The 144,179-nt window shown below is 36.6% G+C and overlaps 2 protein-coding genes and 4 non-coding genes across 10 annotated transcripts; all 6 read left to right on the top strand.

The window, feature by feature from the left end:
• Positions 1 to 31,347: 31,347 nt before the first annotated feature.
• LOC117329678 (protocadherin alpha-6-like) lies at positions 31,348 to 100,553 on the top strand. Of its 5 annotated transcripts, none has more exons than XM_033887749.1 (7): positions 31,348 to 32,233; positions 73,632 to 76,429; positions 77,338 to 77,406; positions 85,066 to 85,239; positions 89,958 to 90,090; positions 90,374 to 90,810; positions 96,973 to 100,553. In XM_033887749.1, exons 2-6 carry the CDS (start codon positions 73,748 to 73,750, stop codon positions 90,784 to 90,786), a joined length of 3,471 nt encoding a protein of 1,156 aa, XP_033743640.1. In that variant the 5' UTR covers positions 31,348 to 32,233; positions 73,632 to 73,747; the 3' UTR covers positions 90,787 to 90,810; positions 96,973 to 100,553. The 5 variants fall into 5 exon arrangements, with proteins under 5 accessions (XP_033743640.1, XP_033743641.1, XP_033743642.1 ...); XM_033887750.1 differs by lacking the exon at positions 31,348 to 32,233 and adding an exon at positions 54,995 to 55,164; XM_033887751.1 differs by lacking the exon at positions 31,348 to 32,233 and adding an exon at positions 67,929 to 68,071.
• Positions 40,558 to 43,538, top strand: LOC117329683 (ATP-dependent DNA helicase RecQ-like). The gene is made up of 3 exons (XM_033887760.1): positions 40,558 to 40,665; positions 41,349 to 41,560; positions 41,975 to 43,538. Exons 2-3 carry the CDS (start codon positions 41,547 to 41,549, stop codon positions 42,780 to 42,782), a joined length of 822 nt encoding a protein of 273 aa, XP_033743651.1. The 5' UTR covers positions 40,558 to 40,665; positions 41,349 to 41,546; the 3' UTR covers positions 42,783 to 43,538.
• A 33,320-nt stretch (positions 100,554 to 133,873) lies between the features above and the next one.
• Positions 133,874 to 133,946, top strand: Trnar-acg. The gene has a single exon. It is a non-coding gene; the product is annotated as a tRNA-Arg (tRNA).
• Positions 133,947 to 135,453: 1,507 nt separating this feature from the next.
• Trnar-acg lies at positions 135,454 to 135,526 on the top strand. The gene has a single exon. It is a non-coding gene; the product is annotated as a tRNA-Arg (tRNA).
• Positions 135,527 to 138,116: 2,590 nt separating this feature from the next.
• Trnar-acg lies at positions 138,117 to 138,189 on the top strand. Its single transcript has one exon. It is a non-coding gene; the product is annotated as a tRNA-Arg (tRNA).
• Positions 138,190 to 138,402: 213 nt separating this feature from the next.
• On the top strand, positions 138,403 to 138,475 carry Trnar-acg. The gene has a single exon. It is a non-coding gene; the product is annotated as a tRNA-Arg (tRNA).
• Positions 138,476 to 144,179: the final 5,704 nt, after the last annotated feature.

Below are 144,179 nucleotides of genomic sequence, written 5' to 3' on the forward strand. Positions count from 1 at the left end.
TCATTTGGTTAATGGCGTGGTATTCATTACAACGACGGGCGTTATATTGAGGTTAAACTAAATATTAATGAAGACATGATGTTGAGATTCTAATCGCACTTTTTACAAACAAACGAGATTTTTATATCGATGGTTTGCTGTATAAACGAGATACATATATCGAAGTTTTACTTTTGTGTTATCGAGAGCGTTATACCGAGGTTTTGCCGTATATAATCAATTCAAAGGGGCGTTATATCGAGGTTTTGCTTTTATAAAATCAATTTAAAGGGGCGTTATATCGAGGTCTTGCTGTATATTATCAATTTAAAGGGGCGCTATATCGAGGTTTTGCTGTATATAATCAATTTAAAGGGGCGTTATATCGAGGTTTTGTTAAATGTTATACATGCAAAGTGTTTTAGTGGGGTTCTCTGTATATAAACTTTTTACAAACAAACGAGATTTTTATATCGATGGTTTGCTGTATAAACGAGATACATATATCGAAGTTTTACTTTTGTGTTATCGAGGGCGTTATACCGAGGTTTTGCTGTAAATAATCAATTTAAAGGGGCGTTATATCGAGGTTTTGTTATACATATGCAAAGTGTTTTAGTGGGGTTCTCTGTATATTAACCAATGACGATACAACCCGATGGTCATTGCATGTATTGTACCTATTTCAGTTAATTGGCGTCCATTTGACTGTCCGCTGCCATGCTGCCCTTTCACAACCAGGGCTGTCGGCATATTAAACAATTTAAAAATCAAACCGGCGTCATGGCACGCATGCCAGGAAACCGCTAAAATATCGCGAGACCACTGAATCGTTGAGAACTGCACCCTGTTGACAGTATAATTGCTTCCGGGTCATTCGCCAGGTCACACACTCGTGTACGTTTCGACAGCGAAATTGATTTTAATGGAAGAGAGGGAATGATTTAGTAGGACATAAGATAGCATTAACCACAGGGTCACATTTGCCCGCCATTCCCCACCCACAGACAACGCTATACATATACTTTCTTCTCCTACCGCATATCCTACAAAAACACATCATCCCCTTTCCTACGTACTCAGAAATGAATGTCACATGAATCTCCTTTTTACTTGTAAATCGTTATCAAATAATTCCCACAAATGTATTTTAAGTTACATAAAATGTTGACGGTGAGATTTTTAACCCCGTCGTATGATTGTAAACCAATCGAACATAAGGAAATTATTTCTTTTTAATTGTGCACGGGGATTTATAAAAAGTAATTTATAGGCAATCGTTTCAAAACATACCTGTAGATAGTGACATGACGTTCTGATCAATTTCACAGGCAAGTACCGATAGTACAGGAAGAGTTATCTCCCTTACATAGGTAAAACTGTAAGTATTGCGTATACATTTATATACATAGTGATAAGCCCTTACTGTCCGTCAGTAATTTTAAACGTATGGTCTAATTTTTATCGGGTATAAACCAATATAGGCGATAAAGATAATTTACGTGGTTTAAGAAACGCAATATTAAGATTGCCAAATGTTCTCGTGAATATTTGAAGTATTTCTGATTAGAAATGGATAGCCCCTGTCAGATCGATCCTATCTGATCATTTTGAGGGCCTGATTTTTCTCTTGTTCTTCGCCCACCTACCAGACCGCACTCTGGTGACAAAACCACCTAGATTGTTATTCTGACTCACCTGTATTAGCTAAAATACAGGTGAACAAAATGTCGTGATAAAAATCAGTGCAGGTATCATTTGACGTCCTTTGATAACCTTTGCCAGTATTTCTTTCAGTCACATATACTTGACTTAATTTTCATTTCTACCTGTAGATTTTAATCTGATTCAGAATCTACAGAAATGTTGTGTAATTCTCCCCAACGTTTTGTGTGTAGATATTGAACCGTTATGTACACGTACACAACAAACTCAATATCTATAATTTGTTTGCGGAAAAAAAAATGTAATAGCATTCGAATTCCAATCTTTATTAAAGTACCGGTATACTTTTTAAAGTTTCGTGTAGTTATCCAATTTTCGATATCTACACTTCGTAGCGTGACAAAAATGTTCAACAAAATGCAAACGACCTTGGTTTGATTCAGATTAAGAAAGCAATTAAGTTCTAAGCTGAAAAACAAAATGCGGATCTGACGCCATCAGTTAAAACCTGATATCTCTATAGTTCTGCTTGTCACCACAGGAGTTTATAAGGCGATGATAGGGAATAGGGGGGAGGGGACACTGGGAGGGGGTGACGGGTACATCGATACCCTACAATCAACCATTATCTTATTGCAGCGATCCGAATCATTCTTTAGGAGTTTTGTGGACTTTAGAAGGAATCAATTTAAATCTTAACTTCCTAAATGTATTTTATAATCTCCTTTCAATATCAATTGAAGTACTTTGAAACGTTTCAATACTATAATGATGATTGTTGAGTTTAAAAGAAAAGTTCTGTTGAAGAAAATTGTGACTTTTTTTTCTCAATCGAAATGCCTTTTAAGTTTTATACAGATTTGCACTAGCAAGTTTGTATTTGTCTTGTTCATGGTTTGTTTGTTTGTTTGGATTTTAGTTATACGCTTCACAAACACAGGGGCCTGACAAAATATTAAAGTTGTCTTATCTAGACCTGCCGTAGTGTATATATATTATTTTCAGATATCTGAGTATATATATATAGGATATAGTATCATTCGGTGAAAATGACACCCTTCTATACAATGTCGATAGATCATGGGTTCGACAGGTGCTCGCATCAGACATTGTCCACAGATGCTTGAGACTATAAGATACCATTTTATAGTACTATCACACTGAAATACCATAGCCTGGGCATCATAACAACACACCACATTCGTTCACATTATACCAAAAATGGGTTATATCTACCCCCAACAAGTCATTTACTGCCGAGCGTTAAGCAGCTAATACCAATTTATTGACTTTGGTTCGAATCTTGATCAGGGAAAATAACTATAAATTCTTCACCTAAGTGAACGTGTGAAACAACACAATGGCCAAAAGTGCTAATTGTAAATATGTATACACTTTTTACAGCCAATTAACACACATCCCGAAACTTTCCATAACAACAATTAAAGTTACAGTAGTAACACACTTGCGTATACTATATATAAGTAACATGCCTCGCTAAGGTTCGAACCCAGGACCCAGTTCCTATTAGTACGACACTCTACCGGGAGCTAAAGCACCCAGTCGGAAGGTAGCAGCTAGTATCTACCGGGGGTAACACACGTTTCCGGAACCCCTCTAGGAAATATAGCGTCCCGGTGTTTCCAAGGGGATCCCCGGGTCCCTTAGCGTCCCGGTGTTTCCAAGGGGATTCCCGAGTATAGGGACCCGGGGATCCCCTTGGAAACACCGGGACGCTATATATAGGCGCCATTGTAAAAGTTCAATGCCCCTGCTTTGAATCGAACTCGGGTCCGGGTCCTCTCACTCACAAATCTAACGGAGCAAAAGACTACCCCCACCAACACCTCCACCATCATTTAGTCGGATCAGTTGTTAGCAGATAGTATTTACCAGAGTTGCTATACCTAGCTAATTGTGAAAGCCATATTACTTCAGTTATATATTTAAGAAATCTTAATTATACAGGTGAAAGAAAGCCATATTACTTCAAGTTATATATCTAAGACTTAATTATACAGGTGGGAAATTTGAAGGCCGAGTTACTTATATTTCGTACAATGGTGTATAATTTAGCAAAATTATCGCATTAGCTTATTTACAAAGTGCGTGCTCGTCCTAGCAAGGTGTAGACAGCAAACTCATCGAGCCGAAAAGGCGACAAAGATATCCCTGTACACATTCTTTTCTGGCACGCGCTTTGTGCAATTACGTCAGACACATTTTGCCAGATTGGAAGTCCTCTCTTTTAAGGTGGCGTGATAATTGTCCAAAGGTATGCGACTTAAGTCTTTCATCCTATTTTTCCTCTCTCATTTCCGGCCTAGAAGCAGTATTGAACTCCATTATAGATCACGATAATTTGGTCAATACACGACAGGAAATTCTGGAACGAGAAAAATCTATGAGGGGTATTGAGTGTCGGCTATCCGCCACTGTCTGTATGTTTTAAAGAAACCGTTAAACTGTAATTCTGGATGTAAGTTCAATAGGTTCTTTGAGGTACGAAATCTGCTGTGAGTCGTGATAGATATTGTTCAATCAACGGCGATGCTATTTATACGAAAACGTTTTATTTTCAGTTAGACTTATACAAGCACGGTTTTACAAGGAAGGGGTATTTTCTACAAGTTATGCGGGGCTACGTCAGAATGTCCGTTTTTTTATCGTCGTCTGTGTTTGCTAATAGGAAACTAAAAAACCCCGGATACAGATAGATAATCGCTTTAAAGGTCTCATAATGTACGATTAGTTGTTTTCCCGCCTATTCTACTACTTTGGATTTTACGGTATTGCCACTATGTAGCCCTAAACAGATGGCATTTATATCCCCTATGAATGCAATTGCTATTTTTTTGCTAATCTTCAGTGTATACCAATGACCACACTCCTTTTGACAAACAGACACATCTTAATCAAATGAGTTGATCTTTTTAAGTGTTAAATCAAAGTATCAAACTGCTTCGGTTGGCGTTTACATTCTATATGAATGCCAACCAAAAAAAAAAGCTTTTTAATGATATAGCACAGTATTACTTATAAATAGTCTCCAATATATGTCATAACTATCACTACAAAAATAACAAAGACGTAATCAACGAACGAATGAACGAATGAAAAATCTAACACAAAATAAAGAGAGAAAAAATAGATTATTGCATGCATAAAAGTCCAAAGTTATTTACCTTAGTGGGTCATTCGTGCGAGACAAATCGGCAAAAATGAATGACTGATATATTCCTTTATTGTGTGAGATAAAAACAATCAGATCTGGAGGCGTAGACACTCTTGCTATTACAGAAAAATGGAAATGGAGACTGGTCTCGTCGACATTTTGTTTCCAGACAACTTACACTGCCAGATTATCAGACATCAATAATATTCCTCTAATATTTTGGCAAAATTTGATTCCGGATTCCGGATCTCGGATTCTATTCTGTTGAATACAATGCAGTGGGTGTGAGTTCATAGTATACAAGTTCGTGTGGATTTTGATTGAAAAAAATAGTAGATAAGATGATTTAGATTATCGACTGTCTTGTACAAGTAAGCAGAAATGAAGTATAAATCATATTTCGCCATTTTGAATTTTTTTTCTCTCTGCCAACAATGATGAATTTCGTAGACATACAGTATATAATTGAAATCTTTTCGCACTCGACGAAAACCTTCCTGAAGGTGCTGAGATCGATCCTCAGAGCTCAGTAGAGTTTCCATTCCAAACGAAGTGCGAATACTTTAAATATTTGACGTTCATTTCTTTGCTTTTGTTGTGTGCTTTAAGATTCGTTTACTATCAAGCCCCTTTATTCCGGATACTTTTGGTCCGAAATTTAGAGACTTGGAAGGATGCTGGCCTAATGCAACCTCCGCGGAGGATTCGAGGTCTTTGGTTCGATCCCTATCCATACCCAGGGTGGTTTGTGTTTCTCAAACAATTGAGGTCAATAACCTCTATGCCCTGTCAAGGTAATGTCCTTGGGCAAGACACTGTACCCGAATTACTCTGGATACCATTTCGCGAATCTCCCTTATGTTAATCAATGAGGTAGTCACCCGCTACTACAAAAATAGTTTGCGCTCAAAATCACCCTGACTACTCACGTTAGGATAAAACTTTCAAACAAATCTACAATTTAAATTCAGAAATCCGGATTATAGATTTTTCCGGATATGCGGATCTTGACTTTTTAATTCGGAGACGAGTGTTCTCCTTTGGCCGTAAATTGTATCACGACATGTTATGTTAACATTCTATTTTTATCTTCTTTGAAAGATGAAAAATCAATATAAAATCGCCATTGTTATTATCATATATCGTATATTATTCGGGATTAGTTCCAACTTGGACTCGTGCTACATAGATAAAGTGTCGTATTCTGGTGAAATGTCGTTAAAAATCGATTCTTCGTTTACTTATCGATCAGTTTGCCAGGAAATGGGACGTCTCAAGGCACCTATAAATACATCAAATGCTGACAATGAAACCCTCCAGGTCTTGTGGAAATTGCAGCAGAAAAAAAACTCGCATATATTGTACTACCGATAGATACGATGTAGGATAAATACTTAAAAACATATAAACCCATTACGAGAAGGCCATTCCGAGGTAAAGATTATTCTCGATAGTCTAATAATTACAAAGAGAAAATTACATAAATTGTTACAGATGTAATTTTGATAATTATGTTTATTTGTAAAGCTGTGGTGTGAACTGTTGATTGGTTCGGTGGGTTTCACAAGAGCGAGAGGAGTCCCGAGAGAGACAAGTCTCCATGGCCTCTTAAAACAGCTAGGAAAGGAAAGTACGCGAGGAAACTGAATTATAGCTTGTGACGTCATGTAGTTATCTAAACATGAAAGGGTAACATGATTACAAACCCTGTATATTGAGAATATCCAGTTATAAGTGTTTTTAATTTAACTAAATGTAGCAAAAAACTGTTATCAGAATGCAGTCGTACTGGCGGTATATTCACCTATTAGGAGATACTGATTTTGAACACACCCTTACTTCAGCGATCTATAAATTGCGCCAGGGTAAAATTGAGTTATCTTGAAAACGAGTTTACACTCCAAGCTGAAAACATTGGTCTCTTATCTTTTCGTTGAATTTGTATTCGTTTATTTAAATTATTACTTATTTTACTTTCAAAATCATGCCATAACCTTTATTTTAACAACGTCAATAGTTCCTAACACAAGTTAGTTCGAGGATTTATAGATCGTTAGAAGAAGTTGTTAAGAGTATCAAACACACTCAACTCTTCTGATTATTTTAACTAACAAGCCAGAGGGACACATCCTTACACGAGGAGCCGCGGTGGCTGAGTGGTTAAGGTGTCCCGACACTTTATCACTAGCCCTCCACCTCTGGGTTGCGAGTTCGAAACCTACGTGGGGCAGTTGCTAGGTACTGACAGTAGGTCGGTGGTTTTTCTCCGGGTACTCCGGCTTTCCTCCACCTCCAAAACCTGCCATATCCTAAAATGACCCTGGCTGTTAATAGGACGTTAAGCGAAAATAAACCAAACACGAGGGTTGACCTTCGGTTTAAATCACTTCATCACTTCACACTGATTTCACTCCAAATGACCTTGGAGCCCGCCACACAAGAATAGTACAGAAAATCTATACTGACTCTTGTTAAAAAAAACCAAAAACTTAAATGGTTTTATACTGTGACGTTGACTTTCCCCTGACAGAACGAATTTGCTAAAAAACAAAAAAAAAAAACATCATGCTACAGGACAACCGTTCAAGTAAAAACAAGGATTGTCTAACCAGCTTCATCTCTTTTGCCTCACGTTAAAACCTTCAGTTATTCGGAATATAAGAGGTCTCTAGTTCCAACAAGGTGTGGATGGGATATTTTTTACATAACTCTTCCAATTAAACTCCAAGCATAACAGTTCATAGTTCTTTATTTAGCCTTGAGCTTGTCAGCTCATTAGCAAACAAAAAAAAACAAAAAAGTTATAAACTTATCATGGCATTTATTGTTTTTAAGAGTTTACACACGGTGCTAGAAACTGTAACATCTTCGGTATAAATACAGTAAACAATACATTAGATGATCTAATTTTAAATGCTTCCACAATAAATTCTCACAAATTATTGATTACCTTATGACTCTGTATAATAAGACGTTTATTTAGTTTGAAAACAGATGACCTAATCCAATACTAACTAGAGTTGTATCCCAAGGGATAACTAATATCCCCCCGTGGGCGTCTATAGTTGAGTAGGCTATTGGTGAGTGTAATCATATCTACTGTAATCCAGTCAGTTATTACATTTTATGAATGAAAATTTTAAGACACTAATCGATCCAAAACCAGCTCCAATTTATAAATATACATGATATACACCATCCAATACTGCAATTGTACATCGGTTCGGTAACAAATATTTAACACTCCTGATAACATTGTAAATTGACTTGTATTTATTTTAGTTAGGCATAACGTCATGCCAAGTTTGGTTAAAATCTGTTTTGTACTTTAGTAGGATATGTCCGGACAAGCCTCAACCAATCAGAAGTCGGCGGCCATTTTGAAAAATGCATTATCGTAAATAAAGTCGCGATACACAACTACATGTTGTACTGATTATACATGCCAAGTTTTGTTAAAATCGGAACAGTACCTTAGTAGGAGTTGTCAGGGCAAGATTATGGGACGACAAACGGACGGACGGACGGGCCGATTCCAGTATAACGCCCCTAACTTCGTTACGGGGGGGGGGGGGGGGGGGGTATAACTATTGATATATTTACTGCTTAAAGTTTGATACAGAGGATAATGGTAAAAAACAAAAATCGTCTTGAATTGCGGTCAAAGAACAAAAAGCACACAATCTAATAAGCTATAGGTTACTGAAGATCCGAGAGTCGTCATTAGAACAATTGTAGGTACAAGGGATCGGGGAACTTTCTTTACAATTAGGGGCAGGGGAAGGTGAGGGGGGTATAGAGAACCAACGAGTGACCTATTGCAAAACACAACAAAACGCAACTAACAAGACCATGTCGATGGCCAAATATAACTTACGCGTGAAAGAACCTTACCCAATCGGCAATGACAATGTGTCCACAAACCAAATAATTCCGAAACAAAATTGATACTGTTCTATATCTATATATATCTATATGAAATACAAAACATTTCCCAACAATTGATATTTAATATTTTCTGTACGGAATCACGTGGAATTAGAATGATAAAACTGTACACCAGTCAATGGGCCACAATTAACGAAAAAAAATATTAACACATTTCAGTGAGCCCATGTTACTTTCACAAGATATGCAATACTGTCATTGGTGAATGTGTATTGCTGTCTTTCTAAATGTAGATGAATGTATACATATCAAAGTCTGTCTAAAATAAGAGGAAAAAGAGTATGAATGTGACACGTCCTATTTATCGTTGATATTGTAGAACGGAGTCTACAGGCAGTCGATAGAAGCGATCGGAAGCTTTGCTCCAAATACTTAAGTCTCTTTTTCATCTTTGTATATTTCCCCGCAACTAGCCTGCCTTTCTAAATACCCTTAAGACGACCCTCGAGAAACATCATTACATGGAATTCTAGCCGCTTCCCAAGCAGTAAAAAGTGTTTTTAAATCTGTTTATCATGATCAAATCAACCCGAGATCATCTGCCTTTCGCATAGTACTGATTTGACTTCCCTTGCCAGTCGTCAATCTCCGCCTTCGTGCTTGTTGTAAAGAGTCCACTGATGTATCCCATCGGCTCAAATCGATAAGTAGGCGGGGCTTACAGGTGCGCCAGGTACACGTCGGACATATAATCAATAATGATGATTCTAATTGATGACGTTGTGTCGATTTATCGATTTATTGATTTCTGTATACATGTATGTGGTACAACAAATAAAGGAAATTGTCTGTCGGTGTTTCTTTAAAAAAAATACAAAAAACAATGGCAATTGTATTAATATCAATATGATATATGTTATTCCTATGTCATTGTTTACATTGAGAATATACAAATAAATAGGAATACAGATAGACCGAAAAATCAATTATTTTCGTATGATTACAGAAAAACACCATTATTTGTATATGTAAGTAAATTCTGAATTCAATTTTACAATGCAACGTTTTGAAATTTTCGGGATTCGAAATCGTTATAAATGTGTTTTCTATTATTTGGTTTTTAAATTGAAAATGGAAAACTATTTCGTTTTTGCTAACACACAATTCCCTCTTCCTTGATTTATTGCCTGAATTATGAGATATTACAAGGTCTTATTTGATAACACTGTTTTTTTTTCCAGGGCAAGGCATTTTCCGCGTGAGCAATGACAAATCACTTGGTCTGAATCACAGGTCCCGGCGCTATATACCGGCGGTTTGTAACTGTCTCCGAGACTATAGATACATCATATTAATCATATTTAACCTTCATTAAAGTGTTGTAGGTGAGTTCACTATGGAGGAGGCCGTAACAATGCCCGACCCTCCCCTGGCGTACCTCATCACCCCTAAATACATTTAAACCACAACCGCAGTCCTCAACATAGGGGCCTCTACACTGGCTTGCCAATTTTCCCAACGCCTTGTAGACTTAATGTCAAATTGTAAACTTTATTTTTTCTATTAAAAGCTTCAAAATGTAACATTGAATTCAAAATTAGTACACTTATCATTTTATCTTAGAAAACACACAAAAAATATAATCATGAGACCTTTTATTACTATTATCTTCTATTTTATTTTATGAGACGTTAAAAAATTGTCAAGCTTACATATTTTCTCCACTAAAAACCGGCCTATCAACAAAACCTACAAAAAACTCGATTATACTGTATCATTACTTGCAAGTAATAATTTACCTGAGTTGATACAAAGGACGTTCGTGTTGCCTCAATGAGTATTTGACATTTACAAATGAATATTTACATTATGTACAAATATATATTTATTTACTTTCACACAAAGATCACGAGAAACGCCGTACAATAGAGGGAATTGATAGCAGTTATCATGACACTTGAGAGGACCTTTTTCTCTCTGAATGTTGAAAAGATTTTTTTTTTTTTTTCAGAAAATGTTGAATTGAAATGAGCGTATCAATAGTTATGAAGTTCATTCCCAGGGTGAAACCGTTTAAGTTCGTTTTTTTTCCATCTGTTTTTAAGCCTGACAAACGAGATCAAACAAGAAAGTCCGATTACGGCGTTATAGGATGAAATTAGTTTTTTTCAGTCGATCGAATCTCGAAACCTTCAATAACAACGTTGAACTAATCTAAAAAGTCGAAAACGTGTCAATACCGTCATAACACATTGGCATACTTTTTTTTTCGAGATGAGGCATCTTGCTTAACTTCAGAGTGCGCCACGGCTATGTTTAGTTCGTAGGGATAAAAACAGCTTTAATACATATCTACTTATGTTTCACCAAAGTATGAGTGAACTGTTTCCGAATCCCTAGCAACAGTTTTTGAGAAACGCATCGGGTATAAAAAAAAGAAACAAAACAAAACAACAACAACAACATAGGCCTGCGAAGAAAATCAATAACCTATTCAAGATTTAAGCTACAGTATTTGTGAGGGGAAGGATGTTATAATGGATGAATGACGATAGTTGTTCTTTTTGTGGAATCCTTGGCTTCCTACACTAGCAATTGATAACAGTTGTCCCTCTCTGTTATTGCTCCTCTAAGAACCCTTAGAATCTCGGCGGAATTCTGGCGATACTAATAATGGCATAACTGCGCATGCGCTCACATATCTTCAATAATTATCAACTACTTCCGGTGATTATAAATGAGCGTTGTTATGTGTCACTTAAAAAAATGTGTCAATTAAGAAGCCAGCTATGTATCTCTGCAAATCCTTTGGAACACTTACGAGTTCTCTATATCATTTATTGATTGTCTTGACAATTCCCGGCTGATATATCTCAGTACGCATGCTTAATAATTTTGTCACCCACAACAAGTTTTCAATGATTACACAAGTCCGAAAGACAAATATATCATGTATTGTATTGTAAACAACTACAAAGTGTTAAACACATTTTGCTCCAATATTCATCGCTTTGCACCAAACAGAGATATGTTACATTAGCGAAGCGATGTCCGATGGCGATGATTATTACAATGAAATAGATAGCTCTGATCACAAAGCATCAACATTGACGTTATTTTCTGAAATTGCCATCAGCTATCAAAGCGAATTTTTATACATTTGTTATTTTAAGGACAAAAAAAAACATTGTTTTTTAATTCGACATGACTTTCTTCTAGTACTTACAATATATTTGTCATATTAAAGACGATGTCGGAATGCGAAGGGTTTTATTTTGGAAAATACCATTTAAGAACATTGTTTCGCTCGATTAGACAGAATAATGGAATAAACTTAATTGGGTACATCTTGTTTGTTTGTTTTTGTTTAACGTCCTATTAAAATCCAGGGTCATTTAAGGACGCGTCAGGTTTTGGAGGTGGAGGAAAGCCGGAGTACCCGGAGAAAAACCGCTGGTCTACGGTCAGTACCACGCAACTGCCCCAAGCAGGTTTCGAACTCGCAACCTAGATGTGGAGGGCTAGTGATAAAATGTGGCCCCATCTATTATAAGTCATGATTATAGGATAATGAGGGATTAGACAAGATGTCGGAATATTCAGGTGTCGGGTTCGACAGAGATCACTGTATTACTATCCAAAAGACACAAGGTAACACATACATACATATGTGTTCATGATATACGTCATCACCATCATCAACAGGTACGCTGTCTCTACCTGTGTCGGAAACCATTGCATCTGACCCCTGTCTGGCAGGTAGCGTCGAGTCAGAACAGGTAACACGCCCTTTGGGTATTTTCACAGGTAGTAAATAGCGCGAAGGTCTTATGTCAGGTAGTTTTCAACCACTCATTTCGCCACCGGGGACCCAATGCCCGGGGGTCGTGTCCTCCCGATGACGTACCCGCGGGTTAAACCAAAATTAACGATGGCGTTAGAGTACGACGGCAGTTTGTTGGCTGTGATGAACGCCATCTGGAGGGAGGTTTGTTAAAGAGTTCATGAGCCGTTTTGTTCAACTAATTCACAAGTTGTCACTACCTGACCTCATATGTGTCATTTGTAATAATGTTAATTTGATGTAGAAACATTATGTACATATATGTTCACACGAAAATAACCTCCCATCCAACAAATTATTTAAGTCGTTGTTCTTTTCCGCCTTTTCAGATTTTCGCATTTTCTTCGAAGTGAAAAGAGGTTTCAGAAAAGTTAACATGTAAATAAACTACGAGGTTCCTGGACCTTACCCAAAGAATACATCTAAGAGAAAGATGTGCATACGAAAATATAATTATTGTGTGTTTTTGCAAGATCCATTGATTATTCAATTAAACATTCGATCGAGGTCTACGTCAAGGTCGAGAGCCTAATCCAGACAGTAACACTAATTTACAGCCCCAATCGGCCCTACGTATCCATATGCGGATTCTTCAACTGTAGCTAAGAGCTAAAATCGAATCTTTAAGAAAATTAGAATCTTAACCATGTTGTTTCCATGACTGTGGAAAGAATGTTTTGTTAGAAATTTACGTGACAAAGCCTTAAGGAATTCTTAAATACGATACCCTTGTTATACATGCATCGAGTGTGTGGGGGGCTGCCGATAATTGCATAATATATCGTCTAAACTGGAATCCATGGATTCCGATCATAATTATATCAATTCAAAATCATTGTTCAATACGTAACAGTAACATTTTTCTCTCGAGAAAACGTGAAATGATGAGAATTGTATCTTCCAACTTACTGTTTACGCCGTAGGGATGCTCAAAGGCGAAATCTTAATCCATTCTATTTTTGAAACACGCATGATTACTTGTTAAATTGCCAAATTATAACAGAGCGTCATGTTAGCTGATTGAAGTATAATGATCACCAGGAAAACGAAAAACATTTTTTTAGACATATGTTTTTTTAATTGTAAACCCCCATCTATTTGATTTGGAAATATTTTTTATGAGATATCTGCGTAACTATGGTGATAACGGTTGTTTTGTAAGCAAGCTGGCTCCAGTTTTGGGAAATTTCTACGCCTTTCTACACCATTGGGAGCTATGTTATTCAATATAGTTACAATTATTTTGTCTTAACTATTAGAAATAAATTTTAATCGTCGCAGTTTTATCTAATTGATATCAGAAAACGCATTCAAATTCTGCTACATCTCTGATCTAGTACATTTCAATCGAGACAAATATGGCTGTCCGTTACAATCGCTTCCGAATGTAACAAATCAAGTTTGGAAGATAAGGGGAGATCACCGCGTACAACGATGAGCAAATTGTAACAATGTTAATGTGTAAACACATTGCCGTTTTACATTAAAATCGTTGATATGTTTGGCAGCTCACTTTTCTGATAGCTAATGATCGCGATCGTTGCTTTCATTGTCCAATTCAATTTGGCGCTTGCATAGATAGGTGAGACTGCGAGACTCTATCATTGTCCAATCAGCAACATCCGTTCTTATCACGTTCGGTTTCATTAAGGACTCATAAAAACAATAGTGTGTGCTTCTATGGCCCCCATCAAGAGAGACGGCATTCCGATAAGACAACAAAACTCAAAGTTTCAGCTATACGGGGCAGTATTATGCGACTTCGAACTTAGTGTTTTATGACATTTTTGTCAATTACGCTCACTTAGGGTAAGTGAGCGAACAAAATATATATCGCCAGGATGTGTATATCATGGGTAAAGCCAACAGCTTGTGTGAGTTTATGTCTTTGTTTCCCTCTAAACTAGAACCTCGTTTATCCAGACACATTTCACTTCACATCAAGTTACGTAATTGATATAAATTGACAAGTTATATGGCCATGAAGAATTTCCCCGAGAAAAAACAATACGTACGAGTTTTAATACCATTAGGTACATATCGACGGAGTCTCGCTGGTTTTCTGTTCCCATGGTAACACTTGGAAGCTCAATCTGTTTTATTTTCTGTCTGTGATTACTTATTGATGTTTCTCGGTGCACTTCTGGTCAATGACCAAAAGTCGTGAGAGGACAAGCAAATGTGACGTTTCAGTATGTTGACACTTAAGACCTGGATTTTGAGATGGACTATCTGTTGAGGAAAAGACTTACACGGGTTTCAAGCGGATTAATCTGCTATAAAGATAAATTAACATAAATAATTGTTTTTTTTTTTGTTTTTTTTTTTTGTTTTTTGTTTTTGTTTTTTTTTAATCTTTGCATGACTTCTTGAATCACCTTTTACCCAAAATTTGCCTGCTTCTAGAACATCGACCACGTTAACATATCTAATAGTTTCATGATACACTTTACCTGTACATTCATACTGGGCTTTCTATTGAAAATATTACAAAAGTCACAGAAAATATTAACACCTTTCAATACAGATAGAGTTAGATTCAATCGAGCCAAAATGAATTAAACGGTATCATACAGCTATTTCGTCCTTCTAGGACTCTTCAGTTATGTTAGGGTCACCAAACAGCTGTTTCGTTATTCTAGAGCTCGTCTGTGATGTAAGGGACACCATACAGCTGTTTCGTCCTTCTAAGAATGCCATTGATGTTATGGACACCATAAATCTGTTTCGTCCTTCTAAGTCTCGTCAGTGATTTTAGTGACATCATACAACTGTTTTGTCCTTCTAGGACACGTCAGTTATGTTAGGGTCACCATACAGCTGTTTCGTCCTTCTAAGATCGCCAGTGATGTTATGGACACCATAAATCTGTTTCGTCCTTCTAGGACACGTCAGTGATGTAAGGGACACCATACAGGTGTTTCGTTATTCTAGAGCTCGTCTGTGATGTTAGGGACACCATACAGCTGTTTCGTCCTTCTAGGACTAGTCAGTGATGTTAGGGTCACCATACAGCTGTTTCGTCCTTCTAAGATCGCCAGTAATGTTAGGGTCACCATACAGCTGTTTCGTCCTTCTAAGATCGCCAGTGATGTTATGGACACCATACATCTGTTTCGTCCTTCTAAGTCTCGTCAGTGATTTTAGTGACACCATACAGCTGTTTCGTACTTCTAAGTCTCGTCAGTGATGTTAGGATCACCATACAGCTGTTTCGTCCTTCTAAGATCACCAGTGATGTTATGGACACCATACATCTGTTTCGTCCTTCTAGGACTTGTCAGTGACTTTAGTGACACCATACAGCTGTTCCGTCCTTCTAGGACTCGTCTATAATGTTAGGGACACCATACAGCTGTTTCGTCCTTCTAGGACTTGTCAGTGATGTTAGGGTCACCATACATCAGGTTCGTCCTTCTAGGACACGTCAGTGATGTAAGGGACATCATACAGCTGTTTCGTCCTTCTAAGATCGCCAGTGATGTTATGGACACCATACATCTGTTTCGTCCTTCTAAGTCTCGTCAGTGATTTTAGTGACACCATACAGCTGTTTCGTCCTTCTAAGATCGCCAGTGATGTTAGGGTCACCATACAGCTGTTACGTCCTTCTAAGATCGCCAGTGATGTTATGGACACCATACATCTGTTTCGTCCTTCTAAGTCTCGTCAGTGATGTTAGGGTCACCATACAGCTGTTTCGTCCTTCTAAGATCGCCAGTGATGTTATGGACACCATACATCTGTTTCGTCCTTCTAGGACTTGTCAGTGATTTTAGTGACACCATACAGCTGTTTCGTCCTTCTAGGACTTGTCAGTGATGTTAGGGTCACCATACATCTGGTTCGTCCTTCTAGGACACGTCAGTGATGTAAGGGACATCATACAGCTGTTTCGTCATTCTAGAGCTCGTCTGTGATGTTAGGGTCACCATACAGCTGTTTCGTCCTTCAAAGATCGCCAGTGATGTTACGGACACCATACAGCTGTTTCGTCCTTCTAGGACTCGTCAGTAATGTTAGGGACACCATACATCTGTTTCGTCATTCTAATGCTCGTCTGTGATGTTATGGACACCATACAGCTGTTTCGTCCTTCTAGGACACGGCAGTGATTTAAGGGACATCATACAGCTGTTTCGTCCTTCTAAGTCTCGTCAGTGATTTTGGTGACACCATACATCTGTTTCGTCCTTCTAAGATCGCCAGTGATGTTAGGGTCACCATACAGCTGTTACGTCCTTCTAAGATCGCCAGTGATGTTATGGACACCATACATCTGTTTCGTCCTTCTAAGTCTCGCCAGTGATGTTAGGGTCACCATACAGCTGTTTCGTCCTTCTAAGATCGCCAGTGATGTTATGGACACCATACATCTGTTTCGTCCTTCTAGGACTTGTCAGTGATTTTAGTGACACCATACAGCTGTTTCGTCCTTCTAGGACTCGTCTATAATGTTAGGGACACAATACAGCTGTTTCGTCCTTCTAGGACTTGTCAGTGATGTTAGGGTCACCATACATCTGGTTCGTCCTTCTAGGACACGTCAGTGATGTAAGGGACATCATACAGCTGTTTCGTCATTCTAGAGCTCGTCTGTGATGTTAGGGTCACCATACATTTGTTTCGTCATTCTAATGCTCGTCTGTGATGTTATGGACACCATACAGCTGTTTCGTCCTTCAAAGATCGCCAGTGATGTTACGGACACCATACAGCTGTTTCGTCCTTCTAGGACTCGTCAGTAATGTTAGGGACACCATACATTTGTTTCGTCATTCTAATGCTCGTCTGTGATGTTATGGACACCATACAGCTGTTTCGTCCTTCTAGGACACGGCAGTGATTTAAGGGACATCATACAGCTGTTTCGTCCTTCTAAGATCGCCAGTGATGTTACGGACACCATACATCTGTTTCGTCCTTCTAGGACACGGCAGTGATGTAAGGGACATCATACAGCTGTTTCGTCCTTCTAGGACTCGTCTATAATGTTAGGGTCACCATACATCTGTTTCGTCATTCTAGAGCTCGTCTGTGATTTTAGGGACACCATACAGCTGTTAAGTCCATCTAGGACTCCTCAGTGATGCCCAGGGCCTAAAGAGGGTCTAAATATAAAGGTCGAAATAATTGTCCAAATCTGGATACCATAGACCATTATTTAACCACAGGTCTAAAGAAATGTCCAAATTTGGATGTCATTCCATCATTTTAACCGATTTTATTATTTTCATTATTGGACTCCAAAATAATGTCAATCACTTGAGCTGTACAATGACTTAGAAATGTCATCGAATTTTAAATAATCGTCTTTGTGATAAAAGCAGAAAACAAACACATTATGAGTTCACATCAAATCGGCTACACTCAATTTACAAGAACCCCTTTAGGATTGCTAACAGGATTTAAACGAGTTAAGTTCATGTCGGACGAGCATGAGTATTCCGATAAATTGCAAATGAGATTTGTGGATCAGCCTTACTTCATCTAAATGTTTACTTCCCATGGCGTGCTCCTGTTGATTCGGTAGTGAAGACAAGCGCCAAAATGACTCTAATCAATGTGGTGTCTTGCATAGTCACATGAAATTATGTGTACAGTATATCCTTCGCTTACTGTATGGTGATATTGTTTTTCATGCTTTAACAGTCTGTCGGAAATACTGTGAAGAAATATTTCATTTATCAGTTTATTAATTTTGTTGACTGAAATCGTACGAAAATATTATTATATCTGTAACACTTTACTTAATACTGTTCCTATTGAATATTAAGTTCTACTATGTATATCTGTATGTCGGTTATGTGCGCAAAGACAACAATGCCTATTGCAAAATAAAAGATATGCATGAATATAGTTTTTCTCTTTTTGTCTTTACATGTGTCTTTATAAAGATTGAAATGATATATGATTAATATACAAAATCTATATTGTTTATAAAAATATGATACGGCAGATGTTTCTATTCCTGGTATTCATACTGTATAAGGAGCAAATTATTTTCAAATCAAATATATTAAAACAAACTCTTAAAAGACATCCCCTTATCATAATGACGTCATATTACCCGCTTTGTTAATATCGGGGTCATAATGAGATCTCGTTTGGAAACTTCTTAAAAACATTATCACTCTCTTCCGATTCAACTGCAATAGTGGCTTCATAGACAATGATTTTACGGCAGAAAACCTCGCGGTCATGTATTAATGAATATTTAACAATCGAAAATACTCTCGTTTTATTGTGCTCTGCAATAAAATCGACTAATGACAAATTCTGAATTACGCAACATGAGAAGAATTTCATACCAGGGCAGCGTGATTTCTACTCGTACCTTACCATTCTCATTAAAAAATGTACGTCAACATCTGCCTGTTTCAGCCCCGACTGATTCTTTTCCCAGCCCCGACTGATTCTTTTCCCCTGCTGCCCCAGATGATTAATAACTTGGAATCCATGAGGGTTTTTTTTAAAGGAAAGACTTTTAGAATCTGCGGATCTCGGATGAACTCTTACTCTTCCGGAACACGCTGTCTTGAACTCCTTGTACCTTATCAGAGATCTTCATGAAAATCTATAATTTGTTCATAATGTGTCATTGTTTTATCGATTTTACAGTTAGAATTTACCTTTCCGTTTGCATGTCAGTATTCGTTGCCCTATTTTTTGTGAACTTTAACGACATATATCATTTTTTGTAATGGAAGCCGTATCAAGATGTCCGCCGAAATGAGTGCCATTATGAGACCCATCAACCTCGTTTTCAAATAGCTGATATTTCCTTATATAGCGGTTGCAGCTGTATAGGGGTACACACGTATATGTAAGGTGTCATTTAAATCTGATAAATGAAACGAGACTAAATTTTCTACTTTTTGTCAACATTAAGAAACGAATTTAGCGTAACAAGAGGCCACATATATATAATAACAAATATACATGGCGTACACTTATACAATTTTACAATATTTTATGCAATACATATTTACGATAATTAAAAAAAGAACATTAGTAGCACGGTTTGATATAAAGATTAATTCAGAATCAACAATAATAACGAAACCTAATTCCAACCTGAAATGGATAAAACAATAGAGAATACCGACATAATAACAAAAACGTAATTCTAACTATAAATCGATAAAAAATGGACAAAAAACAACAGAGAATATCGTCATAATAACACAATCATAATGTAATTCTAACTCGAAATCGATAAAACGAGTACAAAATATAAACAATAATGTAAATGACCACGGAGACCCTTGTGGAGAACAATAATAGGACCAGGCGTTCAGGAAGAGCACGCGTCTTCTACTTCATCGACGATACCCGCCATACAAGTTCAAGTTCTTTATAACATTGAGTCATACGACTCAACAGTTCAAAGCAAAACATACTTGTAGATGTACATAACATATATACAACACAAATACACAATAATACACAGAAGCACATGTATACTCTCCAGTGTGGACAATATATCTACATATTATCTGATTTTTTTTCTTCATACCGGGATATATATGTTTCCCCATGTTTATTATTTTCTTTTATCATCCATCGTTAGAAATTGCACTAGCTTGAAGATAAAGACATTTTATTCCTAATATAATATGATTTTATTAGAGGTCTGCGCAATGCGTTGACATATGAGCATCTAAGAATGAAATAAAAATAAATTCATCTTCTATATCTTCCATATCACACAAAGTAAGAATCTATTTCTGCGATCAATATTTTGATATCTGCCTGTTTCCACGTTAAGTCTATGACATGACAGTCTAATTCTGGCGATCTCCTTCAAATACTGATTATCGACCGCTTTCTTTAATTAGCTTTGTAAACAGAATTCAGTTCCAACGTATCTATAAACCTGAGATTTACTGCAGTTATTGAATTTTTCTATACAATCCTGTTTGAAATTCTTCTAATCTTTCCTTAAACACCGGTATAATATCTTCGTTTATCTCAATGAGATCCCATAAATACCCAAGTCATATTCTATTCAAATCTTGTTTTAGCCAATATTATTCTACTGATTTAAACATATTTTTATTTGTAACTGAACTTTACAAAGGGATTGGGCACAAGTTATACAACTTATATAAAGCCCTTTCCCGATATAATTATACATAATCATTACAACAAGATGGCATATTTACATATTTACATATTTAAATTGAGAGAGAGAGAGAGAGAGAGAGAGAGAGAGAGAGAGAGAGACATATCTATATATATCCACCCAAGTAATTTAGATAAGAGCTAATCCGATGCCGACAACAGAAGTATACACAAAGCGCTTTCCAAAGCTTGCTGCTGGTACTAATGTTCATCACTTCCCATGCCAATGTTTCGTTCTCCTTTCACTCCTTACTTCCTTGAATATCCGTTTCTCTTTTGTTGTCGGCAACGGAAAAGAATAAGTATAATCAATTGATAATATATATATACACACATACTTATGTATACATACACAAAAACATAACATACCATATGTAAATATATACATGAAATATAAATCTAAAATGGGTGTAGGAGAGAAATCAGAATCTATTTGAGTTAGCGATGTATATCTGAGTGACTTGACAAATTCTTAAATTTTCCTCTTGCAATAAATCATTTCTTCCGTGTAAAAGTAACTGCAGATCCAGTGGAATATAGTCATTCAGATCACGAAACAATGATATTCTCTGGTTCACATAATCATTACAAGCAAAGAAAAAGTGATATGCGTCTTCAATTGGATGTCCACATTGGCACTGACGGTAATTAATCAAATTTACTCTATACAGGTCATTGTTAAGTGTGCTGGATTTGTTTCTTAGTCTAGCATGCAATATATTTAATTTTCTATCACCGAAAGAATAATAATTTGGAACCACAGAACTGTTTGAGAGAGATTTTTTAAAGGATGGATAAGACACGCTATTTCTGATTTCAAGATCAAGTTGGTTCCACTGTCGAATGGAGGATGGAAAGAAAGAGGAGTTAGTTAATTGTAAACGGAAGTTTGGAAGAGAAAAGTTGTGTGAATCGCGCAGATTGTATTGAGAGTTTTCTGAAACAGGAGGAGGTAATAGTGACGATAAGTACTTTGGAACCAAGTGATTTTTAATTTTATAAAATAGTTGAATTTTTCTTCTGGAACGTCTGTTACACAATGGGTTTCCAATCCCAATTTCTGGGAATATTTTGTCATGGAAGCGTATCCAAGATGTCCGCCCCCGAATGAGTTGCCAGTATGAGGACCCTCAACCTCGTTTTCAAATAGCTTGATATTTTCCTTATTTATAGCGGTTTGGCAGCTGTATAGGGGTACACACGTATATGTAAGGTTGTCATTTAAATCTGATAATGAAACGAGACAAATTTTCTACTTTTTGTCAACATTAAGAAACGAATTTAGCGTAACAAGAGGCCACATATATATAATAACAAATATACATGGCGTACACTTATACAATTTTACAATATTTTATGCAATACATATTTACGATAATTAAAAATAAAGAACATTAAACAATGAAGTAGCACGGCTTGATACAAAGATTAATTTATAATCAACAATAATAACGAAACCTAATTCTAACTCGAAATCGATAAAACGAGGACAAAATATAAACAATAATGTAAATGACCACGGAGACCCTTGTGGAGAACAAGAATAGGACCAGGCGTTCAGGAAGAGCACGCGTCTTCTGCGTTATCGACGATACCCGCCATACAAGTTCAAGTTCTTTTAAACATTGCGTCATACGACTCAACAGTTCAAAGCAAAACATACTTGTAGATCTATATAACATATGTACAACACAAATACACAACAATACATAGCAGCACATGTATACTCTCCAGTATGGACAATACACTACAGATTATCTGAGTTTTTTTGTTTTTGTTTTGCATTTCTTCATACTGAAATATATATGTTTCGCCAGGTTTGCTATTTACCAAAGACACTGTTATTCCTAGTATAATATGATTTTATTAGAGGTCTGCCCAATGCGTCGAAATATGAGCACCTAAGAATAAAATAAAGATAAATTCATCTTCTATATCTTCCAGATCACACAAAGTAAGAATCTATTTCTGCGATCAATATTTTGATTTCTGCCTGTTTCCACATAAAGTCTATGAGATGACAGGCTAATTTTGGCGATCTCCTTCAAATGCTGATTATCGACCGCTTTCTTTAATTAGCTTTGTAAACAGAATTCAGTTCCAACGTATCTATAAACCTGAGATTTACTGCAGTTATTGAATTTTGCTATACAACCCTGTTTGAAATTCTTCTAATCTTTCCTTAAACACCGGTATAATATCTTCGTTTATCTCATTGAGATCCCATAAATACCCAAGTCATATTCTATTCAAATCTTGTTTTAGCCAATATTATTCTACTGATTTAAACATATTTTTATTTGTAACTGAACTTTACAAAGGGATTGGGCACAAGTTATACAACTTATATAAAGCCCTTTCCCGATATAATTATACATAATCATTACAACAAGATGGCATATTTACATATTTACATATTTAAATTGAGAGAGAGAGAGAGAGAGAGAGAGAGAGAGAGAGAGAGACATATCTATATATATCCACCCAAGTAATTTAGATAAGAGCTAATCCGATGCCGACAACAGAAGTATACACAAAGCGCTTTCCAAAGCTTGCTGCTGGTACTAATGTTCATCACTTCCCATGCCAATGTTTCGTTCTCCTTTCACTCCTTACTTCCTTGAATATCCGTTTCTCTTTTGTTGTCGGCAACGGAAAAGAATAAGTATAATCAATTGATAATATATATATACACACATACTTATGTATACATACACAAAAACATAACATACCATATGTAAATATATACATGAAATATAAATCTAAAATGGGTGTAGGAGAGAAATCAGAATCTATTTGAGTTAGCGATGTATATCTGAGTGACTTGACAAATTCTTAAATTTTCCTCTTGCAATAAATCATTTCTTCCGTGTAAAAGTAACTGCAGATCCAGTGGAATATAGTCATTCAGATCACGAAACAATGATATTCTCTGGTTCACATAATCATTACAAGCAAAGAAAAAGTGATATGCGTCTTCAATTGGATGTCCACATTGGCACTGACGGTAATTAATCAAATTTACTCTATACAGGTCATTGTTAAGTGTGCTGGATTTGTTTCTTAGTCTAGCATGCAATATATTTAATTTTCTATCACCGAAAGAATAATAATTTGGAACCACAGAACTGTTTGAGAGAGATTTTTTAAAGGATGGATAAGACACGCTATTTCTGATTTCAAGATCAAGTTGGTTCCACTGTCGAATGGAGGATGGAAAGAAAGAGGAGTTAGTTAATTGTAAACGGAAGTTTGGAAGAGAAAAGTTGTGTGAATCGCGCAGATTGTATTGAGAGTTTTCTGAAACAGGAGGAGGTAATAGTGACGATAAGTACTTTGGAACCAAGTGATTTTTAATTTTATAAAATAGTTGAATTTTTCTTCTGGAACGTCTGTTACACAATGGTTCCAATCCACTTTCTGAATAGAGGGATTCTCTGCTGGCATACGATGGTAACCCAGTTATAATTCTGGAAGCTTCAAACTGTAGCTTTTCGAGTTTGTCTGCATCACTGAGAGAACAACCATCCCAAACTTCACAACAATATTCAAATAGTGGTAGACAATAAGCTTTGTAAATCTTTAATAAAGTTTGCTTGTTTAATACATATTTTAATTTACGAAGTACACTTATCTGTTTTGCAACGCTTTTACCTATATTTTCGATATGTTTACTCCATTTACAATTTTCATCTAACGTTACTCCCCGTTAGTTTCCATTTCATAACAACAAGCTTACAATATACAATTATCTGTATTTTTCAATTTTATCCCATATTTAAGTGTTTTAGTTTAAACTGTATTTTATTTGTCAATTTCCAATTAACAATATATATACAACATATAAATGATACAAAAAGGAATCAGAAATAAGTGTCAAGAAACTTATATAAATCTGACACCTATATATAGGTCGACGTTACATAACAGCAAAGACTTGATAAAACACAACATCGTATCGTAATGACAATAGAGTCTGATGTGAAAACATCTGTTGGAATTTGATCAAATAATTGATCACCAAAGAGAATCTGCCTAATTCATAATAAACCATACCGTTATTAGTTTTTTTTCCGTAGACCTAGAAATTGTTTTAATAATGTTAAATGTATTTTGTTCAACCTGTGGAGCCCTAGCTGACCCCATATTTCATAACCATAATTTAGCATACTATTAACGTATGTATCAAATACTGATAATTTTATTTCGAAGTTAAAGAAGTGTTTCCGGCCTATTTTCGTACTTTTCGGCCTTATTCAGCTACTTTCTGCTGGTTTTTTTTTTTCTGAACTCCCCAGTATAGTACACGAGGATACATAGACAGTTGAACTGATCTATAATTTCTAATGTACAACCATTGTATATCCAAGATTCAGTTCTCTAATTAGACCACCGTTACGGGAAATTACTATTTTAGTTTTACCGTATTAACCGATAGGTCTCATTTAGAGGTGTATTTCAATACGAACTCAAACATACTTGTAGACCATCGGGCGTGTCCGTTATGCTCACCATGTCACCCGCGTACATTAGTAACACAAAATTTAATATATGTACCTCCACAGATGCGCAGTTATCTGTTAAGAAATGCATTTCGCAGTCATTTACATAAAACGAGAACAAAATTGGTGACAATACTTCCCTTTAAAACAATCCATTTTTGCACTCGAAGAAATTAGACAGTTTTCCGTTATATTTTTAACACAACACTTCAGTTTAATGATCTAATCATACAAATCTAGGTCAAATCCGGTTTAATCAAATTCTCAAAATGGGAACATGCTGGCTTGTGACAACGGAGCCACTAGGAATATCAACAAGCATTAAATATATGTGACTTCAGTAAATTCAGTATTACATGAGCACGAGTGTTATATTCTATTTATCACATATTTCGAGGAACATGTCTGCAGATATATTTCCAATGTTTCCCATCTGTATGGTATAAACAGCAATGATTGGTGGGTTTTCTAGAGACAATAGCGTGACGTCATGTATTATGACATCACGATAGTATCATTGTATGAACGCTATTTCAAACATATATGACTTCAATAAATTCAGTATTATATGAGCACGAGTTTTATATTCTATTTATCACATATTTCGAGGAACATGTCTACAGATATATATACAGCAATGATTGATTGGTTTTCTACAGAGACAATAGCGTGACGTCATGTATTATGACATCACGATAGTATCATTGTATGAACGCTATATCATTTCATAAACCGACAAAATGATACGGTAGACGACTTCAGATATTTACTTACTTACTAATTTTATAAGTAAACGTGTAATAACATAAAGTAGGGGTTCATTGTAACGATCATCAACATGTCGAAGAATGTCTGGAGGGTTTCTCCCAATCTCCCGATTTTACATTGGGGGGTGTGGGGGTCTGGTCCTTTAAAGGACAAATTTAAAGTTCATTCACACTGAAATGCCACGACCCGGACACGATTGCATGACAATATACTCGGCCATATCATCTCACAACAGGCTAACCAGTCCTTACAGCGAGCTTGTTTAGCTGAACGTCTAGGGGATGGTGGCAGATACCAATTTTGGTTAAGAAATTGGGTTGCTTCGGTCATGAGATGGAATGCCATGCTTCCTACTGGGGCACACGTTAAAAACTAATTCCAAAAGCAAAGTGCATATAGTTCCTTTTGGAGGAAACATTGGGAAATGAAAATGTAGTTACAGAAATAATTGGGTGGGCGGACATTGCTGGAGATTTATTTTGATAGCTTTTATATAAAAAATTAGCGGACAAAAATAAACAATAAAAAAAGAGGTTTTCTATCACGACCCACATGAATGCCCTTTCCAATGACATTAAAATGCCTAAAATATTGTTAAAATAAGTATTAAACTGATTTCAGTGGGTAGTGAAAAATGGAAATCCTTCTTTATTGCGACCTTCACCTTTAGAAGAGAAAAAGAACGAGAGAAAAGAAGAAAAGAGAAAAAGAAAAGAAAGAATGATCAAATAGAGAGAGAGCACGCGCGCGATAACTGAAATAGTCTCCTATCTTCACCATCAGTTTTAAGTTCTTTCAATTAAAACAACAAGTGGGTACAGTTCTATACTATTGGCATGTCCGACAAAAACAGTCAAAACAAAATCATAAACACCAAATAACATGAAAATGCCATGATAATACAAACAGGTAAAAACCCAGCAAGAGTTTTTTTTTTCACTTCCGGTTTGAGAAACATCTAAAAAAAAATAATGACTGATGTCTCAGTCAAGTGATTCACCGTAGACGACAAAAAATACGGCCCCATGGTTCCGTCAACAAAATCACACAATTAATTACTATTCGAAATGTCTATAAATAGTTTAAATTTACGATGATAGTGTCTGCCGTCTGATTCAGACAGGAGCTTGGAAAACCAAATCCTTACGCCAGTACCTTTGTTAACATGACTATGGATTAGTACACAGGAATTATCGCATACATTTACTAGCATACACCACAAGCGTAACTAATAGACCACAGGGTAGTGCTGGCATAACATACGAGCTTTTACTTATTGTCTGGGCGAACCACATACCGTTCGCTCAGCAATAAAAATGTCAGTAAATGTGTAAACATGGTTCCGGACGATTATGCAATGCGCTGTTCCGTAACCGGGGTTGGTTTTAGAGCTTAGATATGCAGCAAGTGTACCCGTTAAACTTCGGGCCAATATTCGTTAGGAAAATCTGGAGTACATTTGAGAAAACGTATAGGTATGGTCAAGCTTGTCCAACATATCAAACGTTTTACCCCGGAGACGGACGTACTTTAGGTCCATAATACACTTGAGGTACAATGGCTAGTAGTAAATTGAACCACTCAATAGTAGACAGAGCTCGCTACCCGCCGTAGATGTCAAACTGTTCCCAAATTGTGATTCACAGATTTTTATCTTCATTTTCGTCGAATTAAGATTCTCAATGAAGCCCGATGAATAGGCTTCGCTCAACAGATCGTTTTCAGGCCATTTCGTCGCGTTATTTCCACCAAGCTAATTACCCAAGGCATATGGTATGGGTGACCGAATCCCACTCAGACGTATACAGTCATTAAACGTGGAGTATTTCAACTACCCTGGTCCCATTCACTGATACATTTAATTCTGTCTGGTCAGGAGTCAACGGAAAGCATTTTATGAAGTGGTCGTCTGTTCGATTCTCAATACCTCGCGCTCAAGTGCATGTAAATCAGATGCTGTTTTCAATGGCGGTGTCAGGTGTCAAGATTGCTTTTGTTTTCTATGACTTTGTTCAGTCCCCGACAGTGACCTCTGATTGGACTTTACTCATTCAGGCCGACCATCTCTCTCCAAACTTCACCCAAGCCTTCTGCAACACACCCCTCCCCGTCCCAGTCCCATACACCAACACTACCACCAGTACCCAATAAACGTCCTTTCTCTACCCAGATAAACCCCTTTACAACCGTTCACACCCGGTACGTCATTCGCTTCCAAGTTCCCCGAGAGAAATCTTCTCGCCGTTCGGATTAATTGTGTTTCCGGGAAAGTGTTGTAATAAAGTCGAAACTTTTATTGTCAGCCACGAACCTTCGTGTCACGAAAGTCGGTTCTATTACCGCCCCAAGTTCTCGGAATTAGCAGGGTTTCATACATACTAAGTGCGCCAGTCGTAGTCATGAAAACGCTTTACTTGGTAACACACAACCTAAAAAGCGTTAAATGTTCCGACATATCTTACTATAAAGACGAATGAATTGAGTGGTTTTACGACACGAAGCAATCAAAGTTGGCTATTGAATCTGATGCATTTTCTGTCGGTGGTTAATGCAGGTCTCTCAGTCTCGTTGTATATATCCGATATACTGTACGTCCACCCAGCGCATGCGTGGTACTTATGGTGACGTGCATCAAATATATGTCATTAATCATTTTAATTTCAGCAGGTAAATCGAGCGTGACCCTTTCCATGTGATTTATTCATGTGTCACGTGACTAATTCATAGGCTTTATGTTCCTAGATCACTCGTCGAGAAACAATAGCTCCACATCAACACGAAATCGTTCACCATTTAAATGATTTACTATCCATCCATGTATGAAAAGCGATGCTAATTTGAACCGGATACATTAGAAGACAGGTTCGAATCTCATTTACTCCCTGTTTCAATTCATTTACCATTTTATTGAATATTGTTTTCATGAAAAGCGTCTTGATCTCGTAAGAATATCGGCTCCCGACGCGTTCTATTGCCCTGATTGTGTTTCGCAAGAGGTGAACAAGGCCACCTTGGGGACTGCAATTATTACATTACTGAAGTTATAATACAGTACGTACGGGAAATAGTTTTATGTCTATACTGTCTGTCCTGTTCCAATATAAAGTAAAACTTTTTTTCTGATCATGTACAGATTACAAGTACATATGAATGCACTTTTATCATTTTTTCCATCTGCAGTTTGAAAATTGATTTTTTGCATTTTCCATGTAAGATAATTATCCTGTTCTCAAAAAAATATATATCACCTCGCGTTTCTCATTATATTGAGCTGTTTGTCACTACGGGAGGATGTGAACATGGGCGTGTCGATGCTCTGTTTACATTAACCGATAACATCTGCGGTCACAAAACACATGTTGTTCGAATGACCTTTCCGGGGCGTACACCAAAAAGGCATATTTGTTGGTGTTGGCCTCTGACAGCCGTCTCGCCATTCGAAGAGTCAATAATTGGCAGGTTTGACCACAAACGGGACCTGCCTGTCCTTTCCACGAGCTAATAACTCGAACTGGACATTGTAGTGGACACAATACCCGGAACATCTTGTCCGTGATTTGTGGACAGTAGAACGGCGCGTGGGATACAACGGTCATTTTTTAATCCTGCATTTGATAAATGACTAGTCTAGTTTATTTGTTTGTTTTTCCTTCCAGACCGTATATGTATAAATCATACTAGCCATTACTCACCACTGGCCGGTGGTCAGTGAAGATTCTGCCTGTCAGGTCGCCTACTACACCATCTCGCTCGGTGATTGGCATCTTCAGTCAACATCTGCGTCTTCCCCTGTAACAGGAAACCAAGTTCTAAATAATTGCTCCAGACAAATTGAAAATATCGAATCATTTGATATTATTGCGAGATACGACCCAAAGCTCCCAAAGTAGTCTGGTTTCCCCTCTCCTTCCAAACCTGGTTCACGGCCAACGCATGATAAATGTGACACGCGCAATACTCCCAAGATGGATCTTATGCTGTAAACAGTTTTGCAACAGTGACCATAGTATATATTATCCTGACAAAGATTCAATTTGCGCAAACAATAAAATACTTCAAGTGAAGTCAGTATATTGAATACTGTTTTTATTTTCACGATTATTTCAGCTTCAACGATTGCTCCCATAAATCGCTTTCGTCATGTATCAGCATTTCCGACCGAATTACATCTATCTACGAGTGAGTATTTTGTAGTATTGACCTTCCGCGTAGTCAATCGGTGTCGTGACGTCATACCGTCGGTCGTTCGTGACGGCAAAAGGAAAGTTTTTTTTAAAAAAAAATTTCAAAGACGTCATGAAATAAACAAGACATCCATCCGTAATTTTGTTGATCATCATCATGCAATAAAATACTCATTGCCTTTGGCTTCGGCGAACAATCTCTTCGGGTTAATAAATAACCATGTGCACATCAAACAAAGATAATAATTGTATGTTTTTGACATCAACGTCGAACCGAAAACCAAGCTTGTCGCTGCTCTAATCATTAGGACAGTCGTTTCTGGGTAATTTTTTTTATCAAAACCTACGTCTATGTGGAATTTGATGGGATTTAATTTGGTTTGAAAATCAGTGTACAATGCAGTGTTTAAAAATACATCGTAAATGCCTCAATATGTAATTAAACATTCATATGAAAATAGAGTATTACATCCAGTCATAAAATCACTAACGCGCATGTCGCCGATGGTATTTTCAATAAAGTAGTTTAATAGTAGGAAGGGTTGAAGGAATATACGTCATTTTTGACGTGCATAAAATCACGAACAAACGAAGCGAGCATACAAAATTTCATGACACGCGTTAGTACTACAGCATTTGATCGAAATGTCACTAATACTTCAAAGGATGATCAATAATACAAGGTACCCTGTTATATTCTAATCCCTGAACAATTACACTGACGCTGATTGTACATTTTTGTCCTTGAAAATTATGACAAATGTTTATGACTTTGAAGAAATATGACACCGATCTAAAACAGACGGTGAAATACCTGGAATACTTCCAGCAGCTGGACACACAACAACAACATCAATCAATTAAACAATTACAATTACTCGAATTAGTGTTTTTTGTCCGAATGTTGGAGCAATCAATTACCGTTCTGAAGGAGACTGAAGCGATAGGCCTGGTAGATCAATGGGAAGCTCGCTAGCGACATCACACGGGGGGAAACGAAACCCGACAAATATAGGAAACAGTACCCGAATCGACAAAAACATATACTGTATGTCTGTAAAACATCGCCGAAAAATAACGGTGTCAGTTACCGCGGTAAGCATGTGACAGTATTCACATACTTACATACGGTGTAGCGGCGGGGTATCGCTACTGAGCTAGGCAGTTTATAATACACACGTTCAGTCACATGGATCGGAAATCGACTAGCGGAGAAATGGACCGGGTCTAGTAATGCTGGGGAGGGATTTTTGTTGATTGAGTTACTAATTGAACAAAGCACGTGTAATGAGCCGGCTGGGGTAAGAGAGCCGGTGTTACAAGGGAAGTGTTAGACAGAGAAAACAAACAGAGCGCGCGACATAGCAGTGTGTTATCACAGTACGGATGGAGAAGTGCCGCAATAGATTCTATTCGCGAGGTGTTCATTCAGCGTAACACTTGAACAATTCGCTCTCTCGATTAGATCTATTACTACCATATGTTTACGATTGGATGTTTCTGAACGTAGCAGCAATTCGGAGAGACAAGACAAGTGCTTGACCATAGTTTGAATTACTTGACCGTTCCATCATACGGAACAAGACCTTGGGCTGAAACTGTCTACTTCAGTTTGGGTTGTTAAAAGTGTTTTGACACCATCCCTTATCGCCAAACTTCATTATAACGACGTTTATGGGAGACTTATTATCTCACCGGGGATTGGCAGGCGACCGTAAAACTGTGCAATTATAAGTTCTAACGAAACCTGCTTAGCCAATTAGCGACACGGTTCTCTATCGGGGCAATATGGATGCTGTTAGGGATAAATTTGAAATTTAATGCGGCTTATCCTCGATAATTAACTGGTGTGTCGCCGCTGTTATGTGTTTTATGATTATCCGTGCTTCTTGGCAGGAGGCTTGACCACTGGTCACTCGATATTGGCGGTATAACAGATGGAACGTGTGAGGTGGTGAGCCCGAGCACCCGGCCACCTCTTTCTCCGGACACTAGATACTGACCAGGGGTCAGATTGCAAGTGATGCTTTCCCAAGGTGTCATTCTTTAAAAGTCCTCAACTGTGAAATCGGAGCATCAGGCAGAAACCAGAAGAGATCAGGTGAGTAATGATATCATACAGGTGAGAAGAAATCAAAGACAGAAATCTCACTAAGTGAAAAATTAGCCTCGACTTCAAAAGGTAGCTATATACAGACTCCGTGCTGGAGACAGCGTTAGCTAAAAGGCTTCCCAATCATACCGGAGGTGTCTATCATAAAACTACCACTTTCCTGACAAACACCGTTTTCACTTATTTGGAATTAAGGTTTGGCAAATATTGGGCCTGTAAGTTCATTTTCGAAATTGTGTTAATTGTATTCACGCTACAGTTTTCATGTTGATTCAAACAGGCCGAGCATATGCAATTACCAGCTTGTTAAAAATATCAATCGTTCACATTTTCAGGGTATGAGTATTTCTTACAGCTCGTTATATATATGTTTGAAATCTTGATTAATTCAAATTCAAACACTCGCTTGACAAGTTTTGTTGTAGAGAGTTGAGTCTTAATTCCACATAACCATCGCCTTTTCGGTCTGGTCTCCAGATGTAGGCGTGGCTGTCCCTCCCCATGGGATTGTGTCTAATTATAGATTCGTTTTGTCCTACTACTTCAGTTGTTTACTGATTCCTAACAAAACTCCGTCAAATCTTGCTATCGAACTTATTTTACCTTTGAACAGCTGTAAAGGTATTCACCCTCTACAAATAAAAATACAAAATGTTGCTCATATCAAAGACGATCTTTTGACAGTGCGACCGGGCCGGTAGTTACAGATTGATTATCAAGCCCGAATCAATTTATGGATATTTTGGTTGCTCAAACACAGGAACCAGCGCCATGGTCTCATAATGAGCGTGGCCGCAGTGACATGCTTCAGCGAAATCAATCGAAATTAATAATGCGATGTTTGTTTTCAAAAGTAGAAATAATTCACGCTGATATACTAATCAAATACTGTCCCCAACACACGCAAACACGGGTAAGAATCGAACGATAATTAAAGTTGTGTCCGCTGGAATAAACTTTCAATACATTGTATGGGATTTGTATGTAAAACTCGAGCCAACAAAAAAGGGATTTAAATCAACCTGCTTTCAGTTATTTACATTACGTTTGGGAGATGTGGATGTATTGACGGCTTCTCTCGGTCAGGACAAATTATGTATACAGCTCGGCTGTCCCGGGGGTCGAACCACATACATATGTATATACAACTTTGCGGTCCCGCGGGTCAAAGGTAAGTGGATGACGTAACGTGTTCGTGACATGCTATTATGCGTCTACTTTGCGACAAGTACACTAGAATTAGACTCGTACGATAACTACGGGTCTCGTTTAGATGGGGAAAAACTCGGCCCTCTCGTTTCAAATCTACTCAAACTGCCTTCTAGATATCTAGACTAGTAACGTTGTCAGTGGTAACATGATGTAATGGCCGGTTCCTTCGAAGCGCGGAAGAACCGACATAGCATGAGCCATTTGGGCAGTTTACCATCTTAGCGTGTAAATTATGTTGCGCCACATTTTCACAGCACGCAAAGCGCTTTTTGTTTTACGGCCGTTTCCGGAAGGCGTCGATGTCTTTATTAAATCGTTGTATGATGTTTTTGACAGTTAACAGTAAGTTTGTCTGGCACATTTGAAAGTATGTTTGAAGATAATTGTACAGTAAATACTAATTGCCCATAACATATTGTTATGGAACACCTACCGAGACGGCAACCAGGGCGGGTCTGTCAAGATGCATTGGAATTCCTCAAGTATATTTCTGCACGCTGTTGTCTCGGCTTGCCATATGGAAGCCACTACTGAGACATTCCTACACTAAATGAAATATATCCTTAGAGAATTTTGTCGTAAAAAAAGAAGAATTTAAAAAATAAACATCGCGCCGTTCATTTACAAAAACGTCAAAATTGACAGATGCATTATTTAGATTTGTGCACAAAAGTTCTCAGACTTGAATAAGGTTTCTTTAAACAAAAGGTTTTAGCGCTAATAATATCCGTTCAAAGAACACGATTTCTTGAATAGCAAAAAGTCTAAATTGTTGTATATCTGAACATGGGTACCTATTGACCATTTTCCTGTGGCATTGGTATCAGTTAAATATACAAGAGATCCCAGAGGAATCGTGGCACCAACCATTGAATGATCTCTATTGGTTCTATGTCAGACTGATCTTTTCTCCCATTTTCCTTCTTTCCCCATTTCCTCTTCAATCATCATTTGTATTGGGGAGAACCCACAAATAAAATCTAAGTAAACGTCAACTGTCAAAATCGAATAACCGGATCAGCCACAAAATTGAACAGGCACAATTACGGACCAAGAGAAAATATACATATAAGATTTGAGAAATATTCCTGGTCAGTGCTTCTCAAGAGATAGCATAACAAGGATTGTCAAAATTCAAGATGACTACCTGTCGGCCATTTTGATTTCCTGATCAGACTGAAAATTAAATGGGCACGACTAGTGACAAAGGGGAACCTACCTATGAAGTTTGAAATATATCTTTCCAGTTTTCCCAAGAAATAGCGATATCAAGGATATTTACGGACGGACGGACAACGCGAAGACGCCGAGCGATTTGAAAAGTCAACCACCATCAGATGTTGATGGTGGGCTAAAAAAAGAACGTTCCGTGAATCCTAATCTGAAAGATATCACAAATACACACTACGTTCTTGGGTCGTATACTGCAGTTCCATAAGTCTTAATAAAAAATAGAAAAGAAAACAATTTTTCATTTGCTGAAAACATGGCATGCACTAGTCTACCAAGGTCGGCTTCCGTTCGGACTGTTTTCTTGTGTATTAATGGGGATAGAACATGAGTTTGAAAAAAAAAAACAAGCGATGGTATGGTAAATTCGATTTGTCCCTTCTACAATTCCTTAACGTCCATCATACCATATGGTCTTGGGTTATCTATCTCATATACAGAGGAATAGCCAGGCGGTCTTACATAAAATACCAGTTTCTACTCACGTGTAAATCATTGCAAAAGAGTAGAATATTGTATTATGGTTGCTTTGTGTTGCTGTTTCGCACTTAGCTGTTTGTTTTCTATTATCTTCATCTTTGTTGTTTAACGCTGGGGTGTTGTGTTGATGTTGTTTTAGATGTTGTCGCTGTCCTGGCGTTGTTTGATTGTGAATTATTGACTTGATCTTTATATATTGTTGCTTGTTTGTGTTGTTGTTTATGATGTTGTTTATGTTGGAGTTATGGTTGTGTTGTTGTTTATGGTGTTGTGTATGTTGTTTTTGTTATATTTTTGTTGTTTATGTTGCTGCTTATGTTGTTTATGTTGTTATGTGTATGATGTTGTTTATGTTGGAGTTATGGTTGTGTTGTTGTTTATGGTGTTGTGTATGCTGTTTTTGTTATATTTTTGTTGTTTATGTTGCTGCTTATGTTGTTTATGTTGTTATGCGTATGATGTTGTTTATGTTGGTGTTACGTTGATGTTGTTGTTGTTGACGACGACAACAACAGTTGTTATACGAAATAGCACAGAACTATTGCGGATAAAAACCGGATTCCAACGAAAAGAGAGTCGGATGCTTAAATCTTTGATTGAATGTCATCAAGTCAATTGTCGATATAATTTCTTCTTCAAAAAGACAATTGAAATCCAATCTTACGATACTAGCTAGCTATACATTTAATCCATTTAGAATATTTTATCGGATGTAATCATTCTTCGTTAAATTGGCAATCAAAGCAATATCCTTCGGAAAGGATTAAGCACAAAACAACACGCTCTTTCTCGCATGTTGTAATTAAAATTTTCAAAGCAATTGTTTTCTTTTACTGTTTTACTAAAATTAACGAGTAGATTTGCATTCTTTTTTTATGAGCACCATCTAGAATCACAGCTAGAACAGTCATGTTTCCAAATCTATTGTCTTTTTTAATTGTCTCGTTTTATAACATTGGATTTGTGTCATTACCTCAGCTAGATTGTGTTTAATTGGTTTCCGCATCGAATATTAAAAAGACTGTCAACATGTACACCCTCCTACAACTCTGTGTAGTGGTTGTGTAACTAAACATCTCTGCTCTATTTGCTCCTTGAAGGACTGTCACGCGAAATGACATATTTCGGTGAGGCGAAGACTTCACTGCACAAAATTCCGTTTTACCGTTTAGAAACACCGGAAATTGTCATCTTCAGTTCTCGACGAAGAAAAAAAAGAATTAAAAAAAAGGGGGGGGGGGGGGGGGGGGGGGGGGGGGAGAGAGAAGAGAACAGGATGTGAAAGTGGTGGCCGTACAGTCCGTTTTTTGGGTTTTTTTCAAGATAAAGGAAGGAAACGCGACAAGAAAACAATTGATCATCATTCGATTACCAAATCGGGGGCCTCTTTCAACTGGGATCGTGTAAAATAGTTTGAAAGTGTATATAACGCTCTTATTTCCAGACAGTAGATAGAGAGTTCATATTTCATTGAATCTACGATTAATGTAGAAATGTCGCAATTAAATTACACGTACTTGTATATCTAAATACTGTACATCTTTCTTGTAGTCGTTTAACTTGTCACGAATGTTTATATCAGCTGGTCATAAACCGATATATTATGGGATGCATAGACCGAAATCTACATCCTGCTGTAGCATAATTGATTGAAACAAGTTTTTATCTTTCAGTTTTCATTTACGCGATTTTGATTAATGGACACAATATATTTGCTGCATCATATATAAGATATTTAAAACTACGGAAATGACAGAATTGGGCCATCATCGATGTAAGTTTTGCTGTATATACATGGTGATTTTCTTTTCTGAAAACAAAATAAGATGGATGTTTTAAGGTTGTTTAGTACGTTGGCGACGAATTGAGATACATGAGGTCGGGGAGGGGGGATATTCGTGAAAGTCGGCGTACCTAATACTCTAGAGCCTGCTAAAAACTTTACACACGCTAACTTTTTTTCAGTCTAGTCGCCTCAGCCGTAGTTATGTCTTTATTTTGTTATGTTGCCCATCCGTTTTCTTCTGTCTTCCATTTTCCTCCTATTTCTATTGGTATTCATCTACCAATTCACTCTTCACTCAATCATTTTCTTTCTTACTTGCAGCGTGTTCCTTAACATATCTCTCCGTCTCATCCATATCACCCCCTCTCCCCACTCAATATCATCCTCGCCCGGTCCATCCACTAAACAGCCACACAGACATACCCATATCCATATCCCCCTCCCCAATTCCATAGCACCCTCCCCAATTCCATATCAACCTTCCTTCCCAAGTATCACCATTAAACAGCCACACAGACATATCCCTATATATACCCTCCCCCTCTTCCATATCGCCCTCCCCCTCTTCCATAACACTCTTTCTCCACCAATGTATAAGTATACATTTCGCTACTTAACAACCATGCCCCCATCCATATCACCCCCTCCCCCGATTTCACCCCCCCCCCCCTCTCTCTCTCTCTCTCTCTCTCTCTCTCTCTCTCTCTCTCTACGTTTCACCAGTTAACAGCCATACAGCCATGCCCCAATATCACCCCTCCTATCAATAACATCCCCCACCCCATCAGCCCCTCCCGTTACATGCATTCCTGCAGGTGGGGAGAGCAGAATTCACGTATCACAGCATGTAATTATCGTAAAGCATATGGTTTTATAAGACTTTCCGATACGGCCAATATTTAGTGTCCACTTGAGTAAACCTGGCCGCGTGTGTTCTCGTCATTTTGTCTCCTTTACTTCTCCAGAAAAATGGATTAACCACCGATTACTCGCAACTTATTCAAGTTTCTATAAGATGGCAGCCTTAATTGCCTCTGGGTAATATCATCGCCATTGTATGACCTCGGTATGAAATAATTGGTTTGATGACGTTACCCATTCAACCATCCAACCAACCAACTTCGCAACCAATACAAGAAATATCTTCAAAAACATTGTCGACACAGTTAACATTGTTGTACAAATAATGATTATTTCTATGTTTGCTGGGTTTATCCCCTCGTGAGCAGTCAATGTCATTTTGAGACGGGTCCCCATTGTAGTAGTTGGTGAACACCTCACTGGACAATATACGGGAGGTCTGTCGCATGCCATCCTGAAAAATTAGGGCAAGGTGTCTTGACCAAGGACACAAATAATGATTAAGTCACATCGAAACCTATGCAGTTTCGGCAATTGTTTTGAATTCGCAAACGAATTTGGGCGGCTCTAAGTTTTGATATATTCTAAAATCTTAGTTTTATTTCTAAAATATGTTTATAGTTATCTTGAATGAGGTTTTTTTCTTCTAAAAACGGCTGCATTGTATCCTGTGTCTCGTGATTAATGTGGACAGACGTGTTGATATTCCATGTCCTATAAATACTTATATTACTAGTCGTAAAAATTGATGACTTTATTTTGATATATATATATATATATATTAAAGATGACGTATTTTCGACCAAATCACTGTTCTAATTGTATGACGTGGGTTTTGAAAATGGTTTCTAAACGGCGTTGTCGAAAATGCCTACCGATGTAAAAGGAAGGACAGGATATTGTACTTTCACTTATTGTCGAGTAAAAAGCTGTCAAAGTCCGACCACACAAAAATAGTTAGCTGTAATTACCAGCTTAACCTGCATGACTGTTCAGTAATGACCTAATAGGGGTTTCTACGGAAACGTCTTTTTCTACAACAGAGAGTCCGGTTACAGGACAATTCTGACGCAAAAAAAAAAGAATCAGTTATATGGTCTATGAAACAGCTCATTTAAAAATGTAGGGTAAGGGACATCAAAATTCAATTTTTAGTCTGTTTAAACCTTGCTCCAAAGCATTTTTCATCCGATTATTTCCGTTCATTTTTTAAATTTGTTTTTGTTTACTTTCATTATTACACCTTTTTATCAGTTTAACTTTGAGGTTTTCAGTGTTTATAATGTTGTTGGGCTGTTAAAACTTAAAAATACATAAATCGTCCGTCGAAATGACCTTTATAGGACTTTATCGAGTCGAAATGACCGGCCCGTGGTGGTCTCCTGTCGGCACCGTCCAGTAGCTAGTCTCGTCCCTAATGGCCAGTGGTCACTTATGACTGGACAACGATAATTTAGCCAGGTAAATTTACGAGGCACTTACTCGCCAATAAACTTCAGTTGGCTGGACGGGGCGAGACAATCGGCCATATTCCTTGTCCTCTGATGTTTCGTGTAATCCAGGGATCTAACCAAAATACCGGAGGATTTTTATTATTTCCGCGATGGCCAGTTCGATCTTTTCGGTGTTTTAATTAACACCTACAAATTTAAGCCTGTGAAATGTCTCCGACTCAAATTTCCGCCGGTGATAAGTCGAGACTTATCCTACTAAATAGGCGTGAATCAGTGATGATATCGAAGTTATCAGAATACTTAATCTTGTTGGATTCATGCGGAAAGCCCAGACCATTTAAACTGGCCGTATTTACAGTTGTACCAACAGCCTGTTGTAAACATAACGTACCAATGACAAATTTTAGTTTCGGAAGTATTCCATACTCCGGAAGTTTTTTCACCCAGCACATATTAGATTAATCCGAAGGTTTTTTTTTTATGTTTTATCGGCATTTTAGAATTAGTCGGCCTATATCAAAATTTTTGAATGGCCGATAGAACATCATAAACCTATAGATTGATATTAGACTGGGCACCAACCCGCAAGTTATTTGTAGAGAAGTGTCGATATGAACTCTAATACTAGCTTATCTCATCCTCGTTTGAATCTTAGAATCAGACAAATCTTTTAAGAGTTCAAAATAACATTTGAGGTTGATACTCTCGAGACAAAGACCGTTCTGTCATCGCTTCTATACCAAAACATTGATTTGCTTCAAGATTAGAAAAAATAAGATGATAGGATTTTTATCTTTCTTTATAAGTCCATAATTGGAACATCAATTTTTTTTAAAATATCAAACGCACACTTTAACAAACTGTTGATGTTCGCCTCTGTGTAGGTCATTGTTTGAGGACCGTGTTTTCTCAGTTGACTACATTCGGAACACCTCGGCCGATTCTCTACGGTCATCTAACCTCGGATGTATCACGGTATTTGATATGTATAAACGCCGTGCATTTGTGATGCGGTCGCCGTATCACTCATTATGGATGAGTCTCCGCTGTGCATATAGATCTCCAAAATGGCGTCATTCGAACAGTGTTTAAGTATTTTCTCGATAATTGTCCTTTATTTAAAGAAAACAATATCACTTTGAAGGAGAAAACAGATTGAAACGTTGCGAGCATTATACGAAGATCATGACTGTGTATCGGTATTACCCACAGGCTACGGCAAAAGTGTGATATTTCAGCTGTTACCGTGGTTTTGTCAGCTGAAAATGGAGAAAGAGAAGAGAAGAAACGGAAACCAATGAGCGTGATAGTCGTGTCCCCGCTGAATTCCCTAATCCAGGACCAAGTCATTACAATGAGGAAGAAGGGATTTACTGCTTGCAGTTTGAACTTCACTGGTATGTGTCAGTTATATTGTATGCTTTATGTATTGTATGTTTGGATCCCCTCATGTCTGTTATAGATCTGGTCAAAGTATGGAAAGAAATCGTTAACGTTGTAGGTTTAAATTTGTAACACCGGGGAATCGATCATACATCTTTAGATACATTTTACGATGCAAGTAAAAGCACATAATTAAGACAGCCAACCATAAAAAAAATTTATAATAGTCATTTAAAACACAAAAACAGGTGCACGTGTGACTGTCACAATTGCAACTACAAATGTTTGAAATACATATCAGCCCTTTCATACACATGATACAGTGATAAGTTATGTCCCTGTGTCCAGTTTAGCCCCTCCCACTGATGGTCTGGCTTTGTTGGTTTGGCTAGATATGTATCTCTGTAAAGTAGAATGCTTTAATTGTCAATTTCATTCGTATTTAAAACAACCAAATTTTAAAATGTCATGTACCAAAATGCAAGATGAATATTGAATAATACTCTTTCCCGTAACATGTATGGTACCTTTCATTTTTCATTGCTTTGACAATTGTTATCAGCTCACCAGTACTTTTTCCTTTTTCAAACTTACATAACCCAAACCAACTGAAACCACCAGTAGGCATGACATAACCTATTGTTCTGACTAGTGTGAAATCAGCCTGAATAACCCATCTCTGTTTCACATTTCACAGGTACTCATGGCTCAACTTATACAGATGCGGATTGCGAGAACGATGAGGAACAGGATCATGAATATGTTGAAATTGATGTTCCATTTGAGCAACTGGAGAGAGGAGACTTTTGCATAATTTATTGTCATCCAGAGTCGACTTCTTAGGTCTCAACTGTACCAAGAGATCATTTGTGCAGTAGTCATAGATGAAGTCCATATGGTTTCAGAATGGTATGTATAAATACACATTTGCAAAAAAAAATTAAATCAGCATTAGGGCAATGTTGCAAAATAAAATGAGGTAGAATTCATATTTTAGTGTATAATCAGTCCTTATTGAAAAAGAAATCAAGTTGCAATAACCAGTCTTTGCCTTCAACAATATATTTTTTAAGAAAATGGTAAATTTTGATAATTTGTATTATAATTAAAATTGTTATAATTTCATTGGTGTCGGATTGAATTAAAACTTTGCAGGGTTATTGATATCATCACATTAATGAATATCTAATCATAGCCCGTTTTTGGGAAATTTATCGACAAAGCATGCGCAGGAAAGAGGCGACAAACAATTACGAATTAATCTTGTTCTATATTTGTTAATGTCAACCGCAATTAATCTTTTTTTTCCTTTTTTTTTTTAAGGGGAGAAGAATTCCGTCCTGCATTCCAGAAGCTTGGGGAGTTAATGTGCATTCTAGAGAAAGCTTTGCATTTAATTCTCACAGCAACTGCTACACCGAAATCAATTGCAAGTCTATCTAAACAGCTGAATTTGAAAAATCCACTTGTTATCAGTGAGAATGTGGACCGTCCAAAGATATTTATAGACATTAGAACCAGATTGCCAAACTTTCATAAATTTGACAAATTTGATGACTTGATACAACCAGTGGCAACAGAATTGCTGGAAAAAGGAGTTCATTTTCCAGTAACCATAATGTATGTGGAAAGTTTGGAAGCATTGTCCTATTTTTATCAGTTTCTTTCGTATAAACTTAAGGGTGCCAGCTATGATGGTGAGGAAATTCCACAGAATAGAATATATGTCCAATACCACAAAGATTATGCAGAGTCCATGAAGAAAATCACTATTCAAGAACTGGCTAAAGAAACCCCTAAAGTCAGATTAGTTTTGGCAACTGTTGCACTGGGAATGGGGCTTAATGCTCCAAGTGTTTCACGTATCATTCATTGCAGGAGCCCAACAACACTGGAGAAATACCTACAAGAAATCGGTCGTGCTGGACGTGTTGGACAACCGTCAGTGGCAATTCTTTACTACAAGAAAAATTATATTGCAAAAAACAGAATCGGTATGACGGAAGAAATGAGAAAGTTTTGTGAAAGTGAAACATGTTATAGAATTATTCTTGTGAATTACTTTGGATTTGAAAGTGTTGTTTTTTCAGGACCAAAGGAACATTGTTGCTCCATTTGTGGCAGAAAATGACTCATCGTTACTGACTGTATATATGATTTCTCCCGTCAAGTGTAATTTTAAGCAACTCGCTGCATCTAGTGACATACACATCATTCTTGTGGATTCTGTTGCTGTATAAAGTAGATTCTTAAGACAATTGTTCACAGGGATTATATTTAATGCCAGGTATAGTGACACTCTCACTATGTCATGATCACTTTTGCAGAGATTATTTCCTGTGAGAAACCATTCAATAACACTGTCACAATAACACCAGTTTCATTTGTTTGATCTGATGGATATAAACTGCCCGATCACCAATTGTTAGGAGATCTGGAATCACTGAATTTTGTTTGTGGTCAAGATACTTCAGTTATTACACATTTCAATTTAAATTCACTTTAGATTCTTTTACTCTGTACAGTAGACATACCAAACAAATACCTGAATATCTTTTATGGGCAGGAAACATTGTTTATTCACCCCAATAGAGCTGAATTTACACATTGTTTGGAATGAACTTATTTTCATAAAATGATAATGTACGTTTCAGTTGTGGCTAAACTTTTTTACTCAAATTTGGCTAAAGTTTTAACTTGGGGCACCGATAGGGGACATGTATTGGTCTAGCAATACTCACAGAATGCTTGTTTTATTTAGCTTGGTATTTACCCATGTATGACTAATTATTATGTAAAATCATTCTGTCATATTTATGTTTTGACATCTTGCAATTGCATGTCCTTTGAAAAGGGCAAGAATACAGAATCACTGGCAATCTGAAAATGGTGTTTGTTTTTTTTTTGTTTTTAAATAATTGATTATTAAAATTTATAATCAATCATTAACCTTTGTAATTGATTTAAAACAATTTTGAAACAATTTATATTAACTTATATTAAACACGCTTGTTGGCCTGGATGGAAGCGCACGAAAGGTCTTACTGTGGGAGGAAACCATTATAGTACCTGAAGAAAACCCATGTGGTCGGACAGGTGACCTCATACCTTTCCACATCCGATAGGGGGAATCGAACCCCGGCCCGCCTAGGTGAAAGGCAAGTGCATGTGTTACCAATGTGCCACCTGAACACCCCCCATTGGTTCAGCAGGATTAACTTATTGATTATAATCAATAATCATACCAACACTAATGATTGGTGAAACTCACAGTGTGATATATATGGCTAACAACAATACAAAAGAATATGTGGACAGGAGACTCTTGTCTACTACCTGATACAGACGACTCAATTGCACCAATGCAACATCGTTACACAAAAGTTATTATAAATATAACTTAATAAGGAAAAATCAGACTATAGTTAAAATCTTTGTCACTTATTTATTGCTAATGAGTCCACATATGACAATTTATTTGATTACTGTGTATATAGTATCATTGGTGGCATTTGATAATGATTTCCTAGATCAACAGTATTCAGGCAGTTACATAATGCAAACAGTTGATATTTTGAACAATTAATTACTTTGAATTAATTGAATGATAATGAAATCCCTGTGAATATTTAGGATTCTTCATTGTCAAGCTATATGGAGCTATATATATGTGTGTGTATATATACAGTTGTCGTGTTGAATTTATATTTCTAAACTATATATAGTTATATATAGCAGACATTTAATAAGGATCTACTTAAAATACATTTACATCTATATGAATTAAAATATTGCAATTAAAACAATTTATTATCAGAAAAGTTAAGTACATGTATTGAAATAGATACATTGAACAAGCTAAAGCGATGACTCTCAGATTCTCACTTGCTGGTACCTGTATATACATCTTACTTGGCATCAGATTGCACAAGATATATCAAGGAACTTTAAACTAGCAGGGATTTGACTGCGTCTGATACAAAAAGTAATTTCTGTTGAAATTGGGGCATACGATGAAGTCAATTGTATTTATATTAATTGAACAAGTAATGAGGTGAGTATTTATATATATTGATCAACATTTTCAAAGACAGAAACTATATACAGCTCCAAATATACTTTTTGAATAAAAACAACAAGATGCACATGGGCCTTAATGGTCACCTGAGGTGTTAAATGTCTTTGATTTTAGCATATTTAACCCCTATGACCTACAAATGAAGGTCAAGGTCGTTCATTTAAACAAATTTTGTAACACTACATCCTAGCATGCATTAGGGCCATCTGGACAACTTTGTTATTGAGAAGTTGTTCACACTTTCACAATGTGCCACACCACATTCATTACATCAATAATTGAAACCGGAAGTCAGCAGTACTACTATAATATTAGTGTTACCAAAAATGAAACCTAGTGTGGCAGATCATATCATCCATCTTGCTATATATCAAGCTAGTCAATAGATATATATATACTGTAATTCACACACACACACACATATATATATATATATATATGTCCAGTATGTAAACAAGATATATGGTAGAATACATAGAAGTGTTTCTTAGGGTCACACATAAGTAATGTGGATTCAACCAAATGTATATTATACATGTCGTGTATTAATATTTATACCTTACAGGGTATTTGGTTCCCACCTACATCAATCAGGTGCTACAAGAGTATATTTTTATACCGGTAATATATTCTCTTCACAGGCCTATGCTATACATTGATACAAAATACAGTTTGGTCATCTGTATGTGAAATGATAATTAATATGACACTATGTACTATATGAATTTCAGCATATGCCGAGATTTATACAGAAACTTAATTACCTGGTTGGCGGGTAGATCCTCACCTACACCGAGTTCTTAGTAAATCAACAATATATATGCACACAGAAGCACAAATACATAAGACTAGTCATCTATATATACACATGTAAATGTGTTTTGATATATCAAGAATGTAACCTGTATGGGTGACGAGTGTGTCGCACGTACAACTGGTTTTTAACTTTTTTTTATAGTATTCTCGCATACTTTTGTACCCACCTATAGGTTATATGTGGATATGTGCATTATTTGCAGATTACTATCTGGGTGTTGGGTATTTCCCACCTACACCATAGATATCCACTATAAACTGGCATATAAAAACATGTAAAAGTAAATTTAAAATATATACATGTAATAGGTACTAATACAATTGATTACAATCATGTAGACATCTCATAATTGTTGTGAAGGTAAGTAATTAATGAAACAATAGTTGCACTAGTACTGTTACACTGATCATGATGTATATTGGAAGGTATGCGGTTATAGTAAGCAATACGGTTGTAAGGGTGGCGGGTAGACCCCCCCTACACCTACCATAATTTACTTATAAGTCACAGTCTTCCCTTGAACTCACACCTTCCATTCAAGAACTGACTAAAGAAACCCCTAAACATTCTCTTCACATATACTGTACAGATGTACAACTTATCAAACTTCATTGTCAGAGAGCATGCACGTCGTATTGGGCAAAACACTTTCCACGGGTGTTGTATCCATGGACGCAGCCATGTTTACCCCTCCCCCTCCCGCCCCGCATCCGGGAACTTGAAAGTAGTTCCAATATGGCGACGACCGTGATACATCCGAGGTTAGATGACCGTAGAGAATCGGCCGAGGTGTTCCGAATGAGTTGACTACAAACGTTTGGGTGATATTGAAGCCGGCAGTAAATCATGGTAGACAATATGTTTGTATATGTTTAAAGATTTATGGTCGCGATAAATGGAAGCATGCCTACTTCGTTGCGGCCATTTCAATAAAGCGACACCTTGATAAATTCTTTATGTGACGATATTCATCTCTATCTACTCTAGAACTGCTATCGCAAGCGGAACTCACTTTGATGAGAACAATAGCTCATAGTCCGTTTCAATATATTCCATGTATAAATATCACCTCCTAAGTCCGCGCCAGTCTAAATGTGTCCGGAGAGAATATACCGCGCTCGGTTTGTGTGGTAAAGATAACTCACGCTTCGAGACACACGTTTACGCGAAAGATTTCACGTAAATGTCAAATCATGAATCTCGTTTGAGTTTCTGAAACTTGAGCATTGACAGCGAACTTTATTCAAATTGCCACATATTGCGTAAAAGATGTTTTTTATCCTTCATATGATATCTGGGTATTTTTGTCAGTCAACTGAGCAAAATTATATGCACCGCGCTATCTTTCACGTCTCCGTTAAAAAAACAGGAAGAAGATACCGGCTTAATTGAATCTGGGAACTTCAATAGGACAGTCGAACGCGCTCCTTGTGTACTTTGAATATACAAAATTACGTATGCAGCATTTTATTACCTTAAACCAAGGTTGATTTAATCTTCCCTGTTTTTATTTGAAAATTATTAGATGATACAAGATTTCCAATCGGTTTTAAGGTCTAGAATTTTCCCCACCTCGATAATAATTTCAAAGAGTAAGAATCCATTTAAGACGCCATATTGCCACATCCCTACATCCGTACTAACAATGGTAAGTCCCAATAACACAACAACATGCATAACAGTTTAGTTTTATCGAAGTATTTGCAATAACATACTTGTCTGTTTACAATTTACATTTAAATGTATTTTAACGCATCGTAACTGTTTAAGTTTTTAACGAACCGAATGCGTGTTGGAAAGCAGTTAAAAGTAGACTGTAAATGGAAGGAAAAGTTATATATTGTGAACGCAAATTAACCCGGATGAGTTTGAAGTTAACTGGTTCGCATACAAATGACTTGTTGCGCACTACAATGACTAGGAACAAAAGCCGCGGCGTTTCCCCGAACAGTATTGTAACAGAACATCGTGTTCCCGGGAAGATCGATTGAAGCGAAGTGCATGTTCTGTTCTAAGACTTACATGATATATACACCAAAGTATCACAGCCCAAATGGAAATGACTTTTAATGGATAAAAAACCTTAGGTCGGAAATCTAAAAGGACTTTCAGTTGATCAACATCGAGAGTTATTGATGTGTCATGTGTGACGTCACTCAGCAATGGTAACAAGGTTTTATTGCAAAGTTTGAATTTTCGATTAATTTACAAAGTGGACTTCGTGTCCTAACGGGAATTTTTAAAATCTGTTGGTATATTTTCATCAGTCGCTTTCAAAGGCTAAAAGCCCGTTACTACAGAAATGTCGTCCCCATGAAAACGTGTTTTTTTTTTCTTTTTAAATTTTATCGACATTTGTCAACTACAGAACTTTGTTTGATCTTTTTGAAGTGAAATTACAGCAGCAGTCACTAAAACTAAAACTCGGCCATAAACAAAACCTTTTAAGTAGTATTGGTGTTGAAACACAACGTTTTGAATTCTTAAAGATAATTTAGAATTTTACTACTTTTGGTGCGCATGATTAATGCTGTGTCGCTTCTCATTTGTATACTTAACTTCACCAGGATGCGCCTGATCTATAACATACATCGGGTAATTTTGTTAACACTTACGGTTTACCAAGGACTGAAAAGGCTGAAATTCATTTATCTGTTCCCCCGGGGCTTTTTGAGGAAAAAAAGCTAGATCTATTTTTAAATTAAAATTCTCTTCAAATACATATAATGTAAGTAAGAAAAAACACGAAGGTTTGATTGAGCACAAGGTGTGACGTTGACAATATTACATTATTTTATTATATAAGAAGATCAATAATCATCAAAATTTAACTTTTTTTTACGCAACAGATAGGATGATACAGTATATATTCAATTTTAATTCGCACATTGGCAATCCGGAATATGATTTATGGGTATCCCCGCAGACGAGGACACATGTTGAACTGGGAGCATTTAGCATCATACATCTAACGAAAATCGACATTTTAAAAAAAGATATTTACAACGTATCGACCTCAGATCCCCGTTGGCACCTGTCTGACGAAAACTACTGGGAATAATGGTACTTCCGGTCATGTTGTCTCAAACCGGATGTGACGTCACAGATGTAGAGATTCATAAATTACTGAGGTGGTGGTAGGGTGTTACAAAGGATGGATCGGAATGCGAAAGAGTTTTGGGGATCTGTTAAGGGGACATGGATGGGGTTGGAGTAAAATTGTAAAGTGCTATTCGTGTTCGTAAGACATTAGCCGCATTGGTCACTATCAAAGCTGTGAATCCAGAGCGCTTAATGGCCCACTTTGATGACATAATGGCAGTATATATCCTCATTGTTTTCCCGTCGTTTCGGAAGCAATTTACATTGTTGGACAAATCACGGCATTCACTTATATGTACGTACAGCACGCACGCGAGGGGCTTCCGAATGGATTCTGACATGCAAACAGCTATGATTTACATGTAATCATTGCCAATTTATGCTGTCGTATGGATAACCATTTGTTTTCTGTCACTTGAGCATCTCAGTGGTAATCCTAGCTCCTAATATGTGGGTCTTCTGATATTGTTCAATGTTACACCGACTCACGGGAATTAAAGCAGTGATTACAACGTCTTACATACGGGAGCTATTAATTTGACTCGCATATATGTTTTTTGTTTATCCTGACCTTGATTATGTCTGTTGCTAAGAGGCGTCTACTTTTTACAGTTTTACCCACACAGGCGTCATAGCCATACGTTTTATTTTTGACCATGCCCTCTCTGATAGTATTTTAGCCGCAAACTCCCTTTCCGAGCCCTTGTATGGCTGTTAGGGGACAACACGAGTCCCTGCCTGGTATGGGCAATCGAATGGGATGTATAAAAGACATTTTGATCTCCTGACTCGCCGAACTTTAGTTTTATAGCTTTCCATCCCGCCTCCACCACTAGTAATACTTTGACATCAACACACACATAAATCCTAAAAAACACAATGATATCATGACAGCTCCGGTTTTCTTGATTAAATGAAAATTATTTTAATTCTAGCTTCGCTGCAAGAAGACTTGCTAAATTACAAACACACAGGAATGTATCGTGTTTCCCTTTGAGGTGTCCTTCTAAAATCTAAATATTGCGTCCCGGCAGCTGTGATATCGGGCGATGTATACGTTATGTCAAGAGGTTGCTGTTTGCCCCTTGTGTCGTCAGGGTAGATAATTACGGTTTTAACAAGGTACCTGGTGATACTTTAACACATTCCCACGTAGGCTCACTCCAGTGGAGTCAATTCGGATCACAAAGAGGGTTTCATCTTCACCCAATTTTAATGCTATGCTTCGAGATTCGTTTAATTTCGTTCAGTTTCCGTGACAGCTAATTTGTAACCCATTACGTTGTTTGGATTTACTTTTAGGGTTCGTCTAGGTGACTTCAACGACAAGCCAGATAATCAAGGTTGGGTCATTTTGAGGCGGGGTCTCCTTGTAGTAGTTGGTGACTACCTCACTGAACAAAACAAGGGAGGCCGTCGCATGCCATCCAGGGCAATTAGGGTAAAGTGTCTTGCTCAAAGACACAACCACGACAGCACAGACCGGGCCGTTTCTCAACTTCAGCTCCGAGAATCACAAACCACCACGGGAACCAAGTAACGTGAATATTCACATGAGGTTAAGTGGTCGGCGCTTTAACGAGTTATCACAGTCCCTTTGATTCCGTCTGTATAGTGCTATCTGACTGAAGCATACTATTGAAGAATCCCGGCAGGACACCCCACCCGGTCACATTACATGTATATCATTTAAACTTTAATAATGTTATTAAGGGGAGTTAACTCATTGTCCTGTTCCGACACGCGTGTATATGGCAAGATCTAATTTAGTTTTCATTTGGGAAATAATTTGAATGTGAAAGATTATCAACGAAGGAAATGCCTTTTCACGCAACAGTACAAGAACTCGACATATTTCAATATATTTCAAGCTATTCTACATGTATTGACGCCAAAATTTAAACAAAAAATCGAATGTTTACAGAAATTGACGTCAAGGCACGACATGTTTTTGTATGTTAGTACTCGTTGCAGAATATGTCTGTAGATGTCTGGTGTCCCGAGAACCAAACAGTATTGATGAGTCTGTCAATCTATTCTGTTTCCATCTATCCCTGTTTAGTGACGCAATTCCGCACTTCGTTCCGTTTTAATAGACCAAGTCTAAAATTGTCGGAACCGTGGACTGTTTCTATGTCTGGCGATGTTTATAATTCTTATTCGTGGACACCAAGTCTAACAAAATGTATCTGAATCGATTTGATTTATTTTTCTGCTGTTTCAGTTAGGAAAGAATGAAATTCATTTAAACACGTTTTATAGGATTTAGAAACTGTTTCATAGCTCGGTGGTGCTATAATAGTTTATTAAACCTACAATGAGCATGCCAGAAGAAACATATTGAATCTTATCTTTCATCTGTGTTTTGGCAATGAAACGAATGATGTATTTTATTTATTAAATTAGTACACAGCGAAATCGTAATGTTAAAATCAATACTTCTTTTTAAGCATTCGGTCAAGTCCGTCATACATTTTTATCGGAACAAACCGAACGCTGGCGGAAACAGCCGAACCCCTAGTTTGCCCGGTATCAACACAATAACGCTACACAAAACTTAAGGTATTCTATTCTTCTTTTGCATGAATTTGATCATTTGTAACCACGAGGAAGTAGATGTAAGCTAGTAGAAAAAAAGAGCTGAAAAATTCTTTGGGGAAAAAAAAGGCCTGATGTCAAGCAGCTGTGTCTATAGATACGGGTTGTAGAGAGGCTTTACAGCAGTCGGGAAAACGTGACGTCACAAAACAGTCCCACACACATCAGGGCAGTTTCCCATGCTGCCACCTGACACCTTATCACCAAGTCTTCCTGATCAAATTTCATGTTCTCCATCACAAAAATTATATACCCTAATTTACATATATAGCGGCACGAAAATTGCAACAAAAAATAAATGAATTTGGAAACTACCGTTGTACCTGTGTACACCATACAGATGGCGTGAACTTGATACTGGAATACCCAAGTAAAAAATTTGATAATAAGACGGTTTCGGGTACGGGTACATAAATATTCGCATTCATTCCGTAACGAAAGACAGTTCCTTGTACTTTTTTACAGACTGGTTGCGTGTCTATGTATAAAATTTATTTCTAAGTCTGAATGTAATATACATGTATGTAATATAATAGTTTATGGGTTTTTTCATTAGCCATATAATTATTTGTAAATTTTGTTCACTTCTTCCTGATTGTATAGAGTGAATCCATGTAGCGTTGAAAGACGGTACTAGCATCAATATAGCATCTACATCGTACAGTAACACTCACATTAAAACCGAGTCACTACAGACAAGGGAATTCTGTATTTTTAAGTCGAGAAGTATATGCTTTCGTTTACATGCTCGTGTGTTACTGTCTTAAGGTGTCCCGTGGCACTCGTCATAATGCAATTACGAGGTGATGCCGCTGTTTCGAAGAACTGTTCGATTCGTCATGTTTGCTTGCAAATTGTTCATTATTGCCAAGCCATGGAGACTTATTACCTCCGTAAGGCCTATACACGCGCCTCAGTTTCGCATCTGTTTCGTTTGGCCTTTTGATAATGGTGCTCCCATTCCGATAGATATAACAACATTACCAGCATGCGCCTATAACATGTTATTGAATATGAGATACATGTATAAATCCATTTTATCTTAAAAACAATAAATTTTGCCAGATGCCCAATTTCTCCCATTTTAACTCTACTTGTAATGAGTACCATACACATATGAGGGCGGGAAAGCGAAAAAAATTGCCTTTATACTTCGTAAAGGTTTTTTTGTAGGACGTGTTAGAAATAACATCTAGGAAACGTTGTCATTATATTTTGTAATTTCACGCGTATGTCTATATATAGCGGATAAAGCAAATTACACAATGACGAAGCGAAGGAATTAGCGTCAAAGCGGTGCCTTCCGTCGAATTGAAAACCTTTGAAAATGCTATCGATTTTCAAATAATAAAAAAAAACAGACTGCACCTTTTAACTTCAGTCGAGAGATGACATTTCCGGATAATTCGTGCCGTACGTGCTGATATTAGATAGAAAGCGCTATTTCCGGTACGACTCGGGAAGTATTTCACACGTATTTATAATCCGATAATATTCAAAGCCTCTTGTTGTGTAACTTTTAAAAGATGAATTGTATTATTTCATAAGTCAATATCCATGCTTTATGTTACTAATAGTGTTTTATATTAGATTGCGCGATAATCCGGTTAAAAATACTATTAGTTCTTTTAATTTGTTTTCACTTCCGACATTCTTTCGGGGATTATCCTTATATACACTTGATAACAATCGGATTATGATAATTAAATTATCGGGAATTCAAACATATGGAAACTCTGACCTAAAATCTGTTTTAGAACTCGGGGTACTCAATGATATGACTATTGTACATTGCTTAATTCTGTGTGAAACTCTAATGGATCTTTGGTGTATTTTTTTTTTCTAATGCCCGAGCAAATTACCCTCGATCAGTGCAATCAAATATTATTAATATGCCTTTTTAAATGAATCAATTATAATCAATTCATTATATTCTCCCAGGGAGTCATTTACTTCCGCATTATGCAGAATGCGTCGCTTTGACGTTTGAACAAAGGTTTTTATTCGCAACCATGCTTCTAATTTAAACCGGAAGTGGCGCTGCTCTGGTCAGTTCGGCCCGTTTAACACCTGTCGGACAGCTTGTACATTTGCCAGGCTTTTTATTCCACGTCATTGCACCATTGTGCACAAACACAACGCCTGTTAGTTCCCATTCCAAATGACCAAATTGACGGTTTGTCCAGAATTAGAAAATGTCCTTTGACAAGCTTGCCGCTTACCGGTCGATGAAACATATCCCGCTGTTTTAACATACGCCTGACCTGCACAAGCTGCTCTTCATTCACTCAGTATTTCATTTCTTCATTTAAAGATATTTAAAATAGCGTTTTATTTCCTATGAAATAGAAATTGTATTCATTGGAGTTGATATGTTTCGCCCCTTCTCCCTCCTTTTTATCCAGTTGTTATTGTTCGCTCTACGCCAGAGAGCATAGACGGCTCCTCCCTATTTCGACAAATTAACGATATCTCAATCTCCCGTTTCTAAATGTACAATCAACAAAGAAATTCTACGGAGCAGTTTTAATTAGAATATCCCGATTAATTCCGGAATCCACATCCAACTATCAATTAGTATAGGGGAATGAAATACTTCTTAAATCAAACTGAACGTTGAGTTGTAGATTTTCCCCGGGTTAATGAAACTGAAATTGTTGTACTTTTTAAGAAAATTTTAATATGAATGTATGTATCTTAGGTAACATTCGAGACCGATCATTACTAGGGAAACATATAATTATGTAAACCATTGAAGATAGAACTATACCGCAGCTACCCATCGAGTTCGTCTCATTATACACAATATATGGGGAAACTGATGTTTACACAAACCTTATAAATTCATATATTGGTGAACGTTCAGTTGCAAGTACATTTCTTTCTTTCTTTCTTTCTTTCTTTCTTTCTTTCTTTCTTTCTTTCTTAGAAGAAACGTTCAGTTGCGTTTACGTTTCTTTCTTTCTGGAAGAAACATTTAGTTGAGAGTTGATTTCTTTCTTTCTTTCTTTCTTTCTTTCTTTCTGGAAGAAACATTAAGTTGAGAGTTTCTTTCTTTCTTTCTAAAAGATTTGTTAATTAGATTTTAAAAATTTCCATCTCCTAACCTATTCGTGTTATGTCTAACTATAAAAATACAAGTATCTCATACTTACCCGTCAATACAAAAAAGATCCAGTTTTCACGTGACGGATTATGGTGTAATGTGATTACCCGGATTTTATTTTTTCTAATATTTACTCAAGTATAATGTGTCATGGCCTGATCATATAACTTCAGAGGCGTCTGTAATCGGCATATCTTCATTATTATCTATTCTTATATGTAATAGTCGCGACTACCTGCAAAATACCGTATACATACAATCCAAGGCTGGCCAATTTTGACCACTCTGAACCTGTTGACTTGGTCATCGCTATTGTCCGAATTGGTCAGCCTTACACCTGAGATGTATAGCATGTCAATTAGTGGTACTCGTACAGGTAATAATTATTTTGATTAGAAGGTGACCCAATCTAATGATTATCTCCGATTCGAACGGGCGATACTGACCGTCTATTGTAATGGTCAAATTAGACTGGACATGTCGGTGTCGTAACGCGGAGCTTCACGCTTCAACGACTGGTCAAGAATAACAGGTTTTTGGTTGGTTTTGTTCTCGACGGACCTTGCGGCCGGTTTTGACCAAACTTGACCAGTGACATAAGCAAAACTGACCGCCCCCTCGGTGACATCCGTGCCAGGTCGAATTTTACACACAATGCATTCCGTTTATTATAAACAACCCCACACAAACACTTGCTAAAGTGAAAGTAAGCATGTGGATACCTCTTATTGTGATAGAAAATACTGGACTTCTGACAAAAGCTTAGGTCATCTCTATCACGTAATCCACAGTCTCCTTCTGCCTGGACTCTGGTGAGTTGACATTTATCTTCACTCATTTCGTTACAATTTTAATTATTTATATTTCTTGATTTTTATGTAGCATATGTTATGATAAACAAATTTAGAATTTGGAACAATCAAATTTGCATCATCGCCCAATAATGACTGCTTGAAAGGTATATACAGTATATAAATAGCTGTATTACGTCATAGGTTTTTGTTGATATTTTTTGTTGTTGACAATTCATGTAAATGTGATTGGGATGTAAACAGAAGTCAGACCCCCCTCCATCCCTCCCACCATCCCTCTTACTAACCAACTCCCACCTACACCCCACTCTCGTCAAATTTTATACCTTAGCACTTTTATTCAAATACATTGTATATGTCAAATTATGTACAGCTATGACGTAACATCAGTCAAAGTTTCGTCCGTAATCCAATGAATCGTACCGGTTATGGTATCGTCAACAACCCCCTCAGACAGACCTTTGTAAATATAGACCATTTATCCAACAAGTACATCGGACGCAACCCGCATTTCGATGTCGATTTCAAGTTACGAAATGGCAATTCATCCTTCGTAAGATGCCAGTGGTGTCTGTAGTCACACTTCGGCATTGTTTTGATGTCTAAAACGATTTTATTTTCGCTAAAATTTAATTAGAGCCCGGCCATTTCGACGGCAGTTCTTCATCTAGTATATATACACACAGCACAATCTTAAGAGAAACCCTCATATTTTCGCTGCATGCGATTTCGGTATGAGGGAGAAATTGCTTATTTTACGAGGGTGTTGGAACATTACAAAATACGCTAGTTTTATTTTCTTTAAGTTGAGCAAAATAGATCTAACAGTTATCGTTGAAATGAGACCAAGATATGTTGCATGGCGAACCAAAATATGGAGAGACAACAAAATCAAATGACTATATGGAATACGATAGGTTTGGTCGCCATGTTAAAATTACATTACGTTCTCAATTAGCCCGTGTTTCCTCTGGCCCTGACACCAGACTTGGACATTCTGACAGCTAGATGTCTGGCGGAGGCTACATCAGGCATATGTAGAAGAAATACGAGTTAATTGAGAACGTAATGTGGTTTTAACATGCTGGCCAAACCTATCGTATTCTAAATGCTGAATGGTCATTTGATAGTTGGACATTCTGGTAGCTAGATGTCTTGTGTAGCCTCGACCAAAAATCTAGCTGTCAGAATGTCCAAATCTAGCTTCAGGGTCAGCAGAAACTCAGACTAGATCTGAGTGTGAAGTTCAGGAGAAATTTATTTGACCTGTAGCGGAAGGGTCGAGAGTGCTTCGTTAACAAGTGTCAGCTGTTTTCATACATGCAATACCTATACAACGCGACGTGATTAAATCGAAATAGTACCGATTGAAAAAAATCATAAGTGTCAAAATTTAGACCTGGTAGCGTCCGATAAGCCTTATTTCAATATTCATAACAGGAAATATTTATAGCAAAAATGGATAAACCATGAAGAAGGGTTCATTATTTAGTCATTTCCGTAATTGCCCATGAATTCCCGTGTTTGACTTTCTCGTATTCGTCTGAATAGACACATGACAGGCCCTTTATACCTCGATAACGTGTAAACACGCGCAGTGACCCCTAGCCTCATTAATGCGCAATTAGGACCCGGTAACCCTCCACGGCTGTAGTACCAACACGGACACTCATTAATCAAGCTATGTCAGTAACGTTTTGTGTTCTGACGTTCAGTGGAAAACCTTTCCATCACATACAGATTTGTAGAGGAGGCAAAAAAAGGGACGGATTTGGTTGAAGGGTTTAACTGTCATCTCGTCCTTCCTTCCTTTTGAAAGGGCACTTGTGGATATTGCGAAGCCACGCTCACTTTCTAGACAGCAATAGCACAACCGTATGGCAGGCCCGTTGTATGTGAATGTTGTTCACGTACCATTACAATACAAAACTACTTGAAACCACCTGCCATCTCGAACCCCAGTATAATTGGTACAGAATGTCACCTTAATTAAATTTTAAGTAAAAATGTTTTAATTTGTATGACTCTAAATTAACTTGTGTACGGCCCGCAGTAATGATAGTATATGGTTTCTGTGAGTTCTCGGTCTTTTCCTTGACGGAAGGAGTTATTTAGGATTTACTCAAGGTCGTTAAACTGCGGTCTGATAAAGAAGCCGTTGCGTATTGAAATTATATTGTCTTGCCAAGAAAGGGCAGGCTCATATCCGGATGTAATCAAAATCAAACCGGAAACGTTATTGAACCGTGTATGTTAATCATAATTGACTTTCTATCCTTAACCTTGACAACGCAGAACGCAATCGTAGGAAACGTTCGATATTCTCTAGAGTTTTCACACATTAATACTTGTCACAGGTTTCAGTCGTTGCGTATTACGGAGTCTCTCTGTACCACACACATCAATGTCGAGAACATTAATTACATTTTATTGATGGGCGTTCAAATCTGAATAATTCACACGTGGGATGTTCAGAGGGCATGGACCAGACCTGGTGTATGCTCGCCTTCAGACATTTGTCTACACGCTTCAAAGGAACTCTTACGTCGTACAAGCTCTGTACAGTAAGCGATGATGTATTTTAACAGCAGACAATTGCTATGTTAAAAATGAATGATTTGGAGCAAAGGTCGACATGTTGTGAAGTTGTTTTCCCCTTATGTTCAGACAAATTGTATATTTTCTATCAATTTTGTATGAATATATTCAAACAATATATATTTCGTATCGGCCTTTCTCCCGGTTTTTCCGGAACTAAGAAAGCCCGCGAACAAATAGTATGCGTACAGTGTATATGTACTGAAGTTCATGAAATCGCACGTGAAATCCCGTCATTTAAATTTACCTTCATGATCAGTTTCGAATGAGACTGCTTGTATTAAGAAAAGTTGGTTGAAAGGGTTTTATTCAATCAAATTATGATTTGATGTTCAGCTTAACTTTGTATGTCTTCGTGTGTTCAATTTAACTCTATATAACTCGGTGTGTTCAATTTAACTCTGCATAACTCCGTGTGTTCAATTTAAATCTGTATAACTCCGTGTGTTCAATTTAACTCTGTATAACCCCGTGTGTTCAATTTAAATCTGTATAACCCCGTGTGTTCAATTTAAATCTGTATAACTCCGTGTGTTCAATTTAACTCTGCATAACTCCGTGTGTTCAATTTAAATCTGTATAACCCCGTGTGTTCAATTTAAATCTGTATGTCTTCGTGTGTTCAATTTAACTCTGCATAACTCCGCGTGTTCAATTTAACTCTGTATAACTCCGTGTGTACAATTTAACTCTGTACAACTCCGTTTGTTCAATTTAACTCTGTATAACTCCGTGTGTACAATTTAACTCTGTACGTCTTCGTGTGTTCAATTTAACTCTGTATAACTCCGTTTGTTCAATTTAACTCTATATGAATCACTCCGCTACCAGTACCCATTCGCTGTCTCAGACTTTCATCTCGGGTTTTTAAAAGGTAGTAATCCTATCTATCGTGAAGAATCTGTTACTGAAATGATACCATGTTCGCGCGGATATAAGTGAAAAAATCACTAATAAGAGGCAATTATACACACTTTCAGGAGAGTCAACACTTTTCTCTGAAACAAATTGATACCAATTTTCCGAGTGGTCCAAGAAAATCAGTAAAATTGTTTCAGAAGACGTTTCCCTGGAGATTTCGATTTCCGGATGTTTTAGGATAGATGCCGTATTTTAACTATACAATTTTAGCATAGCCTTTCTACAATTATTGACTCCAGTATGTGAAAGCTATGTTAGCATGGCGACCATAACCGTCTTTCCAAAAACCTATCAAAATGTCGTTATAACAAACACGATATATTTGATTTAAAAGATTATATCGTTGGCTAAACAAAATCTAGATGAAAAACCGTACCATACGGCTTTGTAGAATCAATCGAAATGTAAATTGAAGTTTTCAATATCTTTATATAGTTTATCATGTACGAGTCCGCCGAGACACCCGCAACATCAAACACGTGCCTAATGCTAAGTACACAGAGCGCCCGAGTCCCGTGAAAAAAATAATTCTTAAAAACAAGCATATCTGGAAAGTGAAATTGAAAAGGAATTGAATTTCTTGTTTTTGTCTGAAGTCACAATAAATTTACACATGTCATCGATCCTCACGCGAACACGGAACTTGTATGTATTTTGTAGGTATGTATGGCGCGTGTCTGTACCTCGTATGTCAAGTTGTCACGCGCAAACATATAATATGTAATAGGTACAGTTGGTACGATCTAAAAGGGTTCACGGAAGGCCTCAAAAGTGAGGGCAAGATTTTAGAGATATAGAGATGGATGAATGTGTTTAGATTTCATAAAAGCAGACCATTTTTCACCTTTTAGCTGAGTGACTGCAATAAGCAAGAAATATAAAAACGCCGTGTACGAATGTTTATGGAAGTTCCTTCTATTGCATACCAATTATTTAAATGCGGTTTTAGACATAAACCAATATTGCCGAAAGGTTACCTGCGATTTTAACTTACTGGGGAACGAGGCTGATAGATTGCGTTACGTTCCGGTACAGGAGACTAGCGATTTACGATCCCTTCAAGGTAGCGTATACTGTTGTTCTAAATATAGATATTTCGCATTCGCAGCATTTTTGTCTTGTTAGGGATTTCTTCCTCGTCTCCGGTTGGATTAACTATCTATTAGCATTTGAATGGCGTCATTAGTTCAGTAGTTGCTTGCAAGTACGACTCGATCTGGGGCGGAAAAAAAAACACACTAAACTTGTACATTGTTGCTGAATAATCACTTGAAATCACAAGACGGTTTTTCGTCTAAAAGTCCTCACTTTTCTCCTTAATCCCCAAACGTCAGACACTAAAGATAATTCACGTCAGTTACGATGAATGTAAATAAACGATTTGCAGGTAAATAGGTAAATTACTGTCAATTAAATACTTTGTATAAATGACGCCACGCAGGGGGAGTAGTTAATTGTTTGGCATTTCGTCGGTGTTATATGAAGTTAGGACAATTTAAGTCTTTACTCAGGCGTTTTATGAGATCCGCTAAATAAGAAAACAAATAAAGACGTAATATTTCATTGAACGGTTGTATTCCGTGAAGGGTTCGGTAGCTCGTTACATAACATTCAAGAGAAGAACATGTATTAGAAAGAGAAGAAAGTGTAAAGAGAAGAAAAATGTCTTTGTGGATTTTGTGAATTATTTAAAGCGTCGATGGTTCGTAGCAATCCTCACTCAACGTTTGATATCTTTGTCCTCTGAATCGCAAAATAAACTGACCCGCAACACTTAGCTGATAATGCTGACTAAAATACACCGAAAGTGTTTTCAGAGGCTCAATTACAAAAGAAGTAAACAAGAAAATAAAAAGGTTAGCGTCTGGCCGTGTTTTTGGTAATGCGAGCCGCGTAAGATAAACTTGAGCATTATGTCCTTGCCGATACCAATAAACCATTACTGTATACAAAACCGAGACGGACACCGCGACATCCTTTCTGTGTAATTACCACGCGCCATTGTGTGAGATCTGACCACAGACGTACTGGTCAAGTTCCGTAATAGGGCCCGGGATCGTTTCGCTATACTTATGTGGTCATTTCCGACTACCACGCCCCTTCTCTCCCCGCCCATCCCGGATAAAGCTGACCCACTACCCTACATGCCAAGTCGTGATATATTCCTGTTTGGGGGTAACATGTATACCTGACCAAACGCGCGCAAACTCATTATACCGGAAATTACCTCAGTATAAAAACGGAAATGACTAATATTTTTGAGAGACAAATAATTCATCATATCAAAATACCAAATATCATTTCGGGATCAAGATTGAGCAGATGCGTTTTGTATGGTCGATACTTTGTGAAATGTGGTATCGCGGCAACTCCAGAACAAACAACAAATCATTTGTAGAAGAAAAAAAGAGATTACGTTTTCACCACGCTCTATAGGCAGTTTTTCAGTTTATTACTCTGTCATGAACAAAAAGTGGGCGCTATGTAATTTATCGAACTGTATACATGTTTACGCTGTCTTGAGCAGATTTCAAATCTCTTTAGAATCGGTATCGAACCAGGTCTAATGAATCGTGAGGAGTTGTCGGGCCGTCAACTTCTACTTTACACTTTCCTTTAGACTGCGTTCTAAAGAATGGATAATATCAACTCCACACTTTATCAATAAGTCGTATTCAACATTAAATTCCCTGTCCGACGATAGCCCATGGACCCGTTGTCGGTATATTGATTGTCGTGTTATGTACATACGTCTTACAAACATTAACACGCTCAAGATATGCATGGGCCGTCCCTTACACGCTTGACTTTGTGACGGGTTCTTTTAATAGACATACAAGTACGTCCAAGACATTTCTGACGGCTTGCACGGCGAGACATCGGCGATCGACATTTTCCACCCTGATACCCTTATAGGATTTGAATGTATCTCCGTGTCTCGCGTTAGGCGCGATCGCAGGGTCCATATAATTCACAATCACACGAACATTATTGGAACAGGACGCTGTAGATAGCTATGGCTCGAGAATGCGTGAGTTAAGTTCAAGTACAGAACGTTTTCCTTATCCCGGCACGGTCTGTAATAATAACTTAAGACCCACTTCCTCTTTGGGGATTCGAAGGCTCATGGCAATTTCGAGGTGCAAATAGTTTTAGCACAACAACAAAACAAACGCACGGCATAGTTTAACTGAATACAGCAAGCCTCTTATCAATATCTGCTAACTAACTATGACATTGACCATTCAAGAGTTCCATTTCTTAAAAACCTAAATCTTTCAAAATATTTTGATGTCAATTCATTCATTAAGTTTTGGTCAATAGGGTTAATCGTCGTTTTACTGCCATTGTGCAATTGTACAAGGATGGTTTGGTAATATATTGAATGGGTCTACATTGGCAGAGTATTTGTCTCAAATACAAGTAGTTTCTAAAGAGGATTTGGAAATACTACAGACAGGAATATCGGCATTTTAAAGGGGTGCATACTATTTTGATATGAATTCATTTAGTGTTTGGTAAATATGACTTATATTCATATACATGTAAATTGAAGTGTTACTACATACAAACGAAGTCATGTTGTATATAAACTTAACATGCATTACTCTATAAAACGAGAGACAAGCGAAGGTCATTCGACCGGGTTTCAATGACAAGTTTATATGCAATTCCTTGAAGTATTTGCCTTTACGATTTACTTCCTCAATAGTCAATGGTATTTAGTTACAAATATACGTAAATTACTTTAAAAGATGGAAATTCTTGCCCCTCGTGACATTAATTTAAAAAAAAATACGTGGATTTCCCCGGAAGTTGAGTATCGAGTCCTATTGTTTTCTTTGTCCGCTATACAGGAAATGGCATTCATTACCTTAACAATGCCCTGGTATGTGTATGTTTCTTTTCTCCGTTGGCATTGTATGCGAGAATCACAGCTTTGATCCTTAAACAATACAAAATTTAACTAAATAGCTATCTAATTATCTTTAATACTAAATGATTATTCGCCCTGATGTGTTACGTAGGACTACACAAAAAAATGAGCATGTGCTTATTAATTCATATACATAATGTAACAAGTCCAATCTAGGTCTGTGTATTCTAGATTGATAGATTGACAAGCAATCAAATGGACGAGTATTCCGCACAAAATGTGACACATCTATCATAGACGATACAAAATTGAATTTCGTTCGTAATTTGTGTTTCAAGGGCGTCTAAGCAAACTTAACGGGCCTAAGACAACGGTAAACTATTCATTTAGTTAGAATTTACTGCCGACTTATTCAAACTCAAATGATTGACACCACTTTCCTAGAATTCCAGAATACGGTTTACTTCCAATATCACATATATCCAGTATTCAACAACTGCGCTGCTCATACTAAAGAGTATTTTATATTTTACCCGGAAGCAACGCTTTCCACTAAAACCGTTCAATGCATTTACAATTTAAGGTCGAAATCAATTTTACCTACTATTTGACTTGGTTCTCTTAAAAAAACCAATAATGTACATTTTCTGAAGGCTTTAAATCGTCTGAACTGACAGATTTAAGGAAGAGTCAGATCATTACGTGTTTTCCGGGCACCTGCGTCAGACTTCAGCTTACGGCGATAGTTTGAGTGGAGAGGGCTTCATTCTAATCTCTCGGCTTTAATGAAACCCAATGAAAGAGAAATTGGCGAAGATTAAAAATGAAAGCGTTTTTGTTTGTTCAGCTAATACCTGATGTCGTTATCAGCGCGGAAATTCTTCTAATCGAAAACTGGATGCCTATATCCGAGACGTATCTTTGATTATCAGGCTTTCGACACCCAACAAGTTTGTGTGAAAGATAGTATTATAAATGAGACGTCGCATGTACGCACGCTGTCAGCTGATTAACTTTAAAAGAGGGTAGGTAAGTTAGTTACCCCCGGGAATCCGTTGTCACCTTATTCCCCGGCCACACGTGACCATGATCCTCTCGTAAATCCCTGTGGAAAGCTCGCGATAGGAAACGGAACACCCGTTGCCCGAACACGGGTAAAAGCACGGCTTTAAATCTCTAATTTCGGGATAACATTGTACTCCCAAGTTTCATCAAATCCCTCTGCATCAAAGGGTTTTAGAAACGTTATGCCAGAGCTATGTGGAAACACCCGCTTTCTGTTATGAGGTCAATATCACAAGGCCCGATGTGTCCTTGTCGCTTAATTAAATGGGGCTTCTATGTCAAAAGGCCAGTCAGGTCTACATTATATACGAAATTAACTAGCTATGATCTATTTAAGCGGTTCATCAACGATAGTAAGATGCTGCGCTTCATTCTTAACGGTTCATCAACACAATAACGTCATACAGGGCCACACGGTAGTCTTAACGGTCCATCAACACTATAACGTCATACAGGGCCACACGGTAGTCTTAACGGTACATCAACACAATAACGTCATACAGGGCCACACGGTAGTCTTAACGGTCCAACAACACAAAAACGTCATACAGGGTCACACAGTAGTCTTAACGGTCCGTCAACACAATAACGTCATCAACGCAAAAACGCCATACATGGCCACACGGTAGTCTTAACGGCCCATCAACACAATAACGTCGTACAGGGTAACACGGTAGTCTTAACGGTCCGTCAACACAATAACGTCATACAGGGCCACACGGTAGTCTTAACGGCCCATCAACACAATAACGTCATACAGGGTCACACAGCAGTCTTAACGGTCCGCCAACACAATAACGTCATACAGGGTCACACAGTAGTCTTAACGGCACATCAACACAATAACGTCATACAGGGCCACACCGTAGTCTTAACGGTTCATCAACACAATAACGTCATACAGGGCCACACGGTAGTCTTAACGGTCCAACAACACAATAACGTCATACAGGGTCACACGGTAGTCTTAACGGTCCATCAAAACAATGACGTCATACAGGGCCACACGGTAGTCTTAACGGTCCATCAACACAATAACGTCATACAGGGCCACACAGTAGTCTTAAAGGTCCAACAACACAATAACGTCATACAGGGCCACACGGTAGTCTTAATAACCCAACACCACATTGAGGTCATAATGTGTCACACGGTCGTGTCTTCATCATCACAATAAAGTCATATAGATATACAATGAGGTCATAAGGTGCCACACATCGGCATACATGGAACACTAAAGAACCACCGACATCGTACGGTAGAAAAAGGGAAGATGGAAAATTGCCAAGAAATATGGAAGCATAAAAGTAGTCATCTTCGCTAACCAAGCGTTACTCTACGCTAAGCATGGATCTTAGCGTAGAGTAACCCTTGGTTAGCGAAGATGAAAAGTAGTAGAAATGGTATTTAGTCTCGAAGACGACTACAAGGATTCTGGCTCAAATGTTGATAATGATAACTTCTGCTAAAAGTATACGTTTTAACGCGGTTACACGGTAGTAGGCCATCAAAACCAACAAAGTCAAGCTGCCTTTCGAGGTCAAGAATGAAATATATTCGCCAATGAAGCTAATAGATGAAAAAGTAGTCATCTTTCTCTCTTAATAAAAATCTCGTATTCAACAAGGACGTGTCCGGGTCAAAAGGTTATGATCTCAACGATGGAATTAACCTTCAACAGCGAAGCTTAAGTAAAACAAATGTTTGTCAAAAACACTTCTAGATTTCTGTAAGGAGTCATCCCATTAACACAAACAGCCAGAATGAATTATCCCCTCGTTTTGGAAAACAAACATCTTGAAGATGAAGTATCTGAGCCGTTTGTTTACCAGGTCATTAAGTACGTCTGGTGCTCGTTTGCTGGCCATTGGACGGCTCGACAGTGGTCAGCTACCGGACATATCGTAAATTGGCGAGGAGGAGATAATCAGTCTATTGATCGACTGTATTATGACGCCCTGCGCGAGATGATTGGTGTACTTTACGTAACCGATGGGGGAATCTTCCTAACTAATGACCCTCAATACGACGATTATACTAGACTCTTGCCGTCTTGGCATTTACGGTCGTGCGCTAACAGTACGACTCAGGTTTATCACGGCACAAAGACGTCGTGGATTTCACTTTGTCTTCTCTAATCGATAAGAACAATGTATACGTGAGTATACTGTGTAGTACCATATTAATACGTTCAATTAGAAAGTGACAGATCTGCGGACTGGCTGCCTAACACCACTTCTAAATCTAAAACGATCCATCTTCATCCTCAAAAAACTAACACCTAGATTCGTGTTAACATCTACACATCAAATTGCATGCAAATTTACCATTGCGGCGTGCAACATATAACATTTAGCTGCCTCGGCAAAGCTATGCTTCTTATTCTTCTCTTTTCTCTGTTACAATAGTATCCTATTATTCCGTTTTTGGATACAAAAACAGCTGCATAACACTTTATTTTATATTCCTGTTGCGTAACGCAAGGTTGTGTCGTTACGCTCTGCCTATTGTGTTTTAATTTTTACTTCAAACTTTCCTGACGGGCTATAAGTGTTCTTCAGTAAAGTATTCAAATGTCAGTTCCGGTTCATCCTTACCTTTCGGTATTTTATTTTTAACTTTCGTTTTCCTATTACTTTGCATGGGAACTGATGTTGTTTGTGTACTTTGTCACTCCTCGGTGACAATCACACTCTTTATGCACTTTTGTCGGCCGTTCACGACAAGTCAACGCAAAAACGACACGAATTGTGATGATTTTTCCTGGTTCTGATGAAAATCTGTTGTTTTTAACGAAAATCTATTATCACATAAAATTGAAATTACTAAAGAGCTTCGTTTTTACATGTTGTAATTGATTTGTCGGATCCAGAGTGCAACACACGAATTACGATTTTTTATACAGTCTTGTCCTTCTTAATTAAGAAGGGAGCACTCTCGTTAATAGGTTCACAGTCTGTCCGTGGGGGGCCTTATTTCATGTAATGAGAAAATATTACACTTCCTATTACTGCAGAAAACCTCGTAGAATACGAAACGTAGAACTGAATCCGTTTGAAATCTTGCTACGATGACAGAAAATTGACATTGGGGACCGGAATGTCACAACAGCGATATTCCCGAAACCGAATATCCGGATTAACGATTTTTTTGTTTTTTTTTCGTTTTTTTTTTGTTATTTGTTTTCTTTTGGAAATAGGGAGGTCACTGAAGACGGATCAGTCTGTCATAACTCCGAGTCTAGACCAGCCCAACTCCTCAACGAAAAGCTTCTTTCATTTTTTTTTTTTCTATTGCATGTTACATGGTATCAATTTAAACATTTTCTATATATACATTTATACATAATTTATATTGACCGGAAAAAGAAACACAATGAGAAATTGCCCGGATGACGGAAAAACAAATATTTTAAATAATGTAATAATGATGTAATCGGCCACTCTGTCGTCTGTGGAAATTTCATCCATGTACGTTTTACATCTGTATGCACCCTCGTCAATTAAAAAAAGAAAAAGTCTGTGTATTGTTTAGGCCAATGTGGTTTATTGTGTGCGCCATTTTAAAGAGGTGTCATTTTAACGGGCGTTAGTCTTGCTCCTAACACCTCTAAAATAACCCTATCCCCACTAAGACACACAGATTGTAACAAATTCTCGGGTCCCTGTAGAAATTACGAGTATTTTTCGGCAACCATTTGTGTACAGATTAGCAGGGTCGCTGGCTACTCGTGCTAATGACTCCACTCACAGTTCCTATTTATACAACTCCATGGGAGGTATAGAAAAGGTGTGCTCTTTGTTGAGTACGGCAATTCATTAGCCCCCTCAAAAGGTTCTGACCTAAATCTCCCTAAAATAAAGGTGAGTGGCGAAGTACAGTTGATCAGAATCGGAGATTTCATTCAAAGTGTCACATTCGACAACCAGTCTTCGCTTTCCTGACATCCGATTCATTCAACAGGGGGATACGATTTCGTTTATAGAAATCAACACGAGTACTTGAAGTACGATGTATATTTTTCTCGTTCTGTTAAAAGTTGTCAAGGGATAATTGATGAGAACGATTATGATTTAATCGATATGATACAAGAAAAATGTTTTGTGGAAAAAGTAATGGATATCTTCTGGCGAAAATTATGACGTTTAGGAGAATTCTAAACAAACGAACGACCAGTGTGAATGGACTTGCGCCATAAAAACAGTCGATGAAGCTAATGGGAACATTATATACGAGACGCCATTGTGTAGGATATGGACATACCCAAAACAGTATACCACGAGCGATCGCCTCCGTCTGTCGATTCCCGTTATCTTCTGACACCTAACCACGTGCCACAGCGGTAGAAAAATGACCTGGAAATGGAAAATTAATCACTTATAATTGGAAATAAGAATACTGGAGATTAAATGCCAAGAGTTCGTGTTTCTCAGGCTGAGGTAAAAGGTAAGATATCATATTTGAGCTCTTCACAAGCCAGGGGGTCAGACGCGACGATAATCGTACAACAAATGGGGGACATTTGTTTGTAGAATTTGGCGGCAAACACGTCAACTGAAGGACGGGAGTTTTCACTTTAATCTGGTTTCGTGTAAACGACTAAATCATCTCTTACAAGCTAAGAAGTCCCAACATTCTTACTAGACTTTTCTTCCCCATGGAGATCACGTTGTCTTTCTCTCAACACGAACGGACAAAATACAACCATTCAGGTATTTTTTCTCCCTTTCTCATAAAAGTAAACACCACTTTAAAGGGAGGATTAGATCCGTACATTAAAGATTTCTCATTTTTGTTTGACAGTTAAATGCATTTTCGTTCAGACATGACGACAACTTCTCGTGATAAAAGATCAACTCCGTTGCAATTTACAAGGTCAAATTTAAAGCCGGAAGGTCGTTTATTGAGGTTGTGAAGTCGTGCTTTAAAAACGCAAGTTTTTATGAAATATTGAACCAGCATGATGATTAAAAATCAAATAATTTTAGAAAGTTCTGTGAGAAATATACTCCCATACGAATTCTCTTGAACATAACATTTATGATACCCCATTTCGAAATTTATGATGACGTTTTAGTATATATAGATATATGTTTAGGAAATGGGAAATGTGATTTTTAAAATGATTCGGTGCCAACGACTTGTAAAAATGTAATCCCATATATGGGGGGGGGGGGGGGGGGGGCTGATAATATATCTGAGGTCGTTTACCTAGTAAAGGTACAATTAACATTAAAGTATAGGGCCTGTTGGAGGTCACAAAGCCAGTAAGTTGAGTACAATGTAAACTTGGATTCCTCTTGAGAGAAACCAGCATCTTCAAACTTGACAAAACTTAATTGGTTAATATTTCTAAAATGTTAAGAACATGTACAGTGTTAATTGGTTGATATTTCTAATATGTTAAGAACATGTTGTACAGTGTTTTTATGTGCATTGAGAATATGTCCAATTTGATATGTGCTCTATTAACATGAGTCAATTATGTATAAAAAATGAGATTTTAAGAAACAGTGGACATCATTTCTAATTTGCTAAGATGAGCTGAAAAGCTCAAAGCTCAGTATATTATGAACCTGAACTTATTAGAAGTATAGATATCAAACCTCTGGTTTTCAACATCACATTGTCATGGTCAAACAACATCTACCCCGAGGCCATTCAGCTAATATACAATTACCATGATGTATGATGTCATTACCATAACCCTAGGGGGGCTATTGTAATAAACTACCTGGGCATACCTGACTGACCACAGCATGGTCACTGGCATGGTCACTTGTATGGTCAGTTTTGGTCAGTCTGAAGGAGAATCCTTGACAACTGGACATACTTTAGTCAACCTGAGGTCTTGACATTCTATAAATAATACTTTTATAGAACTTGCCTAACAGGGTTTTCTATTGTTAGCAAAATGTTCATGAGGAAGAGATCCATTAGTAAAAAAATACATTTGTTGATTTATCAATTACAAATATTTGGGAAAACAGTCCCTAAATTATAACATTTTAATGCCTTTCATAAATCATACAAACATTTTTTTTACTATCACAATACACAAACATATTTTTGTTTTATAAGAAAATTACAAAGTAAATATTTTCACATGAAGTGCATATCTGAAGATTTTTCAACATTCATGAAATTAAATATTAAAAATACTGTTTGAAAGATTAATTTTCACAATATTATCAGGAATATTTTTTGATGGGTCCATTTAGAAGGTAATTACTAGTACAGTGGAATCTGTGACTGGAGACCAACTGTTTTACCTGTGAATTTCTTACCTGTATTTGTTTACCTTTGTTATTTACATTATGTGTGAGAGTATTAATGACTTGCCTATGAAATATTGAGCACCTTGTGGTATAGACTGACTAAGTGTGTTGGGGGGGGGGGGGGGGGGGGGATTGGGGTTTTGGCCATGAAATAGCCATCCCACCTGGTGCAGCTGCTGAATCGATATACCAATTTTTACCTGTAATTATATCCGGGTAAATGTATTTATCTGTCGTAATTAAGTCCTATCAAAGGTGTACAAAGTAATTTGACTGCCCTTAATAACACTAAAAGTTTGATGTTTTGATGTTCAGGTGTGGCGTGAAGATACTAGGTAATGGAGGTCAGACATATTAGTCCGCACAGAAAAAAAAAATTATACACGGATCAAAGGTTTTGTAAGGTTGATGGAAGTGCATGTACAAGTTCAATTGGAAGTTTCAATTCCCCAAGACAGAAATTTATAGTAGACATGATTTCTACAAGACTTCAAAACAGAATTAACATGTAGTTACTTGGTGCTCTGCAAATATCATTATACTGGGCCTAAGAAGAATCACGCAAACAAAATCTTCTTTGACCTTTTTTTTTTCAATTAAAGTAACTAGATTATTTTTTGCCAATCAATTTAAACAATTACTATTAAAATATGAAAAATATTTTTATTTCAGACTTAATCTTATCTGATTTTAACAGCTTCTGTAGTCTGTGTAAAACCCTTAGAAAGTTTTAAAACTATTATTTTGCTCAATTTCATTTTTTTTCTCAAATTAATATCTTGAAAAAATGTAATTGGAAATCTGATTATAGTTATTTTCAATTACTTTGAAATGTCAAGAAATATGAAAAGTGATTCTTTGACATTTCATATTTGAAAATGTAATAACAAACATTTAAATGAAAAAAATTAAACTTTCAGTATATTAATAAAGCCATGAGAAATTTCCTTTTTGGGAAAAATTAGAGAATTTAATGTCAGGTTTCATGATCAACATTCAGTCACTGTTAAAAATGAATAAGTTTTGTGCTCAATTTTTCTAATTAACCAAAATAAACAATCAACTTAGTGCTAATTGAATACAATTATATATATTTAGTGTATAAATCTGTTAATTTGTTTTCATTTCATTTAAAAATCTGAGAGTCTTTAATTTTACACAGCATATTGCCATGCTAACTTTCCTACAGAAATTTGCGTTGAATCGATACATACTGATCTTCGATCGTTGTTTTGAGCTTGCTCTATCAAAAATACAAATTAAAACCTGCTTGTACATATATCTTATAGAAATTCATGTTTATTTTGTTAATATGTATCCAATACATGTTTCAGAGTTGTGACATTTTAGTGAACAATTTGTGGTAGGAGAAATTTCTTTGATGGTATAGCATGTTCATATCTGCAAAGTACAAAAAAGGAATTTGACATGGAAATCAAAGGCAATGATTTTTGCTCACAGAGGCAGATAGAGGGAGGAAAATAAGGCTTGAATTACGAGCTGCTGCATCGGATATAGCTACAAACAGCCCGAGTCTGTTTGTAGCGAGATGGTCATTGTCGGGTCAATTATATATGTTATTAATTATCAGTCGAGAACACATGTTACCAATGAGCTAAACACCCCGGTAATGAGTCAGCCCGGTTTAGTACCAATACACATCACATGATAGCAGAGATGTATGGTTTCATGTGACTATGAATGCCATATTGTACCAGTAAGTCATTAGCAGAACAAACAACAAATAATATTATTATACATAAATTATGTACAAAGCAGCAATATGAAATTATGTACACACATACAGGGCTATCTTCCGAACTATTTCTAAGGGTTTCGATTAAATCTGTTTTATGAGAAGTCTTTTATGTGTGAATCGTAGACAATCATTGGTGCCAAGGTGACTGAAGATGGTAAAAAAAATAGATATTTTTCCCCTGTAGGAAATACATACCTGTCGACTAAGAAAGTAAACGAGAAAAGAAATTTAATATTGAAATATTTCAGAAAATATCTTATAAATAAAGTTTAAAAAACATAAAATCCTTTCAGATCATACATTTGCTAATGTCTTGGCAACTCATTTCAATCTAAATGAAGACTTTTGTAAAAAAAAAAAAATTACACAGTAGTGTTGTTTCAATGAATTTAGTCAAATTCATACTGAATTTAAACAGTTGAACCTGCTTGTCTAAGGCTACTTTATTATAAAACCTACATATATCTATATAGGCCACCCTGTTTGTTTTATTCCAAATTATAAGAACCCCTAAAAGCTACCTGCTTATAAAAGTCACTTTCCTCAGGTGCTTGCAATTTTCTTAATTCTTATTCTTTTAGTGGCCTCTATAAACAGGTAAACTAATATACAAACATGTATCTATGATGTTGGCTGTTGAGCTGTTTTTCTCGAATCTGACTTCACTTCATTTTGAAAACTGCATTAATAACATTTCTTATAATTTTACAAAGCTGATGAAATATATGAAATATCAAAGATATTATGCTTACATATAAAAATATATATATGCTATCACACTTTTTTTCATTTAAACATGTATGTAATATTACCAGTGTTGTGCAGTAGTAGTCTTCGAATTAGTATTTTCGAAGAGATTTCAATATCTTTTAGTTTGTGTGTGGTTTCTGTAGAGACTTATAATTATTGACTTAAAACTTATTGTCCCTTTCACTAGCTTATTGAATAAATTGTTAAATAAACAAACATCAGAACACTTCAGGACAATTTAATACCCCTCGTTAAGCTAAATTAACATCATTTTCAAAATAGTTTCAATTTTCAACCTATTCATTTATGATTAAATGATAACATTGGTCCTTTCAAAAAAATGGAATATTTGTTCTTCAAATAAGAACTTTCTTATACATTATAAAAACATCTTTGGTAATTGTTCACTCATTCAAGACTATGAAATTTAATTTGAAGCTTTAGCTTGTAATCCAACAAATTCCTTTCAAACTCAAGTAGTTTCCCTATGCCCGTCTTTTTCAGGAGTGGAACGATACCTTATAAAAACATATGACATGTTTCAGAGTGATATTCGACTGTACCCTCAGATAAGTTTCAAGCCTTTTAATGACAATGAACGGAAAGGTTTGCTCACGCAGCTATTTAAACTTAAAAATCATTAGAGGTTTTCCGATAGTCTCGGGACATGTATGCGGTTATGAGTGGCACTTTCTAATAGGTCACAACTACACCAACATGAAAACTACATTTACCTGAGCGGTATAAACAGTCATAATGTCAATTACTTGCTATTTCCACAATGGGTCGTTCTGATTGGCTGAAGTCGAGTGAGAGGGTGGGTCACCTGTACAGGTAGAGGGAATCTTAGTTGTAAATACAAACATAGGGAAGACAGGTGAGCCAGTGAAAGCCTTCTAGATTAACAACGGGAATGTATATACCTGTATACAGGTATGTCTATGTACAGGTAAAAACACAGGTATAACATCACGGCAGTAGACTTGGAACTCACAACTAGCATCAACATTTGCTTTTACACTTAACAGATTCTGCCTACTAAAAAGTTTCATTATAAGGGGATCACTGTGTTTGATCGGACGGATTACAAGTTTTCATACAAGACATTTATTGTGAATGTTGGCCGAGTCAGGCCCATTTTACAGGTGTTAGTCAGCTCGGTAGATAATCATTGTAGATAATGAAAGAAACCAATATTGATGTTAGCATGTCTTTTCAGGAGCACCCCCACCTACTAGTGACAACTGGCCTCAGAAACCTGGAATGATATACTGCCACGGATATATATGGACAAGGGAGCACTTTTGAACCAGTCGACCAGATGACTTCGACAAAATGTCATTTAAATTTCCTTTGGTGCTATTTTGTGTGTTTCTGACGATTTTAACAGTTTTCGGACAGGATTTAAGATATAACATCCCTGAAGAGGAATTTCCGAACTATTATATAGGAAATATTCGTGAGGATTTTAATTTATCATCACATTTCTTACCTGCTGAATCGGATGACTATGATACCTTGAAGTATAGTATTCTTTCGCAGACGACCGTTCCAGCATCATATTTCAATATTAATGAACGGACAAGTTCTCTCTTCACTAGTCAGAAACTTGACAGGGAGTCATTGGACCATTGTGAGTTCTCAACTGTTTGTGAGTTAGCCATTGATGTCATCGCCAAAGGAAGTAAAAGTACATTCTTTAAGAAAATAAAAGTTAATATTTTCTTATTGGACATCAACGACAATACTCCAACATTCACTGTGAATAAGACGAATTTGGAAGTATCAGAAGCATTCGTTGTTGGTTCCTCTATACCTATAGAGGGCGCTGTTGACAGGGATAGTTCTAATAATTCCGTTCAAAGTTACAATATTTCGGAACGAAATGTGCCATTTTCTGTGAAATTCGATAAATATGTGGATGGGAGTTCTTCTGTGAAAATTATCATTGACTCTAAGTTGGATAGTGAAACCAGGAATTTCTACCGATTACATGTTTTAGCGGTAGATGGCGCTGTTCAACAAAGAACTGGTACCATGACGGTGGATATTAGGGTTACAGATGTAAACGATAATGCTCCAGAATTCAGCCAATCAGTTTACAATATCACAATAGCAGAGGACACAGCGGTTGGCCAGGTGATCCTAAAGGTCAAGGCCACGGATGCCGATTCCGGTGCTAATGGCCAGGTCCTCTACCGCCTAAGTCCCCACCAGCTTTCCGTCATCCACACTTTCTTTGCGATCGACAATATCACAGGAGATCTCAGTTTGGTTCAACCTTTAGTTTATGAACGTGGCGAAGTCTACGAGATATTTATTGAAGCCACTGACAATGCCACAAAGCCACTTTTCACTCAGGCCACCGTTTACGTCACCATTCTAGATTCAAGCAATGATCCTCCAGAGATCAACATCAACTTGTTATCAAACGCAGATGTGGCCAAGATCTCAGAAGATGCAAATATTGGGGCAGCCGTTGCTCATATTGGAGTAACTGACGATGATAGAGGCGTAAATGGTGATGTGACTTGTCGTGTCCAAAGCTATTACTTCACCTTGGATACTATCGACAAAAATGAGTACAAGGTCGTTGTTCATAAACCTCTGAACAGGGAGCTCAAAGAAAAACACAAGGTCAAGGTCACATGTGAAGATTCTGGAAGTCCACCTTTGAACTCAACAGCAGAGTTTGAAGTGAAAGTTTTGGATGAAAACGACCATGCGCCGAAGTTTACACAACAGCTGTATCTTCCCGAAATCACTGAAAACAACCAATATGGAGCCATTTTACTCAGAGTGTCGACTAATGACTTTGATGCGGGAATCAACTCGGAGGTCATTTACTCCCTTGTTCCAACAAATAACGACAAGTTCTCGATTGACCCTGACACGGGTGAAGTTTTCGTAAATGTTCACCTTGACCGGGAAAATCTAACTCAGTTAGCATTTGATGTCATAGCGACTGACAAAGGAACACCTCCTCAAACTGGAACTGCGTCCGTAAGAGTCAGAGTTCTAGATGAAAATGATAATCGACCCAAATTTTCGGAGACAGTTTACACATTTTCAGTGACAGAAAATTTAAGTGCAAGTGTCCATGTTGGAAGCGTAAAAGCTTCTGACCCTGATGAAGGTCAAAATGGCATTGTAGAGTTTATGATGTTGCCAGTGTCGGATACGTCAGGAAATTTTCCATTTATAGTGTATAGCAATGGATCTATATACACAACGCAAGTTCTGAATCGAGAATTACAGCCACATGGATATAATTTTCGAGTGATCGCTTATGACCTTGGGTCACCATCTCAGAATAGCACGACCCATGTGACTGTATTTGTCGGTGACATTAATGATAATGGACCAGTTATTGTCTTCCCGACATTTGATAATAAGACCGTTAAGATCGTTTACAGTACAGGAACTGACCATGTGGTCACCAAGGTGATTGCGTATGACCCTGACCTTGGAGGTAACTCTAAGCTCTCCTATACAATTTTGCTGGATGATTTGACAAACCCGTTTTATATTGACCAAAACACTGGAGAAATCTACTTAGCAAAGCCCCTAGGGATCTCTGATATCCAAACCTATACTTTCACGGTTCTTGTGGAAGACAACGGGGTGCCGAGAAGATCTTCTATGCAAAATCTCACCATCATTGTCACGACTCCTGGGGTCAGTGGCGGTGACACGCCTTCTGACCCGGACAACCTTGTCATCGCTATAGTAATAACATGTGTAACAATTGTATTATCAATGGCGATTATACTCGTAATATGTATCATTAAACGGATAGACAGACAGAGAAAAGCGATGAACAAAAGTGCAAATAGTTCGGATTCAGATGACAAACGGAGGGACATGTATGACGCTATTAATCGTGACCTTGACAACGAAAGTAACAACCAAGCAGAGAAAAAAGTGAGTTTTTCGGTGGACTCGGATCCAAATCTCATCATATCTGCGTCTGACTCCAGTTCAAAGTTCCCCAACACGGCTCTCGGCGTTGAAGAGGTAAGGTTTACGAAATTTTATTCCATTCAGCAAACACTCAGTAACCAAAATACACTGTTCAAATACGCCTATACAATAATCGTTACAAAGAATTTCTCTTACTGCGTATAATGGTTCTATATAATAATCCACGTTTATTTTTAACATGTAAATTATATAATATGCAAGGAGTTGTTTACATTCCCTACCCCAGGTACAGACATTTATATTTAAGTGTCAGTCATTTTGTATTTAATGAACCCGGAACTCCCTTTTATTTCCCCCTCCCCACTAATGTAAGATGATCCATGCTGTATGTATCTAGCTACATTTGTACGAATCAGTGGTTTAGAAACATTAATATGCACGAAGAAATTTGTTCATTTTAGTTGATTAATAAATGTATCTGACTTGAACTGAAAATTCAACTACAAGTGATTAAATTTCAAATTTAAATAAAAAAAAACAAACTTTTACCTTTAAAACCACAGAGCTGCAGGTAAATTTGACGCTGCATTTAATGCTAGTAGTTACTCGACACGAATTGTAGCAAGGGACCTTGACTAACCTTCAGAACTGTGTTTTCCAGCTAGAATTTATTAGCATTCAGATCATGAAAGCAACCACGTACTTCTAGTTTGCATAAACATCTGAGAAATTTCAGACCTTTTTTTATGAATTTATACCGTGTAGCCCAAACAGTTTGCTTGCCTTTGGTAAACATGAATTCATTTTGAAAAACCTGACTGCCTTACAAGATTTGGATTTCCTTACAAAATGTATAGTCAAATTTTGAGAGCCTTTCAAAAGAGAGGAACATGGATTTTAACTTCTTTTATTCATGTGTAATTTATAAGAGCTATAAAGATTTATGTACAGTTTTCTTCATTTCAATTTCGTCTTTTAAAATTTCCAACCTCTCCATATAGGCACTTCCTTTGACTGACGAACAGTATTTACCTGTAAACACAGGTGAGAGCCAACCTGTGAGAAGGCAGGTAAAAATGCATTTGGATGCATGTCTAGTGTCATTATCCATTTCATTTCGTACAACAGCAGTAATGTATCATGTGGAAAACCATTTCTCAAACAGAGACCTATCCTAATAACTTTTTTTCCGGATTTTCAGAAAAACAATCAGGTACTTCAATTTGTTTTTTTTGTGTGAAAAGCACTTTATATTTAGATTATCTGTACAAAGACTAATAAACATTAAACAGGTGTTTTTAATTAAAAGGATATATATATATTTTTTTTGTTATTTGTTAAAAAAAAGATTTAATTGAAATAAATTATTACACTTTATTGAGCTTAATATACAAGGCTATTGTTTGGTTACGGGGTAATTTCATTCATAAATTCTTGTTAATGTATTTTCTATTTTTAACTTTCAATTTAGAAAACAAATATATTTCATTGACCTTTTAAAAGAAGTCATTTTGTTTGGCGATGGTTTTTGGTGTTTGTTTTTTGTATTCATAGATGTTGTTTGTCTTGATCAGAATGGTTTTTTTTCCCTAGCTCACATATTTCATTTATATATAAGGTTATGGTAGATTAGCTTTGTTGTACGTTTGTCAAAAAAATTTGCCATTTTTTTTTTACTCTTTTAAATTTCAATTTATTTCCTTTAATATCAAACAAACATATGTTTGTACATATTTGTAGAAGCACTTTTGATATTAATATGTTTGCATTTTGTCTATATCAAATTAAAGTCATGGTTGAAATAATGGACCTGATAGTAGATTCTTTGTCTTGTAGCTTAAATATTAATTGAGACACATTGAATTCCTATATAATAAATATTGCTATTGGAATGTAAAGAAAAATGATGGCTGTATAACTCCCCCCAAAAAAAATGCTCAAATAATATCCTTTGTAATGAAAAAAGGAATTGTGAGGCATTCCGTCGGTCATTGAAGATGTACCTGTCAAGCAGGTTGACAGAACGGCCCCCAAGGGCTCAATGATGACATAGTCAGGTTTAGATTTATTTATGTGGATCCCAAATACCACTTCTAGACAAGTATGGTTATTGGACTATATAAACCAATTAGTGAGAAGTCGTACCTGTTCAGGTTGACAGATACCTGTTCTAACGAGACAGGTTGGAAATAGATACTTATCAGTATATCTACTGCATATTTTCCTTTGTTTTACAATAATTTTGATATACAAGTCTCTACTGTGAAATAAGTAGCAGTTGAAATACTGGATACTCCGTTATATCAGATATTGCGATATAAAATATACCCCTTCTTATAATATTTTTATCTGTGTACAAAATTATCTCTATATTGCTTACCGGTGAGTAACAAGATAACTTTTGATGATATGGTCCATGGTCCAACATGAATTCCACTTATTATGATATTTTTTTGTAGTATAAGGAGGCACAGGGGCTAGACACAGCACAGGGGCTAGACACATCTATCCTCTGTGCTGGGATGAAGCGAGGGAGGGGGTGGGGTTGTGTTGTTCTAAACTAAGAACATTTACTTATACTGTGTTTGTAAAAATTATCAAAAATAACTTAATTATTTTATTAAAAAAGGGGGAAATAAGAAAGCTAAAGATATACTTCTATAAGAAACTATTAGGACACAAATACAGGACTCATGGACCTCTTCTGTTGTTTTACTGCATGCTAGTCAAGAAAATTATGACATTTTGAATGTTTTTCTTAATTCTTTTTGACATTTGAAAGATTTTTGACACTCACTGTATATTGAATTCATCATTTCATTTTACCTTTGTACATGTGATAAAGGCGTTTCCTTTTTATCTTTTTTTTCCCTTCTACATGTCGATAATGTTTAAAATGTCAAGTTAATGTTAAAGGCTGATCTTAGAAGTCGTAAACACTAGGAAATGTTTTAACAATAACCTGTAGCTAGGGACAGTTAGAAAATACCGTTAATCAATGTTTAAGAAAAAATTCTAATAAAGTTTTATGACAATAAAGCCTTTTCACATAATTCTCGCATTCTAACTGACAGAGTTCTCACATTATTAAATTCTTCCGAACAGATAATATTTCATTTCACAAATTACCTTTTCAATTCTTTTTATGTCTTTCTAAAAACATCAGGATGCTATTTAAAATTTCCAAAGCAATTTTATGATAATTGTTGTCGAAAATTACTCTGGGAGTTTATAATTGATGTTTTTCAAAGGGAAACCATATGTAAAACGAAACGCTCCGGTGTGAGTCACGCTGTCCCTGTAAAAGTGAAAAGGGGATTTGGGATCGGTAGATCGGAGTCGACTAGAGATAGGAATAATTCGTGTTAATTCTGTGTTTCCTATACGGGATATATCGTCGCCCTGTCCTTGTGCCCTGTGATTAGCCGTCATTAGAGCCAATTATTGTCAGACAATTAACCTTACATACAAATTTCTTTACCTGTGCTGTCTTCACATGGACAAAAAGGACCAGATTTCATTTATAGGGTATATTGTAGTCTGTCTTTCATTTAAAATCCTTTTTTTTTGGAGCTTTTGTATAAATTGAGAGCTTCGTTGACTGAAAGGAACTTCATCTGGCATAAGTGTTAGGTTTAAAGTATTTCAGATTGAAATGTAACAGGAAAATTTGTTTGAATTCTCCAGAGTAAAAAAATTCATAGGAAAATTTAATTCGAAAACTATTTCCTTTTCTTTGCTATGCAAATGCTTTTTTTTTTTTTAATGTGTGCTTTTGATAGTCTTTTTGCAAAGCTGCCATGTTTCAAACCGAGGAAAATTATTTTTATACAATTGTTAGTTTACACCATTTAACTGTATTCTAAGATTTTATGTAGTGCTTATAATCACCAACTTTACAACTGATTGGCAGCCGATGAAGTGAATATGAATTTCACAATTTCTGCAGCATTTTATAATTAAGACATCAATTTCAATCCCGCTGGACTAAAATGGTTGACATTCATGTGTGGTGACTGTGAAATTCAAATTGAATTATTTTTTATCTCTTGTCTGCAGAATATGATTTTGAACCTATTGAAATATTATTTTCCCTCTCATTACCATGGTAGTATGGCTTTGTGGAAGTGGTTGTCATGAATATAGATACAGTAGTAATTGTCTTGAAATCTAATAAATTTTCTGTGAACTTGATATACTCTGCTATTAGCCTGTTATTCTTTGAGGCATGCTAATAGGCAATCATTGTAAAACATTAAAATTTGAAAGCAAAAGAATTAATCGTCTTTTGGTATGCAACAAGAACATGTACTGTACATGATGCAAATTTGGTTGTGTGGCTGGAGACTATAAACTGCTTCAAATTTGTAAAATTTCTGACTTTTTTTTATTGAATATAGATTTGAATACTTCACAATGTTTTAGGTCTTTCAACAAATACTGTTTAAGCTAAAAGGATAATCTTAAAACATAAAAGTGCAGATTCTATTTAGTTTTCAAGTGATATTTCGGAAAATAAAAAAAAAACTTCAAAATTCAAATAAGGCCTTATAAAATAATCAAAGTGAGGCTGGCTTACTTTTAAGGACATGGTTGTATTCTAGTCAGGGAAAAATGTCCAGAAATCTTTTTAAAATTTCTTTTTTCATATTTGATGACGAATTTGGATTTGATTGGATGTGCCAGTATATGACTTGTACGGTCAAATATCAAAGTTCAATGATTGTTGAATTACAAAGTAATTAATTCTGATGACATTGTCAAAAAATTCGCTCATACTTGAGATGTCATCTTTTAATCTACATATTTTAAATAAAGATCATATCACATAATTGTGACCCTTCCTCCATTGTCGTTTTTGAAAAACATCTTCACAGTTTAGTAATAACGGTATTTAAATTCAAAGTCATTCACCGCAACAGAGTATTTTATAGATATATTGGAAAGTTCAAACAGGATTTGTCAATTTTAGCCTGTCAATATAGTTTTGAAACACCTTTTATCATACCTATATAAGATAGATCAAGATATTTTAACACGATCATAAATTTTCGAAAAATGAGAGTGAGAAATAAATGGTTAGATAAAGATCTGAAAATTTACGGTTATTATAGGTGCTACACAAAATACCCACCTTCTGATAAAAAAATTGTGTGATTTTGAAATTCCAATTTAGATAATGTGACTGGGATTCGATGATTGACGACCTACAGGCGAATTTCCGATATTGATTAGATATTTTTCGGATGAACTGTCCATCACGATTTCTATTAGGAAATGTCAGCTGGTCAGTGGGAAAGGCATATGACTATTAAAAATCCCAGATTGTACACAGGTCGGTTCAAGCCTACTCTCTGATCGACATATGTTAAGGGTACATGCTACCTATGACATAGTTATCTTCTTTTCAGGAGAGTTTCACTTACACCCAACAAACCTGTCCTTGATGCAATTAAAGTGTGTTAATTAGCTTATATGTTAATTAGGCAATGAAAACTTTCCTCATATTCTTTGCATAATTGAATAAATCCGTTTTCGTCATTGCATAATTATGAAAAAATTATGATTTTTCACAATACAATTATGTATACCTGTGAGTTGCATGGCTGGCAATTTGCTGTGTACATTCTCAGATTAATGTCTTAAATTCAACATACCAATGAGATCACTGTTAACATAATTAGGAGGTAATAATTTTTCACACTGGGAAATCCAGATCAAAGCTTACAATAGATAGTGGTAAACTGCTTATTATTAGATTTTAAGAAATATACCAACAGGTGGTAGTCATGGTTACTGATAAGAATGTTAAGGATGAGGGCAGCAATGTAGGTCCTGTGTTCAGAGCATCCGGCTGACAGCAACATTGTGGAAACATAGGACTAAAAATCCTTCTGCAAAAATTATCTTACATTAATTGATACACATAAGCATGTATTCTTCCATCTTATTGTATTTCACCCTCATTGTCTTTTGTAATTCTCCAAACTTGCATGATGAGACTTCTATATTGGCATGGACTTCGATCACCTTTCCATTTTCTCTGGACCCTGACCAAATCTAAAGATACTTCTTGTGTGTTCATTTGAAGTCGAAATGGTTTTATTGTGTAACATGTTGCCAGACATTTTTTGGCAGAAATTTGGATGAGATCGAAGATCAATAAAAAGGACCTTAGGGTGTGTTAATCAAGAGTTGCCATTCTGATATCAAATCACATTAAGCGATGCAGCCCCCTTTGGCCTCTTGTTGACTAACTATAATATTTTTTCGATTTGTGATCATATCTTAGGCTATTGTTTGATTATTTTTGTTTATCAATAATTATTTTTTGTTTACTCATATGCAGATTTCATGTTTCTGTTTATTGATAACAAATAGTTTAATGAAAACATGTACGGACACAAGCTTGAGTGATAATTGTCTTGACATTAACTACAGTGAAATGTTGATATTGACGCTGAGTTCTTGTATGCGTACAGCTGTTATCAGAAGATTTTAGTGATAGATAGTGCGAGTTACTATTGTATAAACCACAGGCCAGAAAAACCACTGTTAAATAAAAAATGTGTATGATCATGCATCAATGTATACATGTACCTTCAAGCTACGAATAACGACTATTTATTAACGTGATCAATTTTCCCAAATCCAATATGGATAATTGATGGTCGCACATAAAATTGACTTAAACGGTGGGAAGGAGGACGGATGGCGGGTAGGTGTTTCGTTGTACGGGATGATTCGACAGCTATCATGACTCGCGATCAAATGGTTTACAATGATAAACGCGTAAAACATCACATTAAATATCTCGGACATTACAATAAATACCTTTATCACTCTGATAACTGGGCAGCATAAAAACATTCCCATCTTAAAACATTGATCGATACCCCCTGATACTCTAACACACAAGCAGCAAAACATCGCCTAATGAATATCTCGAATAGAAGATCATTTTATTGAATAATAAAAAATATATACGTGAAAGAAATTGATTGCTAGAGTAATGCTGTTCAATACATAAACATTTCGTTGACTCTGAGGGTGGTTGAAATCTGTGTTTTTGAGGTGCTTGATAGCTTGAGTTCCATTTTACTCACGCCTTTTCACTTGTTTAATGAATCCCAATTGGTATATATAACGGCTTCGTAATGGTCACATGATCTCTTTGAAGTTATAAAACCGAATTCTTATTAATATAAAAATTGACATGATAGGTATCAAAGTTTTTTTTCCACAAATGTTTGATAAATGAAATATTTGATTTTTATATAAACTTGTTCATTTTCTAATGTTTGATGTTTAAAATCTAGGACATAGCTATTTGACCTCTATTATCTATTATTATATATGATATCAAAAATTCTTCATGTTGACAAAACAGAAAATAATTACACCATTCATTTTATTTTATTTTTCAATTTACAAAATATTCAGAAGCAACTGCCTGTTTGAAGATTTCCTTTTTATTGGATTTTTTGTGTGAAATGTTTGACCCCAGCAATGAAAATAATTTTATTGCTTTTTTAATATTTCTTTATTTACTGTGACAACAAATTCATGTGATGTGTATTTTTATTTTCGGTTCGTGAACTTGTAAAAAGTAAAATATGTTAATTAACGGCAATAACGGTGTAGTAATTGACAGCCTAATTGTGTTTGTTTACCAAGCATGCTCGTGTCAGATAGGGGGACAAAAAACCCTTGCATGCCTAGTCGTACTTAAAGCATTGTTTTCAGAACTGTACGTTCAGTGGTGACATTGTTACTCTTCGTAACATATGGGCTATGATCAGGCACTATAATACGTATACGCCACATTGGGGCCTACGTCAGAACCGTAGACCTTTCAGCGGCATTGTAGCGGTTATAAATGTACATTTGTTTTCTTGGACAATGCAATGAATTTTTCATACAGAAAACTATGCCAGATTTTTATAAGATAAAAACGGACAAAGATGGAAAGTCTGGGTGGTGAGTTAAGGATCGCAATTTTATATTGCATCAGATATCACCGGACGTAGACAAATATCTTCTGTATAGATCTATCAGGGAATGGGGACAATTTATTTCATATCTTCAAGGCCTCAAGATTACATTTTGAGTTAAAATCAATTCTCACCTACAAGGAAATTTAAAACCTGAAGTTGATCTGTCAACTTTTTACAATATAACGGTCATAAATTTGCATCATATTTAAGCAAGGGTATCAAAAAGGATCAGAAAAAAAATCTCTCCACTTATGTATGATAGTAAATTAATAATTCATGTTTCGAAAAAAAATGCCTTTGTGATATAATGTATATCTAATTCTCCTATTGTGTGAATAGTTTATGGATATATCCGGTGCCCTGTTATTTTTTTTTTGACTGAACAAAAAATTACTTAGTCATTGCTACATAATTATGATAGATTTTCTAATGAATAATCACTTTTTTTCACATCTGTAACTTCTTTATATTTCCGTTTCTCAGACATTTTAGCGAGCCGTCCATAGTAATGATTATACATCTATAAAGCCCCTGTCTACAGATAAGCCCCCTTTATTTTTGCAGAATCATCAATTTTTAGATAGTAATTTAAGCTAAAGTGGTTCACAAGTCCTCCTAAAACTTTTAATTCAAAAAGTTTTACACAAGGCGAGGGGGCTTATTTGAGGATGAATGCTGTTGAACTCTTATCTTTGGTCATTTGTTAATGGTTTAATTGTTTCTGTTGACCAGATTCTCGACAGAATTATGCCACCACCCAAACCTGAGAGAGTTACACCAAGAGAAGACAACTCCAAACAACAATACCAGCAACAGACCCTGTCCACTGTAGCCAAGCTCCAGCAACACCAAGAATATCTCCACGCATGTGACAAACCATCGTGGGGAAGTAACTCCAATCTAGAGGTAAGGACAGCGCAAAAAAACCACAAGTTTCTCAAACATTAATTACTAACACAAAGTAATTCAGCAAATTATAGTCCCCTACCAGATATTAAATTGTATGCCCGAAATGTATAGATATAATCAATTTGTAATAAATGGGCTGACCCATACCCTAAGTATGAAGTTTTAGTGACAAGTAGTGTAGGAGATGGAGTCTGGACAAATCTTTCTTTGTGGTAGGTCAAAGGTCAAAATGTAGGTCAGAGTGACCTACTTTAGATACAATATGGGGCACACCTCCTCCCAAAGATGAACACATACACCAAGTATTAATTGCCATAGATGTAGTGAGGGAGTTCTACACAATGAAAAACAATACCCCCCCCCCCCCCCCCCCCCCCCCCCCTGAAGCCCCATCCCCAGTTCCATTTGGGGGACTAATTATTAAACATTTTGTTTTCTAAGTTTGGTAACCACTCCAAAAGTCCAAATCAATTAATGTAAGAATTAGATCAGGTAGGTATGATTGTATGTATGACAAAATTGATTCTTAACCAATTATCATAGTCACAGCTGGTGGTGAGATGTCTATATTACTATAATACTACGATGAAAAAAATGGCTGTATCCCAATCTCTTAAAGTAAACTCAGCTACACTTAAACATGAGGGAACTATAGCGTTTGTCTCCACCTGTCTGTCTGTCCATTCATCTGTCCATCCCTCCCTCTGTCCTTCAGTCTGTCTGTCCGGATATTGGTTTTTAGACGATAACGTGAGAAAAGATGGAGGGATTCAAATGAAAATTAAGCTTCATTCAGTGTTAAGTTATGAGGTAATTCAGAGTAGGATTGAGTTTGGGGTCGATAGGTCATCTATGAAGGTCACTGATGCTAAAAATAGATATATTTCGTCAAATTTTGGTTTCCAGATGATACCTGCGATAGGGTTGACCAATCGTATCAAAACTTTATTGATGCAATATAAAGCTATTAGAAAGTATAAAGGGTGGGATTGAGTTTGGGGTCAAAAGGTCAACTGTGAAGGTTAGTTACAAGAATCGACATTTCATCACTATATTTTCATTTTACCCTCAGCCTCATGAAATAGTTAAGAAATGATTGTTAAGATGAGACAGCTGTGCTTTACTAGAAGTGATTGTTAAAATGAGGCAATCCTTCATTGCTATCAAGGCCTATGCTACTTAGAAAATTTAATGGCCGACAGGGGACCAGTGTTACATTCAGTACTAACTGTAAGCTTGCTGTAAAGCGAAGAATTTTTCTGACATGTTTTACCACATACCTCGGGAAAGGTTAAATTGTACATGTATATCAGTATACGGGAGACATAGATATTACTGTGTTACAATTAACATTCTCCGTGTAGGTAAAGATATACTTTTTTTCTGATATGTATAACACTCTTTAAACCCGTCTGTAAAATTCATGTAATGAATTCAAAGGAACACAAAGAACCATTCTCTCTTTTCCAAGTCAAACTATAGCAATTATAGACACTCAAACAATGGATAAATTATTGAGACAATGTCTATCCAGGACACATATACCGTATTTTACTGAGGACCAACCCTGACGGTCTGTAATAATGGAACCTCTGTTACCACATTTAACCTCTTATAAGCCAATTATAGAGGTTTATATAACATAATCTCGGACTTAAGGTGACAATGAAAGTCAAAAGACAATCATTGAATGGAATTATTACTAGGCACAGGCTTATTGCTGGATAACATTTAGGAAAGTTTTCATAAATAGGGTCATTTATGGAACCATTGTCCATTGTGTAACGCCCCCTCCCCCAACAACCACAACCACAAACTTCAGTCTCTAATTCAAACTTATTTCCCGAGCTGTAAAGATTTTGTGTCCCTGGGTCTCTAAATTCAAACTTATTTCCCGAGCTGTAAAGATTTTGTGTCCCTGGGTCTCTAAATTCAAACTTATTTCCCGAGCTGTAAAGATTTTGTGTCCCTGGGTCTCTAAATTCAAACTTATTTCCCTAGCTGTAAAGATTTTGTGTCCCTGGGTCTCTAAATTCAAACTTATTTCCCTAGCTGTAAGGATTTTGTGTCCCCGGGTCTTTAAATTCAAACTTATTTCCCGAGCTGTAAAGATTTTGTGTCCCTGGGTCTCTAAATCAAACTTATTTCCCTATCTGTAAAGATTTTGTGTCCCTGGGTCTCTAAATTCAAACTTATTTCCCGAGCTGTAAAGATTTTGTGTCCCTGGGTCTCTAAATTCAAACTTATTTCCCGAGCTGTAAAGATTTTGTGTCCCTGGGTCTCTAAATTCAAACTTATTTCCCGAGCTGTAAAGATTTTGTGTCCCTGGTTCTCTAAATTCAAACTTATTTCCCTAGCTGTAAAGATTTTGTGTCCCTGGGTCTCTAAATTCAAACTTATTTCCCTAGCTGTAAAGATTTGAGGCCAGAGTCTGTATGCTAACAGGTGGTAAATCAGTAACGTATAAATAGAACAGACACAGTAATTTGGTTTGTGTGCGGTCATGTTGAATTAATTAATTACTCTCTCAGTAAATTACAGTTCGTAACGCAAATATATTATTGACAAGTAAACAAATAAACAACAATACATGGAGTTAAACTATTCTTCATGTTTTCCAGATGTTCGCTGGCTATAATGTACTAATTCACTAAACACGTTGTCAGCCATGCTCCATGAAACATGTTGGTTGTATTCCTTTGTATAAAAGTACATATGTATAATAAATTCTCCGTTTGATGTAAAACAGAAGTTTTATTTCCTATTAATACTTGCTAGAAATTTGTTGAATTCAATATCAAAACTATTTTTGAGGATACACGTGTACTATCTACAACATCTGCCGATCAATTGCCTGATCAAGCACCTGCTTTTAATGGTTTTCATTATTGAGAACGTGGAAATATGTGGAGGGAATTAATTTTCAATAAAATTTTGATTTTGTGGAATATATATATATAATTATTGACATGTGATATATTATAATTATTGACATGTGATATATTTCTTATGTATTCTAATCAAAAATGTTTTTAAATTGAAAACTGATAAAATATTTAAAATTTCAAAAATAATTTCTTTAATATTCTAATAGAGTTCTAGTCAGTCATGCTTTATCAAAATATATTTATTTGTGAAATCTACATGTTCAATCAGAATTACTAAAGTCAAATTTAATAATTGAAAATTAATCACTTTATGTAAAAATTCAAAGTATTTCATTACATGTAAATGGTTTTAGAAAAAATTAATACTAAAAGTTGATAAAAAAAACCAGTTCAAGATAATAAGTTACATATAATTGTATTTTGTTTTGTCTATCTTTTTATTTATTTATGTTTTCAATTGAATTTTTCAATCTTTTTGTGATATGCATGCTCTTTCTTTCATTTTTTTGTAATCATTAGCAAATTTAACATTTTTTGGTGTAAATTTTGATATTTTTCATTTTTATTCATATCTGAATGAAATTCTACTTAAAAGCATGGTATAATTAACAAATTCTTTTAAACTTGTAAACTAGGACAGTGATCCTTTCCAATTACCTGGAATGTTAATTAGACAATTTCGTTAGATTTTTTTACACATCTGTTGACAGCAAGATGTATGTTTCTTTGTGAGGCATTGCGATCGATTACGCTCGATCAGTACTGACTCACGAAGGTGGGAAAAACGAAACTCCGAACTAATGGTGTCTGGACAAATTCCAGTTTCTTAATATGGGTGACAAGTCATGTTTTCCTATTGGATTTTCGATCAGCCAACATTACAACAATACTCTGATCAAGCCATTGTCTCCATAGGAATTTCTTATTGATTTAATGCTTAGTCTTTTAAAAAGGTTTCCAGTTCTGACAAACAACAAATTCATTTTAAATAGAATTAATTTAGCTTGAAAATTCTTTGCAATCCTTAATTCATTTGAAACCAAAAATAAATGTTTTATTACATAATAAAATTCCAACACTGCGCTGTGTGTCTTAAGTAATTGTTTTAAGATCACATGGGAATGGTACAAAATTAGAAGAAAACGACAAAGAATTTGGCAATTAAGTTTTAAACAAATGTAACATAATCATTTCTTGTCAGGATTTGCTATCATTTATGCTGGTTCCTTGAGTGGAAATATAGTAACTAGCTGATAAATAGACATTTCATGAAAAATATAAAGAAACAGAACATACCCACTAGCAGAGACCTATATTAGTATATAGGTCTCTGCCACTAGTAAGGATGTATATGTTTCTGTTTTTGTAACTGATCTGGGTTTGCTAATTTCAGATACACATACAGCAAAACTTGTTGATAATGAATTTTACAGGAAAGGAGAAAATAGTTTGTTTTATCCGAAATTCAATGAATTTTACAGGAAAGGAGAAAATAGCTTGTTTTATCCGAAATTCTAGTCTAGTGAGTTTTCCATAAAAATCCTGAATTGTTTAAGTATTGCTATGGAGAAAGAAAAAAAATCTTTTTTTTTCCCCTCCATAGCTATTTTTTTTTTTTTTTTTTTTGCATTTTTCCATACGAGTATCGACAAGCATTCCTTGTATACATGCAAGGCAAGAATCTTAATGTCATCACATGGATAAAGTAATTTTAAAATTAACTGATTAATAAGCATTTTGATATACGGGTATAGCCAGGGTTTAGTGAATTCTTGAAGCATTTGAAATATTCATTTTGTGACATGTCGAACAAATTTTGTGTCGTAGGGCGAAATGTACAAGAAACAGGATGACAACCATAGCGAGACGTCGGGGGAAACTTCGACCAGCGACAGCGGCCGAGGAGGCAGCGAGAGTGACATTCAGAGTAGCGGAGGACTCTCTCACTGTCTAGAGTTAGGTAAGGCATGATCCAGTCAATATACATCTTCAATTGCGATATTAAAAAAAAAAAAAAATTTTCTTTTTTTTTGTATTTTAGAATATATGTTTGTTAGGTGCTTTGAAACTTTTGTCATCAATGAATCAATTGTGTTTTTGATGTCTTGTTTTTAAAGTTCAGTTCCAACATTAATGTCTTTCCAAGTAAAAGAATTTAATTGAAATACAAATTTTGTTTTCAAATATTTTCTAGTATAATTCTGTATATCCTTGCATTAATTTTTGTTTTCTTTTGCTTGTAGATTATTTAAAAAATATGTATTCCCCATCCAATTCACCACGGAAGGAAAATATGCCCACACAGGGTGAGGGCACTGACACAAGGCGTGTGCCCGCAAGTAGTGAAAACATTGACCCTCGGAGGGTACCTAATCTTAACCAAATACATTTTAAACATCCGCATTTGTTACCTTCTAAACCACGGACAGTGCATCTAAACAGTCATAATAACATCTACCCCTCCCGTGGAGGGATCCCGCACAAGGGTCGTGGCCCAGTGGTACACTGGCGAGGCGTCGCAGACTATTTAAATACGTCCATGGCGACTATTGAGGATTATGATGAAGATGACAATACGACTACTTCAGGGAGTTATGTGGTAGAGGATGAGGATCTTCGGACTGATATGGCTGTCGGCATGGACTGTTTTGTGTGATAGCAGTGACCGTCCCATAGCATGGTAAGCATATGTACTTGAAAACAAAGGGAGATTACTACCAAATTATCTCCCCTAGTATAGTACTCCGTTATACCAATTGGTTTTCACTTGTTAGTTTTAGACTTGCCATGAAAATACATGTTTGTCATTTAAATTTGAATCAACCTGGAAAAAAGTAATTAAATCATGCTTCAAAGACTGGCACACAATCAGATTCCAATTAAATGTTGTAATGTAGCTTTGATAACTTACAGATTCCTATCTAGGTGTTATGCTGTAGAATTCAGCTCCCGTGCAGTTAAACATTAAAAAAAAAGATTCATTATTTTTTTTTTTGAAAATGAACCTCATAAACATACCTGTGCACTATACACAAATATTTATGGTAAAAGGTTGGCCAAATTACTTATCGCAGTCACTTACATGTTAATCTCCAATCCCTCTCCCAACTGACCACTAATCCTTTCCTCCCCTATCTCCAAAATGCACTCTTCCTCTCCTCTGGTAGGAAAATTATCATTCTTAAACTAAATTCTTTTTTTTTACTGGAAGAAATGATGGTCTCTCAAGCATATTCTGCTGTAGTAATGGTAGGGATGGTCGGTCTGTTAGGACGGACTTTTGCTAAAAGAAGGGGAGGTCTTGTAGGAGAAGGTCTATTGCTAACAGAAGGGATGGTCTCTTAGGAGCGACTATTGCTAAAAGGATTGGTCTCTAATAGGAGAGACTGAATTGCTAATAGAAGGGGTGGTCTCTCAAGAGAGACTATAACTAACAGAAGGGAGGTTCTCTCAAGACCGGTTTTAATTCATTGACAGTATAGGGGTGGTCTATCAAGACACTGAGTTTTCATTTCCTTATAAAACAGATATTGTCTAGTGAGACTGGTTCTAATATACTATACATATAACAGGGTGATCTGTCAAGACAGGTTTTTCTTCACTATCTGAGCGGATGGTCTTTCTAAACAGGTTCTAAATAATCAAAAGAAGGGATGGTGTCACTAGACAGTGTTCCAATTTACTTATAGAAGAGACATGGTCTTTTAAGACAGGTTCAAAGTTATAAACAGAAAGGATGGTCTTCCTTGGGCAGGTGAAATAATCCATCTAAACAAGCACAGTGGTCTCTCTAGACAGGTTCTACTTAACTGTCTTAACACATTATAGCTACTTCTCAATACCAATATATAATTTAAGTGATCCTTCTAAACAGGTTTTACATTGCCGATACAAGAATCATTAATCTTTACGATGGGATCTAATTTATCAATATATAACCATTCTATTGTACGAGGGCCAGGTGTCATACATTGTCATTTATGTTATAGAGATGAGGGAATTGGGTTTACCAGAGGGCAGGACTTTGATGAAATGTACTTTTATGAAAACCAGACTATTTTTTTCAATTCTGAATATTAAAATGTTTTCAGAATTATTCCTGGATGGTGGTGATTAATGCATTTTTAAATAGGTTATTTATCTTCATGATTTGTAGTGTGTGACTTTTTTTTCCTGAAAAAAAATTGTAAAAATATGACATACATGTATACATATTTTGCTGAAAATTTGTAGAATTTTGTTTACTTTGAATTTTAATCATTTTAGAAATGAAACTTTCAAGTTCTGAATTTGTCTGACATCTATCATAAGCTATCAATTTCAGAAAATTACATTTGTGTATTCAATTATAAGTGATTTTCAGCACAAATATATTGTGAAGTGGAGTGTGATTCACAGTTCATAAATTATCAATTATATTGGGATATGCAAGTCATTTATAAAATACAAAATTTTCAAAAAAAATTAAAGCAAATTAAATATATGATTTACAAAATTGTTTAAAATGATGAAGGTGAAGAAATCAACTCCGTTCAAACCCATAAAAACTTGAACCAGTTTGTGACTCATAAAATCTATAGAGAAATACAAATTCCTGTTTCACTATAAAATATCTTGAGGTATATTTTACAAGATATTAATAAAATTCATACAGATTTCTTTGGCTTTAAACACTATATGATCAAAGCAAGAGGGTAGATGGTTATCGACGCGGAATCGCTGTACGATTCAATGAACGCCATTATGGCTTTGTGACACCTAAACATTGTCACATCAGATATACACACATCATTAACCTCTATAGTAATTATCTCCCCTGATTCAAGGCAGTTTCTGACTGGGCCAGGTTTATTGACTCCTGAACAAACTGATTGGTTCAGCAGTTGAAATGTACTCATCCCAAGAAGTGGTCAAACTCGTTCCGGCTAGTACCGCTATATGTATTTATATAAATACTCACAAAAGAAAAAAAATCAATTTGAGTCCCTCGGGTACAGCTATTTTACATATAACTACCCCTTTAATGGCCAAAAGATGAAAGAAAATAACTGACATTCCCCTTTCTATCAGATAGCATTGGAAACAGAATAATGATACGTCTGTTTTAGAAAGAGGAGGAATTTCTAGATGACTGACTTTGATACAAATACATAAAGGTTCTCGTGTACAAATGACCATCCTGTTATCAAACGGAAAAACGGCCGAATCTGAAATTCTTCCGGAAACCGTACACAAGTTCAGGTTGCGGTGTATAATTATGTTGTGTGAAGATCTCTTCTCCATCTTGTAATTTTCACTTCAGTTATTACTTAAATCCAGACTTTTCAGTCAAGTTTATATTGCCATGGGACATTATGTTGAGGTTTTTCACCTGTTCAACATATGGCAGACATTGCTAATGATACCGTTTGCCTGTAACACCAACTTTTGATTGGTGTAAATTATATCAATGGGATAAAAAGACCAATACATTTAACAATACTAAAGAAAATGTAATTTCTAACATCTAAAAAGTATAATTATGAAACGAAAAAACAAAATTCAAACAAAACTTAATTTCAAATATCCCTGCCGGTCATGTTAAAGAAAACTACAAACACCTTTTTTCATAGATGGAACAGAAAATATGTTTTTACTGGGAAAATATCTTGCATGAGAACTACATTGTACAAGGTAAATCCAACAGAAATGAGTGATGTTTGCTTATGCCTGCAGTATTATCCCCTCAAAGACATCTTCCAAGTGCGGATAATTTTGTTTATGAATCCTTCCACTATAAAAACAATAATGCTATTTGTATTATTTTACTTTCATTGATAATGCATTCCTTAAGTCAATATAAGTCAATGTAATTTATTTTCATTCATTTTTTTTCCCGACATTTAGTATTTTCATTAAAAGAGGCCTGTTCTGACTACTTCTCCAAATGTACTGCACATATTTCGATGAAACTTTTACATTTCACAAATATGCAAGGTAAATTATATGGTATCTTTAAGAATTGAATAAAACACCATGCAATTTCGATTAGAGCATTCAAATATGACACCATAATTAGGCTGCTAATATCAAATTTAAATTTTCTGATAATTTAAATGTACAAAGATATATCAAAAAGGCAATTGCACAAACATTAGAATAGCTAGTATCTGTGATATATATTTGCAATTTATTGAATTTGATATGCTGAACAAATGCAAAAATGTTATTTTAAGGTATGTTATTTTGGTTTTCTAACCATTGAAGTCAAAGTTCGACAGTTCACCAATATGGATGTTATCATTGGTTCCAATTAAATCAATTTGAAGATATATTTTTTAAGTTGATATTTAACATACTTCTGATATTTTAAAATGAATTTAATCTCCTGTTGTTATCAAATTTTCTTATCGCTTGAAATCAATATTTTTCTGATCTAAAATGCAAATTCAATTATTGAGAAGTGATTAATCTTGTCAATGCAAACCAAAATTAGTTTGAACAGTTAAAATAGAAATGCACTTTAATGCTTAACATTACAAAACAACATATTAAAATCCTTAAATTTGAATCTGAATTTCAATTATATTAAAGTGCTTTCAATTCAAGCAGTCAGTATTTTGTTGGTTTATGCCTGTTGTAAGTCTGTAGAGTGCACAAATTATTACAGACATGTACATTTGATATATCTTTTTTGAAATCATCTTTAATAAGTTGTTCATCACAAAAAGGATGTTTTTATTGTGAAGAATTTTAAAGTAGTTTTGAATTATTGTAAATTTCATTAATTTTCTATTTATGATGTAAAGCGATTGTGTTGCATAATAATGACTTCTCAAAAAAAATAAAGATATTCTTTATTGAAAATACAGTTTTTAAATAATATTGATAATATGATGCCTTGTGAAATGATGTGAATATTGTAAAATAAATAATAATATGAGTATTTCACCTTCAACTTGAAAGTTTTCCCTGATTAAAGATAGAAAAAGAACCAATTATTCGTAAAATGATTCCCAATTTGAGTTTGTAATTTTATTTTTTGATATTGTTCTTTACAAGAAAAAGTATTTTAATTATTATTTTAAATTTTTCAAATGATTTTGAAACATTTTAATCTTGGATATAAGTTAGCCTTAAATGACAGTTGATCAGCACTGTGTATTATAGCTGTCTTGTTCAAACTTAAATACCACTTACAGGTGAAAGCTTCATGTAGGTATTTCCCATTGGTGTATATATACTTAGTGTGTACACAAGCTCTTAAAGGCATTACACTTGTACTAATTTAAAATTTCAAAACAGTATTTACATTTGATAACCATTTCAAATGTGATACCTCAGGGCACGAATTTCACAATGGAAGCCATAATGTAACAGAACAAAACAAGGTTAGATAGAATTTGTGTATACGGAACACAATTTATCAGAGGATTACATTAAATTCAAACAAATAAAAAAATGTATCTTTGTGTTGAGTCATCCTAGATGTTTGTGTGAACTAGCATAGTTTGACCAAGATTAATTTGACAATGTCCCGGAAGTGATGTAGGTCAAGTGAATCACTTTATCACTGTCACAAATAGACCATTACACTGAGCACCTTGTCCATCAGTGATGTAGGTAAAGTGAAAGTACACAACCTGCCAAAAAACAGCATCATCAATTATATATATAGGGAAAATGAAAGTACATTTCATATGTCCATAAAACAACAATAATAATATCAGCTCATTATTTATATAGGTAAAATGAAAGTGAATGTGACATACATAAAAAAGTATTCAATTTATCATTTATACACCTAAAGTGAAAGTCCATGTTAATGCACAGGAAAAAAGAAGGAAGGAAGGCAAATAAACATCCCGGAAATAGTGTAGTATTTTTTTAGTACTTTCCTTACCTGACATGTTGTTGTTCATTAAGATGATATGTTTACTGTTACTGGATTGGGAGGAAAGGTTGGCCATGTACATGAACTTTCCCCCAGAATTTGTCACTGTCATTGGTTACATGCACAACATCTATTTTTAGTCCAATCATTTAGTGTACTCTAGTTTAATTACTTCGGTGCCCAAAGCAAGTTTCAGTAAATAATTAGCGAAATTGGCCTCTGGAACTGAAATTAAATTAATCTAATTTGTATTTTCTGAAAATTTGTTCTTATGTACAAGGAAGCAGTGATCTTTATTTTGCACTCTTTAGATTTTTTTTAATCTAATATAAGTGTGTGCACCCCAACTTGTTATATTCTAATGAATTCTACGTTCCAGAACACAGTAGTATTTTAGCCAACAACTAATTCTAATTTAAAGCATTCTAGAGCTAGCTCTCAGCACAAATTCAATTTTCTAAAAAAAAAAATTAGTATCCTACTGTAAAAGCATTGCAACAAAATAATTAGTAGTTCTACTAATAAATGCAATTTCCTTTAAAACACAACAGTACATTGCTCAAGTTAATTTCTAAATTTTATCTTATAAATGCATTTTGGTATTGAGAGTGCTTTATATCAATAATTGTTTTCGGAACATTTCGCGAAGATTCCATTAAGATATCTATTGAAGTAACTGTCGAGATAAATAAAGGCATTCAAGGAAATATGATTTTGCTATAAATATGAATAATTAATGATTTTGGATATGGACATGACAAAACATCTTAAAAATCATGACACCATGGTGTTTAAGCAGCCGAACAGAAACATACCCAGTCACTGATTGTGAATATGATCAAGCGCTACAACTGAATTGAAATATGTTGACAATCTGTGATTTAACAAAACACACTTATTTGAATGTATATCGGAAAGGAAGACATAATTTACAAATCATTTATCTATTTCCCTTTCTGTATTTTGCAGACATTGAAAGCCAAGATGGAGACGTCCCTGTTTCGTAATTTCGGAGTGAAATCCAGATATATGGTGCCAAAGGAATGAGCTTTTGTATTGAAATGATGACTGTTGTCGCTGGTATAGATGTTGAGTAATGAGAGAGAGAGAATGAGAGAGGTGATAAGGGTGTACGAGATTTTTTGTCTGAATAAGATGTTGTTGCTATGCTAAGAGGCCAAAAGCCAGTGAGGAATATAGATGTGTATGTATGAAATTATAAGCAGTATTATTGTGCATGTGCATGGAAAAATAATAGTATATGGACCGGGATTCTTGATAATGTAAAGAATGCCATGATAATAATACTCATACAAGTTTTGCTTGAGAATCCATCATTTCTTAGAAATTTCTGAACATTCTTTTATAGGTCTCTCAGTACAGTTGCTATTAGGGCATCTGTGTACATTTGAAATGTTGAAGGAAATTAGTTTATGAAAATGTTGACATAGGTTGTAACTGCTTTCAAAGGCGTGTGGAATATTGAGACCAAATTTGACCAGAAAGGAAATGTGTGATATTTGTTTCTAAAACATTAACGTTTTCCATCAGTTCCTTTTGGGAGTAATCAGTTATACTAGGTATGGCCCTCTGTACAGTATTACATCTACTTTGTCATTTTACTAGGCCTAAACTGTATAAATAATTGTTTGATTAAACCTTTTTGTAAAGAGCTTGCATAAGAATTGGTGTCATGCCGATTGTTCGCATATCAACAACATGGCGTTTTTTTTTTTTTTTTTTTTTGTAAAGAGCTTGTATAAGAATTGGTGCCATGCCGATTGTTTCGCATATCAACAAGATGGCGTACAACTACATTGTTTAGTTATATGGACTGTTTAACAAAGTGTATTATAATTTTGATCATGTTGACTTTATGAAATAGTATTTTATATCAGAAAATGTAAGTTAACTGCTGACGAATATTGAATCCAGTGCTACATTCCTTGTGTAAAATCATCCATGAATTTTGGCATTAATATAAGGTCCGGCATATTGCGCCGTGGAAAGAGATTTTAATCAAACATTTATGGGTGTGGAGCGATGGTAGTTATGTGTTAAAATTACCCAGGTTGTATATCATATCAGTGATTTCGCTTAAAGGAGACAATTATGGTAATAATAGTTTGGCTTCAATATTTCATACAAAATGCCGTTCGTTGGTATTTTATTGGTAGTGCTGATCAAAATACCACCTGTCTGTGCTTTTGTGACTTAATTAGATAATGAAGATGTTAAGGCTGTCGTTCACATTCAGTAAGTTGTGATAGGTATAATTGTTCTTAAACTCCCTAAGTAACCTTTGTCTGAATGGTATGACCTTCAGACAAAACCATATTGGCTACGTCCTAATAACAAATTACACTTAAATCGAGACATCCACACTTAGAGCTTTTTGAATCATTTACAAAAACGAAATCTTTATGATACGAAAAATGTTTTTTCTAAAAGCCGCACTAACCTTCATTCCTTGCCAAATTTAACAGAAAATATGAACATTTCTGAGGAGCGAATGGCTAAATAGACCATTACACCACCAATCACTTCCCAATTAAACTGATTACAATCTACCTTGCTCGGTCGATTGGCCATGTATAGGCTTACAAATGTAGGCATGGAATCTCTAACAGAGTTTTAAATACATGGAGTCAACAATCCTGTTAGGGCCATCGTTTATCATAGACCTGTCAGAAATAAATATTTTATAATAACTAGTTGGTAGTCGAAGAATTTCTGACATCATTAATGGTTAATGTGTATGGAAAATAACGCTGTCCCATTGTTCAACAATTTGATTTTTTTTCGTTATTTACGAAGATATGTTGAAAATTGAAATGTTTTGGAATTTCATTATGTCCCATCCTGCCAGATTTAATTGCTGTTTTGCGGTGATCATGTATCGCTCAGATGAACAGATTATAGAATTATTAAGATAAACTATTTAAAAGAAACCCTACTAAATGTATCGTAATGTGATGAAATGAGACGATGTCATATTCTGTAAAATTCTTTGTCACTTTCCGATAACAATAGAGACCAAAACAAGAAGATATTTTAAAACATTTCATCAATAGACACCGAAAACTTACTCCTCTGATGTGAAAATATATCATTTGACCAAACAAATGAAATAACTTCTCTCTTAACACAGCTACTGTTACATTCATGTGAGACGGGGGCTACTTATTGTAGCAGGTACTTTATTGTACTTGGAACTGACAGACTAACAATACAACTCTCATTTGGCATTAATATTGAATGTCATGATGTAAGAAAGAGATAGGCCCTGGTACATACCGGTACAGGAACATAGGCGAGTTTATAATCCTATAGATCACAGTAGATTTGGCAAGTCATGCGCTAATGAAACCCCTTTAACTATCAGAACCCTACAAACGGCGTGGTGCTACCTTGACCTAGGGCACATCAGGTATTACTCAAATGAGCTCAAACATTTTACATTTTTATTATTTTTTATTATGGAAGAAATACTTTATCTTCTAGAATTTAATGACGGAAGAAAAATATAACCCGGATGACGGGTACATATAATTCGGATTTTAATTATCTGCCGCAGTGTGTAATTATAAGAATGTTGGCGGGGTTGGCATTATGCTCAGATTCTATAAGGCATTTGAATTCATTTGATATACAGAACCACGGTAGTCTATCAAACCATTCAATTTCTCTTACTGCTGACAGGCGTGTGGAAAAGAACATATATTTCACTTTAATTGGTGGCCATGAAATAACCAGAAACTCCGTCACACGAAAGTGCTAATGATATTTTATTTATTCTATGTGAGAAAGTGAAAGATTTCAGGGTTTCTAAAGTACAAATTTACTGTTTATTCAGCACAAAGGAACTAATTGGTTATCATCTCGATATAGATTGAGTCATTTACCACAAAGAATTAAATCCCCCCTGCTGGTATCTTATCAATCGAAGTAATAATTCATTATGTATACCACATCCACATTTTCTTTGATTTGAATTGATGTGTTATGAAACTTATTTTGAGAATTTTATAAAAAAAAGTATTTTTCATTATTTTTAATATTAAAGATATAACTTCGATTTTCCCCTATTTCCTTCCATTTAAACATTCTATATGTATAGTAGATTCCTCTTGTCGCTGTATTATTGATGGTATTAAATCGCTGGAATGACGCGCGAGACATCTGATATCATTAACCAGAGATATTTGGATAGCTCGTTTGGTTTCTACAACGAAAGCAGGTTTATCATTATTATTACATTTTGAAAATGAAACAACTTTGTGAATATTACGAACCGTATTAGTGAGTTGGTTTATATGATGGAAGTATTCCTAGTGTCCAGTTGTGTGATATTAGTGTGGTGTTCGATGACGCCTGTTGATTTCGTTATGTGATATTTGTGTCCATTTCTCCATACTGTTTAATTAATTGTTACCATATTTGGTGTGCATAGCGTATGCACATAGATTAACTAGTTTCAAATACGAGACTGATTATTGATACAAATGAAAAAGATTTTCAAAAAATCATAATAAAAATCATAAAATTTGCATGTGGAGTTTGTTTTTGTGTTGAATGATTTTGTTTTGACACATACCTGTACAGTGAAGAAGCAATATGAGATTAAAAAAATAATGATTTTGAATGAAATCCGACATGAAATACGATTAATGAAAGGTGGAAATAGTGAAAGAGTGGACCAGGGAAACAGGTTAAATGTAAAATAACTTTAGAAAGATTTCTGCCGATTAAAATTCTTCGCCGTCCCAGCCGTGCATGACTTTAATGTCCAAAAAACATGAAAAGAACTAGCCAAATACTTGTTCTATATGTAAAGTACATACTTATTAAAGTTTTACACATTTTCGAAGTATGTGTTCGCAACACGCTATATTGTAAGTAAATCTGAAAGTTATTGCCAATTCCTCCCCCCCCCCCCCCCCCCCCCCAAAGTTTACGAATGTTCGTTTAAACTAGAAATTTGATCTGAGCAATGGTCCAAAATATCAGCGTTCATCATTATTTGAGTTGACGTCCGAATATCTAGCTATTCTCTTTACTACATACACATACTGGAATCTGATGTGAACTCAATGTTGACGCTTACGAGAACGTAATGATTTATCCCTGATTCCGCTCATTTAATGCGGCGAAGCCAGTAACAAAACAAACAAGAGAGAAATGGTATCAACACATTTCAATGGAAATTAAAAGATGCAGTTGAACAAATATTAACAAGGTATCACAAGCGATTATCTAAGATGTTTAACAATCAAAATCTATTTATGAATGAAAATAAAGTCGCTTGAGAGAAGTCTTATTATAGCAAAAAGTGACCTTGTCCTTCACCGTGGTACCTTAAAACACCAACTCGTTCGAGGTATACTCATACTAACCAATGTAGAATGTTTGATTAAAATGGAAGAAATAATGAAGTCGCTGGAGCTCTGAAAACTATTTATTAAAAATAGTAACAATGACCTTGTACTGTGTACGTGACCTTAGTTAGCACCATGAAACTTTAACTCGGAATTAGAAGGAAACCTGTATGATGTACCCTAAAATCTCGATAATAAGCCGCGGCTTATTTTATTATTTGTTATTTTTATTGGTAAGGAATCCCAGGCTAACTTTTGAAGCAGGCCTATTTTCAAGGCCGTCTTATTTTCGAAGTCATTTATCCTGTAAGCCGAGTAAGACTTACTTACGAGACCGTCTTACTTTCGAAGCCTTTCATCGATGAAAAAAAAATCATCGATAAATAACATTCGCCGATACTAATAAGAGTTAATGAAATCGTCAGCACTATTCTTAATTACTCAAAATCATTTATAACTTTTACCCCTTTCATCAACCAGAACTGGACTAGATCTTGTTCAAACGCACAACTAACCCTGAGCAAAACACATCATATGATCACCATGTGATGTTCTTATTATTTATTTATAGACACAGCCATGCATGTCGAAATATAAATGTAATTATACCAAAAATGACCTGTCGTCGTGACCTCTGATTACCATATCAATTATACTACTTGTTTCGATACGACTATAAAATAATTCTTAAGTGAAACGGGGAAGTGACAAAATAACTAAAAAGCATATCTATTTTGTGTGTTGAGAACATAATTAAATTCCAGCTTTGGTTAGTGAAATAATATTTGTACTTTCTGAGAAACTGATATTTCACGTAGAACTTAAACTGGCACTTAAAATTTTAGCGCATTACCGAACTAAAACATATTAGCGCCATGATGACTTGACGCATGGAAGACAATTGCCTGAGAAAACAGTATACAGAAACTGCTTTTAGCGCAATTTCATTTTAGCGGAATGTTGCCAGCTCTAAAATCGCTAAAATAAGATTACCGCCAAAACATGTAAATTAAGAGTATCAAGGAACGGTTCACTGTCACCATTCATCAATGGCACAAGAAACACGGTTTTGAACTTACTAAATGTAATACGACAGCAAAAAAATGTACACTTTTGTCGTCGCAGAACAACGCAGTATTACGTGTTTTGTGTGGCGACACAGCAAGTGTAACGGATCTCAAGAGATTTCTCATGTTGACGAACTAAATTCTCATCTGGTTTTATTCTTCCAGAGCGCCTTTACCTAACAAGAGTTCTAACCATCATGACCTTATTTCTCACAGAATGCTAGCTTTTTTTTTTATAAATGTTAGTGCCTATACACAATGCACTTATCGCAGATAGCTGGTGACGTTAGTGACCGATGTAATTAAAGTCCTATTGCAATTTGGTTTTCTAAACATCATTACAAGAACAATAAGAAGATACTGTAATGTAAAAGAAGCCATTATTGTCAACTCAAATTCGACAAAACGTTGGCAAAATAAATTTACAATGAGTCCATGGGAAACGCTAAGACAATCAAATCTGGTATTCAGGAAGAGTATAAGGCATTTGTTTCATTGAAGACACACACAATTAAAGTTTTTAACAAATCCAGATAAAATGACGTTCTCAAAACACGAGCCAGGGTAGAGACATCAGAAACACATGGTTTATCAATTTGTATCATAGCAAGCTGTGGAAGCAGGAATGTCACTATTTAGTAAAGGACATTTTACAATAGGGCAACTGAAACCACCACGCTTCGGGAAAACCTCAGATTGGGTGCCAAGGAATCTCTTGATTGTTCAGTTTTACTGATGATGCTGAATATTTAAATACATATTTGTTATTGTAGAATTCACCAAATACATTGCTGCATGACAGAGAAAATGAAATGCTTTGCTATTTAAGTGGTGAGCTATATAAGGTATGTGTGTTATGAAGTCATGCGAGTGACTGTACTATACATGTATAATAGTTATTTAAACATTCCAGAAAACGAAACATACCGTTCCATTTACATGCCAAATTTGACGAATGCTTTAAAGACACATCTGTTCCTCCCTTCCCACATGTAATCTTGAGTCTCCATGTAGATATATTATTTGTTCGTACTTTTCATAATGTTAATCGGTGTCGAGAAAAACTTGGGTTCTGTGCATACCTCCGTCATATTTGTCCCCAAGTAAAGATCGAATTCAAACTCTGCAAACACTTCTGTCTACGATAGACGCAGCACGTGTTTATTACGTGCCTGTGCTAACGAGAGGCATACATAAGGAATCGCAATTAAAAATTCTAATCCTTGATATGATTAATTTCAACTGGATCGTTATGAAACAACAAAAATGCAAAGTCACCGTTTTCTTAATTGTCTTAAATCTTGCTTTTGTCACCTAGTTTTCTATGGAAATCAACCATTTCGGAATCTGTCATGAAATCATAAAAACATATTTTATTTTTTGTAGAATGACATAGAGTTCGGCTTACAGATATTAATTAAATTACGTAATTCAATAAGCTGTATAATGTATTGGCGCTGGTTCCTATCGGCAAATGACAGTCACATTTTATGCCACGTGAGTGCTATCCACTACACGACACACATTAATGGCGAATAATATATTGAATTAGATCAGTCTTCGTAAACCGAGTCTCCATCATATAGCTAGCAAGCAATCTTGTAAAGGATGAGCTGTAGATGTATACAAACAGGGAACAGAACAGTTATTAGGAAGCAAAAAACAATCGATCCAAAAAAAGATTGAACCTCTTCGGCGATTTGTCTTTTTAAATCAATGGGTTCCGAAATTCATTTGAGAATTTCAAGAAATGTATTATGTGGGGTGTTGATATATACTGGAGTGAGTTTGATGTGAATCTTTTATAGCGAAATAAAATCCGTATAGAATCACCTGGCAAGAACTTATGCCATGGCGCGGCGTCCGTAGTACGTCTGTTCGTCCGTCATCGGTCAACATTTTAATGGAGGTAAATAATTAAAATCACTACTAGTCCTGAACGAGCAAATGAATTTTGGTTAAAATTTTTCTAAAGCACAGTTAGGTAAAGGAGGTATATTTTGTATAAAGAGGGGGTTTGGGACCGGAGGGCGAGGCTCAATAGAAATAAAAACAAGTCCTCGAAATCGCTTCAAGTCCTGATTTCCAGAACGACTGAATGGATTTTGATGAATATTTTTTCTAGAGTATTACTGTGCAAAGGAGATCCATTTTTGGAAAGTGTGGCTCCCTTGGGGCTGAAGGCACGTGATCAAAAAGGGAAATAGTGGTAATTCCTTTAAATCGCTACTAGCCCTGAGCGACTGAAAGGATTTGTTTCACATTTAGTTTGAACCATTGTTTAGAGAGGCAGCTCAAAACGTAGGACAGCACTTGTAATAAAACTTAATTAAGAGTGTATTGTCTTTATTACTGAAATATCCAGGTGAGCGAGTTAGGCCATCTGAGCCTTTTGTTCTCTCAACTTGATCGGATTTACTAGTTTCATGGAGGTAAAGCGGAGTGTAAATGTAAATATACAATAAAACAATTTGTATAACTATCAAACTCTTTTACTAGATTTAAAATTGCACATATCTTTTATTTGAATTCGGGTTTATTGGATAACGCATCCTCGTATACTTAAATCCCGAACTACTTTTGTATGCAGCATGATCTGAAATATAAAATAGCGCTTGTTTACTGCGTGCATCATTCCGCAATATAGTCCCACATTGGATGCTTTGAGACCACACCATCCTGAAGTCATCGGGTACTGTCGTCGAAATGCGATTCCCCGAGAAGTTCCGGGTGGATATTAATATCATATTACATGTGACTATGGCTTTACTACCATTTGGAACTGATGGATCTTAAAATAGGCAAATTGGAAATTGATTTACTAAATTGGATATTTGAGTTCTAAACATATATCGCTGAAAAGACGCATCACCTCAACATATTCTTACGCGACACATCCATTTTATAATTGACATCGATCACTCTACGATGCCACAGACATTCGAGTTCGCCGGAGTTCCACAGTTAAATCTAACAATTTGTTTATCTTATCGCCTGTGATGTTATATTCAATATTTTCAAAGAAAACATATCTAAATCCCGTTTTCGTTTATAAAAATTGAAAAATCAACAAGCCGAGTTATCAGTAGTGTGTTGGGGAACATATGTTTAGCCTGAAGTTAGTCTGGTGATAAAACCAATACTGCCTATACTAGGAATCGAATAAGCCTTAAGCAGGGTTTACTAAAAAATGTATCTATCAGCAAAACTACATTTACATCTAAGATAGGTCTCAAGGAAACACGTAGCTACAACCACACTTACTGAAATCAATTAGCACCAGGCTTTTCGAAGACATGTTTTGGATTTTCCGCACGTAATTTTGTGTTTATAATGTTATAGAATCGGGAAGATCTATAAGACGATTTGTGATTGGAATTATACAGAGGGTGAAATTCACTTTTTCATAGTTTAATCTTGATGTACAAAATGTATGCTGTGTATTGATTTGTTCTAAGCGAAAAAAAACCCTATTATTATAGTCTTAATTGCTCAATCATTATAATGTTGAAAAAAGTTCGATCTTGGAAAAGTTAGCATTACTAGGAAATGCTAGGCGCTCCTTACACTCCTGTTAAGTTTGTCGCACAATTTATGCTAAGCCCAGGCGAACCACTTTAGCCTGGATTTCAAAGATTCTTACCTTTAGCGATATGACGACACTGAACCCACGCTACTGGAATTGTAGCATGTTCTCGTTTTACCATTCTCTGGCATTCTCTTAAACGGGATCGACAAGTATCTTGAAGTCTCTCGGTAATTTAGACCTTTAATGGAAAGCTCCAGCAGCTCCTTATTTGGAATAATGTGAAGATATCCTGTTACGACGTGTCACACTGGACCGTAGACGTACTGAAAGTAGAACCAGAACAGGTCTCACGAGAACTTGTTTGAAGGTTATTCGAATTCAGTTTATTTTCTTGTATTAAAAGGTTTGGGAGCAATGGGTTTAGAATGTTTATCGAGAATACGGAGGCACGTTAGCTTTGACAGACAGAATTCAAGCGGTCTCAGCAACCATATATGGCAGCAATGATAAGGAGTTTGATATAAAGCTTCTCTCGCTGCCTATGGTACGCTCAAGCGCTATTCCTACAGTGTAAGTCAGCTCTAACGCCATCCCAACAAAGATATCTACAGATTTGGTTTATTTTGGTTTAACGTCCTATTAACAGCCAGGGTCATTTAAGGACGTGCCAGGTTTTGGAGGTGGAGGAAAGCCGGAGTACCCGGAGAAAAAACCACCGGCCTACGGTTAGTACCTGGCAACTGCCCCACGTAGGTTTCGAACTCGCAACCCAGAGGTGGAGGGCTAGTGTTAAAGTGTCGGGACACCTTAACAACTCGGCTTCTTATTCACAGATAGAGAAGGGGAAGGGGAAGCACTCATATATGGATGTAGTGAATTCGACCAGTATGTAAATGGTCGAAAAGTAGATGTCGAAAGCGATCATACTCCACTACAAGCGATCTTCGCAAACTCGCATTATCAAACACCAGTGTTGTTACAGAGGCTGTCATTAACTATACAGAAGTATAATTTAAATTTTCAATACAATCCTGGAAAATGTATGTGGATTGCTGACCATTTGAGCAGACCATAGTTACCACAATCCATAGAACAACTCCTATGGGAAGTACCAATCAAACCAGTAAAATCGCGAAGGAACTTCGAGATCTGGTGATGGGCGATTGGCCTCCTACGAAGAAAGTCATATTTGGGGAAGCTTACTAGGACTGGAACCTTTGAAATGAAAGGACACAAAATCGTTAAAGGTTAACGCTTCAGCCAGCGTTGAGGAAAATGATAAATGATTAACACTTGTTAAAGTGCAAAGACAGATTTATAGAAGTGCCATATTGGCAAGGAGTGTCTACCTACATTGAGGAAAAAGCCTTAATTTGCTCAGTGTATGCGAAGGTTCAACGAAACAATCCAAATAAACTAATGTTACAAGTAGATCTGCTAGACCTACCATGAGCTATTTGACTGAACCGCGTATACTTAGAGTAACAGGGGGTCGTTTTTTTTTATTTTGAATACTAGACTACATCTGTGAATAACCTTAAGACTACAGATCCAGTATTCATACACATTCTTAATCAATTTAAAATCATGATCGAGTTTTAAAAAATGATAGAATGGGTATAAATACTGGATTTTTCACTGAAGTCGTCTCGCAGGACATTTATTCATGTTCTTGAAACCGAGCCCCCTGTGGCTTGAATGGTCAAATCACACAGCTGCTGTGCTATTACCATTGCGTATCAAATTCGTATTGATGGATATATGACAAAGTTTTATCACAATAATATATATACACTGCCCCCCAAAAATTCTGTTACACCTGGAACTTTTAAGTCGAAAAGCTAGCTGACCAAATTTGCGAAAAAGTGTTGTAATATCCGTTAGATAGTCCGTTTGTAATTGACGATTGAAAATTATTTGAAAAATATCTCACTTCTTTGAAGTTGCAGGGAATGGGAATGGAGGGTCTTATTTTCCACAATGTTCAACAATGAATAAAAATATGGGTGTTTTCTTTTTCCTGGCACAAATAAAAGTAATTGTTCAACTGATTAACAGTAAAAAAAATTGCAAAAAATGCAATTTTTGAAATTTATATTGAACAAAGGAAAATTTCCAGAATGTTGCATTTTGAGGATTTCCATTATAACAAAACATATGCACTCAACATGAACATTTGAAATCATGAACAAAAACAAGAACAAAAAAAACCTTCGAGATTAACTTCGTTGTATTTTACGTAATACATGTAAATGTAACAGGACTATTGGAGGGCGGTGTATATATTAATGATAGTTGTTGTTAATGAGAATTTTATTTCATCATGAAAATGTCATATTTATGTATATCAATATCAATACGTTTTTGGAACTATATTGTTTCTGTCATAATGACGAGATAAGCTGATTGGCTGTTGTTCCGCTTTTGTCCACACATGAACGATCAGTAGAACAGTGTAACAAATTGAAGTACTTACGTCATACTGTAGTCTCTAAATTTTGCAATCTGATGTTAGGATTTTTAAATTGGCTGACGTGAATATAAGGATCAACAAGGACATAGTCGTCAAGATACCCCGCCCTCAAAGTGGGCAACATACATAAAATATGAACACATGACATAGCCTTTAGAATCATTACATGTTTTTGTGTTCATTCATCAAGTTCCTGTAAAGTAATTAACATAATTAGTAACAAGTCTACAAAGCAAGTTTCATCAAAATTCGATCATTCCTTCAACAGATATCTTGCGGAAAGCACTAGTCCTATCAGATCATAGAAGCCTCGTTAAATATGGGCGGAATATGACGATAATCGAATTTGAACATAAGTCTATCCAAACAAATTTCATCAATATCCTATCATTTCCTTCAAAAGATACCGAACAGAAAGCGAATCGGACGAACGGACGGACGGACGAAGAATGAAAGGATGGACGGATGGATGGACGGAAGCCATTTGTATATTCCCCGCCAACTTCGTTAGGCAGAGATAATTATCAATGTCATAATCAACCTTCTATATGTAAATGTATTTTGGAACATAGAGTAGACAAGTTGATATACATTATGTCTAGTACTTTTTTCATATAAGTTTGACAATCAAGATGTTTAAATCAAATAAAACCTCCCCAATCGCTTGATGAAGACTTAACCACTTTTTAACTAACATATATATTGTTAAATGGATAGAGGCGTGAAATGTACGCTCGCGTCCGTTTTCATTACGGGTTAGTGATAAGAGAAGTTACGGCGATAATATAGCTTCATATACCTGTTTTTATTACTTATTATCGTGTTGTGTGTTGCAAGTTTAGTATTTAATGGCGGAGTCATTGTCTGGATATGTAAAATGTCACACAAAAACATCATTACCTAGCCATATTCCCACCTGCTCCTCAGCCGTATCGGTAGTTATTGTCCATTTTGTTGTCGTTACTGAAAAGTATTGAATTATCTTCTGCTGAATGTCAAATCTAAGCATGTCTGCTTCTTGTGTACCCTTGTGGGAACATGTACTGTATCAAATGGAGATACAGATGCATATCTATGGCTGATGGTACCATATCAGTAGACCCTTTAGTTTTCGACACAAACCAAACATTAGATTCTTAAACCAAGTCCCACGCAAACTGATGCATCCCTTGACAAATATTGAATTTGTCATTCTATCGTTCATTTGCCTGTATGCCGTTAGTAAATCAAGTTGTTGTATGTGAAACTGTACACTGAAATCGCAGTGATTCGGTCCCTGAACAAATATGGTTGGCATTGACTTCCGGTATGAATGTACTGATATTTCCAATTATTAGCATTTCGTTATGGAATATGACGAAAACGAAAGCAATTTAACGAATCTATAAAATTATGACATTATTAACTCGTTGCGAAAATAAATGCAAGTAAAAAAAAAATATGATAGTTGCCAACAACAACTGCAACAAATAATAACAATAAGGACGACGATGACAAAACAACAATAATGACAACAACAACGACCCCAACAACAAGGATGACCAAGACGACGGCGACAACAACAGCATTAACAACGACACCAACAATGACGATTACGACAACGACGACGACGACGACGATGGCAACAACAACGACCCCAACAACAAGGACGACCACGACAAGAACAACAAAAATGACAACAACAATGACAACAACGACGAGGGCGACATCAGCAGCATTAACAACGACAGCAACAACGACGATTTCGACAGAAACAACAATAACGATAAGAACGGCCATAACAATAAAGCAACACATTTAATGTGTAATTTATGAAGAAACGTGGAATTCATTTACTTTCGCCGGGAATTTCAAATGCTCTAAAATTGGAACTGGCTGACGGGTTTTAGCAAACGAGAAATTGAAACAAATACTGCAAACCTAGTAATATATTTATCTGTCCCCAACATATCTTATTCATTTCGATCGTGCACCAGCATCTGCTAACGGCTCGATGCTTTTAGTGGTTTCACTACCTTTGTCTTTCCATTGATCACTGTCAAACATTGGAATTGGCTCCTCGTCGCCAATATTATACATTATAATAATGCTTAACAGTATATACATTTCCATAGAGTCAACATTAGCTGGCATTGAAATGACTTTAATTGTTTTGGAAGCTTGCTTAACGTATTTGGCAGGCTATACATCTATCTATCTCGTGATTAATATTTACTGGGAAATGTGCTTGGAATTTAACGGATAACTTCTCAAAACTGTAACTTAGGTATGAGATGCTTGCAGAACACAAATCAATTACTGTATAAACTTAAGGTCGACTAAAGTATGAATGTTACGATCATATACATTTAAGTGATGAAAAGCACACAAGGGAGAGAGATTTCCTTTGAAAACTACATCAACTATTAGTAACGCCATAATAAAGTTAACAGTGCGATTTTATTGCTACGACTCCAATTCACTAGTTACGTAATATGCGAATTATCGTCAGCATATTACATCAAGCGGTGACTTTAAGGTAAACAACACAATACTATTGACTATCAGTCACCATGAAAAAATATGACATGTTGACATCCAAGCATAGCGACTTAACTCACAAGGGGGATATATTCAGTGAGGTGACTAAGGTTTACACGTAGAATTTTCTACATGAAAATTATTCGCTAATTCCATCGTGACATGTCAAACGTGTACGGCTCTGATTACAACCAGATCCAGGGGATGCAAGAAAGTGGGGAAGCCATCAACATACAAGGAATAAACCGGAAGTGACGTCATGTGCCCCGTAAATATGTTTCCTTTTACCGCATGTAGTTCACATGCTATTTCTGTCGTTAAGAATGTAACACACTTTGAGAGCTTAGATATGAAATCCTTGATTAAACCTAAATTATAGTCGAACTTCGTGACAATGCTGTAGAAATAAAAATGATATTTAACATACAAATATTTAAATATTTCGAAAAAGCATGGTCTATACCTGATATATCGCTTCTCTCCCGCATAACTTCTGGAATCGCCATAAACACAGCCGTGCCCGAAACACAACCGATTATCAAATTAGTAAGTATACCGTATACTGAAATGTCGCCAAGCAATACGGCTGCATGGCCATATTTATCTTCAAACGAAAAAAAAAAACCTTGATAAGGAAGGCCAATTGTTCCACATAAATAGATAGAAAAGAAAAAAAAATCAGGGAAAATTCGAGATCTGCAATGATATCTACTGAAAATTGAAATCGAGCGCCTTAAAGCGACTGCATCTCTAGCTTTCATGTAAATCAAATGTTGATTTCTTCTTATAAATATTGAAATAGGTCTAGGTGTATTGAGACCCTATTCTATACTGTGAAAAACATGTTCTATAGATGTAAGAGTTTTAAAACACTTTTTCCTCGGTTGAAGGTTGTAAAGAATTGTACACGGAGAAAGTAGAAGGAATGGGGTCACGTGGGTGCGAGCAGCGTTCTGCCTACCGAATTGTAATCTTATTGTTTTTCACTGACTTAGGCATTTACAAAGAGGGTTGCGGACACTTTTAATTTTAATTTTAGTAAAGATGTGGAAAGTCTTAGATATATGAAGAATTTTCTTCAATATTACCCCGCCTGCTTTTCCAGTTATAGTCGCTTTAATAACACAATCAAAATAATGTTATTTTTCAATGAATTTGAAAAAAAAAAAAAAAATCTTGGGTGCCAAGCCGTTCTTTCATGGACGTTACGTTGTTGCGTAGACGCAAAACCTACAAAAACGAGATAAAAACATCCGATTTAAAAACAATTGATGGAATAAAACTTCTGATATATGGCGCCATTTTAAAAAGAGAGAGACATAATTCGCCAGCATTTATTCGTCCCAAAACCATAAAGAATACTTTATTCTAAATCCGAAGGTTATTCCAATAGTTTCACGAAAATAAAAATAAAATTTGTTTCTGTAAAATTGCCCTATGATGGAATATACATGGAGTAAAACGTACATAAACAGTGCCCAATAACTGGTAATCTGTTCCAGGAAGCTGATAGTTTATAAATGCCTGGAAAATGTCCCTCTGGTGGCACCATTTTATATGTGTTAAGATTGCCTCTCCTTAGTCCTGGGTATCTGACAAATCACTGAAGATTGAACGTCTGTAATCTATAGGTGAAAAAAAGCACGTTACGTCAAGCTGTCTATAGCTTTACTACATCGTCGTAATTAATATATTCCATTGCGAGCGTGCATTTCTCGTGAAGACAATAGCGAGTGTTTGTCGCTGTATTTATTATCACACGGTACATGTCTCCAAGCCGTGTATACCTAAAACCTAAAACCTATATTGAAATAATATATTTTTAAGATTATTGTTTCCCGTTCTCTCAAATATTTTTTTTCTTTTCCCGATAATGTCCCTATTGACTTCCGACTTCGTTTGGCTTTTTACATTGTGTAGGCATGGAACAAACACATATTGACATTTACATCAGATTTCTTGCAACTGATCACTTAAACTCGTATCGTGACTTTAAACATAAGTTGCTTGCTTCCTTCAGCTAAAGTTGAGCTAAACTTCCGTAACCTAGGTAACCACCACCTGCCAAGATGGAGATCAGATTTATTTTTTAAAATAATTGATCAATTTCACTATTAGCTGGTATAATTGTATAACTCTTTAAAACGTTTTCTTTATTATCAAGGTTTAGTATGAAATTATCGTCTATAACACCCGTTTACCTAAATACCTTGATGCTGACAACTTGCCGCAACCTAACGATTCGTTTAACATGAATTGGACAAGGGTCTTAAAAGCGGCCGTGTTGTTATATGTTCCTCACCAAGCTGTTTGCCAGTTATATGTTGATAATGAAGATGCGTATCGACTCTCTAGTATTCATCCAGGTTCTCTGGTCACTATATCTTTTTACGGGAAAATCCAGACCCTCCATTCAACAACAACAACAACAACATCAACAACAACAACAACAACAACAACAACAACATCAACAACAACAACAACAACAACAACAGCAGCAACAACAACGACGACGACGACGACAACAACAACAACAACAACAACAACAACAACAGCAGCAACAACAACAACGACAACGACAACAACAACATCAACAACAACAACAACAACAACAACAACAACAACAGCAGCAACAACAACGACGACGACGACGACAACAACAACAACAACAACAGCAGCAACAACAACAACGACAACGACAACGACAACGACGACAACAACAACAACAACAACAACATCAACAACAACAACAACAACAACAGCAGCAGCAGCAGCAACAACAACAACAACAACAACAACAACAACAACAACAACAACAGCAGCAACAACAACAACGACAACGACAACGACGACGACGAAAAAAAAACTTATCAGTGGACATCACATCTTCGCCATCTTATCCCCAACCTCCTGCCCTTTCTTTCGTCTTCTTTCCTAGTTTCAATGATACTTAGAATACCGATTTTATCATGAGTATGGCAAATGTTCAAAATTCTGATATCACATGTTGATTTCCATTTTAATGTTGGTTACGGAAACGTATACTTCTCAGTATTTGTATCTTAATATAACAAAATATAGAAATTGTCGGCTTTTCTAAGAGTCGCTCCGGTCAATACTACGTGAAGATTATACTGCCAGTTTTTTCATGAAAAACGAAACTTGAACATCTCCAGAATATTCTTCAGAGTAAATGAAACATAAAATAACACCAATGTTATATAGCAGTTTGTGTGCCCCTTGAGTATCATATGACCTTGTAGAACTTCCTTAGACGCCGGTCGGACTGCAGTAATGGCCAGAAATCGGTGACTCCGTATTGAATGTCCGGAAATCCGCAATAGATGTTATAAGAGACTTCAGTTAGGGAATTCCAAAACTAGTGTGTTCATTAATGCGATGCCCTACTGACATAGCCGTATCCGTCTTTCAATCTGTCTGCATCATCTGTCCATATCTTGTTCCCAAATTATAACTTTTGAAATCATATTTCATCAGCTCGCGGAATTTCTTAGTTCCTGAGTAAGTATATGATGATATCCTGGTGTGCTTGATCACTTTCTAACTTTTTCTCAGCCATTCTGTACTCTCAGCTAGCTCTGTAGTCTAGCATAAAACGGTCAATCGAAAACAAGAAATATCTTTTAAAAAAATAAACGGCATAGTTTTATTGCTGGTGGTTATAATGTAAAACTGCTGGTGAAAAAAAAATAACGAGCTAATGCGTTTAAGCAAGGAAAACAAAATTATATCAGTTTGAATCATTTTTGGTGATAATAAGACTGCATTTAAATCAGGAATATAATTTTATTAATGTGTCATTTGAAAAGATACATCTTAACTTTGTTTCGTTTTTAACTGCATATCTGCATTTTGCATTTACCGCTACATTGACCAATCACATACATGTACTTCATCTTGACCAGTAACGCCACCTGTCGCGTCATATCCGGGCAAAACGAATATTATACGGCTATGCCGAAAAATACCACATACCGTTGGTTGTGTAGTTCCAAAGAGACTCTCGATGTTTCAGTTACTTTGAACATTATAGAGCAGCATGGGATATCGGGACCAGCTGTTTGACACGCTACCTGATAGTAGCTGTTTACTATGGAATAGAACGTTTTTGAACTATTTTTTAAAACTTCCCTAAACTAAATGCCCGCTAAACAAGGCAGAAGCTTCGATTCATGGCCGTCTTTCGTCAATGTAACTACAGTTTATAGAGCTTTTAATCCAATTGAAGCCGATATCAAGACAAAGGCAAAAAGAGTTTTGACGGAAATGTTATCGCAGCACGATAAGCATGATGCCGTGACCAAGTAATGGTGTCTTTTTCTCTCGAGATCGCAGACATTTCAACACATCCAAGTGTTGCCAGAGGGAACTTTCTCCATATTTGACACATATTAAGTTCCACAATAAGGTTACAATGCTGTTGGACATCATTTAAGACTATGACTCATTTTAAAATGACCAGATGGAACTATTAAGATATGTGTTGGTGTAATGAAGGTTTATACTCCAGGCGAAATATCCCTCATACTTAAAACTAAAATTCCACATAAGTTAGTTTAGTTTAAACATATTTTATTTGAAAATATTCAAAAGGAATTGGACACAAGTTGTACACCTTATAAACGTCCTTTTCCATAAGCATGTATACAATGACATTTACAAATGGCAGCATATCTGATATAATATAAATACATTTGTATTTTTTGTTTTTGTTTTTTTGTTTAGTTTTTTGTTTTTTTGTTGTTTTTTGTTGTTGTTTTTTTTGTTGTTGTTTTTTTGTTGTTGTTGTTTTTTGTATATGTATATAAAACACAAAAACATATTAATATATAAGATGGCAATATGCAATTTCATATGCCATACCAGTACCCACAATTTACATCAAATTTATTTAAATCTTTTAAGCAAATAAGTTATTAAATTGAATATCACACACAAGATAGGCCTAAACGTTCAACCCAGATGATCACAGAAGTTGATATGTCGCCAGCGCCTACTTAAATAAAAGGGGGTCATTTTGGAACTTTCATCGTCACGATATAAAATGCATCCTGCTTTCTGTTTACGGTTGGTTGGTTGATGGAGCTTAAAACGTCGACATAACATTTGAAGTCATGTATAGATGGTATTGTGATTGCGTGATACCATTGTGTGTGGCGTAACTCCAACAAAAGATGGATTTGAGTGAACTCGAATTACATTTCCTCATTCAAGAAAAAAATAACGTATTAATTTACATACTGATATGGCAAGCGGTAGCGAATAAAATGAGTTAAAAAAATCTTCTATGCAAAGGGTTAGAACTTCACAACAACAACAACAACAACAACAACAACAACAACAACAACATATTGACACAGGATGGCAATTCAATCTGTTTTAAATCCATCATGATTAAGCCACATACCAAGTAACAAATTGATATGGCAAGCAGTTCATTAAAAATATATGGAAAACAATTAGCAATGAGATTTGTATATGTGCAAAGGCCATAACTCCCCAGCTTAATATATATAACTAAACGGGGCTCAAGCTTGATCTGTAATTCATTATGAGTAAGGCATTAAATGAGTATCAATTTGAATAATGAAATATTAGATCCCTGTTGCCTTCAATGAAGATCAAGGTAATTCATACGAACAATCTAAAGGTCTAATATCATGTATCTGTGTATGTTGCTATGTGAGAAAAAGGCGTTTAATGATTTTAGCATATTTGACCCCTGTGACCTTGAATGAAGATCAAAGTCATTCATTTCATCAATCTTGATAGACCTTCACCCCCAGCATCATAAAGGCCCAATATCAGGTCACTGGGCTTCGTGTATAGTGAGATGTCATTTAAAGATTTTATCATATTTGACCCATGTGACCTTGAATGAAGCTCAAGGTCATTCATTTGAACAGTCTTGATAGCCCTTCACCACAGCATGCTATAAGCCCAATATCAGGTATATAGGCCTTTTGGTTATTGAGAAGATGTCGAAAATGTAAATTATTTAGGAACGGACGATGGCGGACAAAAGACGGATAGAATAGGTCGCTTGAGACTTCGTCTTACATTGCAGGTGACTTAAATAGGCTGAAAATACTTAATTCTGATAATTTTATATTCGAAAAGGACCTTAATTCAATAACTCCAGCAAAAGATAAAATACTGACATGGGATTCGAACTAAAAAATTTAATGCATTCTTAGATACAAATTGATGTGGTAAGTGGTAGCGAAAACTGTCCGGAAAACAGTTAATTATGAGAGTTCCAATGCGCAAAGGGCCATAAATCCAACAAAAATGGAGGTTCCAACTCTTAGCAGGGTACACACTGTTGTGATAAGCGGTAGCACAGAAATGTAAATAAACCCAGTTAATTATAGAATTTACTATGTCTAAAGGGTCATAGAGCCAGAAAAAACGGAATATGGAAACGGGATTCGAAAATGATATGTTATCTTTTATGATTAAACCACTTACCAAGTTAAAAAAAAATTATGTAACAAACGGTTACAAGTAGAAGTCCGGAAAACCAAAGTGTGATTGACGACGCCGACGCCGCCGCCGACGACATCGACGCGTGACGACGGACAAAATGATCCCTGAGTGTCTGCCATGTTATGCGGGCGACACAAAAACGGTGCTTCGGTTTTATCATTGTCTACTGTTTATACAAATATCACCAATATCATCAACCACCCATAACTTGACAAACCAATTTACAATGAATTATTTTTAGATAAAGGATTTTAGGGAACCTGTCCTTATTTTCATTTGCTCCACATTTTTGCAATATAACCTAAGCAAACTAGAACAAATAGGAAAGTTATCAGACCATAATTCTCTCATACATCAAATTGGCGTAGTGATATGAGGAATAATGTTCGTGACGTCGTGTTGTCTGACGTCACTATATTTTGTGTATTTTTGACGTCAGGAAAATCCGTGCTTCCGGAGTAAAAAGCAACCTACTGATCGATGTAACTCGCAAAAATATATGTAATTATGTTGTATAAAAGGTGAATATCCTTACGGTGGAAACTATATTTTTTGCCGGGAACAGTGGCCGATACTCGTGACGTCACAAGAACATGTATTATTGACAGAGCGAAATTCGACTTTAGAATATGATAACACTGCTACAGCTTGGATAAAAAAAAAAGTCAAATCTAATACGGAAATACAAGTGTTAAATTGCCATCTCTGCAAAGTTGTGGTCCTATGATTCCCTCGGGAGTGTAGACAAATCAATCATATTTACATTTGGCGTGGCAATGCCCTTATATATTACTAGTAAATCCCTACCAAAAGCAGCTTCATCTATGAGAGTATAACTGAAGTTGCCCTGAGGGCGTATGAATATCTCACTTGCAAAAAATGATTTTTTTCATATTTTTTTTTATTTTTGCGATTCATTAATAGAACGTAAATATAAGCGATAAACTGCCTAGCGCGCACCATTCAGTTTGTCTGTGACACATGTGGCAGTTATACCAGTAGGTCTGCCGCATCTAGGCAGTTTATTGCTTAAATAACTCGAGTTATTAAATTTGTCAGCAATTCTGTGAGAATTATAGGACCATCAATTTCCAACAAATGCAGTTTGATGCTTAATAAACTTGTTTTATCCCAGATGTCGGACAAAATCGTAACATACAGAAACGCCGTCAAGATAACCGTGCTTAAAATAACCGACAAGTCATACCGTTAGAAAATGTTTAAGGGGAGGGAACTCGTATAGACTGTAAATAGTACGTATTAATCCTCGTGTCACAAAAATCAGTAAAAAATGTTATAAAATTCTCGTATTAATTTGTCCAGAACCATTACACCTATTCTCGGATAAACGAGTCGTACAGGATACAAAATTGCCGAAAACGATTACAAACAGGAATAGTATGTTGCACAGGATTCCAAACAGTCCAAATATACATTGTATGTGTTATTACTATGTACAGTCATCATTATATGGGACAATGGGTTAAGAATTCGTGTCAAGTCCCTGTGTAGGGCTATTATGTACGGAAGCCCAATGGTGCCAAATGTTAAATGTAAAAAAAATAAAATTATTGCGTTGAAGCGCAATACATTTATTTTTTTACATTTAACATTTGGCACCAATGGGCTTCCGTAGTTATGTATTCTAATTCGATATTATAAATTTCATACTGTCAGCAGCGTAGCATTTTTTTTATACAAAGTGATTTCCCTCCTGGCATATCAAAGTACATACTGAAACGTATATATATCCTAATAGAACAACTCGATTACTACGGGGATCAACCAGATCTTAAGACTTCATATCAATACTATGACCCTTTATTGAATAATGAAATTAAAAAACAAAAACTACGAGTTCAATATATTCTGCAGAGTTCTGTATCTCAATTGTTTCCACGCAAATTGGCCTCGTTCTGTCATGCAAAGCAGTTATGAGCTTGATTATAATGACTTTAAGACCTCAAAATTGCTTTTATCCCTCTCATAGGATATCGTTATATCGTTAAACCTAATTAAATCACAGCCTATATTCCATTCCAAAACTTTACTCCCGCAATATTGTCTCACGAGCATCATCAATGCCAAAATAAGACCCAACCCCATTTGATTTATTAATCATTTCATAGGTCGAAAAAGGTCAAGGTAACTTCCCTGCTAACGCATTTAGTAGGTTTATTATTGCACTTAAGTTATTTGAATACTATTTATCTTAACTTCTTTATAGTTGATAATTATATTGTTGATAACTGATCGTGATTAACAGTCAGGAAATTGCAATAATACGCAACTTCAAAGCAAATTCATTTTATTGAAAGTTAGAGGAGATAAAAGGGTTTTTTTTTTTCGGAAAATATATTTGAAAATTTTATCTTTAATATCGGGGAAAAAAAGGAAGTGGTTTATTCTTAATAACCATCAACATTCAACATTAGAAAATATTCCCATGCCCACGTTAATAAATAACGTTAGAGAAACAAAGATGGAGCAGCGAAATCGTATTTATGATTTAAACTTGATAAAAGAAAGGAAAAGTATTAAACAGGATAAAGATTTACACGGATCGTACGGAAAAGTACACAGAGAAAAGAATATAGGTAAAATACACACGATGTCACGTCCTCAAAGTGAGAACTGGGTAGTGACAATGGTACCACTGCCAATGAACTAAACTTCAAGGATGCTTCGTTTAATAGCTGGAAACGTTTCTGTTCAGAATCAGAATAAAGACGGACAGATGGACAGATGGACGAATATAGTGGAAGATACTGCACGGATGAACAAGTGTTCCCCGAATCGCTAAAACGAAATCTCGAATAACATTTTATTTCTGATTTCCTGGGAAATCAATATGAAACTCTGAATGTATTGTCATTAACGCCTCCAATTTGAAAATGTCCTGCAAAGAACTTCTTCATATGGAAGTACACATGTATTGGCGTTTTAAGATTCCTGTAAGAATATTCTGGAGATGTTCCAGTTTCGTACACAATTTGAATAAATAACTACAGTATTTATAATATTTTTGAGAAGTTCATACCGTACAGATGATTACCATACCGAACAGCCTGTCAACATGTTAATCTAATTTACATACGGTAATATTATAATTCCATTCAAGGACATTCAAGTGCTGTACAATTACAGCTTCCCTGACGAAAGTGAAAGTGAGATTCATTGTAAGTTATGTTACCATGGAGACTGGAGTTACTGTTTATGATTAAGGTTGACAAGGACATGCATTTTTAAAATATGAACAGTTAAATATTGTCTTACTACGTGATAAATATTTCCAATTATTTTTTGTTTGTATTTGGATACCATATTTCAGCACTAATTCAGACAATAGCTATTGTCTGTACGTGTATGTGGATGGAAATGTAATCGGACAAAAACATCGTAGGATATCAACATAATAACGTAAGAAAAACACCGAATAAGATTGGCATGGAGGCCATTGAAAAAGTACAAGGAGAATAGGACTAGGTGTTCCGGGAGAGTGAGCGTCTCGCGATACACGCCACACACATCTATGTCAAATCCAGGTCAAATCCAGGTCATGTTCTCAAAATGAGAACTAGGATAGTGATAATCAAGAAGCATCGAATATGGCTGACTTCATATTGTACCAGGAAATAAAAAAAACATCCAAATGAGACCATCGTGTCGACCAGTCGACCATCCATAATCTTCATCAACCTACAACTCTCAAAAACAAACAGGCTATCCAGAGTATGGCAATGCACTTACTACTCGCTACTACGGACTTCCTATCCTTTACCGTATGTTTGAGGCGATAGAATTCTTACGCATTGCGTAACACCACCTGAGGGCCATTTGCTCTTCACTAAACAAATATAAGTTTCCAAAAAGAAGTCACTAAACAGTTAAGCATGGTTTATGGTTGTTTAATCTTTCTAAATACGACCAAAATGCGAGTTTACCGCAACCAAGTTATTTTTTATTTTTGGGAAACTGTTCCTTCGATAAAACCTCAGATTTTGAATAAAGAATTATTTATGTTGTGATATTTATAAACAGAAGACGAAGTTTACCTCTTAAGTAGATCGACGGCATAGTTTTATTACTGTCTACTGTGGAAATATATGGTAGATTTTCGGCAGTAAAGCAAATATCGAGGATCACGATGCCGTCAAACTCCTCTCTGCGGTATGATTCAGTACAGGTTTACAGTTATAATGAAACATTTTAAAGTATGCATTTCTCTGTCTCTTTCTCCCTCCCTCTCTTTCTCCCTCTGTCTCTCTCTCATTTTGTTACGCCATTTTCTCTTACGTCAATATTTTAAAGTCATGTTTAATTTCTACTTCAGCCACGTCACAATGTCATGGCGTCATACCCCCCTAAGTCTAATGTGTAAAATTCTATTGATTTATAATTCGATGAATCTGCAACATGAAGTTAAAAATACCAACATGGCAACAACTGGGAATCTGATTGCATCCGTTATATTTTCACTTGTTGGCATAACTTGCTTAGCAATTTTTTTGAAATGAAAAAAAAAAAATAATAACAAAAAAGCATGGGCACCGAGAAATTCATTGCGTTTCTAGACAACCGCTTGAAATAGACATTGCATTGTATTCAAGGGTGTTTTTTTTTGCGATAGACCCGAGTAGAAATGATATATACTATGTCACAATAAAGTCCGATGACTAGACAAAAGCAAAATAGTATTTTGATATCACATCCAGTATTGGATTTAAGTGTTCATATTCATTCAACAAATTATTTGTTTTATCTAATGATGGTTTTGTCTGGTAGAGGTGACAGAGTTTAGTCACCGAAACATCAAGTGCTTTAATCCAATACTGGTTGTGATATACTAATTTGAAAGTCTGTTCACAAAACAGTATTGTCGAGAGAAAAAATAATTGAATGACGATTATCACGTTAGTGTGACGCTGAGGGCCAATTGTGAAATATGGCGTCTGTTGTCCTTGAGATTGCAGACATTTTTATGTTTTCATCGCATGCCATATATCCGACAATAAGCCCGGGTGGGGAAGCCAACGCGTCCAAGTACTGCCAGAGGGATGTTTTGTTACATTTGCCAAATATTAATTAGTTTCCAAAGAGAAGTTACAAGGATATTAGACACCCATTGTCTGTAATAAAGGCGATAACTCATTTTAAACAAGACTTAAAGGAAATTTAATTGAAAGAAATTTCGTTTTTATGCTCAAGCTTCTTTGTGAAGGTTATACTTCCGACGAAATATGTCTCATAGCGAGATATGTGTTATTGTTATTATGGCTGTCTACTGTGTATATAGATGTCCCCTCCCCTCCCCCTCCCCTCTGTATTTGTCTACAAATATCAGACATCAAATATCACTAACCTCCGTCCTTCAGTACCAATTATTAGATTGAATCTCAATCGTTATTAATGAGAAAGGGGAGATAACTCTTATAATTAACATAAATAAGAAAGTGTATGACACAAAAAATAAATTCCAATTGTACAATGTAACATACAGCTGTTTCGTCCTTCTAGAATATGAATGTAATGCTAATGGCCAAGAGTGTAGAAATACTAAATGAACAAGGATCTTTTCTTTCCTTTTTTTTTTCTTTTTACCTTCAGAAATCAAATATTTTTTTCATAAATAAACGTTACCGTGTTGTTCATATATCCCTATGCCTTCTTTAATCATCTTTCCTTTCACTCTACTTTAAACATATTTGATTGCGAAATAGTGGCTAAAGATAAGGCACATTTTTTTCAGGTTAAAGACGCCCTCCCCCATCATATAAATACATTACATGCAAATATTGAAATATGCATAAACATACAGAATATCTGAAATAGACAAAAGTTCGCAAGAAAGAGTACAAGAATACACATCAAATTGTCCTTCAGTTAGAATTGCGGTTTCACCTCTATGCCGGTACAATTTCTTTATTTTATTATTATTTTTATTTTAATTGAACACAATTTCTGTTCGTGTTTCTTAAAAATCTTCCTGCATCGTGAATACTCAAATTAGCTTAGATGCTCGCACTAGGGACCGAAACATATATGGCAGCACAGAGCAAAATTGTGCTACAGTCGAGCCGTGCAAGCAACTCGCAGGCTGAATATCAAGTTAGGTCCCTCCTGTCAAATAAAAGTACTTACCCCAATGTAAATAAGTTCGGATATGTCTACCTAATGGCAGGAGAGACTAATCAATACGGTATGTCCCTTATTTAATCACACACTCAAAGTCAGTAGCGTTATATTGCTCTCTCGGCGTGTCGTTTTAAGATTGAACAATACTAAAATCACACCTTAATTTTCACTCCCAAAGTTTGTCACACGAGAACAGGCGCTACCGGGATTACAATGCTTGCATTCTCTTTGATTTATAATCATGATTTAGAACAAATTTCAAGTTTGTCTTGAAATCAATGTTTTCAGCAGGCCATGTTGTATGTTAACTTATATTTGAATAGAAGATAACCTTCCTAGATAAATAGATAAAGAAATAAATAATATGTCGTCGGTATTTGATTACGTAGCCCGAGTTTCCTCTGGTCCCGACACCGTGTAGGACCAGAGCGCACCACTGTATGAAAACGTGAAATTCTCTGACACCGTTTGGTGTCGCTAAGATTTTGGTGCTAACACAATAAAAATGGGCGTGACATGACATCTACCAACTACATATATGGATAAATGAGATATTCATTTATCCCCAGAACACCCATTTAGTCCCAAATCGGTTATCTATTCCGTCTGTATAGACCCTCGCTTCACGCTTTACGCTGATAGTAGTACGTCCCTGCCCTACACCAGATATGGTGTCAGGGCCAGAGGAAACTCGGGCTACTGATTACGATAACTGAGCATTCATCTAGAACGACAATGGTTGTTTTTACGAAATTAAAACATTCAAGCAGATAAAGAAATAACACATGCATAACATATGAGTATTTCTAAAATTAGATTACTTTCTTTAGGAAAATAAAACTGTATGAAGTCTTATGACATCAACCCTTTAATTGTGTGTACTAAGGGCGATAACTCCTTCAACTTCCATCTAAGGTCTCACACAACTAATGTAGCAAATCAACTGCTGCTCACTTTGAACCAAGTCCCTAAAGAAAATGCGTTTCTAAGTTTTGTAGCTGTTTTCCTGAGTAAATAACACATGAAATGGATACTTTGTATATACGAAAATAAAGAGTAGGGTCTTGAGATTTGGAAACTCAAAAATATACACTCCTACTAAAAACAAAATGAGGTAGGATTCCAGGTGTAAAAAGGCGGGAATTCCCCCGGTAGGTGTTCCCCTGTCCACTGTAAATGTCAGGGTTACTGTCTTCCAAGTGCTGGTGTGCTCTTACATGCCATCACACATATCCAATAACATATTTTTTAAGGTAGCGAAATGTTCGAACCTTAATTTGATATAAATGTCACATCATTTTAACTTCAAACGAGCGATTGAGGGGATGGAGTCATTAGTTGTGCGAGACCTATAGCCGCTCATTAACACAGACCTATCGGAGAGTTTACTACCTTACGAAACTTCATCCATGTAGATACAAACATTCTACATATGTCTTGTTTAATTTCATTTTCAAATGAAATAAATTTACTTCCGTTCTTCCTTAATTATCTCTCTCATGTGCAGTTAAGTTAACACAAAAATTCTCTGACAAATAAGTTGTGAAATAAAGTACTGGAGTTAACATTTGATAAATTCCCTCAGGAAAACCACAGTACGTACTGAAAAATAAATAGTTTCTAATCTATCTAGAGAGTCGTGTGATTCGAGTCAGATCGAAAGGTTTTTAATCTATGGTGTCCCAGATTTCATTTAACGGTGATATAACTAAATGCCTACTCTTCCAAATGTTCTATATAATTATGTTATTCCATGGCAATTTTTTAAAGTGTCGTGTAAGCTGGTACTCAATAAATGTTGAAGACACAGAAGAAAGCAAAACGCCTTTATCTGTCATGAGAGACCCCAAGATATGGTCGATTTAAATTAAAATCTCATCATATTTTTCTATTACACAAAATTTAATCGCATCAAGGCCATCTCATGATCGTTTGGGAACTGTTAACTTTTAGATTTTCGTATAATTAAATGAATTAATTACACATTTATACATGGTGTTATAATTTTTTCAAGAAATTTAAGCCGGCGAAATTTTCTCTATTTCAATTGATTTTTCCCTGCTTCTGCAACTTTCTGTCTGCGCCATGTTGTAAAAGAATATGTAATATAATAGTGTTGTCGAGGGATGGCATAGTACCCGAGCCTCAGGGCACTATGGTCTGATAGTGTTGTCGAGGGATGGTACATTACCCGAGCCTCAGGGTACTATGATCTGATAGTGTTGTCGAGGGATGGTATAGTACCCGAGCCTCCTGGTAACTATGGTCTGATAGTGTTGTCGAGGGATGGTATAGTACCCGAGCCTCAGGACACTATGGTCTGATAGTGTTGTCGAGGGATGGTACAGTACCCGAGCCTCAGGGACACTATGATCTGATAGTGTTGTCGAGGGATGGTATAGTACCCGAGCCTCAGGGCACTATGGTCTGATAGTGTTGTCGAGGGATGGTACAGTACCCGAGCCTCAGGACACTATGATCTGATAGTGTTGTCGAGGGATGGTATAGTACCCGAGCCTCAGGGCACTATGGTCTGATAGTGTTGTCGAGGGATGGTACAGTACCCGAGCCTCAGGGTCCTATGGTCTGATAGTGTTGTCGAGGGATGGTATAGTACCCGAGCCTCAGGGTACTATGGTCTGATAGTGTTGTCGAGGGATGGTACAGTACCCGAGCCTCAGGGACACTATGGTCTGATAGTGTTGTCGAGGGATGGTATAGTACCCGAGCCTCAGGGTACTATGGTCTGATAGTGTTGTCGAGGGATGGTATAGTACCCGAGCCTCAGGGTACTATGGTCTGATAGTGTTGTCGAGGGATGGTACAGTACCCGAGCCTCAGGGCACTATGGTCTGATAGTGTTGTCGAGGGATGGTATAGTACCCGAGCCTCAGGGCACTATGGTCTGATAGTGTTGTCGAGGGATGGTACAGTACCCGAGCCTCAGGGTACTATGGTCTGATAGTGTTGTCGAGGGATGGTATAGTACCCGAGCCTCAGGGCACTATGGTCTGATAGTGTTGTCGAGGGATGGTATAGTACCCGAGCCTCAGGGCACTATGGTCTGATAGTGTTGTCGAGGGATGGTATAGTACCCGAGCCTCAGGGCACTATGGTCTGATAGTGTTGTCGAGGGATGGTACAGTACCCGAGCCTCAAGGTACTATGGTCTGATAGTGTTGTCGAGGGATGGTGTAGTACCCGAGCCTCTGGGCGTTATGGTCTGATAGTGTTGTCGAGGGATGGTACAGTACCCGAGCCTCAGGGTACTATGGTCTGATAGTGTTGTCGAGGGATGGTACAGTACCCGAGCCTCAGGGCACTAATGTCTGATAGTGTTGTCGAGGGATGGTATAGTACCCGAGCCCCAGGGTACTATGGTCTGATAGTGTTGTCGAGGGATGGCATAGTACCCGAGCCCCAGGGTACTATGGTCTGATAGTGTTGTCGAGGGATGGCATAGTACCCGAACCTCAGGGCACTAATGTCTGATAGTGTTGTCGAGGGATGGTATAGTACCCGAGCCTCAGGACACTATGGTCTGATAGTGTTGTCGAGGGATGGTATAGTACCCGAAGCCTCAGGGCACTATGGGCTGATAGTGTTGTCGAGGGATGGCATAGTACCCAAGCCTCAGGGTACTATGGTTTGATAGTGTTGTCAAGGGATGGTATAGTACCCGAGCCTCAGGGCACTAATGTCTGATAGTGTTGTCGAGGGATGGCATAGTACCCGAGCCTCAGGGTACTATGGTCTGATAGTGTTGTCGAGGGATGGTATAGTACCCGAGCCTCAGGGCACTAATGTCTGATAGTGTTGTCGAGGGATGGTACAGTACCCGAGCCTCAGGGTACTATGGTATGATAGTTTTGTCGAGGGATGGTATAGTACCCGAGCCTCAGGGTACTATGGTCTGATAGTGTTGTCGAGGGATGGTATAGTACCCGAGCCAGGGCACTATGGTCTGATAGTGTTGTCGAGGGATGGTACAGTACCCGAGCCTCAGGGTAATATGGTCTGATTGTGATGTCGAGGGATGGTACAGTACCCGAGCCTCAGGGCACTATGGTCTGATAGTGTTGTCGAGGGATGGTATAGTACCCGAGCCTAAGGGTTCTATAGTCTGATAGTGTTGTCGAGGGATGGTACAGTACCCGAGCCTCGGGGCACTATGGTCTGATAGTGTTGTCGAGGGATGGTACAGTACCCGAGCCTTAGGACACTATGGTCTGATAGTGTTGTCGAGGGATGGTGTAGTACCCGAGCCTCAGGGCACTATGGTCTGATAGTGTTGTCGTGGGATGGTATAGTACCCGAGCTCAGGGCACTTTGGTCTGATAGTGTTGTCGAGGGATGGTACAGTACCCGAGCTCAGGGTACTATGGTCTGATAGTGTTGTCGAGGGATGGTACAGTACCCGAGCCTCAGGGTACTATGGTCTGATAGTGTTGTCGAGGGATGGTGTAGTACCCGAGCCTCAGGGTACTATGGTCTGATAGTGTTGTCGAGGGATGGTATAGTACCCGAGCCTCAGGGTACTATGGTCTGATAGTGTTGTCGAGGGATGGTATAGTACCCGAGCCTCAGGGTACTATGATATGATAGTGTTGTCGAGGGATGGTATAGTACCCGAGCCTTACGGCACTATGGTCTGATAGTATTGTCGAGGGATGGTATAGTACCCGAGCCTCAGGGTACTATGGTATGATAGTGTTGTCGAGGGATGGTATAGTACCCGAGCCTCAGGGCACTAATGTCTGATAGTGTTGTCGAGGGATGGTATAGTACCCGAGCCTAAGGACACTATGGTCTGATAGTGTTGTCGAGGGATGGTACAGTACCCGAGCCTCAGGGTACTATGGTCTGATAGTGTTGTCGAGGGATGGTATAGTACCCGAGCTCAGGGTACTATGATATGATAGTGTTGTCGAGGGATGGTATAGTACCCGAGCCTCAGGGCACTAATGTCTGATAGTGTTGTCGAGGGATGGTATAGTTCCCGAGCCTCAGGGTACTATGGTCTGATAGTGTTGTCGAGGGATGGTATAGTACCCGAGCCTCAGGGTACTATGATATGATAGTGTTGTCGAGGGATGGTACAGTACCCGAGCCTTACGGCACTATGGTCTGATAGTATTGTCGAGGGATGGTATAGTACCCGAGCCTCAGGGTACTATGGTCTGATGGTGTTGTCGAGGGATGGTATAGTACCCGAGCCTCAGGGTACTATGATATGATAGTGTTGTCGAGGGATGGTACAGTACCCGAGCCTCAGGGCGCAATGGTCTGATAGTGTTGTCGAGGGATGGTGTAGTACCCGAGCCTCAGGGTACTATGGTCTGATAGTGTTGTCGAGGGATGGTATAGTACCCGAGCCTCAGGGTACTATGGTTTGATAGTGTTGTCGAGGGATGGTACAGTACCCGAGCCTCAGGGCGCTATGGTCTGACAGTGTTGTCGAGGGATGGTGTAGTACCCGAGCCTCAGGGTACTATGGTCTGATAGTGTTGTCGAGGGATGGTGTAGTACCCGAGCCTCAGGGTCCTATGGTCTGATAGTGTTGTCGAGGGATGGTATAGTACCCGAGCCTCAGGGTACTATGATCTGATAGTGTTGTCGAGGGATGGTGTAGTACCCGAACCTCAGGGTACTATGGTCTGATAGTGTTGTCGAGGGATGGTATAGTACCCGAGCCTCAGGGTACTATGGTCTGATAGTGTTGTCGAGGGATGGTATAGTACCCGAGCCTCAGGGTACTATGGTCTGATAGTGTTGTCGAGGGATGGTATAGTACCCGAGCCTCAGGGTACTATGGTCTGATAGTGTTGTCGAGGGATGGTATAGTACCCGAGCCTCAGGGTACTATGGTCTGATAGTGTTGTCGAGGGATGGTATAGTACCCGAGCCTCAGGGTACTATGGTCTGATAGTGTTGTCGAGCGGATGGTATAGTACCCGAGCCTCAGGTCGCTATGGTCTGATAGTGTTGTCGAGGGATGGTATAGTACCCGAGCCTCAGGACACTATGGTCTGATAGTGTTGTCGAGGGATGGTATAGTACCCGAGCCTCAGGACACTATGGTCTGATAGTGTTGTCGAGGGATGGTACAGTACCCGAGCCTCAGGGTACTATGGTCTGATAGTGTTGTCAAGGGATGGTATAGTACCCGAAGTTACAGGGTACTATGGTCTGATAGTGTTGTCGAGGGATGGTACAGTATCCGAGCCTCAGGGTACTATGGTCTGATAGTGTTGTCGAGGGATGGTATAGTACCCGAGCCTCAGGGTACTATGGTCTGATAGTGTTGTCGAGGGATGGTATAGTACCCGAGCCTCAGGGTCCTATGGTCTGATAGTGTTGTCGAGGGATGGTACAGTACCCGAGCCTCAGGGTACTATGGTCTGATAGTGTTGTCGAGGGATGGTATATTACCCGAGCCTCAGGACACTACGATCTGATAGTGCTGTCGAGGGATGGTATAGTACCCGAGCCTCAGGGTACTATGGTCTGATAGTGTTGTCGAGGGATGGTATAGTACCCGAGCCCCATGGAACAATGGTCTGATAGTGTTGTCGAGGGATGGTATAATAACCGGGCCTCGGGGCACTATGGTCTGATAGTGTTGTCGAGGGATTGTATAGTACCCGAGCCTCAGGGCACTACGATCTGATAATGTTGTCGAGGGATGGTACAGTACCCGAGCCTCAAGGTACTATGGTCTGATAGTGTTGTCGAGGGATGGTGTAGTACCCGAGCCTCTGGGCGTTATGGTCTGATAGTGTTGTCGAGGGATGGTACAGTACCCGAGCCTCAGGGTTTCAATGGTCTGATAGTGTTGTCGAGGGATGGTACAGTACCCGAGCCTCAGGGCACTAATGTCTGATAGTGTTGTCGAGGGATGGTATAGTACCCGAGCCCCAGGGTACTATGGTCTGATAGTGTTGTCGAGGGATGGCATAGTACCCGAGCCCCAGGGTACTATGGTCTGATAGTGTTGTCGAGGGATGGCATAGTACCCGAACCTCAGGGCACTAATGTCTGATAGTGTTGTCGAGGGATGGTATAGTACCCGAGCCTCAGGACACTATGGTCTGATAGTGTTGTCGAGGGATGGTATAGTACCCAAGCCTCAGGGCACTATGGGCTGATAGTGTTGTCGAGGGATGGCATAGTACCCAAGCCTCAGGGTACTATGGTTTGATAGTGTTGTCAAGGGATGGTATAGTACCCGAGCCTCAGGGCACTATGGTCTGATAGTGTTGTCGAGGGATGGCATAGTACCCGAGCCTCAGGGTACTATGGTCTGATAGTGTTGTCGAAGGATGGTATAGTACCCGAGCCTCAGGGCACTAATGTCTGATAGTGTTGTCGAGGGATGGTACAGTACCCGAGCCTCAGGGTACTATGGTATGATATTTTTGTCGAGGGATGGTATAGTACCCGAGCCTCAGGGTACTATGGTCTGATAGTGTTGTCGAGGGATGGTATAGTACCCGAGCCCAGGCACTATGGTCTGATAGTGTTGTCGAGGGATGGTACAGTACCCGAGCCTCAGGGTAATATGGTCTGATAGTGTTGTCGAGGGATGGTACAGTACCCGAGCCTCAGGGCACTATGGTCTGATAGTGTTGTCGAGGGATGGTATAGTACCCGAGCCTAAGGGTTCTATAGTCTGATAGTGTTGTCGAGGGATGGTACAGTACCCGAGCCTCGGGGCACTATGGTCTGATAGTGTTGTCGAGGGATGGTACAGTACCCGAGCCTTAGGACACTATGGTCTGATAGTGTTGTCGAGGGATGGTACAGTACCCGGGCCTCAGGGCACTATGGTATGATAGTGTTGTCGAGGGATGGTACAGTACCCGAGCCTCAGGGTACTATGGTCTGATAGTATTGTCGAGGGATGGTACAGTACCCGAGCCTCAGTGTACTATGGTCTGATAGTGTTGTCGAGGGATGGTATAGTTCCCGAGCCTCAGGACACTATGGTCTGATAGTGTTGTCGAGGGATGGTATAGTACCCGGGCCTCAGGGCACTATGGTCTGATAGTGTTGTCGAGGGATGGTACAGTACCCGAGCCTCAGTGTACTATGGTCTGATAGTGTTGTCGACGGATGGTATAGTACCCGAGCCCCAGGGTACTATGATCTGATAGTGTTGTCGAGGGATGGTACAGTACCCGAGCCTCAGGGCACTATGGTCTGATAGTGTTGTCAAGGGATGGTATAGTACCCGAGCCTCAGGGTACTATGGTATGATAGTGTTGTCGAGGGATGGTATAATACCCGAGCCTCAGGGTCCTATGGTCTGATAGTGTGGTCGAGGGATGGTACAGTACCCGAGCCTCAGGGCACTATGGTCTGATAGTGTTGTCGAGGGATGGTGTAGTACCCGAGCCTCAGGGCACTATGGTCTGATAGTGTTGTCGAGGGATGGTACAGTACCCGAGCCTCAGGGCACTATGGTCTGATAGTGTTGTCGAGGGATGGTATAGTACCCGAGCCTCAGGACACTATGGTCTGATAGTGTTGTCGAGGGATGGTATAGTACCCGAGCCTCAGGACACTATGGTCTGATAGTGTTGTCGAGGGATGGTACAGAACGCAAGCCTCAGGGCAGTGTGGTCTGATAGTGTTGTCGAGGGATGGTACAGTACCCGAGCCTCAGGACACTATGGTCTGATAGTGTTGTCGAGGGATGGTATAGTACCCGAGCCTCAGGGTACTATGATCTGATAGTGTTGTCGAGGGATGGTATAGTACCCGAACCTCGGGGCACTATGGTCTGATGGTGTTGTCGAGGGATGGTATAGTACCCGAGCCTCAGGGTAATATGGTCTGATAGTGTTGTCGAGGGATGGTACAGTACCCGAGCCTCAGGGCACTAATGTCTGATAGTGTTGTCGAGGGATGGTACAGTACCCGAGCCTCAGGGCACTACGGTCTGATAGTGTTGTCGAGGGATGGTATAGTACCCGAGCCTCAGGGTACTATGGTATGATAGTGTTGTCGAGGGGTTGTATAGTACCCGAGCCTCAGGGTACTATGGTCTGATAGTGTTGTCGAGGGATGGTACAGTACCCGAGCCTCAGGACACTATGGTCTGATGGTGTTGTCGAGGGATGGTATAGTTATTACAGAATGCGTTTGATTTTCAATAACTATACACATAAGCTATATTTTTAATTATCATCTCTCAAGCAAATTTCATTTCATCAAGTAAATGGTGGTCGGCATAGACCGTAAACTCGATGGTTATGATTCACTGGTGTTAAGACTTATCTACACAAATTTCCGAGTTCCTAACCGATTTCGTGGTATAAGGGAGATAACTCCAGTGATTTTTGATACAATAATTACTCTGGGGTCACAGAGACCCGATCAGCACAGGGACCTGGAGTGAGTAATGAATTGTATAATAAATTATATAAATACTAATTGACTATGTGGTAGGGATCATTTTTGCCCTACCCTGTGAATCTACCCACAACATACTTCTCAGCAATTGTTAATCTGGAGTTACATGTGATTCTAACAATTTATATGACTATATACAAATGTATATCATAATCACAATAACGACCGTGCGTGATTTATGTGGTTTTCATATTATCGAGAATCTGCAACAGAATCGATATAATGTTTTACCGATGTCAACCAGGAACTCCGAACTAATATTAAAACCAAAATATGAAATAATTCTGCGGCTGTGAGTAGGGTTCATAAAATTACTCGACAAATATAGTTTAATATACTCATTAGTAACTTTTGACATGTTTGTAACAGAGTAATATTATATTTATATTGTGTAAGAATGATATTTTGGATGTTGGTATTATGGAAGGTCTTGATGTAAGTAGCCCGAGTTTCCTCTGGCCCTGACACCATATCTGGTGTAGGGCCCCTACACCAGATGTGGTGTCAGGGCCAGAGGAAACTCGGGCTAGATGTAAGGAACCTAAAATGGTTGTGTGATAGCATAGTTGTGTTTTGGATTTATTGAAAACCATTAGAGAAAGTACTGTAACATGTTGTTTTTTTCGGTTGGTCGTTTCCTCGGCGCTTTTTACTTCATCGTATGATCGTTTTGTGTGTTTTGATAAAGAGTAAAAGAGAGTTAAAACGTAACATTATAGTAATTTTACTGAAAAAAGAGATAATACAAATATAAATTTATTTTACCTTTCGATATGCTTCACTGTACTACAAGTTAATCGTTCAATCAATGAAAAATAGACTGTCTTTTCCATGGTATGTAGGGCTTGTGGCGCAATGGATAACGCGTCTGACTACGGATCAGAAGATTCCAGGTTCGAATCCTGGCAAGCTCGTCAATTTTTATCTGAACTATTTTTAAATAAAAGCTATAACTAATATTCGCCTAATAAAAAAAATCGATTAATTGAAAAATTAGTTCATTAATAATTCATTATATCGGGTTCGAATCCGGTGCATATTTTGTAATTACCATGTTTTAAAATACCATTTCCTAGCAGTCAGGACTCTAGAATGTTTTAATTTCGAGTAACTTTATGGAGTTTTTTTTTAATTAATTGTTGAGCTAGTTAGTACAAGTATAGAAACCAATATCAGGATTATGATTCCCTTACAAATATATATTATTATTATTCTCTTTACTTCCTCTTTAAAGAAGATTATATAAATAGAATAACGTAGTTATACTCGTAAAGGGGATAATTAAAAGTTAAGTACAGTATTTAAAAGGACAAAAAAAATCATGAGTTATATATAACATATTTAGGTAATTATTATTAACAATTATTATTAATGATAATAAAAATAATAATAATATTTGTTCAGAATTATTGAAACGTACTTAAGAGATACCAGTCGGAAGTCCACTAGCTATGACATATCCAGTTCCTATTTAATTTTGTCACCAATTAGTATGAGGAAATAACTGAGAATCTGAATGGGAATGTAAATATACGTCAAGCATAATATGTACACTCCCGTACATTACATTTTATAATCTCCATAAGCTATAATTAATTATCTAAAATTATGCAATCGATGTAGATACAGTGGGAGGGGTTGAAAGGGAATAGGAGAAACGGGGAGGTGGGGCCCCTTTTGCACGAGAATGAAAGTAGGGGCGTGGAACGGGTGTTGGAGCAGGGGTGTTGAAGACGGTATGTGGTTGGGGTCGAGGTTTAGGGGTGGGGTGTGGTTTTGGGATATGGAGTGGATGAAACTGGTTGGCACATAGACCAAACAGTTCAGGATTTATAGTAAGATAAAATATATCCTTCAACCGCATCGGTTTACTAGCAGGACGAAGTCCTCGCGTTCTTGAAATGCACGTGTTGTTCATGTCACAAGGGAGAAAACTCGTATCATCCAATACAATATTTCTGTCAATTTTGCATGTACATGTATATAATCCCTATACCGGACTGAGTCGCAGGCAAGTTCTGACAAGTCCATGTAAGGCTGCCCAGATTATATGCTGTTTACGTTTTATACAATATGACAACAAAAACACTTACCATCACGACTTTCATTGACTATCCGATGACATTTTGGACTAAACAGGCATCACACGTATCGACCCGGAACTTTGAACTAATATGAAATCCAAATGCGGTATTTAAATACAGTGTTCAGAAAATTACTTGCCGTTGTGTTTGTTTTTATTTATTTATTTATTTATTTATTTATTTTTTTTCATAAAAGAAAAAAATGGAGAAAAATAATTCAATCAGTGCTAAGCGTATTTTGATACGATATTTACGGTAACATAAAAAACAAAGTAATATTGTGCATCAATACACACGCTAAAACAGTTAGACAATGCTTATTTTGAGTAGATATATCGGGCTTGTGGCGCAATGGATAACGCGTCTGACTACGGATCAGAAGATTCCAGGTTCGAATCCTGGCAAGCTCGTATTTTTCCTTTTCTTGGCTAAATTTTATCCTGGTAAGCTCATTACTTTTTCCATAATTACCTCAAAGCCAATTCATCATTATGTTATCACAAATATTTTCGTTAATTCATTGATAATTAGAATTCGCAAAGAGATTGGCTAAGGTAGATTCGAGTCCTAGAAAGTTTTTTTTAAATTTTTCTTATTTATATAATTATCATATTTGAAAATACAATATTGTATATACTTTTATCAGCCAAAGGAGTGTAATTTGAAAACCGCCACCACCTGTTAAGATATATGTTTTAACTAAAAGTGAGTGATTTATATATTCCAGGATATCCAATTGTAACGCTATTGGCATGAATACAGTTATGTGAGATTGAGAAAGGTGCCAATATAATGGAGGTAAGAATTGTAACGCTGTTGGCATAAATACAGTTACAGTTATGTGAGATTGAGAAAGGTGCCAATATAATGGAGGTACGAAGGGGCGACTTTTGTGTGAGGGGTAGGACAGTAGAGATGAAAGTGGCTGTCAATATAGGGAAATATGTAACACAGGTTTCCGATTTGTTCAACACATCAAATCCAATATTCTTATTATTAGAATTGTGATACGGGTGGAGAAGATAGGGGTTGCCATTGACCGGATTGACCATGGTTGTGTATCACTAAGAACTACACATGTATAAATATTTACAATTTTACTAAAGATTCTTAATAAATATGACACTTATATTATATATGAATATTTTGGGTTTTTCTTTCAGCGTTAAAGAACGAAAATTATCTTAATTCTTTTATTAATTTTTTGTATTAATTTTTTTTTGAAATAATCTGAAGGCTACAAGTTGAACCATCGACTTCAATGTTTTATAAATTTCAATGTTTTATATAGGGCGCACTCAGTCCTAAGAAACAAAATCGTCTCGCAAAGTCGAGACTCTCGGCTTTTTCTGTCTCCGAGGATTTGTGCTGAACTTTTTCAACCTCAATATTTTGTTGAAACTATAGTAAATAAGTAAACACAATAGTTACTACTCCCAGATCCTAGCAATGGAGAGCGATGGAGATATGGTGGAAATGCTCGTGTTGTTCTTGGTACAAGGGAGATAACTCTTGTGACCTTTACCACAGTCTGATCACAGGGACTTGGCGCGAAACTCCAACCCGTAGTGGGGAATTTTAATTTATATCAAATTAGAAGGTCAAGATCACCTTGAGGATCATCCTTGTCCTTGTATGTTTGAGTCGTTCAGGTGTCTGGGACCCCATAGGTTTGGACAAATCGCGGAATGTCTCGGACTTGTACGGGTTCATATATGGATCGTAGAGTTGGGATGTTGTACATAGTCTGCCAAGGACACATTTACAAGTTTTAAAACGGTGTTACTTTTGATTTTTACATTTTTAATATGACTTCAAATCTTAGAATATAAACAAAGGGCTCACCATTACGATTCTGATCAGTTATTGTCTGGTTCCTGAGATATTTTTTTTTCGATTCAAACATATTTTATTGTCAAAACGTACGAAGGGATTGGGCACAAGTTTTTTCAACTTATCAACGTCCTTTCCCAAAATAAATACAAAATTACAAAATTTGACAAAATAAAGACTAAAGGTCACCAATTCAATATTTTTGTAACATCTTTGTAACATTGCTCTCCGGTTTGTCAAAAGGCAGGAAGTACAGAACAAACAAATATCATGCATTTTAAAATCTATTGCTTGTTTTTATAAACCTGTGCACATTTCTGAATATGATTAATTAGTGTCTACTGACAGATGAACATTTCCACCTAGGAGTAACTGTAAGTTCATAGCTACTTCCAACGAAATTTTGGTTTGAAAGAATATCAACGTATCGATCCGGAACTTCGTACTTAGGGGGGGATATATATGACCGCAAATTTTTAAGAAAAGACAATGGTGATGAAAAAATTCAAAATTAACTTTTATGAAAAAGTTACAAAATATATATTGTATTATGCATTGGCAGTACCATCATGATTGTATGAAGTGTATTCGTATGCAACAGTGTTATACATACATTAAATTGTATAACTAAAATGAGATTATCTTTATAACATAGGGAATATAAGTAGGTAGCACATGTGTTCAGTTATAACATGTCCTGACAGCAATACCGAGTATATCAGTTAGCATTATGATAACTAGCCGATACAGTAGACCGCATACCGCGTGCCAAACGCTGAAACTCTCTCCACAAATAACACCGCACCATATGTAATGTCTATACTCTTTCTTCTGATATGTACGATTTATCATGCATTTTAACTAGTATGCACTGGTTTTACTTCTTCTGGAAGTAGTTTTGTAGATATATCTTTAACTTCGTCGTTTGAACTTCTTTTGTCTGTAGAAAAAAAACAGACAACGTCCCATATAAAAAAAAAATTGTGAGCCGGCGGTATGATTTTATGGAAGATGCATTTCAAAACTAACTACGCTAATGTATTTTAAAACTCACTACTAACTTTAGCGGAAGCAAAGTTAGATTAGACTTTGTGGAATACAAAGGCCGTGTTACAAAGGCTGTGTAACCGGACCTGCGGACGCTTAACCCAACCACGTGGATAACATGGGCTTGTGGCGCAATGGATAACGCGTCTGACTACGGATCAGAAGATTCCAGGTTCGAATCCTGGCAAGCTCGTTAAATTTTATTGAATTTATTTTTAAAGCATCAACATTTGAAATTCATATGAATTCGGACATGAAGTGTTCAACGAACTTTTAGTCTCATATATTATTACAAAACACGAGTCTAGCTATTGCATACACGTATATTTAGTAGAATCTTTCCCAAAAATGATCAACAGTTTTTTCCTCCTTTGTAGCCAATTGATATTATAATCTCCATAAATCAGGGCTTGTGGCGCAATGGATAACGCGTCTGACTACGGATCAGAAGATTCCAGGTTCGAATCCTGGCAAGCTCGATATTTTTTACTTGTGGGTGTTATATTTTTTCTATTGCTTTATTGAATAAATCCTAAGAAATGTACGACCTACATTTGTATATTAAAGTGTTATCACACTAAGGAAGAAAACTCGTGTCAAATCCGGAAATGAAGAAACTATAGTGTGCATTTATGATTTCTAAAAGAGATTGTTCTGATCTTGAATGGCTAATATTTCTATTCAGGCAAACATTTTTTTACGGCAATTAATACAATAAGCTACTTGATTTTATATTCTTTTTTTAGTATATTGAACTCAGTTCGTTGACGCATTTTAGTTTAAGCTGTCAAATTGAAGACAAAGCTTCACTAAATTTGAAGTTAAGCAAGTGTTCATGAACGAAATAGTATTAAGATTTTAGTGATATAAATATAACCAAACCATTTAACACCAATTTGTAAAAAGAGAAAAAAAGGAAAACAGAAAAAATATATAATAAAGGGAAGTAACTCCTGTATCCTTATATTTCTGAAACACTCTCGCCCAGTCATTGTAAGGTAACACCAAGCGAACAAAGTTTTCTTCAATAACTTTCATTTGTCTAAATTTGTATTTTTGAAAATGAATTAAAATCTGAAACCAATGTCTATGATATAAGACAATCTACCTATGTACAATGTAAAAGAAAAAAGAAAAAATCAAAAAAACAATATACAGACGAATAATTTATGTATTTGATGCTATCACTACAATTTGAGGTTTTCACAAAGTTGTCTTATGATGCACAGATTACTGCTCCCATGACGTCTGACCCCCTACCCATAAACTAACCTACAGTATTTACAGGACCCGACGTCGCTACTGTAAACATGCCGGGGTATGTACTACATGTACAATTCATTTTAAATATTTAACTTCCGTATTACAGCACCACGGTATATACTTAGGGTAGGGTATTATTCTAGATACAGATGTACATTTATATATGATATTTTTTCTCATAATCAACACTTATCACAGAAAATTGTTCATTTTGATAAAGATGAAGTACTTGAAATTGAACTTAAATAAACTTTATTGTATAAACAATACACAAAAGGTTGAACGCAAGTTATCACAACTTACCGATGTCCTCTCCGTAATACAATTATACATAACCAAAACTTAGCAATGGCCTAACGATAAACAGCGTATGATAATTCTGTCATAGTATCTTAAACAGAACAGAAAAAGAACAGTTAAAAGCAAAAAGGAAGGTGGTGGAAGAGAGAAAAAATGATACTTGTAGGCGAATGAGAATTCAATGTAACTGGTAACAGGCAGGCAGCTGGCTCTATGTATATTTAACATGTATATTGACCTGTACACAGATCAACAATAAAGTTTTGGACATGTTTACAAATAGCCTCGTTTTGATATTATATCTAAGGAATGGTCATCACCGTACATAAGGCTTTCGTATGTAATATTTCTATACCATGATGTATGTCTAAGCATTGTATTTCCTTGTACATTATGTAATTGGCAATAAAAAATATACCGCCCTCTATACTCTATCCACATCGACATCACTTGAATTATCACCATGTCGAAATCGTGACTAAATTATGTAATAGCAATTGTGAATTTAATATTTAAAACTTGATTGACATCTGTTTAGCAAACTAGGCTAATGACGTCATAAATCACAAAGTTGATACAATTTATGCTATCATATTGAGTCTGAACGAATAACACCAATATTGAATTTGTTTCATCGGAAAGCATAGACACTGTGGAACCAAGGGAGGTAATCGTTACCCTTGCTCTGTCGGATGAAATTAACACTACTAAATGTTGATGCCAACACGACTAGTGACTTCTAATGTAATATTAGACTTGGCTCAATGCATTGACGGCAGGTCAGCTGATCAGTACGTAGAAAAATTCCAAACAGTTCTACCCAGCGAATAGAAGACTAATTTGAAATTCTGTAGTAATGTAAAAGTCTAATATCAAAATATCTAAAAAGTCCAAGAAAATGACTATACCTAGTTATAAGTAATTATAATTATCTCCCTTTGTGTGTAAATCTTCTCCGTGATTTCTTACCTCAATGCTCACGAAAGATTTGTGAATTTCTTATTTTTGAAGTTAAACAAAAGTTATGATGATAGTCTAATATATTCATATTTTCATGAGGAAACTCTGTCACTCGTTGTCATAATTAACTTGTTATATTGTTAATTGGGAACCTAAAAAGCGCCAATACTTGTTTGTGTTTGTCCTATCTCATTCGGTGTTAAAATCCACAGGGACGTGTGCCACGAATTTACAACCCACGATCCAGATACGTATATATACTGTGGAACTTCGTCTAACTTGGCCCCTGAGTTAGAGTATACTTCATTATATGAAATAGTATTCTGTCTTGATTGTAACTTTTAAAACCCCTCTAAGGATACCGATTTGATGAAGGCCGAAGCCTTTGGAAGACAACGCAAAATCTGGACAGGCGATGTATTAAAAGACCGATTTCACAATTGTTGTAAGGAGGGGTGGCATTGTTAGAACATACAAGACAAACATATGAAAAGGGGAAAAACTATAACACACATTAGGTGCCTCCCCAATTCTGCAGAGGGTCCTACATATATTTCTTCTTACAACAACATATCAAAATACACAAGGGTTTCCCTGTATGTGTGATGCTTGCCTTTGGTGAGTGTGCGAGTTTTGGGAGGCTCCGATCGGTATGTTCATGTTTGTCTCCTTGTGATAGTCCGACCTCACTGAAGCATAAACTGCCGAAGACTGCTAGCAGGCCGAGTGGCAATACTATTTTAGAGACCCTGATACGTGTCTGCCAGGCTACAGAACCCAAAGCATTCCTCACGGAGGCGAACGCTTAACTGAAGGCCAAATTGAAGCAGTATAGAACATATACGATCCCAAATTAAGTCGCCTCTTTCGATCATGCAGTAGGGGCAACAGATACAATTTAAAGAGGTTCACTTTTTGTCAGTTGCGTGTTGCGAGTTGCAAAATGCGAGTTGCGAGTTACAAAATGCGAGTTGCAACTCGCAACTCGCATTTTGCAACTCGCAACTCGCATTGTGTAACTCGCAACTCGTACTTTGTATAACTCGCAACTCGCAACTTGAAGAAAAGAAACCCTCCAATTTAACGTCCTATATAGGACTTTCAGAATAAAGCCATGCTACGGCAGGTGTTGTTTGAAGAAGTTCGTGTCCATGTGTTTTCTCGATCTAGTTCAGGTATCTTCGGATCACAAACCCCACCTGCCGATATCGGTATTTTATAGTTACATACTCATTCCATTGTCATTAAACTTCAAATATTCTACACATGCTATCCCACGGACGATTGCTTATTGGATTTTTATTGCAGTGTCAAAATTTGACCAATCTTGACCACTACGGACAAGAACTACATAAAGTTGGAGACAGACGTAGGTTCTACAAACTGACCTTTACTTAAACTCGTGAGCTGGCTCAATATAAAGGTACCTGTGAAATTCACAAATTGTTTTTTTCTCTCTATCAAAGGATAAATAAGAAAACAATCTCTCTCACCTAAGTGTTCATGTCGACGATACTTAAACACACCATCAAACCCAAAACGATCATAAAAACAAATTAAAAGTTTTGCAAGTATGTAATAAGCTGAAAATTAAGGATAAATATTCTTTAGAACGGCGGTGATCACCATAAAATGGCTGACAATGCCCGGATGACGGGATCTGTAATGTTATCTTGGGTCAATTACGGGGGCCTAGTCTGATACATCCCATAATAATCACTCCCTCGTCACACTTTAATGGCGGGGTGTGTTCTGCTACACGAAGCGATAACATTGGTAGATTTTTTTATGGCCGTGTTTTCTAGTCCCTGTTTATATCCATTGTGTAGTTTTATTACCCAATGCCCATTTCATGATCATTAAAAAATGGTCAACACTTTATGGGAAATAAACAATCTATCCTCGTCTCCCCGGGGGTGAAAAGCGATGACCCTTGGGAGACGAGAGCTGACCCTGGGGTGAAGGGAAATTACCCGAGGTGACAACGTCGATCATTTCACGGTCATAGCACTTTATTTTCAGACGAGATCATATCATTGGCTATGTCTTTTTTTTTAAATTGATAAATTAGATTATTTCGAAAATGTCTTTTTATAACAAAGTGTCCAAAATAATTGTTCTTAGTGGTTGTTTCTAAGTTGTTCATAGCTTGCTTTATTCAAATTTCATTTATGACATTTTTTAAATTCTTTTTTAAAATTTAGATGATTTTTTTTTTTTTTTGCACTTTTGAAAGACATACCAGTATACCAAATATATATCAAGCATTTCGTTCTTTTATCATGAGTGATGGCATCGTCTGTTTCTTACATTTCAATTTGAGAGTAAAGCAATTATGTTAAACATTTCAGTTTAAATACCTTTCTCATGCGTTCGACCCTTTTAGATTTTAAAGATTGTAGAATATTCAGACAGATTTTTTTTACCCCAGCCACAGTTTCCATGCTTTAAAAATGCCATAGTGCACAGCGATATGGATTTGTGTGTAAAATCTAACGAGATTTTGTCTAAAATTACCCGGGACCGCTATGACGACGCGTTTGCAGACAGTCTTGTCGAGTTTACGACGGAATTGTCCAGTTTTATCGGTTGGTCATGAGCTGTGGACAGAGGGTCAAAAAGAAAAGGCATTTCTCAGACATAAACTCATCGATTTGAACCATTCAAGTGCAAGCCTCAATGGAGTCTTTGAAGTTTTGACACTTTAGATGACAAGTACTCGATAAACCGTTGGTCAACAGTAGCGACCCTTACATTATATCCGAAAATTCTTCAGATCTTCAGATGCTTCAACAAATGTTGTCATGTTTTCTCGCTTTCACGAATACCTTTTCCATTTTTGATGGATTGATTTATCTGATGTCCTGGTTCGTTATGACTGTGTTCAACATTTGTACAAATAATTGCATATTTTTGTTTTATTTAGACAATAGTAAAATTCCCGTGAGTAAACAAAACACGAAACAATCAGCATTCCTTCATACACGACACGTTGGAGAATTTCTGGAAATAAGCGACTTATTTTTATACTTCGATAGTCAACAAAATATTGCCGACGGCAAATTCAAAGGACTCTCTTCTTAGAAACCTATGATTCCAGAATGAACACGGTGAACAACACCGGTTTTAATCATTTGACAACTTCAACAGGAATGTTTTATGAAAATGTATTCATTTTCTGTAGAATCGTTTATTTTATTGGCATCTGGTTGAAAGTTTTAAAAAACTTCAGCAATACAGCATTACATAAACCATTAACTTAAATTATCAAAAACTTATTTCTCAGATCCGTTTATCAAGTAATCTATTTGAAAATCCATAAACCCTTTACAATGCCGGTAGGCCTATATGAGTGGAAATGTTGTGTTCTCTCCGCCCATCCATCCATCCATCCATCCATCCATTCAATCACTCCTTATTTTGAGGAAAACCTCCTTCTGAAACCCTCATTTATTCATGAAAACTACCTATTTTGACCCTACTTTTAACAAAAGTTATCATTTAAGCTATTTTATATCCATGGTTTCATAATTCCGATTAGTCCTCAAAAGCGAACAGGTAAAATGTTGTTTCTGGTTTAATTTTGTGAAAAACAAGTCTATATTTTTAATGCTCGTAAGTAACCCCACAGGAAGTCCAGAGAAGAAATAAATAATAATA

The sequence above is a fragment of the Pecten maximus genome, chromosome 6 (genome assembly GCF_902652985.1).
Source record: "Pecten maximus chromosome 6, xPecMax1.1, whole genome shotgun sequence".
NCBI classification, from domain to species: Eukaryota; Metazoa; Mollusca; class Bivalvia; order Pectinida; family Pectinidae; genus Pecten; species Pecten maximus.

What these genes read in the sequence shown, in the direction of transcription:
- LOC117329678 (XM_033887749.1), top strand. Translation starts at nt 73,748, where the DNA reads ATGTCATTTAAATTTCCTTTGGTGCTATTTTGTGTGTTTCTGACGATT. An exon ending in CGGCTCTCGGCGTTGAAGAG is followed by an intron (nt 76,430 to 77,337) that starts GTAAGGTTTACG and finishes CTCTCCATATAG; the next exon opens with GCACTTCCTTTGACTGACGA. An exon ending in GAAGTAACTCCAATCTAGAG is followed by an intron (nt 85,240 to 89,957) that starts GTAAGGACAGCG and finishes TTTGTGTCGTAG; the next exon opens with GGCGAAATGTACAAGAAACA.